At 39.2% G+C, this 119067-nt stretch overlaps 3 protein-coding genes across 5 annotated transcripts; 2 read left to right on the top strand and 1 right to left on the bottom strand.

The window, feature by feature from the left end:
* The first annotated feature begins 32925 nt into the window (after positions 1 to 32925).
* LOC138910745 (L10-interacting MYB domain-containing protein-like) lies at positions 32926 to 34301 on the top strand. The gene is made up of 5 exons (XM_070201888.1): positions 32926 to 33139; positions 33228 to 33250; positions 33346 to 33430; positions 33532 to 33808; positions 34211 to 34301. The coding sequence occupies exons 1-5, from the start codon at positions 32926 to 32928 to the stop codon at positions 34299 to 34301; spliced, it is 690 nt and encodes a 229-aa protein (XP_070057989.1).
* A 6794-nt stretch (positions 34302 to 41095) lies between these two features.
* On the bottom strand, positions 41096 to 52393 carry LOC138910746 (uncharacterized). The gene is made up of 4 exons (XM_070201892.1): positions 51739 to 52393; positions 41537 to 41661; positions 41329 to 41434; positions 41096 to 41247 (listed from the first exon to the last, which is right to left on the bottom strand). The coding sequence occupies exons 1-4, from the start codon at positions 52391 to 52393 to the stop codon at positions 41096 to 41098; spliced, it is 1038 nt and encodes a 345-aa protein (XP_070057993.1).
* Positions 52394 to 89102: 36709 nt separating this feature from the next.
* LOC104090420 (uncharacterized) lies at positions 89103 to 114101 on the top strand. 3 transcript variants are annotated; one of them, XM_009595514.4, is made up of 13 exons: positions 89108 to 89284; positions 89381 to 89493; positions 97477 to 97620; positions 107930 to 108060; positions 108997 to 109224; positions 109857 to 110035; positions 110258 to 110358; positions 111059 to 111220; positions 112035 to 112084; positions 112190 to 112247; positions 113214 to 113331; positions 113412 to 113522; positions 113602 to 114101. In XM_009595514.4, exons 1-13 carry the CDS (start codon positions 89275 to 89277, stop codon positions 113679 to 113681), a joined length of 1485 nt encoding a protein of 494 aa, XP_009593809.1. In that variant the 5' UTR covers positions 89108 to 89274; the 3' UTR covers positions 113682 to 114101. The 3 variants fall into 3 exon arrangements, with proteins under 3 accessions (XP_009593821.1, XP_009593809.1, XP_009593814.1); XM_009595519.4 differs by lacking the exon at positions 97477 to 97620; XM_009595526.4 differs by lacking the exons at positions 113214 to 113331; positions 113412 to 113522; positions 113602 to 114101 and adding an exon at positions 112918 to 113169 and having other exon boundaries at positions 89103 to 89284.
* Positions 114102 to 119067: the final 4966 nt, after the last annotated feature.

Consider the following 119067-nt stretch of genomic DNA (forward strand, 5'->3'; position numbering starts at 1 on the left):
GGGTCAGGTCAAAAATAAAAAAAATTGAAGCCCCGACGCTAATATACGGTCGCATATGCGACCGTATAATGCTTCTGCGGCCCGCATAATGGGTCGCAAAAAGAGCCCTCCGGAACTTGGCAACCCTGCTTCACTCTACGGCTGTTATGCGGTCCGCAGACCTATTCTCCTGTCATATAATGCATCACAGAACTGGTCTGTGATTGCATAATGTGCCTCAAACCTGGTCTCCAAAGCCGCTTCACCTGCTTCACTTTGCCGCCATTATGCGGTCCGCAGAGTGGTTCTGCGACTGCATAGTGGGCCGCAAGAATGTTTTCTTCTGCTGAAAATTTTTCTTTACTCCCTAGTGCATTGTTCAACCCAAAATTTCCGAGTCGCGGCAAGCAAGCTCGCCGCGAGAAATTTCTATAACCTTTGTACTAATTGATCTACCTCGGCACCACAAAACCTTAATTTCCTTAGAAACATTCTCCAGGATCGTTACATATAAGTCAACATTCGGTCAACTTTTTCAACTTAAGTTCTAAACCTTGGAACTAAGTGTTCCATATCATTCCAAAACCTCACTGGACCCGAACCAACTACCCCTGGAAAGTGACATAAAAAATGTAAAGCATAAATTTAGCAGTAAATGGGGGAATGGGGTTGTAATACTCAAAACGACTAGCCGGGTCGTTTACATTCTCCCCCTCTTAAGCAAACATTCATCCTCAAACGAGTTTAGAATTATACTTGGAGTCTCAAATATGTGTGGATAATTGTTCCGCATCTCCCACTCAATCTCCCAAGTAGCTTCTCCGACTAGCTGGCCTCTCCACTGTACCTTCACTGATGATATGTTCTTTGACCTCAACTTTTGAACCTGCCGGTCTAAAATAGCCACTGGCTCCACATCATAAGTCTAATTACCATCCAGCTGAACTGTACTAAAATCCAAAATATGAGACGGAACTTTCGGAGCATAGATACATGAAACACTGGATGAACACTCGATAAACTAGGCGGAAATGCAAGTTCATAAGCCACCTCTCCAATCTTATTAAGTACCTCAAACGGCCCAATATACCGAGGGCTCAACTTGCCCTTCTTCCCGAACCTCAACACCCCCTTCATGGGTGAAATCTTGAGCAGAACCTTCTCCCAACCATGTAAGCAACATCACGGACCTTCTTGTCGGCGTAACTCTTTTGTCTAGACTGCGCCATGCGAAGCCATTCCTAAATCACTTTTACCTTCTCCAAAGTATACTGAACCAAGTTAGTACCCAATAGCCTAGTCTCACCTAGCTCAAACCAATCCACCAGTGACTGACACCGTCTCCCCTATAAAGCCTCATACGGAGCCATCTGAATGCTCGATTGGTAGTTGTTATTGTAAGCAAACTCTGCCAGTGGCAGAAATTGATCCCAAGAACCTCCAAAAGCTATAACACAAGCGCGTAGCATATCCTCCAATATCTGAATAGTGCGCTCGGACTGCCGGTCCGTCTAAGGGTGAAATGTTGTACTTAGTTGAACCTGTGTACCTAATTCTCACTGTAGTGCTCTCCAAAAATGTGATGTAAACTACATGCTAAGAGTTGTTCCTAAACATTCGAATCACTATTCTACCTTACCACGCACATACCCGGGGGTTATCCCACGTCACCATATTCTATATAGTTCTGACGACACAACATAACTAGAAATCATTAATTTAACCTTAGCACAAAAACCTTGGAGCCCAAATTCTAACATCCAAAATTCTGTTCAAGACCCAAATCTCACATCCACACACTGTATAAGTCTGAAAAATTTATATCAAGCCATAACTATAATCCCATATATAATCACATAACATACCACACAACTCGCATACTCGCAGCACCATTCCCGATCACAGTAACTACTCAAAACTAACCATGTACTAGTATAAAACCCCGCATTCAACAGAACCTCATTCCAAAACCTTCGTACACCACCGATAATGAAAGAAACATACATGAACTCACAACCATTCACCAGATCAATGGGTCATGGAACTTTCTTCGTTCAACAAGTACCATAGCCAGTTATTTAAGCTGCATTCTAAATCATTCTCCCAAACACGTCGTAATCAAACATGATAGTACCAATTCTAGGTCCAATGAACTTATATTATCAAATGCAACTATTCCACAGACATGCTATACCAATATAACTCAAGCCACAAATTGCGCAATCTGTGCACCCAAAAATAGAAAATGTCTCAAAGAAGAGAACCATTTCGTAAGTTCAACAAGAACTACTAAAACCGCAATGCTATGAGCTCATAATACATAGTAGAACCAAGACACACGAAGGTAATAACGGTAACCATCTCTTCTAGAGCTCACATTAGCATCACTCGTACGTCATGGTCACAAGCCTCCAGTCCAAGCATATCATATAGGAGTAATCCAACAAGTGCACATGTATATGGTAATTGAAATAAGACTCTTATGATCCTGGACTGGTATAAATATCACGCCATAGAGTAGGCATGTTCAAAGTGTGCTATCTCAACTCAATTCGGCAAGTTAACGCAGAAATAGCAACTACCAAGTTTATTCAGGGAATTAGCCTCTTTGTAACCTTAGGTATATCCCAGGTAGTCCTCAACAAAGGTACGTATATGAGAAACGTTGTAACTTTATGCTTAACAGTCAAATCTATACATATCATAGCCTAGGCATTCTTCCGAGCACAAATAATTGCCCTGGTGCTCGCACATGGGCTCAAACCTCATACATATGTGCACTCATAGCGCATAGCTATCACAAATAATTAGCACAGTTACTGCCTCCACTAAATTTAAATAAAACACTCACCTCAAACATGCTGCAACCCTGAAACAATATACTTCGGAGAACTCCCAGTCTCCAAATTCATCGAACATATGAACCACCATAACTGATCCCAACTCTAACACTCGAATGACTAACACATTTTTCATGCACGATCATCCCATGAGGAATACTTTAATAATTCCTCCGTGCCACACAACAATCATTTGGATATTAGAAATCTATCAACCAGGTGAGTACCGCAATAATAATGAACATCTGTAAATCAAAACACAATGTGCTTTTTGAAATGCGCACCCTTCTCAGGGATTACTGAGCAGTTATAACAATTATCTAAATATATAAAGTTGGCCATTCTGTCCAGAATTTGTGACCTTACCTTCAACAATGAACTGCCACCTTGTACATGTAAATTGTAATCCCGCACAACATAACACATCTATCATGCCATCATGTGACAAGCACAAGAATATCATTATCAACTTTGAGTCACCGGCAATTTACATACCCGGTTAGTTAGAAACCTTCCTCTTTCTTCCTTCCAAGAGGAAATCATAATACGCAACACGTTTCCCACACTGGTAGAAAATATCCGGTTCAAACCATGGTAGAAACCATCAAGAACACTTTGAAATCCATTTGCACCTAATCAAGCTATCAGAACTAAATTCCTCTAACTCGTCCAAGCCACGTAGGTCATCAAACCCAAGAATATTGCCACCAAAACATATGTAAAGGCTCACCACATCATAACTACCCTCAAGTTGACACTTCTTATTGTCAGAACACTACCATCCTTACCCAAAGCTCACTACAAGACATTCTAACATAAAACGACATTGCCATAAGGCCCATAAGCCATTGTACTCTTCTTAAGCACCCCCATAAGTATCATAACTGAAACGCCCACTCTGAAAATACCTTATCTGAATTTAAAATTGTTCCTTTTTACCTTTCTTGCACTAAAATATAGAATCCATAGTCATACAGAATTACCACAAGTCCCGGCATCATCCAGTGTAAATAACCGATTCTGTCGATATACAAATTTCGAAAAACTTTCAATTGACACAAATATTTTGAATCCATTAGAACCCTTTCGAAAGTCACCCACTATGCTCAAATCTAAATTGCACCACCCAAACGGGCCGAAAGACACAAGCCACATTAGCACAACAACCCCCAAAGAAGTAACCCTACCTTAATACCACCAATCAAATTCATACTTCGTGCGCACTACATCCTTCAAAATAACAACTTAATCATTCCATGATTTTCATATCTTTCATAAAGTGCAATGTAACCCGTATTCAGGAATTTCCTTACATGAGCCATCCTCGATCTCAACCTCTACAAGTCATAACTAATCCAAAAGTATGTCTCGAACCAAAACCAATACAACACATAACCGTGCAATCAAATCATAGATAGAAGACTCCCCCACTTGGCTCAAAGCCATAATAAAATATCTGATAACTCATCATACCCATACTCTACTATTGTCATAATCCCACAGTCAGTTCAACGAAAATGCTTCACGAGCACAGGTGACACAAACCATAAAGTACCTCAATCATCTACTAATCTAGCATTTATTATCTTGACAGTAAAGTCAACTTTCTCACCCATATTCAAATTCAAATCTCAACATTATAAGTAACACACCTACATAGATTACTCTGCAATAGATAACCCCTTGCTTAGCCTCAAATTGGCATCTTGTTATACCCTTTTGCAGCTACAATAACTACGTGATCACTTAATCTTCCCGAGTCCAAACTCATTAACAAGATATGGGAATTTAATTTGTTCCCCAATTAAACAAAGTTAAAGATCTTTCAATACACTCACAACCCGAGACTATACGTCAAATCAAGACAGAATGCAAATACCCCATAGAACAATTTTGTGTCACAAGTAAACTTTATTCGTCATATTCAACCTATCTGAACACATCTCGCAGTCACATCATACTCATCTCATAGCCATTCGACCGCTCATCGCTATAATTTTCCACTCATAGAGACACTACCGTTAGCATAAGTCGAAACTCACAAGCGAAACTACCAAGATTAAGCTGCAGTCTAACCTTGGCCTCAAGTCCTCCAGACTGGCCCATCACCAAAAAATAGAATACTCATCTCGAACCCATTCATGGAATCCCAAGCCGGCGATGCACTGACGATACCAAGCGTTCACATGTGCACACGAATACGTGAAAGGGATTCACAGAGTTATGTTTCAAGTTGAATCAATGTAGCATGATAGAATACAAGAAAGTGAAATTTCCTAAGGGTTCGGCATCCTCTCAAAGATCAGTACAAATGTCTCCGTACCGATCCGCAAGACTCTACTAAACCTGCTCATGACTCATGAGACCTAAGTAACCTAGGCTCTGATACCAACTTGTCACGACCAAAAATCTCACCCGTCATGATGGAGCCTATTTCGATACTAGGCAAGTTGACAACATCAATTACCCACAAATTCTTTTAAATACTGAAAACATAATAATTAATTTAAGGGGAAAACTCCCACCAATACTGAATATAAATTTACTCCCAAAACTCGGTGTCACTGAGTACATGAGCATCTATACATTACAATTCTAGAAAACATAGTATATAATAATCTGAGACCAAATACAATAAACAAAAGGATAGGGAAGGAGAGACAAGGTCGGTGAAACATAGCAGCTACCTCTGAATTTTCGAAAATTCAACTATGTGAAAGAATCAACACTCATTGTGTCCGGGATCACCTTGATCTGCACACGAAGTGTAGGGTGTAGTATGAGTATAACCAACTCAGTAAGTAAAAATAACAAATAAGGAACTGAAAGTAGTGACAAACTTCTCAGCTAAGTCCAAATACAGTACATTCCAATATAAAAGGGTAGGCATGCTCTCAAGTTCAACATTTAAAACTTCACAGTAATTTCATATCATATTTTGACTGAAACAGAAAATAATGTTTTTTTTCCAAAATTTCCAAAATAATGATATGTGACAGGTGAGATGCAGCAAATAATGAAATCAATGCATCCTCTCAGAGTAACAGTCACTCAGTCCTATCCTCCCATTTACTCCAACCTCACAATCACTCTTTCCTCACAGTAATTCATTCTTCTCAATCACTCAGTGATCGGCACTCGGCACTCGCACTATCACTCAAATGGTACCTGCGCTCACTGGGAGTATGTACAGACTTCAGAGGGGCTCCTTCAGCCCAAGCGCTATAACAAGCCACTCATGGCATAAATTAATAAAATATGTTGCGGCGGGCAACCCGGTTCCATAAATATCCTCACAATTAGGCCTCCGGCCTCACTCAGTCATCAAGCTCCACAGTCTCTCGGGTTCTCAGAAATCATGATAAGCAGCCTAATAACAGTGATATGATGCATCAATAATGAACAAGAGAGACTGAGATGTAATATGCAAGTAAAACAGTGTCTGAGTGTGAAATTACAATTTGAACATATAATTCAACCACAGCAATGACCCCAGTGGGTACCAATAATAACGGCATATGTCTAAGCATGATTTTTAATACGAGTCTCAGCTTAATTTTCTCTAACACGTAGAGAACGTACGGATATCAACAGATAATTCAACTATACAGTTCTATGGAATTTGACCAACTCACAATTCCTATGGTGCACGCACACACGCCCGTCACCTAGCATGTGCGTCACCTCAAAACCAATCACATAATACGTAATCCAGGGTTTCATACCCTCAGGACCAAATTTAACTGTTACTTACCTCAAATCGTGTAATTCTTTATTCTTATATGCACTTGCCATGAGCATTTGTCTCCGAAAGCCTCGTATCTAGCCACAATTAATTCGATTCAGTCAATACCAATTATTGTAATTAATTCCGTAAGGAAATACTAATTTTCCAATAAAAATTCAAAATCAACTCAAAAATTACCCGTGGGCCCACATATAGGAACCCGACAAAAGTTACAAAATATGAACGCCCATCCAACCATGTTTCCAACCATACAAATCTCACCAAATTCCGACATCAACTAGACCCTCGAATCTTAAATTAAAGTCTTTGAAGATTTCTACCATTTTCAACCCCAGTCTTTACCCATTTAAACTTAACAATCTTTCCACAAACCTTATTGTTATGTGTATGTATAAATAATATTCTTACACCCAAGAATCATACTCCCAATATACCATTTTTACCCAAACTCGAAATTGAAGAATTGGGGGAAGAAATTCTTACCTCTTTGAAGCCCTAGTAAGATCCTTGTGAAATCTTCAAGCCTTGAACAAGAATTGATGAACAATTGACTAGGTTCACCACTCTCTCTATAGACACTCGTCACCTCGCCTATACGTCGTTCACATGCATTTCACATAACAAATAATTTAAGGGTTCTATTCCCTCAAGTAAAGGTTAACCACGACACTTACCTCGCTTTGCAAAAAAAATTCAAGATTGAAATACACCTTTACCTCGTGAATTCGTGTCTGAAAGCTTCAAATCTAATCATAAACAATTCAACATACTCAACACTAATCATAGGAACTAATTCCATATTAAATTATAAATTTTCCGGATTAAAATCGGAAATTTATTTTAAAAATCAACAGTGGGAGCCACGTCTCGAATTCCAGAAAAACTCATAAAATTCGAACACCCGTTCCAATACGAGTTTAACCATACAAATATTATCATATTCCGACATCGGATTGCCTTTCAACTCCTCAATTAAAGTCTTTGACGATTTTTACCATTTTCAATCCAATCTTTACCCATTTGAACTCAACAATCTTCCCACAAACCTTATTGGTACAAGCATGTATAACTAATACTCTCACATCCAAGAATCATCTTACTAATTACCTATTTCTAGTTGGATTTCGAAATTGAAGGATTGGGGAAAGAAATTCTTACCTCTTTGAAGCTCTAGCAACCCTTTGATGTGATTTCAAGGTTTGATTCAAGGTAGAGTAGTGTAATCCTTAGTCCTTCCTTTCCTCTCTCTAGATTTGCCCTCCATTCTGTCTAAAACACCAAACAATACCTAAAAACTCAACCTTAAAACGAGTTAAATGAATTGGGGGTCAGGTTATAAAAACTCTCCAAATTTCCGGACCGGGCTACAAACCAGATTAGGCACGCTCCATAGTGAGCTACAGACCAGGCTAGGCACGCTCTGTAGCGAGCTACAGACCAGGCTTTGTGAGGGATATAGCACGGTCTAGCGCGCTACAGACCTGGCTTCGCAAGGTTGAAATGATTCAACTCCCCAATGCACTGTTCAACCCAATAAATCCGGAAATACAATACATTAGCCTACCTTGGCATCACGAAATCTTAAATTTCTTGGCAAAAGTTTACGGGGCACTACATTCTCTCCTGCATAGGATCATTCGTCCTCGAATGAGAATTAGAGTCTGCCCCAAACACATAACATAACTTATCTCTTCTTTCATCCATTTCAATCTCCTAAATATTTACTAACTTCCAAAATTTCCAAAAATTTCGTCACAGTTTCCTTTGTAACTGGGCCTATCCACCTGCCAGAGAATCCCAGAAACCAATCCTATCAATACATACATAATCCAATCAACGTAACACCATATGAAAACAATACTAACAGTGGCATCATAAGCAATATATTACTAGAAAGGGAACGCCATTAACATCAACTATCCATGTGATACGTAACTCATAGCAGGTAAGCTCTCAACATCTTCATAGAACACATAATTGAACGTTAAAATTAAAGATGACATTTTTGGATCATCACATTCTCCACCTCTAAAACAAACATTCGTCCTCGAACGGATTTAGAGAAGTACCTGAGCTGGTGAAAAGATGTGGATATTTGCTCCGTGTGTCCGACTCGGACTCCCACATAGCTGCCTCAATCGGTTGACCTATCCATCATACCCGAACTGAAGGATAACTCTTAGACCTCAACTGACGGACTTGCCGAGCTAGAATAGCTACCGGCTTCTCCTCATAAGTCAAATATTTATCCAATTGAACTGAGCTGAAGTCTAACACATGGGATGGATCACCATGATATTTCTGGAGCATGGATACATGGAACACCGGATGAACTGCTGATAAACTAGGTGGTAGTGCAAGCCTCTAGGCTACTTCATCCACCCTTTCAAGAATTTTAAAGGGTCAGATATACCTAGGGCTCAACTTGCCCTTCTTTCCGAATCTCATTACACCTTTCATAGGTGAAACTCAGAGAAATAATCTTTCTCCTGCTATGAATGCTACGTCACAAACCTTACGGTCGGCATAACGCTTTTGCCTAGACTGAGATGTGCGAAGTTGATCCTGAATAATTTTGACCTTATCCAAGGCATCCTGTACCAAAACGGTACCTAAAAACCGAACCTCTCACGGTTCAAACCATCCAACTGGCGAACGACATCGCCTCTCGTATAATGATTCATATGCAGCCATCCGAATGCTCGACTTGTAGTTGTTATTATAGGCAAACTCTGCAAGTGGCAAAAACTGATCCCAAGAACCTCCAAAGTCTATAACACAAGCGCAAAGAATGTCTTCCAATATCTGAATAGTGTGTTCTGACTGTCCGTCTGCCTGTGGATGAAATGTTGTACTCAACTCAACCTGCGTGCCTAACACACATTGTACAACCCTCCAAAAGTGCGAGGTGAACTGTGTACCTTGATCAGAAATGGTAGACACGGGCACACCATGAAGGCGGACAATCTTGTGGATGTAAATCTCCCCTAACCGCTCTGAAGAATAGGTAACTGCTACTGGAATGAAATGTGCCGACTTGGTCAACCTGTCCACAATGGCCCATACTACGTCGAACTTTCTCTGAGTCCATGGGAGCCCAACAACAAAATCTATAGTGATACGCTCCCACTTCCACTCAGGAATTTCTAACTTCTGAAGCAAACCACCAGGTCTCTGATGCTCGTACTTAACTTGCTGACAATTCAGACACCGAGCTACATATGCAACTATATCCTTTTTCATTCTCCTCCACCAATAATGTTGCCACAAATCTTGATACATTTTGGCGGCACCCGGATGAATAAAATACTGGGAACTGTGGTCCTCTTCAAGAATTAATTCACGAAGCCCATCCACATTAGGAACACAAATATGACCTTGCATCCGCAGAACTCCATCATCTCCCACATCAACCTACTTGGCACCACCGTGCCACATCGTGTCCTTAAGGACAAGCAAATGAGGATCATCATACTGTCTCTCTCTGATATGCTCATAGAAGGAAGACCGGGCGACTGTGCAAGCTAGAACCAGGCTGGGCTCTGAAACATCCAACCTTACAAATTGATTGGCCAAAGTCTAAACACCTGCAGCTAGCGGCCTCTTACCAACTGGAATATACGCAAGGTTGTCCATACTCACAACCTTTCTACTCAAATCATCGGCCACCACATTGGCCTTTCCGGGGTGATACAAAATGGTGATATCATAGTCTTTCAACAGCTCCAACCATCTTCTCTGCCTCAAATTGAGATATTTTTGTTTGAACAAATAATGTATGCTACGATGATTAGTAAATACGTCACACGATACACCGTAAAGTTAATGCCTCCAAATTTAGCGCATGAACAATGGTTGCCAATTCTAAGTCATGAATAGGATAATTCTTCTCGTGAACTTTCAATTGTCACGACGTGTAGGCAATAACTCTTCCATATTGCATTAATACTTCACCAAGCCCAATGTGAGATGCGTCACAATATACCATATAAAATCCTGAACCTGTGGGCAGTACCAACACTGGCGCCGTAGTCAAAGTAGTCTTGAGCTTCTAAAATCTCAACTCACACTCGTCTGACCATCTGAATGGGACACCTTTCTGGGTCAGTCTGGTCAATGGGCTTGATATATAAGAAAATCCTTCCACGAACCGGCGATAATAACACGCCAAACCTAGAAAACTCCGTATCTTTGTAACTGAAGTAGGCCTAGGCCAGTTTTGAACTGCCTCAATCTTCTTAGGATCCACCTTTATTCCTTTTGCCGATACAACATGCCCCAAAAAGGCAACTGAGTTTAACCAAAACTCGCATTTTGAAAATTTGGCATATAACTGATTATTCTTTAAAGTTTGAAGCACAATCCGAAAATGTTGCTCATGCTCCTCTCGACTGTAGGAGTAAATCAAGATGTCATCAATGAATACAACCACAAATGAATCCATATAGGGCTTGAACACCCGATACATCAAATTCATAAATGTTGTTGGGGCGTTGGTAAGCCCGAATGACATCACTAAGAATTCATAATGCTCATACCGAGTCCGAAAAGTTGTCTTAGAGAAAACAAATGCCCTAATCATTAACTGATAATAGCCAGATCTCAAGTCAATATTCGAAAATACCTTGGCACCCTGAAGTTGATCAAATAGATCATTGATTCTTGGCAATGGATACTTTTTCTTGATAGTAGCCTTGTTCAACTGCCGATAATCTATACATATCCGCATTGAACCATCTTTCTTCTTTACAAATAACACCGATGCACCCCAAGGCGAGACACTAGGTCTAATGAATCATTGATCAAGAAAGTCTTGTAACTGCTCCTTCAATTCTTTCAACTCCGGCGGGGCCATATGGTATGGTGGAATAGAAATGGGCTGAGTACCCGGAGCCAAATCGATACAAAAGTCAATATCCCTGTCGGGTAGTACCCCCGACAAATCTACAGAAAACACTTCTGGAAATTCTATAACAATTGGGACTGAATCCACAGAAGGAACATCCGTTCTAGGATCGCGGATATAAGACAAATAGGCTAGACATCCTTTCTCGACCATACTACGAGCCTTTATATAGGAAATAACCTTACTAGTAGAATGACCAGTAGTTCCTTTCTACTCTAATAGAGGTAACCTCGGCATGGCTAAGGTCACCGTCTTGGCATGACAATCAAATATAGCATGATAAGGTGACAGCCAATCCATACCCAGTATGACGTCAAAATCTACCACATCGAGAAGTAGAAGATCCACACTAGTCTTAAGACTCCCAATAGTAACCACGCACGAACGATAGACATGATCTACAATGATAGAATCCCCCACCGTTGTGGACACGTGTAGAGAAGAACTTAAAGAATCAAGAGGCACAACCAAATATGAAGCAAAGTAGGAGGACACATAGGAATAAGTAGATCCTGGATCAAATAAAACTGAAGCATCTCTATGGAAAACTGGAACAATACATGTGATCACGGCATCGGATGACTCGGCCTCAAGCCTAGATGGAAAAGTATAAAATCAGGGTTGGGCCTCACCACTCGGAGCTACATCTCTGGGACGGCCTCTAACTGGCTGTCATCTACCTCTAACAGCCTGACCTCCACCTCTAGCGGTCTGACCCCTGTCCCTAGTTGGTCGGGCGGACGGTGGAGCAACCGGTGCCGGTATGATGGCATAAGAATCCTGATGAGATTTGTTGCTCGACAACCTACGGCAATACCTCCTGATATGACCAATGTTCCCACACCCATCCTGCTGTCGTGACTGCTGAAGTTCAAGATGACCCGGACGGGTCGGATAATTGTCGTAGTGACTTTGAAGTGGTTGTGCACTGATAGGAGCTAAATGTGCACTGAATGTTGGCTACCCAGGGTAAGGAACATAAGGGCCATGACTCCCTGAAGCACCATGATAATTCTGAAGTGCTGAATAAAATGGGCTGGGAGGATGTCCCCTATCGAAAGTACCCCTGCCACCAGATGAGGACCCTCTGAAATTACCGAAAAGATGGGGCCTTTTATCTGACATTGGTCCTCTATCCTATGAAAAAACTATCTCGATCCGCCTGGCGACACTAGCATCCATCTGAAAATAAATCTCACTCTCGGTCTCCTTGGCCATCTGTAGCTTGATAGGTTGAACGCGTCCATCAATGAACCTCCTTACCCTCTCTCTCTCTCGGTAGGAAGCAGAAGAAGCGCATTACGGGATAGATCCACAAAACGGGTCTCATACTGAATGATTGACATGCTTCCCTGCTAGAGATGCTCAAACTGCTTGCGGTAATCCTCTCTCAGTGTGATAGGAAGGAACTTCTCCATAAATAGCTGCGAGAACTGCTCCCAGGTAAGTGCAGGCAAACCAACTGGTCTAGTAAATACATAATCTCTCCACCACCTTTTGGCGGAACCCGTCATCTGAAATACAGCAAAATCGACCCCATTGGGTTCAACTATACCCATGCTCCGCAATACTTCATAGCAACGGTCAAGAAAATCATGTGGGTACTCAGAAGGTGTACCACTGAAATGGATTGGAAATAGCTTGGTAAACCTGTCCAATCTCAACAATGCCTCAGAAGACAAAGCAGACCTACCACTGGCGTGTGCTGCAATAATTGGTTGAACTACCCCAACTGGATGGGCTACTGGACCCTGATACTAGGGAGTTGTCTTCCCCGGAGCGGGAGTAGTGGGAGTTTGTGCTCCTCCCCCAGCCTATGAGACGGTTGGTTCTACTGGAAATGTACGATTCTGGTCCACACCCTCCATTAGGCTCACCAAATGGACTAGAGCGTCCTGAAGCACTAGAGTAGCTATGAATCCTTCCGGAACTTGAACTGGTCCAACCGGTATAGTCTGAACTGGAACCTCCTCCTGAAGATCCACCTGAGGTTCTACAACAGGTGCTACTGCTCGAGCTCTAGACTGAGCTCTACCTCAGCCTCTTCCTCGGCCTCTAGCATGACCTCGGCCTCGACCTCTACCCCTGGTCATAGTTTCCACCGGAGGCTATGGCCCTTGTCCGTCGGTAGATGTATTATGCATTCTCGCCATCTGCGAGAGAATAAGAATAGAATGGTTCAACCATCGATGACAGAATAAAATCGTATGACAGAATAACAAAGAAGTGATATTGTTCCTAAACTTCATAGCCTCTGAGAGATAAGTACAGATGTCTCCATACCGATCCTTCAGACCCTACTAAGTTTACTCGTGACTCGTGAGACCTACGTAACCTAGTGCTCTGATACCAACTTGTCACGACCCAAACTTCCCACCTTCGGGACCATGATAGAGCCTAACATTTCACTTGCTAGGCAAGCCAACACTAGAATAATATTAGTCATTTTTAAATAATTTTAAATTAATTAATAACAAAGAAACAAATGCAGAAGTAAGGTCTGAAATGTAGTGAATAATCCATAATAATAGCGATGTCTAAATACCATCCCATAATTGGTGTCACAAGTGCACGAGCTACTAGAATAATACAAATAAAGGTCTGAATGAAAATAAAGTTGTTTGAAAGAAATACTTAGCTATGATAAAGTGGAAGGGGACTTCAAAACTGCGAACGCCATGCATCTATACCTCAAGTCTCCTGTGAATAGCTGAATCCGAGCAAATCTACTATACACCGCTGGGACCAACTCTGGTATCTGCACAAGAAGTGCAGAGTGTAGTATGAGTACAACCGACTCCATATACCCAGTAAGTGTCGAGCCTAACCTCGACGAAGTAGCGACAAGGCGAAGGCAGGTCACATACATTAACCTGTATGAAATAACAATAATGACAACAATAATAGAAATAAAATAGGTGTCTATTTTCAACAGTTGAAGCCCACTCGGCAGTCATAACCAATTATTATTTCAATCAGTTTCTGCTGCGGCGTGCAACCCGATCCCACAATATATTCATATTCAACTCTGTTGTGGCGTGCAACCTGATCCTCCAATATATTCATTTCAATCAATTCTGTTGTGGCATGCAACCCACTCCTCCAATATTTTCATTTCAATCAATTCTATTGCGGTGTGCAACCCACTCCTCCAATATATTCATTTCAATCAATTCTGTTGCGGCATGCAACCCGCTCCTCCAATATATTCACTTTTATTTTCGTTGCAGCGTGCAACCCGCTCCTCCAATGTATTCATTTAACAATTATTATAAAAGAAATTACTCCAATAAATGCAATAATTAATATGAAATTATAAGACAACAAGCATACAATAATTATGATTTATTAGAAATAAGTGATGACAAGTAGCAATTAATTATAAAAATTAAGGATATAATAGACATTTAAATAATTAGCATGCTAAACGTCAAGTGGCAATTAAGTCACATAAATCAATAATCATGTAGCAATTATAACATGGATTCAAGGCAAGATATTGAGCAAAGAATACGAGAGAAACAATTAATATAATAATTAATTCATGATTTAGAACGATTTATGATATTTCAAGTAATTATACAAACAATTAATTTGACGACGTATAGACACTCATCACCTCGCCTGTACGTCGTTCACATGTATTTCACATAACAAATAATTTAAGGGTTCTATTCCCTTAAGTCAAGGTTAACCACGACATTTACCTCGCTTTGCAAACAAATTTCAAGATTGCAATAGACCTTTGCTTCACGAATTCGTGTCCAAAATCTTCAAATCTAATCACAAACAATTCAACATACTCAACACGAATCGTAGGAACTAATTTCATATGAAATTATAAATTTTCCGGATTAAAATCTGAAATTTATTTTAAAAATTAACAGTGGGACCCATGTCTCAAATAACGAAAAAAACTCACAAAATCCAAACACCCGTTCCGATACGAGTTCAACCATACAAAAATTATCGAATTCCGACATCAGATTGCCTTTCAACTCCTCAATTAAACTCTTTGAGGATTTCTACCATTTTCAATCCAATCTTTACCCATTTAAACTCAACAATATTCCCACAAACCTTATTGGTACAAGCATGTTTAATTAATACTCTGACATCCAAGAATCATCTTACTAATTACCTATCTCTTGTTGGATTTCGAAATTGAAGTATTGGAGAAAGAAATTCCTACCTCTTTGAAGCTCTAGCAACCCTTTGATGCGATTTCAAGGTTTGATTCAAGGTAGAGTAGTGAAATCCTTAGTCCTTCCTTTCCTGTCTCTAGAATCGCTCTCCCCTCTCTCTAAAACACCAGAAAATACCCAAAATCTGAACCCTAAAACGAGTTAAATGAAATGGGGGTCGGGTTATATAAACTCTCCAAATTTTCGGACCGGGCTACATACCAGGCTAGGCATTCTCTGTAGTGAGCTACAGAGCAGCCTAGTCACGCTCTGTAGCGAGCTACAGACCAGGCTAGGCACGCTCTGTAGCGAGCGAAATACCAGGCTTCACGAGAGATATAGCACAGTCTAGCGCGCTACAGACTTGGCTTCGCGAGGGATATAACAAAGTCTAGCGCACTACAGACCTGGCTTCACAAGGGATATAGCACAGTCTAGCACGCTACAAATCTGGCTTCGCGATGTCGAAATGATTCAACTCCCCAACACACTGTTCAACCCAATAAGTACGAAAATACAATACATTAGCCCACCTTTGGCACCACGAAACCTTAAATTTCTTGGCGAAAGTTTACGGGGCATTACACCTGTATATGAACTTGTAGCATATTTATGCTAGAACTCCAGCACACGGAAAATTCCAGCATAATATATTGGATATCGGAGCACCTGCCGATGAACTTCCAACATATTATGCTGGACCAGTATATTAAGCTGGAACTCCAGTATATTATGCTGATAGTTCACATCTGTCTTTCCCATATCTTCAGTTAAGAGCCTTTAATAAAAAATACTACTTTCTTTCCGGTCCACAATAAATTAAATGACTTTTTGGCCTATTTAAAAAAATTGTGCAATCCACGTATAAAAAGTAAGATAATTACCAAGTTTCAACCCACTTTTCATTTATATCTATGCGACCCAAATAATTTATCAGACTACACATGGTGCTCAACTATGCAATACAATATAGAGTATAAGAATATACAGCTATATTGCAATAATATACTGTAATATTATGCAAATATATCAAAACGATATATTATAATAACGGGCACGATCGGATAATTATTTTGTAGTGGATAGGGTCAGTTTAATTAATTTTGTTTCTATGAGTAATCCTGTACATGTCCCTACTTATTTTGTAGCCTATCTCCTATGCATTATAAAATAGTAAATTTGTCTGTGCTTCACGCTATCCTATTATTCCCGTTTAGTTTACATTCTAACCATATTCTAATTAGCTAAAAATGACACAAAATACGAAAGAAAAATAAAGTAAATTATACAAGAATTTGTTATCAACAATGCCAAAATTTTGTGGTCTTGCTTATTAATCATTTTCACTCGGCTTCTTTTCTTTTGATCTCCTTCGCATTAGGATCATTTTAAATTTTACTTCATCGAATATAGGGATGAAAATAGGGCGGAGCGGGGTGGGGAAGGTGAAAATAGCACGGGCTAGCCAGTTTTCAGACTGGTAATTAAAAAATAGCCAGCGTTTGCAAAATCATTTAAAAATAGCCACTATTTTGCTGCAAAACGGAATGTTTCAGCATAATATATTGGAGATTGGTGCATATGTATATGAACTTCCAGCATATCTAAGCTGGAACTCTAGCACACGGAAAGTTCCAACATAATATACTGGAGATTGGAGCGCATGTGCATGAACTTCCAACATATTATGCTCGAACTCCAGTATATTATGTTGAAAGTTCACATGTAAAAAATTTGAACACTGGTATATTATGCTGGAGTTGAACAGTGTTTTCGTTCAGATTTATCTTTACATGAAAAGTTTGATTACTTTTGAAACTGTGGCTATTTTTCAATTATCACTTGTAAATCTGACTATTTTTGAATTTCACCCGTGGGGCAGGGTAGGACAAGCCTTGGCCTGCTAACATTTTGACCCGCCCTACCCTGCACCATTTAGTATTTTCTCAGATTTTTGCCCTGCCCGCTAAGCCCTGCCCCGCCCTGCCCCGTTTATGTTTTTTAATCATTTGTCTTTATTTTTTCTTTAGTTGTATTCTAAATTAATTTTTTTAAACTTTTTCAAATTTTTATTTGAACTTCATATTAAAAGAACCAACTTGAACTTGACTAAGTTGTTTTATCCTTATTCATAGTTGATTCACGATTTCTTTCATTCTTATATATTATTTACTGAAATAGTTATTTTCATTACTTACATATTATTGCTAATTTTGATAATTAATCCTTAAAAGTGTTTCTATGTTGCAGAGATTAATACATCAAAGGGTACATCAGTCAAAATGATAATCGCTCTCGAGTTTTCTTCTGACTTCGTTCTGTCAAAGAATGGAAAGGTCCTTTAAATTAATTTTTTGCCCATGGCTCTTAATCTGAACTCCCAACTACTTAAGCTATTGTTTTAGAATTATGCAAAAAAAATGAAGAATGAATGAAGTCGAACTTGGTAATTAAGCCACAACTATAGAAGAAGTGCAAGAAATAAAGGAAAGAAGAAGCTGACGGCAACCCTAAGATTAATAGTGTAACTTTCACATATTCCAAAATAAAGTTTGACATATTTTGCCCTAACCCACTAATTTAAAAAAAACGAAAAAGGGCCCCTTTATTATATGAAATAGGACAGGCTAGCCCTCCGTTAAAAGTTGGTCTCTATTCTGCCCTTGCCGTCAAGAAATGGGCTCGTATATGCCCTCTATCACTAACGGGAGACTCATAAAGCCACGTGGAATAAATGTGAAGGCGAGTTAGACCTAGTTCGAATTGTATAGGGGCATATATGAGTCAGTTATACTAGTCATTTCTCAAATACTTCACAACTCCATATAAGTTTACTTAGACACCTATTTGACAACACCAAACTAATTATCACAGCAAATAAACTAAGTTATAGACACAAACATTCAAATAAACGGCAATGACTTCATTAAATTCTAGTAGCTCAAAGGGGTCGAATCATAACAAAAGACAATGTCAGAATGTTCTAGTAGCTCAAAGGGTTGAATAGGAGGTGTCATAGCAGACTTGTTGCCAATTATTTCATGGCATGGACTCCTTTAAATGCTGGGAGAAGGTTTTTCAAGTGCTCGAAGCATAAGGTAAGTAAATTTTTTGATGGGTTCTTTTAATTATTCTGATTTACTTGTAAATTTGTTTCATTTATTTTTTATTTTTAGTCAGCTTTACCTGGGGCCGATAGAAGGGGGTTGGCGATATCCATCCCCCATTTCATGAATGGCCATGAGGATAGGACTGAATGAAGTTGTTCTCCGGGATGATGGATCATCGGTACAAACCTTTGGCATTTATCACATTTTCGAACAAACTCTTTAGTATTTTTTTCCATGTTATCCCAGTAGTATCCTGCTCTAATGATTTTGTGAATCAGGGATTCGGCGTCGGAGTGGTTCCCACAAGTGCCTTCATGGACCTCTTGTAAAACATAATCGGTGCCTCCTGGTCCTAAGCATACTGCCAATGGTCCATCGAATGTTCTTCTTTATAATGTTCCATCTTCAGCCAATGTGAATCGAGCAGTTTTGGTTCGTAAGGTCCTCGACTCTTTTGGGTCCGATGGGAGCTTTCCATTCTTCAAGTATTCAATATATTTATTTCTCCAATCCCAGGTTAAGCTTGTAGAGTTTACCTCGGCATGTCCTTCCTCGATCACGGATCTCGAGAGTTGAATGACAGTCCCCAAGCTGATTTCATCTTCCTCGACCGACGACCCCAAGTTTGCTAGTGCATCGGCCTCACTGTTTTGTTCTTGAGGTATATGCTGTAAAGTCCATTCCTTGAAACGGTGCAGAGCTACCTGCAGCTTGTCCAAATATCTTTGCATTTTGTCCTCTCAAATTTCAAAGGTTTTGTTTACTTGGTTCACCACCAGTAAAGAGTCACACTTGGCTTCAATGACTTCTGCCCTAGGCTTTTAGCTAGCTCGAGACCTACAATCATGGCCTCGTACTCAGCCTCATTGTTAGTCAACCTTGAAGTTTTGATAGAATGCCTAATAGTGCTACCCGTGGGCGGCTTCAACACGATGCCTAGCCCGGACCCCTTCACATTTGAAGCACCGTATGTGAAAAGGGTCCATACCCCTGATGACATGCCCGATTTCAACAGGATTTCCTTTTCAACTTCGGGTACGAGGGTTGGCATGAAATCGGTCACGAAGTCTGCTAAAATTTGAGACTTGATGGTCGTCCGGGGTTGATATTAGATATCGTACCCACTGAGTTCGACGGCCCATTTGGCCAATCGGCCCGACAGTTCGAGTTTGTACAAAATATTACAAAGTAGGTAAGTGGTTAATATGCATATGGGTGACATTGAAAGTATGGTCTTAACTTTCTAGAGGCGCTTATCAGTGTAAGTGCCAATTTTTCTAAGTGTGGATATCTAGTTTCTTCTTCTCCTAAGGTTCAACTTACATAATAAACGGGAAATTGCTTACCTTGCTCTTCCCGAACTAGGACACCACTTAACTAGCATGTCATCAATATAAACCTTCATTGATTTACCTATTTGTTCTTCGAACATTTTATTAACTAGGCGTTGGCATTACATTATAACAGTATGTTCCATAGTTGGTGATAAATGAAATCTTTTCTTGGTCTTCCGGGTTCATTTAGATTTGATTATACCCGGAATAGGCATCGAGAAAAGTAAGGATCTCGTGGCCGGCCGTGGCTTCGATCATGCGATAGATGTTAGGTAGTGGAAATGAATCTTTAGGGAACACCTTGTTTAAATTCTTATAATCTACACACATTCTAAATTTGTCCCCCTTTTTTAGGGACTACAACTACATTGGCTAACCATTCAGGATATTTTACCTCCCGAATGGATCCTATTTTGAGGAGTTTAGTTACCTCGTCCTTTATGAATGTGTGTTTTACTTCAGACTTGGGTCTTCTCTTTTGCTTCATCGGTTTGAATCTAGGGTCCAGGCTTAGCCATGTGTCATTACCTCCTATGGAATCCCTATCATATATAAATGGGACCAAGCAAAACAATCCATGTTATCAACAAGAAATTGAATACGTTTTTTTCCTGATTTCAGGAGTTAATCCCGTTCCCATGTATACCTTTCGTTCGGGCAGGTACTCGATCAATATAACTTGTTCCAGCTCTTCGACCGTTGACTTTGTGGCATCAGTATCTTCGGGAACAACAAAAGTTTGAGGGGTTAGAAAATCCTCCTCTTCTTCTTCTATCCCTCGTTTCCCTGATTCGATCGAGGCTGGTGGCTGTGATTGCTATTTGATTTCATGTTTATCTTTGATGCTCAACCTTTCGGAGGTTGATAGTGTCGATATCGCGGTCACCTCATCGACCTCAAATATTTCCTTTGCAGCATGCTTCTCCCCGTATACTATTTTTACACCGTCCAACGTCGGGAATTTCATCATTTGGTGGAGATTAGAAGGGGCTGCTTTCATATTGTGGATCTAAGGCCTTCTGAGCAGGGCATTGTACCTCATGTCGCCCTCAATTACGTGGAACTTAGTATCTTGAATGGTTCCAGCCACGTTTATTGGTAGAATAATCTCCCATTTAGTTGTTTCACTGGCCATATTGAAGTCATTTAAGACTCGAGTTGCAGGTACGATTTGACTTTGTAGGCCGAGCTGATCCACGACCCTCGATCGGATGATATTTTCCGAGCTACCTGGATCCACTAAAACACGCTTAACTTGAACTTTATTTAATAAGATAGAAATTACCAGAGCGTCGTTGTGGGGCTGAGATAAATCCCATGATTTGCGTCAATAACCGCTTGATTCGATATGTTTCGGGATTTCCGCCGAGATCTTTGGTCAGTTGCTAATATCTCCCCATTCCGTTATTATGCCCTACTCGAAGTCAGTCCTTCTCGCTCTCGATCTTCGGTGAGCACTTCGATCTTCATGCTTCATACTCTGCCATTGAGCCCGAGCCTGGTCTATTACGAGCTCTCTCTCGAGACAGCTCCTCGTACCTTCGAAATCTGACATGCCTGATTTCGACCATATACAACCTTATTTAGAATTCCTCTACTATATAAAGAGGGATCCTATTCATTTGTAAAGGGCATTGATTCACTGAAAAGATATACAAAACGATGTTCTTTATTTTACTTACACTCCATTATTGTTGATTCTCTGTTCCTTACTGTTCTTCCTACTCAACCTCGAGACCATCTCGAATCGAGTTCGAAAGCACTGCTAGAACACGGGTTTGATTTATTTTCTTATTCAGATTATCTATTCAATTCCTTGTTTGTCAATTGATATTGGATTAAATCACATATCCTTAAAATCACTAAATAAGTTTAATTGTTACTCGAATATATATATATATATATATATATATATATATATATATATATATATAGCATTTCTCAATTATATATAAAAAAGTACTTTTGGCCAATAGCAGAAGCAGGTATTTTGCTTTTGGGAAGAAGCAGAAAATTCTAGCTTGTTCCAAGAAGCAGAAGCAGAAAAGTAATTATTCAAGACAAAACTATTCTGTGTTGACCCAAAATATCATCTTTAAATTTAATAAGTAATTCTATATTCTAAGACCTTGAAAAGTACCATTTATCATTCCTCGACTTGCGTGCGTAGTCCGTACAATTTTTCAAAAATTTTTTATGTAAAAAATGGATTAAAATGAGAATTAGACCTTTAAAACTCAACTAAGTTGGCTTTGGTCAATATTTTGAGCAAACGGACCCGGATCAGTATTTTGATAATTTCGGTAGGTCTGTATCGTGATTTTAGACTTGGGCGTATGCCCGGAATCGAATTCCGAGGTCCCTAGCCCGAGATATGGAATTTTGATGAAAGATTAAAAGCTTGAAAGCTTAATGATTTTTAAGAAATTACTGATGTTGGATTTATTGACCTCGGGTCCGTATTTTGGTTACACAGCCTAGTATAGGTCCACTATAATATTTATGACTTGTCTGCCAAATTTGGTGAGAATCGGAATTGATTTGACATGATTCGAACTCCCGGTTGTAAAAATATAACTTTTAAAGTTTTCTTGAAAAATTCCTTTGACTGGGTGTCCGATTCATAGTTCTAGGTGTTATTTTGGCGATTTGATCGCGCAAGCAAGTTCGTATGATATTTTAGAACTTGTGTGCATGTTTGGTTTGGAGCCCCGAGGGCTCGGGTGAGTTTCGGATAGGCTACGGGATGATTTTGGACTTAAGAAATCTGGTTTTCTGCAGACTTCAAGATTCTGGTGTGTTCTTCTTCGCGTTCGCGAAGGTACTCTCGTGAACGCGAAGAGAAAATTGGGCTGGCACATTTTGTGCTTCGCATTTGCGACATAGTGACCGCGTTCGCGAAGGCTTGAGGTTCAAAGATTCGCTTTCGCGATAGAAGCCTCGCGTTCGCGAAGGGAAAGAGACTGGCCAGGAAAAATTAGCCTTCGTGTTCGCGAAGGCCAAGCCAGGCAAGCATCACGTTCGCGAAGAGTAAAAATTGGACAGCACAAAGTTGTGCTTCGCGTTCGCGAGAGTACCTTCGCGAACGCGAAGGGTAAAAATCCCAGAAACAGAACTTAAGTTTTGGAAATGGGGTTTCGACTCATTTAAAACTCCTTCCCATTTTTGAGCTCGGGTAAGGCGATTTTTGGGCAATTTTCACAAAAAAAACACTGGGGTAAGTGTTCCTTATCCTATATTGATTATATTTCATGATTCCATACTCGTTTATATCATGAATCCGTGAATTTATGGAAGAAAAATCAGATTTTTCTAAAATCTTCCAAAAATAAAAAAATAAGATTTGAAGATCCATTTGATATCGGAATTAGACAAATTTTTTATGGTTGAACTCGTATCGGAACGGGTGTTCAGATTTCATGAGTTTTTCCTGGATTTGAGATGTGGGTCCCACTGTCGAATATTTTAATGAATTTTGAATTTTTATCCGAAAAATGTGTAAATTCATATGGAATTAATTCCTATGATTAGTATTGAATATATTAAATTGTTTGTGAATAGATTTAAAGCTTTCGGAAGCAAATTTAAAAGGAAAAGCTGTGGTTGAATAATTGATTGAAATTTGCAAAGCGAGGTAAGTGTCGGGGTTAACCTTGACTTGAGGGAATAGAACCCTTAAATTATTTGTTATGTGAAATGCTTGTGAACGACATATAGGCGAGGTGACAAGTATCTATACGTTATCAAATTGATTGTTTGACTACTTACTTGAAAATCATAAATTGTTTTAAATCATGAATTAATTATTATAATAATTGTTTCTCCCATATTCTTTGTCAAACATTAATCCTTGAATTCTTGCATTAATTGTTTCGTGCTATCTGAATTATGTGTCTTAATTGTTATTTGACATTTAGCATATTAAATATTAAACTGCCTATTTTCTCCCTGATTTCCATAATAATTTATTATTTGTCATTGTTTGTTTCATAATTAAATCATAATTACTGTATGCTTGTTGTCTTATAGTTTTATATTAATTATTGCAATTATGAGGAAAATTTCTTCTATAAGAATTGGTAAATGAATATGTTGGAGTTGCGGGTTACACGCCACAACAGAATTGATTGAAATGAATATATATTGGAGGATCAGGTTGCACGCCGTAACAGACTTATTAAAAAGTCAATATTGGAGGATCGGGTTGCACGTCGCAACAGACTTATTAAAAAGTCCATAATGGAGGATCGGGTTGCACGCCGCAATAGACTTATTAAAAAGTCTATATTAGAGGATCGGGTTGCACGCCGCAACAGACTTATTAAAAAGTCCATATTGGAGGATCGGGTTGCACGCTGCAACAGACTTATTTAAAAGTCAATATTGGGGGATCGGATTGCACGCCGCAACAGACTTATTTAAAAGTCTATATATATACTTGATTGAATAAATACATGACAACTTTGATTAAAGGAATATATTGTGAGAGCAGGTTACACGCTGCAACAGAATCGAATGTGAATATATTGTGAGAGCGGATTGCACGCTGTAACAGAATTGATGGAAATGATAATTGGTTATGACTGCTGAGTTGGCTTCAATTATTATAAATGAGTCACCTGATTTATTTCTATTATTGTTGTTGTTACTAATATTGCGTACAAGTAATGTAAGTGACCCGCCTTAGTCACGTCACTACTTCGTCGAGGTTAGGCTCAACACTTACCAGTACATGGGGTCGGTTATACTGAAACTACACTCTGCACTTCTTGTGCAAATTTCGGAGTTGGTCCCAGCGGTGTGCCATAGATTTGCTCGGATTTCAGCTATTCAGAGGAGACTTGAGGTATAACTGCAAGGCGTCCGCAGTTCTGAAGTCCCCGTCTATTTTTCTTTAGTTGTGTGTTTATTTCCAGACAACTTTATTTTATTCACACCCTTATTTGTAATTATTCTAGAAGCTCGTGCACTTGTAACACCAATTCTGGGATGGTATTTAGATACAGTTATTTTTATGGATTATTTCACTATGCTACAAACTTTGCTTCCGCTTTTGTTTCCTTGATTATTAATAATTTAAAAATGGTTTAAAATTTGTTAATATTATTCTAACGTAGGCTTGCCTAGCGAGTGAAATGTTAGGTGCCATCACGGTCCGAAGGAGGGAATTTTGGGTCGTGACAGTAGGTATCAGAGCACTAGGTTACATAGGTCTCACAAGTCACAAGCAAGCTTAGTAGAGTCTGAAGGATCAGTACCGATGATTGAACTATTCTACTCTTATTCACTCGTAGATGGTGAGAACACGTAATACCTCTACCGATGGACAGGGACCAGAACCCCTGGTGGCAACTATGGCCAGGGGTAGAGGTCGAGGCCGAGGTCGTGCTAGAGGCCGAGGCATAGGCCAAGGTAGAGCTCAGTCCAAAGCTCGAGCAGCTGCACCTGTTGAAAAACCTCAGGTGGACCTTCAGGAGGAGGTTCCAGTTCAGAATGTAGCAGGTGGACCATTTCAGGTCCTAGAAGGATTCATAGCCACTCCAGTACTTCAGGACGCTCTAGTCTGTTTGGTAAGTCTTATGGAGGGTGTGGCCCAGAATGGTACCTTTCTAGTGGCACCAGCCATCTCACAGGCCGGGGGAGGAGCACAAACTCCCACTACTCCTGCTCCGGAGCAGATGGCTCCCCAGAATCAGGCTCCAACAGCCCCGCTAGTTGGGATAGTTCAGCCTGTTGTTGCGGTACAGACCGGTGATAGGCACGCCATGTCTTTTGAGGCCTTATTGAGACTGGATAAGTTTACTAAGATCTTTCCAATTCACTTCAGTGGTACACCTTCTGAGGACCCACAGGATTATCTTGGACGCTGCCACGAGGTGCTGCGGAACATGGGTATAGTTGAGACCAATAGGGTTGATTTTGCTATATTCTAGATGACGGGTTCCGCCAAGAGGTGGTGGAGAGATTATACATTGACCCGACCAGTCGGATCACCTGCACTTACCTGGGAGCAGTTCTCTCAGCTATTTCTGGAGAAGTTCCTCCCTATCACACTGAGAGAGGAATTCCGCAAGCAATTTGAGCATCTACAGCAGGGCAGTATGACTGTTACTCAGTATGAGTCACATTTTGTGGATTTGGCCCGTCATGCTCTCATTTGACTACCTACAGAGGGAGAGAGAGTGAGGAGGTTTATTGAGAGGCTCACTCACCCTATCTGACTTCAGATGGCCAAGGAAACCGGAAGTGAGATTTCTTTTCAGGCGGCTGCTAATGTCGCCAGGAGGATCGAGATGGTTCTTGCACAAGAGAAAGGGTAGAGGTCTGATAAGAGGCCTCGTCAGTTAGGTGGCTTTAGTGGTGCCTCATCTGGAGGCAGGGGTAATTTTGGTGGGGGTCATCCTCCCAGACCGTTTCATTCAGCACTTCATGCATCTCTCGGTACTTCAGGGAGTCACGGTCCTATTATGCCTTACTCTGGGCAGCCAGTATTTAGTGCACATTCAGCTCCTATCAGTGCACTACCACTCCAGAGTTACTACAGTGGTTATCTGGCCCATTTGGGTCAGCTTCAGCAGCCAGGGCATCAGGATGGGTGTTATGAGTGTGGGTACATTGGTCACATCAGGAGGCATTGCCCTAGATTGGTGAGTAACAGATCTCGGCAGGATTCTCGTGCCATCATACCGGCACCGGTTGCTTCACCGCCTGCTCAGCCAGTTAGATGTAGGGGTCAGGCAGCTAGAGATTGAGGTCAAGCCATTAGAGGTGGAGGTCAGGCCATTAGAGGTAGAGGTCAGACCGTTAGAGGTGGAGGCCAGCTAGTTAGAGGCCGTCCTAGAGATGCAGTTCAGAGTGGTAGGGCCTAGCCCCGATTTTATGCTTTTCCAGCTAGGCCTGAGGCTGAGTAATATGATGTTGTGATCACAGGTATTATTCTAGTTTGCCACATAGATGATTCAGTTCTATTTGATCCAGGATCTACTTATTCCTATGTGTCCTTCTATTTTGCTTCATATTTGGTTGTGCCTTGTGATTCTCTAAGTGCTTCTGTGTGTGTATCTACACCGGTGGGAGACTCTGTTGTAGTAGATCATGTATATCGTTCGTGTTTGGTTACTATTGGTAATCTTGATACTAGTGTGGATCTTCTACTTCTTGATATGGTAGATTTTGATGTCATCTTGGGTATGGATTGGCTTTCTCCTTATCATGCTATATTGGACTGTCATGCCAAGACAGTGACCCTAGCTATGCCAGGGTTACCTCGGTTAGAGTGGAAAGGAACTCCTGGCCATTCTGCCAGCAGGGTTATTTCCTATATGAAAGCTCGGCGTATGGTAGAGAAAGGGTGTTTAGCCTATTTGGCTTTTATTCGCGATCCCAGTGCGGATGTCCCTTCTATGGACTCAGTACCAGTTGTTCGTGAATTTTCAGAAGTATTTCCTGCAAATCTGCTGGGGATGCCACCCGACTGAGATATTGACTTCTCTATTGATTTGGCTCCGGGCACTCAACCCATTTCTATTCCACCATACCGTATGGCCCCGTCAGAGTTGAAAGAATTGAAAGAGCAATTACAACACTTGCTTGATCAGGGATTCATTAAACCTAGTGTCTCGCCCTGGGGTGCACCAGTATTCTTTGTAAAGAAGAAAGATGGCTCGATGCGGATGTGTATAGACTATCGGCAGTTGAACAAGGCCACTATCAAAAACAAATATCCGCTGCCAAGAATTGATGACTTATTTGATCAGCTTCAGGGTGCCAAGTTATTTTTGAAGATTTATTTGAGATCTGGATACCATCAGTTGAAGATTAGGGCATCTGATATCCCTAAGACAGCTTTTCGAACTCGGTATGGGCATTACAAGTTCCTAGTGATGTCATTTGGGTTGACAAATGCTCCAGCAACATTTATGGATTTGATGAATCGGATGTTCAAGACTTATTTGGATTCTTTTGTGGTTGTATTCATTGATGATATCTTGATTTACTCCAGTAGTCGAGAGGAACATGAGCAGTATCTTCGAAGTGTGCTTCACACCTTGAAGAATAATTAGTTATATGCCAAGTTTTCAAAATGTGAGTTTTGGTTAGACTCAGTTGCCTTTTGGGGGCATGTTGTATCGGCAGAAGGCATAAAGGTGGATCCTAAGAAGATTGAGGCTGTTCAGAATTGGCCTAGACCTACTTCAGTTATAGAGATCCGTAGTTTCCTGGGTTTGGCAGGTTATTATCGTCGGTTCGTGGAAGGGTTTTCATCTATAGCAAGCACATTGACCAGACTAACCCAGAAGGGTGTCCCATTCAGATGGTCAAATGAGTGTGAGTTGAGCTTTCAGAAGCTCAAGACCGCTTTGACTACGGCGCCAGTGTTGGTATTACCCACAGGTTCAGGATCGTATACGGTATATTGTGACGCATCTCACATTGGGCTTGGTGCAGTATTAATGCAAGATGGCAAGGTAATAGCATATGCGTCGCGGCAGTTGAAAGTTTACGAGATGAATTATCATGTTCATGACTTAGAATTGGCAGCAATTGTTCATGCACTGAAGATTTGGAGGCATTACCTCTACGGTGTCTCGTGTGAGGTATTTACTGATCATCGTAGCCTCCAGTATCTGTTCAAATAAAAAGGATCATAATTTGAGGCAGAGAAGATGGATGGATTTGTTGAAAGACTATGATATCACCATTTTGTATCACCCCGGAAAGGCCAATGTGGTGGTTGATGCCTTAAGTAGAAAGACTGTGAGTATGGGCAGTCTTGCGTATATTCCGGTTGGTGAGAGGCCATTAGCTAAAGATGTTCAGACTTTGGCTAATCAGTTCGTGAGGTTAGATGTTTCAGAACCCAGTCGGGGTTCTAGCTTGCACAGTCGCTCGGTCTTCTTTATATGAGCGCATCAGAGAGAGGCAGTATGATGATCCTCATTTACTTGTCCTTAAGGACATGGTGAGGCACGGTGATACCAAACAGGTTACTGCAGGGGAAGATGGAGTTCTGTGAATACAGGGCCGTATTTGTGTGCCTAATGTGGATGGGTTTCATGAATTAATTCTTGAAGAGGCACACAGTTCCAGGTATTCTATTCATCAAGGTACCGCTAAAATGTATCAAGATTTGCGGCAACATTATTGGTGGAGGAGAATGAAAAAGGATATAGTTGTATATGTAGCACAGTGTCTGAATTCTGGTCGATTTTATTCTATTATCGATACCGATCCTTCAGACTCTACTAAGCTTGCTCGTGACTCGTAAGACCTATGTAACCTAGTGCTCTGATACCAACTGTCACGACCCAAAATTCCCTCCTTCGGACCGTGATGGCGCCTAACATTTCACTTGCTAGGCAAGCCAATGTTAGAATAATATTAACAAATTTTAAACCATTTTTAAATTATTAATAATCAAGGAAACAAAAGCGGAAGCAAAGTTTGTAGCGTAGTGAAATAATCCATAAAAATAACTGTGTCTAAATATCATCCCAGAATTGGTGTCACAAGTGCACGAGCTTCTAGAATAATTACAAATAAGGGTGTGAATAAAATAAAGTTGTCTGAAAATAAACACACAACTAAAAAAAATAGACGGGGACTTCAGAGCTGCGGACGCCATGCAGTTATACCTCAAGTCTCCTCTGAATAGCTGAAATCCGAGCAAATCTATGGCACGCCGCTGGGACCAACTCCGAAATTTGCACAAGAAGTACAGAGTGTAGTTTCAGTACAACCGACCCCATGTACAGGTAAGTACTGAGCCTAACCTCGACGAAGTAGTGACGTGGCTAAGGCGGGTCACTTACATTACCTGTACACAATATTAGTAACAACAACAATAATAGAAATAAATCAGGTGACTCATTTATAATAATTGAAGCCAACTCAGCAGTCATAACCAATTATCATTTTCATCAATTCTGTTGCAGCGTGCAACCCGCTCTCACAATATATTCACATTCGATTCTGTTGCAGCGTGCAACCTGCTCTCACAATATATTCCTTTAATCAAAGCTGTCATGTATTTATTCAATCAAGTATTTATATAGACTTTTAAATAAGTTTGTTGCGGCGTGCAATCCGATCCCCCAATATTGACTTTTTAATAAGTCTGTTGCGGCGTGCAACCCGATCCTCCAATATGGACTTTTTAATAAGTCTGTTGCGGCGTGCAACCTGATCCTCTAATATAGACTTTTTAATAAGTCTGTTGCGGCGTGCAACCCGATCCTCCATTATGGACTTTTTAATAAGTCTGTTGCGGCGTGCAACCCGATCCTCCAATATTGACTTTTTAATAAGTCTGTTACGGCGTGCAACCCGATCCTCCAATATATATCCATTTCAATCAATTCTGTTGTGGCGTGCAACCCGCAACTCCAACATATTCATTTGTAAATTCTTATAGAAGAAATTTTCCTCATAATTGGAACAATTAATATAAAACTATAAGACAACAAGCATACAGTAATTATGATTTAATTATGAAACAAACAATGACAAATAGCAAATTATTATGGAAATCAGGAAGAAAATAGGCAGTTTAATATTTAATATGCTAAATGTCAAATAACAATTAAGACACATAATTCAAATAGTATGAAACAATTAATGCAAGAATTCAAGGATTAATGTTTGACAAAGAATAGGGGAGAAACAATTATTATAATAATTAATTCATGATTTAAAATAATTTATGATTTTTTAAGTAAGTAGGCAAACAATCAATTTGATGATGTATAGACACTCGTTACCTCGCCTATACGTCGTTCACATGCATTTCACATAACAAATAATTTAAGGGTTTTATTCCCTTAAGTCAAGGTTAACCCCGACACTTACCTCGCTTTGTAAATTCCAATCAATTATTCAATCACAGCTTTTCCTTTTAAATTTGCCTCTGAAAGTTTCAAATCTATTCACAAACAATTTAATATATTCAATACTAATCATAGGAATTAATTCCATATGAATTTACACATTTTCCAGATAAAAATTTGAAATTCATTAAAATATTTGACAGTGGGACCCACATCTCAAATCTCGAAAAAACTCACTAAATTTGAACACCCGTTCCGATACAAGTTCAACCATACAAAATTTGTCCAATTCCGATATCAAATGAACCTTCAAATCTTACTTTTTCGTTTTTGGAAGATTTTAGAAAAATCTGATTTTTCTTCCATAAATTCACGGATTCATGATATAAACGAGTATGGAATCATGAAATATAATCAATATAGGATAATGAACACTTACCCCAATATTTTTCCCGTAAAAATCGCCCAAAACTCGCCTTACCCGAGCTCAAAAATGGGAAGGAGTTGTAAATGGATCGAAACCCCATTTCCAGAACTTAATAATTTAAAAATGGTTTAAAATTTGTTAATATTATTCTAACATTGGCTTGCCTAGCAAGTAAAATGTTAGGCGCCATCACGGTCCGAAGGAGAGAATTATGGGTCGTGACAGTTGGTATCAGAGCACTAGGTTACATAGGTCTCACGAGTCACGAGCAAGCTTAGTAGAGTCTGAAGGATCGGTACCGATGGGGGTCGATTTTACTGATACATAGGCTCAGCACTTACCAGTACATGGGGTCGATTTTACTGATACTTCACTCTGTACTTCTTGTGCATATTTCGGAGTTGGTCCCAGCGGCGTACCATAGATTTGCTCGGATTTCAGCTATTCAGAGGAGACTTGAGGTATAACTGCACGGCGTCCGCAGTTCTGAAGTCCCCATCTATTTTACTTTAGTTGTGTGTTTATTTCCAGACAGCTTTATTTTATTCAGACCCTTATTTGTAATTATTCTAGAAGCTCGTGCACTTGTGACACCAATTCTGGGATGGTATTTAGAAACAGTTATTTTTATGGATTATTTCACTATGCTACAAACTTTGCTTCCGCTTTTATTTTCTTGATTATTAATAATTTTAAAAAGATTTAAAATTTATTAATATTATTCTAACGTTGGCTTGCCTAACAAGTAAAATGTTAGGCGCCATCACGATCCGAAGGAAGAAATTTCGGGTCGTGACATATTCTCACCATAAATTTATATTTTTAAAATTTTCCCTTATTGATTTAAGTATTTTCTTTCCTTATATATATAATACACACATGTGTGTATAACTTTTCTACCATCAGATACATGAACCATTTAAACTTTTCAAATTTGTTTTTTGTTTTTGCTTCTTTTGCCTGGACTAGTTCTTTTTTTTTCTTTCTAATTTCTACCATTATTTTAAAAATTAAAGATATCAAATCTCGTAACTTTTCAAATTCTTTTTTGACTCCTCTTGTTTTTGATGTTTTCTTTGACTAATCTTATTTTTTTATTTCTCTAAATTAATAGATCTCTTATAATTCTCCTAGTAACTTTAATAGATTCATCTCCTTAAATACTTTATGCAAAATGAAAAGTCCTATCTATTACTATAAATAGACTTCTTCTCCCTTTTTCTTGTGCAGATTCTTCTTCTTTGTCTCTTATTCCTCTTTAAAATAACAAACTAACAACCAATACAAGTACTTTTTTCATAAGGTATGTTTTTTTAGAGTGCTAATTTATTATACGCAATATCTAATATGTACTTTTATTTTTATTCTTTTTTAACGTGCTTGCATGTACCAATGATAACACTGATTTCTAATAATATGAGTGATTAATAGTTGAAAGTTTTTCCCTTGATGCTCTTATTTTTATTTTATCTTTCTTTTTTTCTTGACATGATAGATTTTTAGTTCTATATTTGTTTAATATTATTATTAATCACATGTTCTTAATGCATGAAAATAAAATGAGCAAGAAAATGACACTGGATAACAACTCTGAGAAGGCTAAATGTGATGCAAAAACCACAGAACTATTTTTAAATATATGTGTGGAAGAAATTTTAGCAGGAAATCGTCCTGGAACTCACTTCAGTAGATTAGGATGGTCTAATCCGGTGCAAAAGTTTAATGATAAAACCGGAAGAAACTGTGATAAAGTTAAGTTGAAAAACAAATGGGACAACCTCAAAGGTACATGGAAAGAATGGGATACTTTATTTTGAAAATAGACTGGTTTAGGATGGGACCCCCAATAAAAAAATAATTCAAGCGAATGCAGATTGGTGGGATAGGAAAATAAAGGTACTTGTAATTCTACTACTTAATTTTCACTTAACATAATTTTCTAAATTTTGCTTTGGTGTTCAAAATTCTCTTGTTCTTCTTCACATTTGTAGGAGAATCCAAATGTAGAGAAATTTAGAGAGAAAGGTTTACAACATCGACAACTGATGGAGTATTATTTTAAGGATGTTGCAACCGGTGAACATGCGTGGGCACCGTCATCGAAGTGTTACCAGATGGTATACAAGGAAACAATTGGTTTCAACCAGAACAACCATTTGAATTTGGAACTCCTATAGACAATGAAGAGTTTGTGAATATTGGTGGCATAGAAAAGAATGCGGAAAAGAGATTCAAACAAACTAATCCAGAAGAATCGAATGTGATTGAAAAAGTGCGTGATAGTGAGAGTGGTAAGAGAAGAAAAAGAAAAGCATCAACTGCTATAACTGAAAAAGAGAAAAATAAATTCAATACCAGTCTAAGAATACCATCATCAATGGAGAAAATTGCTAAAGCCATACAATCATGCTCTTCAATGAATATGGGGTCAAAAGACTCTTCACTTAGTATCAAGTGTGTAATGGATGTTGTTCGTAATTTACCCGGTATGATTGTTGGTAGCGATTTATGGTGTGAGGGAAATGTTTTTAGTACAAGAAGATCCATAGTTACAATTGCAGTGGTTGGAAAATATGTTTGAGCTTCAAAAAGAATAAATTTAATGATATTACCTCTTATTATCTGCATTTTATTTTTTCTAGTTATTGGAACTTTGAATTTGCGTTAAAATGTTGTTCTAGTTATGTTTTATGGTTATTGGAATCTATATTTGACTTTCATTCAAGTTACTAATATTTATTTTGAAATATTGGAATTTTATCTCGTTGTACTTGGGTGATTTTTGAATTTAATCTTTTTTATAATAAGTATATAGGTTGTTATTCAAGTAATTTTATTTTGTTCTTTTTCTTACAGATATATCATCACAGTAAATAATGAGGAGCATGTTGATGCAGTTCTTATAAATGAAGTAGATGACGATCATGATGTACTTGATTTTATTTAAAATTTTAAATTTTAAATTTTGTCTAAACATTTCATGCAGAACTTCTCCTCATACATGATTTTATTTCATCAAGGAGATACTTGAAGGGCATGATAAGAGATGTTATGAGATGTTTAGGATGCAAAAACATATATTTCTTGACCTTATTATTTCGTGGTTGATTATCAATATATAGTAATTTATGGAATAAACCTTAATTCATACTGAATGACGTATTTTGATTATTCAAATCATCGTGTAAATAATAAGTAATTGTTTACTTTATGTTTATATTTTAATTAAATTAAATAAAAAAATAATACTCTCTTATAATAAATATTTAAATTAATTTTCTCTTTAAAATAATTATAAAACCTTTGTACTATCCTTTTTGGTAATTTGACACTCAAAAGCACTTTTTATAAAGATTGGCCAAACATAATTTGTATATAAAATATTGCAAAAAGTACTTCTTAAATGAATTGGCCAAACACAAATTATTTTTTTCAAAAGTATTTTTGAAAAAAGTACTTTTAAAAAAAATATTTTTCAAAATAATCAGTTTTTGACAGCTTGGTCAAACGGGCTGTTAGAAACTTTACTTACAATTTTCACATTCATTGCTTGCTTCAATTTTGTCATGTGATGCAAAATCAAAGAAAAATATAAAACTAAGTATAAAGAATAGGATGGATTCTGTTTGAAATCTACTCTTTTTTAATTCGGATTCGAATATTAGAAAAAGGATTAGTTCCATAAATTTGATGTGTTTTTTATCCGTGTGAAGCGCGGATAAGTTGACTAGTCTTCTATATAAAGCTTCTTCTCTTCTGGGAACGTCTCCAAACCCCACGTTACTCTCCTTCTATGTCTCTTCTTCCCTTTTTCTTTAAAGAAAACCAAAATGACTATGCTAATATTTATATGCAATCTTGAATATATCGTTTTAATCTTGCACAAATGGAATTTTGAATATAGAGTTTTATTAGAAAGTTTTGCCAATAGAAATAACCACCAGGTCAACAAAAATTCAAGGAATTGAAAAGGGATAGTTAGCTCTATGATCCACAAAAATTTAAAATTAGTTACTAAAGATTACTCAAAAGAGACTCATTGAGCCAGTCGACTTCATTTCTTCCTCCGCTTCCTACGTCATCTCTTCTACGTTCTTGCTTCTCCATAAAACTTTCACGGAGGCTATCTCCTTATTTCGTAGCTTGCGGATTTGTCGGTCTTGGATGGCAACTGGAACTTCCTCGTACGATAAGTCCTCCGTAATCTGTACATCATCAATGGGCACCACTCGGGTAGGATCGCCAATGCATTTTTATAGCATAAATACGTAAAAAACCGGATGGACAGACTCCAATTCCGAGGGCAATTCTAAATCATAAGCTACTTGGCCCACTCTTCGAATAATCCTATAAGGCCCAATATACCGTGGGCTAAGCTTGCCTTTCTTACAAAACCTCATCACGCCCTTCATAGGTGATACCGTTAAGAACACCTAGTCATCAACCCCGAACTCTAAGTCTCGTCGCCACATGTCAGAATATGACTTCTGACGACTCTGGGTTGTCAACAGTCGCTCCTGGATAAGTTGTACCTTCTTGTCACAACCCAAAATCAACCGTCGTAATGGCGCCTATCGTGGAACCAGGTCAGCCTCAACTCAACAACCCAACACCAACAACAATAAGTTTGAGAACGTTAACGAAGCATTTAACATTTAAGAAAAACTGTTTAAAATATACAAAAATCCCAATGTGATACAATCCAGCCCAAAACCAAGGTGTCACTGAGTACATGAGCGTCTAGATCCGAAATACAGTCTACTACAATGTCTAGAGATATAAACTGAAAGTACGATAAAGATAAAGAAAGGAGAGTCAAGGCCCGCGAACGTTGTGCAGCCACCTTGATAGTCTCCAAAACTCTAGGAACCTCAATCAGTAACCGTCGCTACGACCGGTATCTCCTGGATCTGCACACGAGGTGAAGGGGGTAACGTGAGGACACCAACGCAGTAAGTAACAAGTCCAAACTTTGGACTAAAAGGTAGTGACGAACTAAACCGATACAGATAAAATAGAAATAACTGAACAAAAAAGTAGGCATGCTTTCAAATTAAATAGGCAATTCAAACAGTAAAGTGAAGCAGAACCGAACAATGTAAAGAATATAACTCTGTTATCCCTACATGCCAATTCACATACTGTATGTGATGCACCATGATGTCAGCCTCATGTGCACACACTCTCGAATGCTCAGCCACTCGGTACTGTATATATGGCCCAGGGAAGATCTATCCCAGAACATATACATCACTGACTATAAGTCACCTAGTACCGAGGAAGACCAATCCAGCCCTGTGGAGAAGATCCATCTCCAGGTATCAAGTACTTCAGACAAGATCCATATCCATGGAAGATCCATCCCTCAATAATATCAACCGCGCTCACTAGAGGTGTGTTACAAACTCCGGAGGGACTCCTACAGCTCAAGCTCTATCATAATCATCAATATAACGACTGTGGCGTGCAGCCCAATCCCATAACTGTCACTCATAACCAGGCACTCAGCCTCATTCAGTCAGCAGCCTCTCCAGTCTCACCACGGGCTCACAATGTCATGCAAACAACCCGGAACAATGATATGATGAATCAATAATTAACTGAGACCGAGGTATGATATAAAAAAATGCATGATCAAGAGTGAGTATGAAATAGTAAATGGAAACTAGTGAGATGACAGCAAGAAACCACCGCTACGGGTCTAAACAATATGGCACAAAGCCTAAACATGATATCTAGCATAATTTACAGTTCAACTACTTTATCACATGATGAAAACATGGATATCAACAAGATAGAGTCACTAAACGGTGCCATGGAATCACCCAGGTCACAATTCTCACGATGCACGCCCGCACGCCCGTCACTTGGCATGTGTATCACCTCAATACCAATAACATAACACATAACTTGGGGTTTCGAACCCTCAGAACCAAGTTTGAAAGCGTTACTTACCCCAATTCAGCAAAGTCCTACTCCAGAATGCCCTTTCCTCTCAATTCGGCCTAAGAACGTCCCGAATCTAGCCATAAGTAATACAATACGATCAATATGGGCTAAAGGAATCAATTCCACATGAAAAATACCAAAATTAGATTCAAAACCCTAAATTGGCTCAAACTCGGCCCCGGACCCACGTCTCGAAATCCGACAAAATTTACAAAAATAGAAAGCTCATTCACTCACGAGTCCATACATACAAAATTTATTCAAATCCGACATCATTTGGTCCCTCAAATTCTTGATTTAAACTCTCCAAAATCTCAAGTCCTAACCCCCTATTTTCATTCTAAAATCCTACTAATTAATGATGAACAAGCCATAGATTCACGAAATTTATACCATTATGGGTTAGAATCACTTAACTCACGTTTCTCCTTGAAAACCTTTGAAAAATTGCCTCTCCCGAGTTTCTCAAATCCATAAATTGAAAATGAAGACAAAACCACAAGCTGGGGCTTTTCTGCCCAGCAATATCGCACTTGTGGCCCCTTTTTCCGCTTCTGCGATGCCGCACTTGCGGAATTTCCATCGCAGGTGCGGAACTCACTCAAGATCCCAAGCTTTGCATATGTGCCCAACTTTTCGCACATGCGCTTGTGCACCTACGCAAAATTCTCCGCATCTGCGAAGCCAGTCACGTCATTCCCTTACGCATCTGCGCCCCAAGTCTCGCACATGCGGACTCGCAGATGCAACAACTTTCTCGCACCTACGCTTCCAACCAACCTTAACCTTTCCCGCACCTGCTACTTCTCCAAGAACTTCTGTACCCTCGCACCTGCGGGCTCGTCCTCCTCAGGTGCGGAAATACCAGTAGCAGCAGCTTCAGCTGGATTTTCCAACTTCAACCAATCCGTTAGCCACCCGAAATGGCCCTTAGACCCTCGGGACATCAACCAACCATACCAACAAGTCATATATCAATATACAAACTTAGTCAAGCCTTCGAATCACTCAAAACAACATCAAAACACTAAATTACCCTCGGATTCAAGCCTAAGAACTTCTAAACTTTTGAATTCCACAAACAACGACGAAACCTACCGAACCACGTCCGAATGACCTCAAATTCTACACACTCGTCAAAAATGACACCACAAACCTACTCCAACTTCCAGAAATCCATTCTGACTCTGATATCAAATTTTCCACTGCCGGCCGAAATCGCCCAATTTTCAACTTTCGCCAATTCACCCCTAATTCCACTACGGACCTCCAATTCATATTCCGGACGCGCTCCAAAGTCCAAAATACCTAACAGAGCTAACGGAACCATAAAAATTCCAATCTGAGACCGTTTACACATAAGTCAATATTCGGTTGACTTTTCCAACTTAAGCTTCTACTTAAGAGACTAAGTGTCTCAATCCACTCTGAAACCACTCCGGACTCGAACTAACTAACCCGGTATAACACAATATAGCTGAAGGACACAGAAGGAAGCATAAATGGGAGAAACAAGGCTATAACTCACAAAATGGCCGGCCGGGTCGTTACACTTCTTTACGGCCTGTTGAATCAAGTGTGGCCCATGTAACCCAAATTCTCCAACATCAAACCACCCTATAGAAGATCTGCACTTACGCCCATACAAAGCCTCGTACGGATCCATCTGGTAAATGTTATTATATGCAAACTCGATAAGAGGTAGATGTTCATCCCAACTCCTTTAAAAATCCAATACACATGCTCGTAACATATCCTCGAGCGTCTGAATTGTGCGCTCGGTTTATCCATCAGTCTGTGGATGAAAAGTTGTGCTGAGATTCACCTGAATCCCTAGACCTCTCTGAAATGACCTCCAGAAATGTGCTGTAAACTGGGCCTCGCGGTCAGATATAATATATATTGCTACTCCGTGTAGCTGCACTATCTCCTTAATATATAACTTCGCATAATCTTCGGATGTATATGTAGATCTGACCGATAATAAATGGGCTGATTTCGTGAGCCTATCGACTATCACCCATATAGAATCGAACTTATGATGAGAACGAGGCAAACCCATGACAAAGTCCATGTTTATCGCCTCTCATTTCCACGTCGGGATCTCTATAGTCTGCATTAGTCCCCCGGGCTTCTGGTGCTCTACCTTCACCTGCGGGCAACTAGGACACTGGGCGACAAACTCAGCAATGTTCTTCTTCATATCGTTCCACTAGTACACATCCTTAATGTCATGATACATCTTCGTCGACCCAGGATGAATGGAGTACCACGAATAGTGTGCTGCTGACATAATTTTGTCTCATAGCCCTGCTACATCTCAAACACACAGATGACCCCTATATCTGGGAACCCCATCTCCCTTGCGCTCTAACAACGGCTTCTTCTGTTGTAGAACTTGCTCTCTAAACTCGACCAACTCTGGGTCCTCGTACTGCCTTTCCTTGACTTCAGATATGAGAGATGATTTTGTAGTGTTTTGGAGTACAACTCCACCATCATCAGAATCTACTAACTGAACCCCCAAACAAGCCAATTGATGAATCTCTCTAGCTAATTGTCTTTTCTCAGCCTCTACATGTGCTAAGATACCCATAGATCTGCGACTTAAGGCATTTGCTACAACATTAGCTTTCCCTAGATGGTATAGGAATTTAACATCGTAATCTTTCAATAAATCTAGCCATCGCCTTTGTCGCAAATTCAACTCTTTTTGCTTGAAGATATATTGTAGGCTTTTATGATCTGTAAATACATCAACATGAACACCATATAAATAATACTGCCATATCTTAAGTGCATGGACAACTGCAGCTAACTTGAGGTCATGGGTCGGATATTTCCTCTTAGTCTTCCCTAACTGCCTTGAAACATACGCAATTACCTTCCCATGTTGCATCAGGACACATCCTAAACCAACACTTGAGACATCACAATACACGGCATAACCCTCTCGACCCTCTAGAAGTATTAGAACTAGCGTTGAGGTCAACCTATTCTGAAGATCTTGGAAACTCCGCTCGCAAGCCTCTGTCCACTAAAACTTAGTTGCTTTCTAAGTCAGCTTCGTCAATGGTGCTGAAATGGAAGAAAAACCCTATACAAACCTCCGATAGTAGCCTGTTAAGCCTAGAAAGCTACGAACCTCTATCGGAGTGGTAGGTCTAGGCCAGGATTTCACGGCCTCAATCTTCTGAGTGTCTACCTGTATACCTTCATCGGATACAATATGCCCTAAGATTGCTACCAACTTCAACCATAACTCACATTTAGAAAACTTAGCATACAACATACGATTACAAAGGGTTTGGAGTACCGCTCACATATGGTCCGCATGCTCCTCCTATGAACGTGAATAAACCAGAATATCATCAATAAATACTATCATGAACAGATCTAAAAATGGTCGGAATAGGCTATTCATCAAGTCCATAAATACGGCGGGTGCATTCGTCAACCCGAAGGACATGACAAGGAACTCGAAGTGGCCATATCGGGTCCTGAAGGCTGTCTTCGAAATATCTTTCTCCCAAACTCTGACCTGGTGGTACCCCGACCTCAAATCTAGCTTTGAAAAGAATCTAGCCCCTTGCAACTAATCAAACAAGTCATCGATCCTTGGAAGTGGATACTTATTCTTAATAGTTACCTTGTTCAGTTGCCTATAATCGATACACATCCTCAGTGAGCCGTCTTTCTTCCGCAAAAACAGTACTGGTGCACCCCAAGGTGAGGTATTGAATCTGATGAAACCTTTCTCCAGCAAATCTTTTAATTGCTCCTTCAACTCCTTCAATTCGGCAGGTTCCATTCTATACGGAGGGATGGATATTGGTTGCTAAAATTAATCTCTCGCTCTGGAGGAATACCTGGAAGCTCATCTGGAAACACATCTGCATACTCTTTGACTACTGGAATAGACTGAAGTGTAGGTATCTCAGCATCTGCATATCTAAATCGCACAATATGATAAATGCACCATTTTGTGATCATTTTCCTCGCTTTCAGATAGGAAATAAACCTACCTCTGGGTGTCGCTGTATTACCTACCAATTCAAGGACTGCCTCACCCGAAAAATGAAATCTGGCTTTCTTTGCTCGGCAATCAACTGTGGCATAGCAAGCTGCCAACTAGTCCATGCCCATGATAGCATCAAAATCCATCATCTCTAGCTCAACTAGGTCAGCTGAGGTCCGACGACTACAAACTGTCACTGTACAACCTCGGTAAACCTGTCTAGCAATAATCGATTCTTCGATCGGTGTAGATATCGCAAAAGGATCACTTAGTATTTCAGGTACTATACCAAACTTCCCCATGACAAATAGAGTAATATACGATAAAGTAGATCCTGGATCTATCAAGGCATAAGCATCGAGAGAGCAAATGGTCAATATACCTATCACAACGTATGGTGAAGACTCCTGGTCATGTCGACCCGCTAAAGCATAGATACGGTTCTAGTTACCACCTCAACTAGAACCTTTATCTCTGCCTCGACCTTATAATGACCTGACTAGTCATTTTTCGTATTACAACCCTCGTTGCCCCATTTACTACTTAATTTGTGCTTTACAATTGTTGTGTGACTTGCCGGGGTATTTGGTTCGGGTCCGGTGAGGTTTTGGAATGAATTGAAATACTTAGGTCCAAGGTTTAAAGCTTAAGTTCAAATAGTGATCGGATGTCGACTTATGTGTAAATGACCCCGGAATTGAGTTTACATGATTCCAATAGCTCCGTATGGTGATTTTGGACTTAGGAGCTTGTCCGAAAAATTATTTGGAAGTCTGTAGTAAAATTTGGCTTAAAATGGCAAAAGTTGTTGATCGGGGAGTTGACTTTTTGATATCAGGGTCGGAATCTAGTTCTGAAAGTTTTCATAGATATGTTATATCATTTATGACTTGTGTGCAAAATATAAGGTCAATCGGAATTGATTTGATAGTTTTCGGCATCGAATGTAGAAGTTAGAAATTCTTAAGTTTCTTAAGCTTAAATTGGGGTATGATTCGTGGTTTTAGCATTGTTATATGGGATTTGAGGTTTCAACTAAGTTCATATGATGTTTAGGATTTATTGGTGTATTTGGTTGATGTCCTGAGGGCCTCGGGTGAGTTTCCGATGGTTAACAGATCAAGAATTGAAGTTGGGAGAATGTTGAAGTTGAGTTTGCTGGTTTTTGGCTAATCTGGTTTCCTTCATCTGTCAAAAATCGAGGTTGGAAATAGGCTGGAAATCGAGGCTAGAAATTGAGGCTGTAAGTCGAGGTTGTAAATCGAGCCTGGAAATCGAGGTTAGAAATCAAGGTTGGAAATCGAGGCTAGAAATCGAGGCTGGAAATCGAGATTGGAAATCGAAGTTGGAAATTGAGATTGGAAATCGAGGTTGGAAATCGAGGCTGGAAATCGAGGTCAGGAAATCGAGGTCAGGAAATCAAGGTTAGGAAATCGAGGCCAGGAAATCAAGGCCAGCGCCTCGACAGAGATTTTAAGTTATAAAATGTGGGTTCGTCCCTTTTTCCATTTTTGACAATTTGGAGCTTGGGGAGAGGCGATTTTTGAGATATTTTCAAGAAAAAAAATTGAGGTAAGTGATTCTAACTCAGATTTTGTCAATACACGAATATATCATTATTTTCATCATTTAATTAGTGTTTTGAGATGGAAATTTGGGGGAAATTGTAGAAATCTCTTAAAAAGAATTTTTGAGATTTCAATGTCGATTTGGAGTCGGATTTCAGTGAAACTAGTATGGTTGGACTCGTAATTGAATGAGTTATCGGATTTTATAGGTTTCGTCGGATTCCTAGACGTGGGCCCCACTGGTGATTTTTGAGTTAATTTCAGATTTTATTGGAAAATTTAGTATTTTCATATGGGAATGATTCCCATAATTTGTGTTGGCTATATTGAATTATTTTTGGGTAGATTCAAACCATTCATAGTTGGATAATCAAGAAAAAAAGTCTACTGTTGAATTGAGATAGCGTGATTTGAGTTAAGTATCTTGCCTAACCTTGTGGGGCGGGGGGTTGTGTGGGGGAATTTTCCCTTAGGCATTGAGTCTCATGTGGAAATTGTGTGATTGAAAATCATGTACGCGATGTGACGAGTAAGTACTTAGTTTATATGTGCAAATTATAGCGGTTAAAATTCGTAGACACCCTTATGTATTAAAGAAGATGTTGTTCCTTGATGAATTACTTTTCAGTTCATGTCATTGAAATTGGTATTGTGTTATAAAAGTTGTAAATCATATTGAAGTGAAGTGTTAAATTGTGAAATATTATTTTGTTGAGTTTTTCACTCCCCGGTTATTTTGTTAAGATTTTTGTGCGCATTATGGACTAGCTGCGGGCTACTTATTGTGGAAAAATAATGTATTGTTATTTTTGTAGCAAGTACTAATATTTGGGTACCTTATGTGAAATTTTGATATATTGTAATATTTGAGCACTTGATGTATAATTTATGATATGTTGTAATATTTGAGCACTTGATGTGCAATTTGTGATATGTTGTGATATGTGAGCACTTGAGGTGCAAGTTGTATTATGCTGTGATATTTGGGCACTTGAGGTGCGATTTGTGAAATATTGTGATATTGATACGTATGCGGTGATATAAGGTCAGGGTGTTGAAACGCATGCGATGAGATAAGGGTGGCTTGAAACGCGTGGCTAGTAGGGGAACTACTAGAAGTCATGCGGTGTAATAAGGGCGGCTAAAACGCGGGATGCTATTTCGGGAAAAATAATTTCTTTAAAATTAAATGTGAAGGCTCCTGCGGTGATATATGGAAATGAGATATTGTGAATTTATTTATGATTTGGGACTACGAGGAGGTACCTCGGGAGTGCCCTGTTGATATTTCTTTTTTTATGTTTCTCGCTTTGGTGGCTTTGTTTAATTTAATATTTAAATTCTTGTCTTCTTCCGTGATGTACTAGTTGACTTTATTATTATGTATTTTGTGCTCCTTGTTGTATTGTGTGGGATTTGGCTTTTTAGTACGAGACTCTGAAGATTTATATTTTTTGGTTTTTACTGATTTTCGATGATTGAGTTTTTTTAATTAAAAGAAATTACTATTATGTTTTAAATTAATAAGTTTTACATCCAAATCAGCAGCTATCGGGTACTTCGTTTTTATTGAAATGTTATTTTCTTCACCCAACGATTTCTAAAATAAATTTATTTCTTTGTTGATTTCTTACTTGATTTAAAAATTATAAACTTACTTTATTGGAAATAAATTGATCATGTGGATCTTATATACATTGATATTATTGGCACATGAGCTGTCCGTACAGTTGTGATAGAAATATGGGCACGAGGTGCCGTGAAAATATGAAAGTGGGTTGAGACCCGTATTTTTATGATTATGAAATGAGGTGCCACAAGGTGACTTTTATTTGAAAGGATTATATTCAAAAGACTTTATTTTAAAGAATTATATTCGAAATATTTTCTTTGAAGAATTATATTCGGCGACATTTACTTGAAAGAATTATATTCGTATGATATTTAATTGAAAGGATTATATTCTAAGGATTTCTATTCGAAAAACCGATTGATAAAAGATGTATATTTTGAAGGTTTTGAAGGACTTGATTAATTGGATGTGTTGTGTTCATTACTCGTCTGGGCAGTATTTATGGTGTTCTTGCTACCTTGTTGTTTATATCACTAGTTGGTTGTTGTTGCTATCACTGCTACTTCTTTTCTACTATTTTTGTATGCTATATTGCACAGGTTATTTGACTAGTGAGTGTCTTGACTGTACCTCGTCACTACTCCATAGAGGTTAGTCTTGATACCTACTAGGTGCCGATTGTAGTGTATTGATACTATAATTCTGCATATTTTTGTGCAGAGCCAGGTATTGGAGATATTGGATTCGGGCAGAGATTAGAGTGTGATAGCAAGGATTCAAGGTAGAGCTGCTTGGTCGTCGTAGTCCCTTGGAGTCTTTCCATTTTATTGTACTGTCAACTCTTATTCGAACAATATTGTATATTCGATCCTGGAGATCATTACATGTATTCAGTTAGAGTTCATGACTCAGTATTACCAGTCTTGGGAGGTTGTAATTATTATTTCCGCTGTTGGTTTCAACACTTGTATTAAATTATATGTTTAAAAAAAAGGCTCAAAATATAATTATAATCGGCTTACCTAGTCTTAGAGACTAGGTGCCATCACGACGCCTGTGGTAGGATTTTTGGGTCGTGACAAGTTGGTATCAGAGCCAAAGGTTCACAGGTTCTACCACTCACGAACGAATTTAGTAGAGTCTTGTGAATCGGTACGGAGACATCTGTACGTATTTTCGAGTGGCTACAAAGCTAGTAGGAAAATTTTCACTTCTTTCATTCCTTTTCGTGCGACATTTATTCAGCTTGAAGCATATATCTTATGCTCTTTTGCATCCACTCATGTATGAAATTGCGCACTCGGTAACAACTATGCGCCAACGGTTCGTGATACTACAGAGGGATTATAAGGGAGCGATAGTTGCTCAACCATTGTTACCACGTGTCATCCAGATCAAGGATGCGGATGCATTGAGAGATCATTCAGTTGTTCACGTGGGGGTGTAACAGGTTCTGATATCTGGTTGATTAGTACGATCTTAAGAAGGTTTAATTAGTTGCCTAATCATTACAATCGTGGTAGGGTCATGAGGTAGATGTAGATCTGAAGATAGTTGGTGGTATTAGAGACTATGTGGTTCGTATGGGATTTATTTTTAGCGAAGGAGGAAGCGAGTTTAACTGTCACGAGGATGACATGTGCCAAATAAATGGCTTGAGGTGTCTTAAGACCGGTGTCGTACGAGTGATGAAGGTTAGTATTGTGGATCATCAGAATGTGTCATATAGCTTAGATTGCGGGGCCATGTGTTATATCAAATTTGGCCTGAGATGTATTTATATGGTATTGAAAGGTTCTCCGAAACTTGTATATGATTAAGAGCTGAGATTTGTATAGGATGATATTGGGACTTGCAGTATTCCCACGTCCTTAATAATTCTACATTTCAGTATCCGCGGGGTCATGGAAACAATTTCAGAACACTCGAAGTGCTCCAGTAAGTTCTTTAATGCACCACCGACACAGGGTTCCTATAATAGTTATTCCAGTTATCTAGCACAGACTCAGTATGAGCAGCCGAACCTGCAAAGGGGTTGTTATCAGTGTGGTGATACTAGGCACATCATGAGAGATTGTTATCAGAATACTCATGCGACAAGCTCTATTCCAGTTACTACCCCACATGCACAGTCAGTTAGGGGTAGAGGACAGGCGGGAAAAAGGGGGGGGGGGGCCTAAAGGGGGAGGCCCGACCCGTTGATATAATTGATATGGTATGGGTGAGGCCGCTACACCAGATGGTGTCATTACAGGCATAATTTAATTCATAATAGAGGAGCATTGTTCTTAGTTTGATTCAATTCCAATTATCGAGGCGAGACCTCCTATCATTCTCCATGTATGGTGAGTTATTAATTTTGTACACCACTCGCGTGTTTATCCCTGTTGGGAGATTTGATGGTGTTAGCTTGTATCTAGCATTTTGTTTTGTACACTATTGAGGGCTAAGATTCCAAAAGTGACTTTCTGTTACTCACTACAGTTGGTTTTTATATAAATTCGAGATAGTTTGATTAAAATTTGTGAATTATATGCCCTACCGGTATGGGGGTTTATTTTGTGTTGTGAAATTATTTCACGAAATTTATTTAAAAGAAGAAAGAAAGGGAATGGAAAATTTTAATTGGCACAATGTGAAAAATACTTGTGATGCAGAGTTGAGGACGAAATCCTCACAATTTTTATATGATGTGAAATATTTAAACCGGGCTACAAGCCGCGGTGAAAGTTATATAAGGACGAGTCCTTGTGGTGAAAACTTTATGTGTTTAAATTCTCTCTTTGTGAAATTTAAATTTGTACTATAGTATTAATAGGGAGTCATGCCTATTAGGCTTATTTGATAAATTCTTGTATGTATTTTCTATGCATATTTAGCTATATAAGTGCTGTGAATATTGAGTTTTAGCCTACGAGGTGAGTGCCCAGGTGGCGTTAAATGTGACTCGTTAATTCGGGCAAATAATTATGAGGTCTTCATGCCTCATGTGTTGCTGTCAATGTTGTGAGAAAATTGAAATAAGGTTTTGGTTAATATGAAATTAATTGAGGATGTTGGAATTAATTATGAACAACTATTATGACCAGAGATGTAGTTATGGGCATACGTATAATGTGTGTGTAAGCACAAAATTGCTACAGCCGGTTGAGACTAACACAGTGTGTTAATATGAAAATCATGCATTTTTGAAATTTATTGGAGTGTAAGAAATTGGCTTTAAAGCTTATAAATGAGGATAAAAGAAATAATCTCAACTGAGATGGCGTTGTCGGATCCATGTTACATTTGCGGTGAAGTAGAATCACCTGCGAGTATGTGTATAATAATATACTCAGTAATTTAATGTCCTCGGAAACATTCTTGACAAGGACGAAAGTATGTTTTAAGAGGGGGAGAATGTAACGACCCGACTAGTCGTTGTAACGACCTGTCCGGTCGTTTTGAGTATTACAACTATGTTCCCCCATTTAATGCTCAATTTGTGCTTTACAGTTGTTGTGTGACTTGTCGGGGTAATTGGTTCGGGTCCGGTGAGGTTTTGGAATGAATTGGAACACTTAGTTCCAAGGTTTAAAGCTTAAGTTCAAATAGTGACCGGATGTCAACTTATATGTAAACGACCCCGAAATGGAGTTTTGAAGATTCCAATAGCTCTGTATGGTGATTTTAGACTTAGGATTGTGTCTGGAAAATGTTTTGGAAGTCCGGAGTGAAATTTGGCTTGAAATGGCGAAAGTTGAATTTTCGAGAAGTTTGGCCGGGGAGTTGACTTTTTGATATCGGGGTTGGAATCCAGTTCTGAAAATTTTTATAGATCATTTATGTCATTTATGACTTTTGTGCAAAATATGAGGACAATCGGAATTGATTTGATAGGTTTCGGCATCGAATGTAAAAGTTGGAAATTCTTAAGTTCCTTAAGCTTGAATTGGGGTATGATTCATAATTTTAGCATTGTTTTATGGGATTTTAGGTTTCAACTAAGTTCGTATGATGTGTTAGGACTTGTTGGTGTATTTGGTTGAGGTCATGAGGGCCTCGGTTGAGTTTCGGATAGTTAACAGATCAAGAATTGAAATTGGGAGACTATTGAAGTTGAGTTTGCTAGTTTTTGGCTGATCTGGTTTCCTTCATATGTCAAAAATCGAGGTCAAAATTGAGGCTGGAAATAGGTTGGAAATCAAGGCAGGAAATCGAGATTGTAAATCGAGGTTAGAAATCGAGGTTAGAATCGAGGCTGGAAATCGAGGATGGAAATCGAGGTCAGGAAATCGAGGCCAGCGCCTGGACAGATATTTTAAGTTATAAAACAGGGGCTTCGTCCCTTTTTTTATTTTTGACAATTTAGAGCTTGGGGAGAGGTGATTTTTGAGAGATTTTCAAGGAAAATATTGAGTTAAGTGATTCTAACTCGAATTTTGTCAATATACACGAATATATCATTGTTTTAAACATTAATTAGTGTTTTGAGATGGAAATTTGGGGGGAAATTGTAGAAATCTTATAAAACAAATTTTTGAGATTTCAATGTCAATTCGGAGTCGGATTTGAGTGAAACTAATATGGTTGAACTCGTAATTGAATGGGTTGTCAGATTTTTTGAGTTTCGTCAGATTCCGAGACATGGACCCCACGGGCAATTTTTGAGTTAATTTCGAATTTTATTGGAAAATTTAGTAATTCCATATGGGATTGATTCCTATAATTTGTGTTGACTGTATTGAATTATTCTTGGCTAGATTCAAACTATTCAGAGTTGGATAATCGAGGAAAAAGGTCTACTATTAGATTGAGATAGCATGATTTGAGGTAAGTATCTTGCCTAACCTTGTGTGGGGGACTCTCTTAGGCATTGAGTCTCATGTGGAAATTGTGTGATTGAAAACCAAGTACGCGAGGTGATGAGTACGTACATGGTTTATGCAAATTATATCGGTTAAAATTCCTAGATATCCTTATGTATTAAATTAAAAAATTGTTAGAACTTATTAAATCCCTTATTTATCATGCATTTTTTCCTTATTTGCCGATGTTGTTTTTATATGATAATTTGGTGTGATTGTCACTTGTCTTTTATGTGAATTCTGTGTTTGTTGAGTTTCCATTTCATGGAAATAATTTCATTACGAATTTTCCATCTGCAAATAATTTATTAAATAATTTTAAAAGGAGGCATTAATCTATTTGCTAAAAATTTAGATTAAAGAAGGCGTTGTTCCTTGATGAATTACTTTTCAGTTCATGCCATTTAAATTAGTATTGAGTTATAAAGCCCGTAAATCATATTAAAGCGAAGTGTTAAATTGTGAAATATTATTTTGTTGAGTTTTTCACTCCCGGATATTTTGTTAAGATTTTTGTGCACATTATGGCCGAGCTGCGGGCTACTTATTGTGGAAAAATAATGTATTGTAGATTTCTGTAGCAAGTACTAATATTTGGGTACTGATATGAAATTAGTGATATGTTGTAATATTGAGCACTTGATGTGCAATTTGTGATATGTTGTAATATTTGAGCACTTGATGTGTAATTTGTGATATGTTGTGATATGTGAGCACTTGAGGTGCAAATTATATTATGCTGTGATATTTGGGCACTTGAGGTGCGATTTGTGAAATATTGTAATATTGATACGCATGCGGTGATCTAAGGCCAGGGTGTTGAAACGCATGCGGTGAGATAAGGGTGGCTTGAAACGTGTGGCTAGTAGGGGAACTACTAAAAGTCATGCGGTGTGATAAGGGCGTCTAAAACGCGAGATGCTATTTCGGAAAAAATAATTTCTTTAAAATTAAATGTGAAGGCTCCCACGGTGATATAAGAAAATGAGATATTGTGAATTTATATATGATTTGGGACTACGAGGCGGTACCTCGGAAGTGCCCTGTTGATATTTCTTTTTTTATGTTCTTGGCTTTGGTGATTTTGTTTAATTTAATATGTAAATTCTTGTCCTCTTCCGTGATGTACTAGTTGACTTTATTATTATATATTTTGTGCTCCTTGTTGTATTGTGTGGGCTTTGGCTTTTTACTACGAGACTCTGAAGATTTATATTTTTTGGTTTTTACTGATTTTCGATGATTGAGTTGTTTTAATTTATAAAAATTACTATTATATTTTAAATTAATAAGTTTTACATCCAAATCAGCAGCTATCGGGTACTTCATTTTTTATTGAAATGTTATTTTCTTCACCCAACGATTTCTAAAATAAATTTATTTCTTTGTGGATTTCTTACTTGATTTAAAAATTGTAAACCTTCTTTATTGGAAATAAATTGATCATGTGGATCTTATATACATTGATATTATTGGCACATGAGTTGTCCGTACAGTTGTGATAGAAATATGGGCACGAGGTGCCGTGGAAATATGAAAGTAGGTTGAGACCTGTATTATAAAAATATGAAAGTGGGCTGAGACCTGTATTTTTATGATTATGAAATAAGGTGTCACGAGGTGACTTTTATTTGAAAGGATTATATTCATAAGAGTTTATTTGAAAGAATTATATTTGAAAGATTTTATTTGAAGAATTATATTCGAAGACATTTACTTGAAAGGATTATATTCTAAGGATATCTATTCGAAAAACTTATAGATAAAATATGTATATTTTGGAGGTTTTAAAGGACTTGATTAATTGGTTGTGTTGTGTTCATTACTCGTCTGGGCAATATTTATGGTGTTCTTGTTGTCTTGCTGTTTATATCACTAGTTGGTTGTTGTTGCTATCACTACTACTTATTTTCTACTATTTTTGTATGCTATATTTCACAAGTTATTTGACTAGTGAGTGTCTTTACTGTACCTCATCACTACTCCACCGAGGCTAGTCTTGATACTTACTGGGTACCGACTGTAGTGTACTCATACTACACTTCTACACATTGTTTTGCAGAGCCAGGTATTGGAGATATTGGATTCGGGCAGAGATTAGAGTGTGATAGCAAGGATTCAAGGTAGAGTTGCTTGGTCATCGTAGTCCCTTGTAGTCTTTCCATTTTATTGTACTATCAACTCTTATTCGAATAGTATTGTATATTCGATCCTGGAGATCATTGCATGTATTCAGTTAGAGTTCGTGACTCAGTATTACCAGTCTTGGGAGGTTGTTATTATTATTTCTGATGTTGGTTTCAACACTTGTATTAAATTATATGTTTTAAAAAAAAGAAGCTCAAAATGTAATTATAATCGGCTTACCTAGTCTTAGAGACTAGGTGTCATCATGACGCCTGTGGTGGGATTTTTGAGTTGTAACAGACCTCTACCAGCCGAAGACTGAGATTCGCGCTCTAAAGGATGCACAGACATAGATGATCCTATTGCTGAAATCGCTGGTTGAGCCATACTCCCAAAATCTCTATTTGGGCAATCTCGCATCGTATGCCCCGGACGCCCACATATATAACAAGCATCGGAACCTGCTCGGCATTTGCCCAAGTGACCTCTACCACATATGTCACACCGTGACGAAAATGACCATGTCTGCCCTAATCCTCGTTGTCGCTGCAAACCAGACGCCCGTGAGCTCTTATCTGGTCGTGAATGAGTATATCGGTCATACTTGTAACCTTGTAATAGAGGTGGCGGAGGCCTAGGTGGCCGTCCGAAGTACTGGGGCCTATAACTACCCTGAGAATGCTCCTGAGACCTGGCAAATCTCAGCCTCTTACGCTGCCATTGCTCAGTCCTCTCTGTACCCTGCTGCCGATGCCTACCCCTTTCTATATTTTGGGCGAATACCTGAATCCGGGAGATATCCATACTATTCTGCAATGAAGCAGTGGCACGTGCCTCGGTCAACTCTAAGGCCAACCCTGCTATAAACATGTGGATCATGTCCCGCATAGTAGCAACTATGGACGATGCATATCTGGCCAATGAGTCAAAACGGAGACTATACTCTCGAACACTCATATTGCCCTGCTTGAGGGTTAGAAACTGATCGACTCGAGCCTATCGGATCTCTCGCGGTAAGTACTGGTAAAGGAAGGCATCTAAAAAATTCTCCCAAACAACTGGAGGTGCATCACGTCCCCTAGACCTCTCCAATCCCTCGTACCAAAGGATGGCTCTATCTCGGAGTCAAAAAGCTTCTAGCTCAACTGCCTCTTTCTCTGTGGCATGCATAACCCAAAAGATCCTGTGAAGCTGATATATGAAATCATGTGTGTCCTCCCTATGATCGGTCCCCGTGAACTCGGGGGGACTCAAAGCAATAAACTCTCAGACTCTTGAACTCCCAGACCCCTCAGAAGATCTTGCACTAGCTGATGCCCTAGCCTGTTGTTGGGTAGCTACCAACTGTGTCAGCAATTGCACCACACTCCTCAAGTCCTGATCTGATGGAAGTGGAGGGGGAACTGGATGTGCGGTATCCCTAGGAATCTCCTCAAGTGGTGGAGAAGTCGGTAATGGCTGAGTAGGGGTCTCGCCCTAGGCCTCAGACTGGGCCCCATCTACTGGGGGTACCCTGTTGGTCCCCTCCCCTGCTGTTGTATCTCTCCTCTGGCTAGACGTAGTCTTCCTAGTCACCGTCATCTGTGTATGCAAACACCAACACGTAAGTTTAACTCAAATTTCCTATAACTCAGTTCTACAGCACGATTTAAATTTGAAAGAAGGGTAAGCAACTCCTAAATGCCATGTAGTTCCCTGCTTATATAATGTGGTACACAACACATTTATTCACTAGACCCTACTAGACACGGCTTGTAGACTCCCTAGGACAGAACTCCCCTGATACCAACTTTGTCATGCCCCGAACCTGGGGTGCGAGACCAGCACCTGGTGCTTCACTTAACCTAACGTACCAACTTGCGACTGAGGGACTCTGAACATACAATGTCGTACTTTAGCCATTGGGCCACATTGCAAGACAATTTGCGAAGCAAAATATAAAACCGAATGGAAACTAGCTTTGACTAAACATCAATATAAAGCTAGGCCGACAAGGCCGTAATAACTACTACAGCTGACAAACCAAAAAAATATACATACAAGGCCTACAAGCCCAACATACTGCTCTACGTGACAAGATAGGTCTACAAGCCTCTACTGATGGATGTACTGTGATCGGAATAGGGTCCCGACCTACCCATAACATATATACACAATATGTACACAATACCCTAGACCCGGTAACTCCGAAGTACGTGGAGCTTACCGATCAAGTTGAACTCGGCCAACACCTACTGAGGAGGTCCACCCGTCTGTCTATCTGAACCTGCACACATGAAATGCAGCGTCCCCAGAAAAGGGACGTCAGTACGAAATAATGTACCGAGTATATAAGGTAATAAAATAACAGAAAGCTGAAACTAAACTGATAATATAATAATTGAAAGTAACTGGGAGTCAAATATGATCTGGAGATATACTTACCTACTGATACTGACTCAACTCTCTCAATATAGTAAATAAAATAAATGTCTGGCCCTATAAGGCTCGGTACGTGTAACTGGTCGGTCGTAGTAGGCTCGCTCATAGGCGCTCGGCCATACTAGGGTAGGTATCTCGTCCATTCTGGGCTCTCTCATAGGCTCTCGGCCACAGTAGGCTTGGTATATAACTTATCATCTTATCAGAGGTTGCCCAATAGGGGCCGGCCCATCGATTAAAACTCGATGGTGGTGAAAATATTCTAATCACCAAGTTGAACTCGCCTCTTCGCACCTTATTCTACAACAACGATAATAATACTATCATTAAGTTACGAAGGGTACAACTATCGCACAACGAAAGACAAGCTTATTTTGTATTAAAATGGGCAATATCTCACCTATAATCCTTATTTCCTCCAAATTCAAGATAACACCAAAAAACAACAACACAACAATATCAACATATATACATTTTTTTCAAACCTTATATACACCACAAAACACTACAAAACAGCCCAACACACCCTAAATTTATGTTGTGTTTATCCATACCCTTCCTCCTCTGAAACTTCATAAAACAGTAGTAAAACACACATTCCAATAGCAACACAAAACAATCTTCTACAAGTGAATAACTCGAACTCAGGGCTTCTTATCGCCGTTCTGAGTTCTTACAATTATAGAATGACTTTCCATACATCTCTAGCAGAACAAATTGATAAAAGAGAGCAGTAACCTTACCTTATTTGTTGAATAACTCAGATCCTATCTTGGTTCTTCAAACTCTAGGTTTTACCTCCAACTAGAACTTGAAAAGGAGAGAAATTCAATTCGGGCTTGTGTGTAATTTTTGGGAGGATGTTTGCAGGGGTTTAGGTCTGGTTATTTTTCCCTCTTATCAGTGTATTATATGAACGAAATATTCTTTTAAAATGTCTCTTTCGACGATCCGAACTGGCCCATTTTCGGACTCTCATTTAAGCAAGTAGGTGACACACATACTTGTCACCTAGCAGCTTACGCAGTCTCGTACAAACTCATATATCTCTCTCCTCCAATGTAGTATTGACAAACGGTTTAATGCATAAGAAAATAGACTCATATATCTTCAATTTTATGGGTGGAACACCCCGTAAATCTAAGTATATTGGGAGAAACTCGTAGTTACATTTGACCCAAATGTCAGTAAAACTTATGAAAGGGGTACGTGTAGCGGTACGTAAAACCCTTCTTAGTGAAGGTTACCATCTCCACCAGGTCGGGAGCAATGATATTTAAGGCATGGAAGTCACAGTCCTCCTTCCCAGCAGGAATACTAGAAGGACGAATAGAAGAAGGATATTTACCAACAACTCGCGTTCGAGGGTTTGAAGTGGGGATCCTTTCTGCGAAATCTTTGGCAATGTTTAGATGTTTAGGTATGATGGTGCTCACCGTGGGAGGATCTGCATCAATATCAACTTCCTTATCTTTGCTCCTCTTCGGGCCTCCACCGAAGAGAAAACCAGAGTTCTTGGAAGACTTAGTAGGGGAAGCCATAGTAAAATAAAGAATTTATAGAGATTTTTGAAGAAGTTCAGAGAGAGATGAAAGCAGGAGGGAGTTAAGTGCAAGGAGGTTAGGAAATCATATGAAGTTGTTATAAGTGAAAGAAGAAGAATGAGGTGTATAAGTAAGGGAATAGTCAGCTAAAATCATGGTCATGATTACCTCAAGACATTCGTGGGGTCGATCTTGTGGTGCTCACCGTGGGGCTTAGACAGTTGCATGATTGAGTTTATACTTGCATCTATTACTAACTTGTTTGATTATTTGTTTCACAATAAAAATCGAAACAAAATGGAAGCTAACGATGTTAACATCACACACAACGTTGAGGCACAAGAAAATCTGCCTCAACATGAGGATTCGATCAGTGACACCTGCAATAAGGGGGCATAGCAACTCCGATCCTTGGAAGGCGATATCACCGACATGTGCAAGAGACAACTCCTAACAACGCTGAGGACGAGCACGTTGCGTTAACAGTAAGGATCTTGAGAGTGCAGCAAAACGCCATCTCTCAAGGCAAGACCAGGCCATGACGGAACTAAAGAAGGCATTGTCAGGCGCTTCCAACAACGCGAATGGAAGAGGCCTTATTACTCATGGCACTCTGGCAAATCAAAAAACTCAAAGAGTTGATAACAATACCCTGAGGGGTGAGGTTGACTTCAATGGAGTTGGGGGAATTGGTAGCGAAGCCGGTAATGACGGCGATAATGATCCCTTCAAAAATGAACTCATGAGGTTCATGAGGGAAATGAATGAGAAGATGGATCAGAATGCGAAAGAGTTACACGCTCGAATGGACCAAATTTCAGGTGCACCACCAGTGTTGAATGGCCCAGACTCGAAGAAGTAAACCCAATTGACGTTCAAACCGAGGGAAGAACTAGAATTGATTCTGAAATGGTTTAATATTCCAGACATACCAAAGGATGATGGGACTTAAGACCCTAAAGAGCACATCACAACTTGTACAACGACATTGAAAGGAAACGACTTGGCCCAACATAATATTGAGTCGGTCCTACTGAAGAAATTCGTAGAAACCCTCATGAAGGAGGACTTGACAGGGTATTCACTCCTACCCGAACACTCAATAGATTCCTTTGAGATGCTCGCATATTCTTTCATTAATTCCCATGCCGGGGCCAGGAAGGTCCAGGCCCGGAAGGTGGACATATTCAAAATTTCGCAAGGAGAGTCTGAATTGTTGTGTGAGTTCGTGATCAGGTTCTAGAAAGAAAGGATGTTGTTACCGATCGTGCCAAATGAATGGGCAGCTAAGGCATTACTAAGGGGTTGAAATCGAGGCGCTCTAACACCTCCCGAAAGCTAAAAGAAAGCATGCTCGAGTTCCAAGCAACTACATGGGCGGATGTCCATAACAGTTATGAATCAAATATAAGGATAGAAGATGATTAGCTTGCATTCCCGACATCAACCAAGGGTTGGGATCGAGAAAAGAATAGGGATAAATAAAAAGATAATTTTGATGCAGATCTGCAACCTTCTAAGGGCCGATTCGTGCCCTATGAGAGGGCCGAAGAACGCAGTAGCAAAGGATTCCTGTCAGCGAATAGGTTCACCCCCGATAGAAGAAATGACTACGACCGAAACAATAGGTCGTTGTAGGACAAATAGGTATGAGGTTCCAGGGATTCCACTTATCCTAGGCTGTAAGAGTATAATTTCAATATTAGTGTAGTGGAGCTGGTATCGGTAATGAGAAACATCAAGGAAGAACGGTTCTCGCGGCCGATGAGATCCGATCCCAACCAGAGGGATCCTAATTTATGGTGAGAATATCATAGGACTCATGGCCACCGAATAGGGGACTGTCGATATCTGCACGATGAGGTGGCAAAACTACTGAAGAACAGCCATCTTAGGGAATTCTTAAGCAACCAGGCTAAGAATAATTACGGCCACAACCGAGACAACGCAGAACCCTCGAAGATAGGAGAAGACCCTCCTCGACTAACTATCACCATGATTTTAGGGGGAAAAGAGATCAACGGTGTAACTTTCTCGGCAGCAAAAAATACAAAGGTATCAGTGACTCATAGCAAGAGACTCCGAGAAGTCACTGAAGACGACATCACCTTCACGGAAGAAGACGCTGATGGAATTCGTCTGCCGCACAATGATGCCCTGGTAATTTCTCTTAACATTTTAGATTTAAAGATTAAATATGTTTTGGTTGACCAAGGAAGTTCAGCCAACATTATTTAATGGAGGGTTCTGGACAAGTCAAGCTTACCGAAAGCATTATTCTAGCAACAAAGCTCCTCGCTGGGTTCAACTTAGAGAGTGTAACAACCAGGGGGTATCTTGCTTCTCACGGATGCTAAAGGGGTCTCGAATACCACCTTATTTGAAGTGGTGGATGGTGACATGGGCTACAACATATTTCTCGGTAGACCATGGCTGCTTGAGATGAAGGTCGTACCATCAACATAACACCAACTGCTGAAATTCCCAACTCCAGAGGAATCAAACAAATAATAGGGGATCAACCGGCAGCAAGGGAAATTAATGCGGTATCAGTTTCTAGTAGTAAAGGGAAGGAACTCAACACATAGCAATTATAGAAATCGAGGCCTACTCCTGAACTGAGCGAAGATGACAAAGTAGAGTCATCGTAATCCAACCAGGTACCAAGATTTTCAGGTACCGAAAGAAACAAACGCGACCAAGTCCACTGCAGAAGAGCTCGAACAAGTGGCTTTGTTCAAAATATTCCTGGAGAGAAAATTTCACTTGGGAAAGGAATCAACCCCGAGCTCAAGTCAGGATTTATTGATTTCCTTAAAACTAATGTTGATTGTTTACATGGTCGCACGTAGATATGATATGTATCCCACTATAAGTGGTCATGCATAAGCTAAGCCTGGATCCAAGTGTCCCACCGGTAAGGTAGAAGAAGCACCCAATAGTCGAGGTCAAAAATAGGTTTTTCAAAGAAGAGGTAACTCGGTTACTTGACATCGGTTCAATCTGGAGGTAAAGTATCCCGACTGGCTAGCTAATGTAGTTGTAGTTCCTAAAAAGAATAATAAATTTAGAATGTGTGTAGATTATAAAGACTTGAATAAGGCGTGACCAAAAGACTCGTTCCTACTACCGAACATCGATCAAATGATTGACGCTACGGCCGGACACTAGTTAATGAGTTTCCTCAATGCCTATTCCGGCTACAATCAAATTAAGATGAACCTAGAGGATCAGGAAAAAACTTCGTTCATAACGAAATTTGGCACATATTGTTATAACGTGATGCCTTTCAGGCTTAAAAACACCGGATCCACATATCAAAGGCTCGTGAACAAGATGTTCGTCAACCAAATAGGCAAAACAATCTAAGTATACATAGATGATATGCTGGTCAAGTCTTTGAATGCAGGTGACCATTTAAAACACCTCCAGGAAACCTTCGATATCCTAAGGAAGCACAACATGGAGCGTCACCCCGAAAAATGCGTGTTCGGAGTTAGCTCCAGTAAATTCTTGGGTTTCCTGGTATCACAAAGAGGGATCAAGGTAAATCGTGATAAATACAAAACCATCAAGGATATCCCAGACTAGTTGACAAGCGTTAAAGAAGTCCAAAGGCTAACCGGAAGATTGGCCGCTCTAAGCAGGTTCATTTCTTGGTCTTCAGAAAAATGTCATCACTTCTTCTCACTTCTGAAGAAGAACAACAACTTCGAATGGACTCCAGAATTCCAACAGGCCTTAAAAGACCTGAAACATTATCTATCAAGCCCTCTGCTATTATAAAAATTGGAGGATGGCGAGCAGTTACTGATATACTTAGCGGACTCGGAGGTAGTGGTAAGTGTCATTCTAGTCTGGGAGGATGAAGGTACGCAATCTCCTATCTATTATGTTAGCAAAATTTTATCAGGAGCGAAAACTCGTTATCTGCACCTCGAAAAACTAGCCTTAGCTCTCGTACTCGCCTCTCAAAATCTTAGGCCTTATTATCAATGTCACTCAATAGCCGTGGTGACAACTCTTCCCCTACAGAATGTCCTTCACAAAAATGAGTTGTCGGGTCGATTGGGAAAAATGGACAGCTGAAATTAGTGAATTTGATATTGAGTATAAGCCTAGGACTACGATCAAGTTACAGGTTTTGGCGGACTTTGTGGCCGATATCAGTCACGGGTTAATGCCCCTGGCTGCGAAAGAGCCGGTGATGGTGTCGAAAACAACATCAGGAGTTTGGACCTTGTTCAAGGATGGAGTTGTGAATGTGAAAAGGTTCGGTCCTAGGGTGATCCTAATCACGCCCTTGGGAGAAACCCTAAGGCAAGCCATAAAAATTGTTCCTTTAACTAACAATGAAGTCGAGTATGAGGCATTGATTGCAGGACATGAATTGGCCCGGAGACTTAGCTCTGAGGTCATAGAGAACAAATATGATTCGCAGCTGGTGGTAAACCACGTTTATGGGATATTTGAAACAAAGGAGGAATGCATGCAACAATATGTGATTAAAGTTAAAACTTTGCTCACACGATTCAGGGAGTGGTTGATCACTGTAAAGCCCCATAAAAAAATTCGCAAAGGAATTTAAGGTTTTGTGGTCCCGAAATGGGCTTAAGTGTTTGGGGATTGTAATATTTCGCTCGGACCTTTTGGGTTGAACGGTGTGCTGGAAAGTAAAGGAAATATTTGGGCAAAAAATTGCATTTTTACGGCCCACTATGCGGTCGCAGAATCACTCTGCGGACCGCATAATGGACGCAGAGTGAGGCAGGGATGGGGTCAGTTTGGATTTCAGGCTTGCGGCGCATTATGCGACCGCAGACCAGTTCTGTGGTGCATTATGCAACCGTAGAACATGTTTGCGGGCCGCATAATGACCGCAGACTGAGTCAGTCATGCCCAGGTTTGGAGGCCAATTATACGGCCTATTCTGCGGACCACAGAATCATTATGTGGTCGCATATGCAACCATATATCCTGTTCCAGAGCTTCATTTTTAGTTTTTATAACCCGACCCTACTTCGTTAAATAGATCCAGCGGACCATTATTTAGCAAACATCTGATGTTTTAGAGAAAAGTGAGAGTGTTTTAGAGAGAGAGTAAACCCTAGGCTAATTTTCATCAATCTTTTCTCAAGATTTGGGGAGATTCACAAGGAAACTCACAAGGTCTTCATCCTAGAGGTAAGATTCTACATCCTAGCCCTTAATTTCGAAATTTATCTAAAAATGGGTAATTAACATGACAATGCTTGGGTATGGGAGTTGGTTATTTTGCATGTATGTATTATCAAGGGATGTAGGATGATTGTTGAGCTAAATATTGTAAATAATGGGTTGTAGGATGATGGAATCCTCCATAAAAGGACCTTCAAACCTTAATGTACACCTAGTGTTTGATAAAATGCTCAAATGAGCTAGAACCATGATCATCTTCCTAATTTTGGTTCAACATGTTATATTTCTAAAATAGATTGGAGTTTCTAAGAATTCCAGAACATTTTAGAATTTAAGGAAGCTCAAGTGAGGTATGTTGGCTAAACTCTTCTTTAAGAATTAGAACCCCCAATACCCTTGTAAGTTCTAAGATATTTATTACAAATCGAGTACTCCGAATAAATTTGTGACAAAGATATATGTTCAATTCGTGTTTCAAATGCGCTTATCATATTGCATTATAAATCGAGCATGTGTTCCAAATTATGGATTGTGTATCTACATGTTATAATTTCCAAGTCGTGATTAATGTCGAAATTATTATGCCAAATTGTGTAAATATTGTGATTGGGATTACACCTCCACCCGCATACATTGGGGTGAGGCGGCAAGGCCGCTTTATGTATGGTTTTGGTATTGTTGTTCCACCATCACTCGCACATATTTATATATATTGGGGTGAGGTGGCACATCCTCTTTGTGTATGTATTGGTATCGTTGATGCATTTCCACCTGCATACATTGGGGTGAGGCGGCATAGCCTCTTTGTGTAGGTTCTTGGTATTGGGGTTATACCTCCACCCGCATACATTAGGGTTAGGCGGCAAGGCCACTTGAGTAGAGTTGTGGTATTGTGCTTACACCTCCACATGCATATATTGGGGTGAGGCGGCGGGGCCGCTTTGTGTAGAGATGGTTACAGAGGATCTCATCTTAAAGTCTATTAATGTTATTAACAACTCTTGGTAAGCTTGCTTTGTCTTAAATGGCTATCTATGTTATTTTATTATCGCCATGATACATCATATTCGTATTGTACTTCCGATTTCTTAAATTGGTGTTTGGTTTTCATACTAGTACTATTTGATATGTACTAACGTCCCTTTTTGGGGGGGTGCTGAATCTTTAATGGATGCAGGTGGTTCCACAATGGAGGATAATGACCAGTGATAGTAGTGCTCATTCTTTCCAACTGACTTGGTGAGCCCCACTTCATTCCGGGGTATAGTCTGGCATTATTGTTGACACTATCATTGTACTTTTTGGTATCTTTAGAGGCTCCGTAGACATAGTGTGGGTTGTTTGTTGGTGCTGGGAAAGTCAAACTGTGTTATGTTGTGGTTGTATTACTTGTTTCATTTGAGACTGTAAAATGATGAAACTATGGGTAATGAATTGGTATTGTAGACATGATCACTTTATTGTCTAATTAATGAAAACATGCATTATCACCATTCATGGATGAGTTTGGGTAGAAGAAAATCTAACAGGTTTGCTCGGGTGAGTTTACTCGGTTGAGCGCCGGTCGCGCTCCCCGACTTTTGGGGCGTGACAAACTTGGTATCAGAGCCTAAGGTTTTAAAGTGTCCTAGGATGTCTCAGAGCCGTGTCTAGTAGAGTCCTTATTATCGATGTGTTGTCGACCACATCTATAATTAGGATGTTACTTGGGCATTTAGGAACAATACCCATCTTTCATGTTCTCGATTGTGCGATGAAACTGATTGTAAGATTATTCCTCATTTAACTCGTGCGTTGCTCTAATTTTCAGTATATGACACCTAAGAAGAAGGCAAGAACTAGCCAAACAGTCAATGTCACCCCAGGAGTGGCAGCTGATCCTATATTTGATGATGCCGGTGAGTACCCGAGGGGTGAGGATATTCCCCCAATTACTACGCTGCCTGATTCTACCACAACTGATCAGACCACATCACTCCCTACACCTACTGAGGGTGCAATGGTCCCTCCAACTGATATTCCAGTTCCACCTCCAGTTCTAGCTTCCGATTCTGGTGTTTTTGATGTTGATCTTAGGGGAGCCACACAGATGTTGGCACAAATAGTGGCTTCTCAGGCCTAGAGATCGAGTGTTGGGCCTACTTCTTCCAGTCAACCAAGGGAATCTACTAGTTCTAGGGTGAACAAGTTTCTTCAGTTAGATCCTCCAGTGTTCATGGGTACTAATCCTGAGGAGAACCCCCAGAACTTTATTGATGAGATGCACAAGACTCTCCGGGTTATGCATGCTACAGAGACAGAGGGAGTGGAGTTGGCCTCATACCGCCTTAAAGGGGTGGCCTATTCTTGGTTTGAGTTGTGGGAGGAGTCCCGTGAGGAGGGGAGCCCTCCGGCAAGGTGGGGTGAGTTCACAGATGCCTTTATGGATCATTCCTTTCCTGTCGAAACTAAGGCAGCCCATGCCGCTAAGCTTGAAAGCCTAAAGCAGGGCAGTATGAATGTGTGGGAGTACCATATAGAGTTTGCGTGCCTGTCCAAGTATGCTATTCACATGCTGCCCACTATAGAGGCTAGAGTGTGTCGGTTTGTACAGGGCCTTAGCCCCTTGGTTATTAATGAGGCCGCTACAACTGCATTGAATTCTGATATGAACTATGGTAAGATGTTGGCATTTTCTCAAGCCACAGAGACCCGCAAATTGAAGAATAGAATGGAGCGTCAGAGTAGCAGCAAGGCCCGGTCCGCGGGCAACTATGGTGGTTCTTCCGGTGGTGGGGGTGGTAGGTCGGCATTCAGGGGAGGGTCATCAGGACCATCTCAATCATTTGCTCATTCTTCGATGAGTGCACAGTCATCTGGACCCAATCAGGGCAACAAGGGACTCCACCAGTAGGGTCGGCCCGACGGAAGGTTTCAGCAGTGGAGGCTCACATGTCCTAAGTATGGGAGGATGCACTTTAGGGGCTGCTTCATGGACCTACCTATATGCTATGAGTGCGGTATGAGGGGTCACATTCAGAGGAATTATCGCTCGTCCCACCGGAACATAGGCAGAAGTGCGGCTCAAACAGCTATTTCTGCAGCTACTACATCCACAACACTTCCACCTCGAGGCACCCCAGCACCCGTAGGGCGTGGTACCGCTAGGGGTGGTGCTGAATTCGGGAGGACCCAACAAATTTTATGCTATGCGGAGGCATCAGGATTCAGAGGTTTCTCCAGAGGTTATCACAGGTATATTGACTGTCCAATCTCATGATGTGTATGCTCTTCTTGATTCCGGTTCCACTTTGTCATATGTCACTCCTTATGTTTCTATGGAATTTTGGATAGAACCATAACAACTTCATGAGCCGTTCTCTGTATCTACTCCGGTTGGTGAGTCTAGTTTGGTTGCGCGGGTTTATAGGGATTGTGTTGTCACATTACATGGTCGGGACACCATGGCCGATCTTATTGAATTGGGGATGGTCGATTTTGATGTAATAATGGGGATAGACTGGTTTTATTCTTATTTTGCCAATCTGGATTGCCGAACTTGGACTGTTAGGTTCAAATTTCCAAGTGAGCCAGTTATTGAGTGGAAGGGTGATGATGTGGTGCCGAAGGGTAGGTTTATTTCCTACCTTAAGGCCACAAAGATGATCAACAAGTGGTGTATTTACCATTTGGTCTGAGTAACGGACACCACTTTTGGGGCACCTACACTTGAGTCTGTGCATGTTGTGAATGAATTTCCAAGATTCTTTCCGGAAAAGCTCCCTGGGATCCCACCATACAGGGAGATTGATTTTGGGAATGATGTGATGCCAGACACGCATCCTATATCTTTTCCGCCCTATAGAATGGCACCGACAGAATTGAAGGAACTAAAGGAACAACTTAAGTACTTGTTAGTAAAGGGTTTCATACGTCCGAGTGTATCGCCTTGGGGCGCACCGGTTCTTTTTGTAAGGAAGAAAGATGGGTCACTGAGAATGTGTATTGACTATCAGCAGCTTAACAAGGTCACAATCAAGAATAAGTACCCACTGCCAAGGATATATGACTTGTTTGACCAATTGCAAGGTGCTAAGTAATTCTCCAAAATTGATTTACGATCCGGGTATCACCAATTGAAGATCAGGGAGCAGGATGTTCCGAAAACAACTTTTAGAACCCGATATGGGCACTTTGAATTTTTGGTAATGTCTTTTGGGCTAACAAATGCCCCAGCAGCTTTCATGGATTTTATGAATCGAGTCTTCAAGCCTTTTCTTGACTCCTTTGTAATAGTGTTTATTGACGATATTCTTGTATATTCACGAAGTCAAGAGGACCATGCCCTACATCAACATAAGTTATATGCAAAGTCTTCAAAGTGTGAATTTTGGCTTCAATATGTCACATTCTTTGGTCACGTCGTCTCTAGTGAAGGAATTAAGGTTGATCCTCAGAAAATTGCAGTTGTCAGATGCTTGAGAACGGAGTTTCCAATAATTGAAAGCAAGATTGACTACGGTACCGGTGTTGACTCTACCAGAGGGTACAAATGTATTTGTAGTATATTGTGATGCTTCAAGAATCGGGCTTGGGTGTGTATTGATGCAACATGGCAAGGTGATAGCATATGCTTCTAGGCAACTCGAGAATCATGAAAATAACTATCCAACACATGATTTAGAACTTGCGGCGGTAGTATTTGCATTGAAATTTGGCATCATTATTTATATGGGGTCCATGTGGATATATTCTCAAACTATAAGAGCCTACAATATATTTTCAAACAGAAGGAATTGAATCTGAGGCAGAGAAGATGGCTTGAATTACTCAAGGATTACGACATTGATATTTTATATAATCCAGAAAAAGCTAATGTTGTGGCAGATGCTCTTAGCCGGAAATCTATGGGTAGTTTAGCACACTTGGAGGCATATCAAAGGCCATTGACCAAGGAATTTCATCGATAGGATAGTTTGGGAGTTCGTCTTGGCGACTCTAGTGAAGGAGGGTGATTGTACAAAATAGGGCTGAATCATCACTTGTTATGAAATTCAAAGAGAAACAGTACAACGATCCATTGTTGACACAACTAAAAGAGGAAATTCATACATAAGACCATGGCCTTTTCTCTTGGAATGGATGATGGTACACTAAGGTACCAAGGGCGACTATGTGTTCCAAATATGGATGGTCTCCAGGAAAGAATTATGACCGAAGCTCACACTTCTAGGTATTCCGTGCACCCGGGTTCTACAAAAATGTATCATGATTTTAAGGAAGTCTATTGGTGGAATGATATGAAGAGGAATGTAGCGGACTTTGTGGCAAAGTGTCCAAATTGTCAGCAAGTGAAGGCCGAACACCAAAGGCCCGGTGGGTTGGCACAGAACATAGAAATTCCAATGTGGAAATAGGAAATGATTAATATGGACTTTGTGGTGGGATTACCTCGTACTCCTTGTAAGCTTGACTCAATTTGGGTGATTGTGGATCGACTCACGAAATCAGCACACTTCTTGCCGATTAAGGCTACCGACATGGTGGAACAATATGCTCAATTGTATATCAAAGAAATAGTCAGGTTGCACAGCACTCCATTTTCTATCATTTCTGATCCAGGGGGCACAGTTCACGGCTAACTTTTGGAAGAAATTTCAGTAAGGTCGGGGTACTCAGGTGAATCTTAGTATAGCCTTTCACCCACAAACTGACTGGAAGGCAGAGCGGAATATTCAGACGCTTGAGGATATGTTGTGAACCTGTGTTCTAGACTTCAAAGGTAGTTGGGATGATCAAAGGTAGCTGGGATGATCATTTGCCACTCATAGAATTCGCCCACAACAATAGTTATCATGCTAACATTCAGATGGCACCGTTCAAGGCTTTATATGGTAGGAGATATAGATCTCTCATTGGGTGGTTTGAAATTGGGGAAGCAGAGTTGATAGGGCCAGACCTCGTACATCAGGCTATGGAAAACGTTAAAATCATTAAGGAGCGGTTGAAGACTACTTAGAGTCGTCAGAAGTCCTATTCGGATGTTCGTCGTAGAGATTTGGAGTTCAAAGAAGATAATTGGGTATTCCTGGAGGTTTCCCCCATGAAGGGTGCAATACGATTTGGTAAGAAAGAGAAATTGAGTCCGAGGTATATCGAACCGTACAGAATCATCCATAGGATCGGTGATATGGCGTACAAGCTTGAGCTACCATTTGAGATGTCATTAGTGCACCCGGTGTTTCACGTGTCTATGTTGAAGAAAGTGGTTGGAGACCCGACACTCATTGTTCCGGTTGAGACTATTGAGGTTAATGAGAAATGGACTTATGAAGAGATTCAAGTTTCTATTATTGATCGGCAAGTACGAAAGTTGATAAACAAAGAAATTGCCTCCGTGAAAGTGCTATGGTGAAACCAACAGGATGAAGAGGCTACTTGGGAGACCGAGGAAGAAATGAAGAAAAATTATCCTTATTTGTTTGAATAGCCATGTATTTATAAAGTTGTGTTCTATGAAAATTCTAAGGGTTACCCTCTATAAATTATGTATCATTTGTACAGTTGATGTTAAGGGTGTTCTGTTTCTGGTAATATATTGCTCATGAGGCCATGGTTGGTATTGTTATTGTGTTATATTTCATCATCGATTATGTATATGCTATTAGGATTGGTTTCTGGGATTCTCTGATAAGTGGATAGGCCTAGTTACAGGGGAGACTCTGGCAAAATGTTTAGGAAATTTATGGAGTTAGCCAAATTTTGAAATTGTTGGTGTGGGTGAACAAATAGTTGGGCCACATTGAATGTTAATGACGGATTTTGACCCTCATTCGAGGACGAATGATCCTAATTGGGGGAGAATATAAGGTCCCGTAAAATTTCGCAAAGGAATTCAAAGTTTTGTAGTGTCGGAATGGGCTTAAGTGTTTAGGGATTGTAAACTTTCGCTCAGAATTTTTGGGTTGAACAATGCGCTGGAAAGTAAAGGAAACCTTTGGGAAGAAAAATGCATTTCTACGGCCCACTATGCGGTCGCAGAATCACTTTGCGGACCGTATAATGGCCGCAAAGTGAGGCAGGGATGGGCCAGTTTGGAGGTCAGGTTTGCAGCGCATTATGCGACTATAGACCAGTTCTACAGCGCATTATGCGACCGCAGAACATGTCTGTGGGCCGCATAATGACCGCAGACTGAGTCAGTCATACCCAGGTTTGGAGGCCAATTATGCGGCCAATTCTGCGGACCGCAGAATCATTATGCAGTCGCGTATCTTGTTCCGGAGCTTCATTTTTGTGTTTTTTTTACCCGACTCTACTTTGTTAAATAGACGCAATGGACCATTTTTTAGCTAAAATCTAATGTTTTAGAGAGAAGTGAGAGTGTTTTAGAGAGAGAGTAAACCCTAGGCTAATTTTCATCAATCTTTGCTCAAGATTTAGGGAGATTCACAAGGAAACTCACAAAGTCTTCATCCTAGAGGTAAGATTCTATACCCTAGCCCTTTATTTAGAAATTTATCTAAAAATAAGTAATTAACAAGACAATTCTTGGGTATGAGAGTTGGTTATTTTGCATGCATGTGTTATTAAAAGGTGTATGAAGATTGTGAGCTAAAACTGTTAAAGAATGACTTGTGGGATGATGGAATCCTCCATAAAATGACCTTGAAACCTTAAGCACACCTAGTATTTGATAAAATGCTTAAATGAGCTAGAACCATGATCGTCTTCCTAATTTTTGTTCAACTTGAAACCTTTACCCCATAGGTATTGTAAAGAAATATTTGCTTCTAATTGTGGGGGCTACGTACGTAAGAGGTGATGAGAGTCCGTACATAGCTACTATTATGCTATTGTTCGAGTAGTCTTTAGGACCCAATTTATGAACTATTTGGAATTTTTACAACATACTTGATAATTTAAATGTCTAAATTATGTTGATAATTGTTGGAGATATTGTGGTAGGTCGTTAATGAAATTTGTATTATTTATGTATAAAACCTCCTTAATATTTAAGTTAAATGCTTATAAAAATATCTCCTCTTCTTGTGGAGTGGGCCGAATGTCTCGGCAGTAGATAGATGCATCTATGGTTCGTGCTGCTTGACCTTCGGCAATGTACACATTATTATGGATCGGGTCGTACGACCTCGGCATAAATCATGCTTAATAATAAGAATTATTAGGTGTGTTGATGTTCATTTTATTGCAGCTTGTGAAGGTGGTTGATTGATTGGAAATTAACAAATTGCGAAAGAATTAATTGTTTTTGCCTGATAAGGAGATATTATTATTGACCGCATCAATTGTGTTTATTTAAGTACTTCTATCGTAATATTATTAAACCATAGTGAGTATAGAAGTCGACCTCTTATCACTACTTCTTCAAGATTAGACTTGATACTTACTAGGTACACGTTGTTTACGTACTCATACTGCACTTGCTGCACTTTTTGTACAGAGTCTGAGACAGGTACTTCAGGCGGTCTTACCAGTGTGCACCCACGCTATCCCGAGGCCTAGTGGTGAGATGTTTTTCCTGAGCCGTTCCGCAGCACCTAGTGTCTCCCTTTGCATTTGTATTCTGTCTATTTTATGTTCGGACAGTATTTTGGATTTTGTATAAATCTACTAGATGCTCATACTCTTGTGACACCAGGTCTTGGCACACACGCTATTAGAATTATAGTTTTGAATTATCACTTTGGTTTTGTGCACTTAAACCTTTTATTTTCTTAAATCTTCAAATTAAGGAAAGTTTTATCACTCCAAAATTTATATAAAGAGGGGAAAATTGTTAAATTGATTAGTTGGCTTGCCTAGCGGCGATGTTGGGCGCCATCACGACCTATAGGTGAATTTAGATTGTGACAACATGGTATCAGAGCACTAGGTTCATGTAGGTCTCATAAGTTATGAGCATGGCCTAATAGAGTCTTGCGGATCGGTATGGAGACGTATGTACTTATCTTCGAGAGGCTATAGGGTGTTACGAAACTACCTTTCTTCTTATTCTATCATGCAGTTGACGTAATACTAAGTATATTTCCCTTATTCTCTCCCAGATGGTGAAAACGCGTTCTACAGAGGTTCCAAACCAGGGAAGAGCTCCTCCCTATGTTGTTAGAGGTCGAGGGAGGGCTCCAGCCCGTGGTAGGGGACGAGGACGTCCCATAAGAGAACAACCAGTAAGTGGTGGCAGGTTGCTTGACATGGTAAGTGGTGGCAGGTTGTTAGTATCTGGGAGGTGAAGGCTGATATATGGGTGGAGGTGTTTGGTATGTGAGAGGAGACTTTGGACCTTGGGCTACCATTATTTCACGTACTTCTTTCTTCTTGGAGATACCTCCTTATTGCATGGCCTTATTTGTGGCTTGGAGTGCTTCAAAATTTGTCACAATTCCGCTTTTGATCCCTTCTTCTATTCTCTCTCCCAACTTGATGATATCAGAAAATTTATGGTGTTCAATAACCATCAATCTTTCGTAGTATTGCGGATCCTGAACTCTGACGAAGAACTTATTCATTTGTTCTTCTTCCAGCGTTGGCCTTACTTTTGTAGCTTCAGACCTCCATCGTGTAGCATACTCGCGAAAAGTTTCCATTGGCTTCTTCTTGAGATTTTGAATGTAGAAAACATCTGGTGCGTTTTCTGTGTTAAACCTGAACTGATCCATGAAATCTGATTCCATGCTCACCCAATTAACCCATTTCTTTGGGTTCTGACTGATGTACCAAGATAGGGCATCTCCGGTGAGGCTTCTCATAAACAGCTTCATGCGCATTCTTTCATCCTTTCCAACTCCTACAAGCTTGTCACAATATGTTCTCAAATGCATCTTCGGATCACCAGTTCTGACGAACATTTCGAACTTAGGAGGTTTGTAACCCTCTGGCAGTTCTATATCTGGCTGAATATACAAATCTTATAACTCAAACCCTCAATGCCTTTGCCCACTTCGACACTATGAACCCTTCCAGTAAGTTTCTTGAGTTCCTCTGCCATGTTCTTGATGAGTAGTTCCTTCTCGGCGGATTCGAGTATGCATAGGGTCTGTTATGGGGTGTGGAGTAAGGTTTTCACATATATGGGATTACTTTGGTGGACTCTGGGTATCTGGGCATAATGGTGGTCATTGGTTGAGTTTTGCGGGACAGTAGTAGGTTGTGGTGCATTCTGAGGAGTGTGGTATGTGGTTGTTTGTGGGTATTGAGTTGGGTGGTGATGGTGTTGTTGGGGAGTAGGTATCGGTGGAGGCCTCAATCAATACGTTATTTGGCCGGATGTCCAATAAGGAAGGTAAATTTCCGAGGACCCTTTTCACATGATTCTTGTCACTAGGTGAGAGGTTCTTCCACCAATCAAGCAGCAAAGGTGAGATATTTTGAACCATGCTGAACCTGGGATCTTCGTGCCTCATTTTCAGCAAAACAAATAGAGTTAGCCCTTTCCCCTCTAGGTCTGACTATTTACACATTAATGATCAACATATCAACATGCTTTCTCCAAGTAATGCACATAACGTGATGGTGTCTATTGAGATTATGAAAATCCTGTTGGACTTTGGACAAGGCTTATCTTAGTGGATTATCACGTGGACAACGTCCTAATCCATACTAGGTTTGACATGATGCATGCACAGTTAATATTAGAGTGAGGTTTTTAGAAGGGTCTAGACCGGTACCCTCAAGTGGACAACATGAGAAGGAAAGGCACCGAACCGTCGACTGCACCGCTGATCAACTAGTTTTACTGCAAATAAGCCTTTTCAAATTAAAAGGGTAATTTTGGGAAGAGCGCTGACATTCATCAAGTGGCACTATAGTATTAGTTGGGCACGAGTGAAATATGATGTGGAGCATGCTTTATGCAAATATAATAACACATTTCCAAGTATTTGCACGATAAATATGTGAAAGCAATAAACGCATTATTAAGATAAAACATAAAGGACGTAAAAAGAAAGACAAAAGAAAATGTTAGTTCATGGAACATAGGGAATGTAATAAAGTGAGCAAGGGAGTAGGGGTGGGAGAGACATGATATAGCTAATAAATAGCAGTTAGAGCAACTAAGGGAGGATATGGAAAAGGATGTGCATGTTATAACAAATTTAAGCACATAAAGATGGAGAAGGGAAGGGTCGTACATGTTATAACGGTTTTAGACAAGTAAAGGTGAACGGGAAAGGGATGTGGGTGTTATAACAAATCTAACAAATAAAGATGGAAAAGGAATGTGCATTTATAATAGAGAAAACTAATCCACATAAGCCAAGTTCATTATGGTAAGAGCCTAAGTGTATATCCCCAGCAGAGTCGCCATGCTGTCCAACCCCTTTTCTCGCTTAATCGAGTTTCGACATGTGACAACTCTTTTAAGGAAGTATTAAAAGAGGAGAGTCGCCAACTAACATTTCAAGGTACGTTAGGGAACCTATTCGCATATGACTCAGGTTTGACTAGCTTGCATCATCATAGATCGGGTAAGGCCTCGAAATTACCTCAAAGAGAAGGTGTTAGGCACTCTTCAAGGTCCACAACTATGGATCCCGATTGAACTTGAATTATATGAACTAGTCGGATAAATAAAGACAGAGAAATCAAGAAGTTTGAGAAATTTATTAAAAGACTCTGAGGAAATACAAACACTTGATTCAAATATAAAAAGGGAATAAGATAGGGGTCCTAAGTTTTTTAGCCTAAAGGATCACCCCGTGCAACATAAATAATACTTCGTAACTCCCTCAAGATGGGGTGTGACTCGTATTATTCAGCGGGCACACACTATCATCTCCTACTACCCGATTACTATCTTTAAGATATTACCTAAAGCGCACTAGTTCAATTATAAGTCGTACCTTATGTGTGCACTACCCGTCCTATACCTATGGTTCATAAGGCATTTGGACCTCTATTTTGGGTGGTTCTAGACTTGACTTAGGCTGCTCATAAAATGTTAAAACTAGGCAACAATTTAAAACAGATTGTACTGCAATTAAATACAATTAAAGGCTCAAGTTAGCCTCCGCGATTAGAAAACAAAGGCACGCAGACAAATTTCTATGTAGGGTATTAGACAGTTTCAGAATTGAGGGAGATTGAAGTCGTTAAGCCCTATAGACATGGCTTCTAGATGATCTGATTCAAATATGCAGGCTATTTTATACCTATGATTTCTAAATTACCAGTTGTGAATACTTGTTGCTGTTAAGTCGCTTATTACAGATTATAAGTTAATAGACCTATAGGCATGATCTCTAAATGGTTTGCACAGATAGTTAAACTTATTGGAAATGCTCAAAATTACCTATGCTTCCTAATAATTGCATGGATAATCAATGAAACATCGTTTGAAAAGCGAGCAGTGATGTCTTATAGGCATGATTTCTAGAGATTGATGATTGGAACTCATTTTATACCTTTAGCTCTTATAGGCATGATGTCTAGATGAACGAAGCGAATTAATTAGTTAAAATCCTATAGGCATGGTATCTAATGAACATGGTGTGGATTTAAGAACAGTTGTTAGCAATTATTTCCTATAGGCATGCTATCTAGCAATACATAGCAATAGGCATAGGAATAAATAGAGCACTCATGCTTTGACAGTACACCAATTATGTGAGTGTGTGATTGCCCTAATAACATGATCTCTAATAGTGCACAAAGATATTTAAATATAACAGGTCGGAAAGCAAATGTATCACACAAATCCTATGAGCATGCTTTCTACCATTTTCATGCAAGTATTAGGAGATACCCATTTCCCAATTTCACTATTACCCCAATTGTTCTTACAGAATTATTACAGACCCAATAATAAATAAATTACAAAGTGGTACAAGTAATAACAGTAGGCCCAAGACAGGCCCAAAGAGATACCCAGCACTGCCAGGCCTTCAACTAAGCTCTTTCTCCACCTTTTAGCACACACGGATCTCAACATAGCCCAGTAACCATAGGAGAACTCAAGCCAAACCAAACAGCCATGATTTGATCATAAGATCCAGAAACCAATCACTCACACAAATCAATTTGCACATTCATCAAACAAAAAAAGAGACAGAGGTGAGTAGTAAAGAAAGTGACCAAAGAACCCTAGGTCCTAGTGTGTCAAAGTTCACAAGGGTCTCAAAATAGACCCCGAGCAGTGCTCACACTAGGGAGGTTAATAGAGAAAGCTTTAGTGGCCTTGGCTTTCATCCGGCCAAGAATTGTAGGTTCAGAATAGGGTAAATAACTAATGAGAATGAAAAATAGTGATCAACTGGTAGAATTTGAAGAAGTGCATTTACATTTTTAGAAACACGCATTGCAGAGGTGATCACACAATGAACATATCAGCAAAGAGGGTAAACAAACTTAAAAGACAGGTTGATATCACAAGTCCACACTTAGCATATTGGGGCAAAGGACATTTGTGGGAAGCAAGGGGGAATTATGACTTCTGGGATTGCAAACTAATAAGCAAAGGTGCATTAGGCCAGTAAGACAAACAATAGCACATTAACCTAACAGGTTCAAACCTAAGGGTAAAATTATGTTACACACCAGAAGTTAAACAGACTAACTCATAGCAACAAGGCAAAACATAGTCAAATTTCATGAGGGAAACTCAAGTTGGGAAGCTATTCTAAAAGGTTCCAACTAGTTGCTAGGGAGTGCAGAGTAAGGCAGGGTAAGGATATACTAAGAGATAAAATGATCATAGGAGCAAATCATAGCTAGAATGAGGGTTTTAACATGGATTGGTGCATATCACAGATACAAATCAATCACTATAGAAATCCAGGACAAGGCAGGAAACAAACTGATGTCATATGACCAATGTAGACACTCAAAGTACCAATATATTAAGCTAAACGACTTCAAACAGTCTAAATTGTTCCGGTTAAACATAAACACATTTCAGAATTGGCAGTTTAGGCATAAGCAGATGCTAAAGAGGTTCATATCACAAACAGATTCGATACTACCAGGGTTGCACATAGAGATAGTCTAGAAACACATTGGATTATGAAATTTCAGAGATGTGAATATGCAAATCATGAACACAAGATAATGAATGTTGCAAAGGCTAAAGAACTCGTTAGTTACTGATTGACAAGTAGACAAAACAAGCAAGAACAGACTCTACAACACCTTGAATGTAAACACATCAATATAACCCAGGACCTTAGATGCATCAAGTTCCCAAGGGCTTTGAGGAACCCAGGGCAATGCTCGCACTCAAGGAAGGTCAAAAAATAGGAATTCTGGTGGCCTTGGCTTTCAGCTGGCCAAGAGCCAGAGTAGAACAAGACAATAAGCGAACAACAGAGTGAAGATCTTTCGCTTTTTAGTGGAAATTTTGTGATTCAAAATCTGTCCAAAAGGGAATGGGGGAGGATTTTATATAGTAGTGAAAAAATCGAGCAATAATCAAGGAAACATAGTAAATTAAGCAACAAACAAGGAAAATAAACATGCAAATCAATATGAAAATCAATTGAAGAGAGAAATCTATAAACCCTAGTTTTTAGGGAAAGTGTAAATCAACAGAATCTAAACAAAAAATCGGACTCACATAGTAGCATGGAATGTATATAAACAGAATGGCGTTCAAAATCAGAGATCTGAACCATTTTGGTTCGATTTTGGAAGAGATTTGCTTGCCATGTTTAGGAAAGCACTTAGGTAATACCATAAGAGAACAACCAGTACCAAAATGGGGTCAGATATGGCAAGAAATGGTAGTCGAATCCCATATTTAGTGGGATTAGGAGAAGGATTTTGGGGGGAGGGGGGCGGTTTAGGGTTCTTCAGAGAGAGAATGGGAGGTTGAGAGAGTGTGAGGGCATCGGGTTAGGGGATAATAGGTTAGAGTTTAGGGGTTGGGTTAATTAAAAGGGAAGGGTGAATAAGGGCCATTGATCTTGAGAGATCAACGGCCAATATTAAAAGTTGGAATGGGCGGGTCATGGAGATGGCACACCGATCGGGTTTTGGATTAGTGGGTCATTTTATTTGGGATGGGGTATTTGGGCTAGATGTTTGAGGGTTTTGGGCCATTTATTTGATCCGAAATTAGTTTTAAATGGATTGTTGTTTAAATACCCAATATTTACCAAAACAATAATTTATAAAAGTAATTAATATATAACAAAAATATTATTTGTGCACTAAAATTATGGGAAATAATAACTTAACATTAATATAAAAAGTTATTTTGGCACAAGTAATGTAATTATACAGTAATATAGGCTATTATTGCAAAAACGTGCAATTAGCCTAAAAATGCAAATGCAATTATAGAAAAATGAAGTAGAATATTATAAAACATACATGTTGGTGTAAATAATAAGTTTGGATGGTTAAATTATCATAAAAATAATTTGAAGGGTAATTATTGGATATTTATGTAATAAAATGCAGCAAGAAATTAATTTAGAGCTTCTAAAGATTACGGAAAATTATGAACATTGCTTGTATGAGTTTGTAAACTAAATGATGATGCAAATATGCTACTTTGAAAGTATATATATATATTAAAAATATGAGGAAAAAATTGGGTATCAACACCCCTCCACTCTAACCGTGGCAAACCTGGCATAGCCAAGGTCACGGTCTTGGCGTGACAATCTAAAAAAACATGATAGAGGGACAACCAGTCCATGCCTAAAATAACATCAAAGTCTACCATATTGAGCAATAAAAAATCAACTCTGGCCTCAAAACCACCAATAACAACTAAACACGATCGATACACACAGTTCACAATAGTAGAACCTCCCAAAGGCGTGGACACATAAACAAGAGAACTCAAAGAATCACGATATATATTTAAAAATGGAGCAAAAGTAAGATAGCACATATGAATAAGTGGATCCCGGATCAAATAAGACTGATTCATATCTTTGACAAACCAAAACCATACCTGTGATAACTGCGTCTGAAGCGACTGCCTCCGTCCTACCCGAAAAAGCATAGAATCGGGACCGGCCTCCCCCTCAAGGGCGACCTCTACCGGCCCTTCCCCCACCCCTAGCTGGTTGTGCGGGTGGAGCAGCAACTGGGTCAGCAACCATGGCCTGGGATGTCTATGGACCTGGCTGAATCAGTGGAGCCTCAATAGTCTGTAAAGGTGCACCCCTCCTGAGACTTGGGCATTCCCTCACCATATGACGGGTATCACCACACTCAAAAGCAATCTCTATGTCACGCTCTGACCTCGGGGAGCGTGACCGACGCTCAACAGGGATACCCCTGTCAAGCAAGCCTTTACAATACTTTCTACCCAACTCACCCATGAATAAAGAGAAGAATACATTTCATTAATAAGTCAATAAAAAGTCATGTGAACAACACCGGTTCATTTCCATTAGTTACGTCATGAATAAGTTTTCAAAACAGTACATTGTACAATCATAGTTAAAGTGGAACAGATGATACAATTACAACATTTTTAGTTTAACTTTCCTAAAACAGATACCACCCACACAGTGTCTACGGATCCTCTAACAAAAACAAAAGGGTGCTATGACAGTGTCAGTAACAAGGCCCCGTCTATATCTCAAAACACTATATACAAGGATAAGAGATATTGGACCCCGAAATGAAGTGGGACTCACCAAGTCACCTGAAGAGAGGGTGTGCTGCTATCACTGGCCACTATCACCTGCTATGGAACCACCTGCATACATTGATGATGTAGCGCCCCCGACAAAAGGGACGTTAGTACAAATAGAATAGTACTAGTATGAAAACTAAACACCCTTTCAATAAAACAAGTAACAGTAAACGGAGATTGAAACATAAAATCAATAAGAGACTCAAACGGTAACAAGGTGTCAAGTTAGGGAAAAGTATATTTTGAGTAGGTTTCTTTTATTTAAATTGGAAGATTTTAAGCACCGATACACCACCGTGTTTTAGCACGGAGTCCGATCTCAGCCCGACCGGCTAAGCCGTCTCACCTAGAGACATACACTCACAATACCACCATGTGCGCGGCATGGAATCTGATCTCAGCCTGATCGGCTAAGCCGTCTGACCACACTGTCGTGTGGGTCAACATTACATCATATCTTGATAGCAATAATTTTATCCCATTTAAGGGTAAACATCTCAATACACCAATCTCATCCCATATAAGGGGAAGCAGTCTCATCACATTAGCACGAAGATTTACCCCTCAATCATTCCTACACCAACACGTGTAGTTTCGGGGTTAGGTTGTTCCAGCCTACCCTTCCTTGATGGCTAGACGATACTCCCAAGGCATTTATTATTAGAAGGATATACCACTCAATTCATATTCTTTTACATGTCATTCATTTTATTGGCATCATTGGCCATAACGCAAAATCATTCTTGGCACATTGGCCGTACTTCATAATTCATGCTCACTATTCTACTTTCAAACATTAACACGGATTGCCAACAACCAACATTTCTTTTCAAGACTTTAAGCACCCAATTGAGCAATTAAGGGTCTTAGGCACATGTGGTTGCTTACGCAATTTGACATGATCACTTCCATTTGGGATTGACTTGAAGTCACAATATTTTAATACATACTTATACTTTGAACACGTCCCCGAAGAACAACATAACATGATAGGAATATTCCGGAGCACATTTTGAACATTTTCACATAAATACATCCTTTGACACCGAACTTATTCATAAAAATTAATTCATATTGGGCAACTCAAGACTTACAAGAACATCATGGGAATTCAATTTTAAGAGAGAACTTTAGCCAACATACCTCACTTGAGCTTCCTTAAACTTTAAAATGTTCCGGAAATCTTAGCAACTTCAATCTATTTTAGAAATATAACAAATTTAACCAAAATTAGGAAGATACTCATGGTTCTAGATCCTTTGAGCATTTTATCAAATACTAGGTGTGCATTAAGGTTTCAAGGCCCTTTCATGGAGGATTCCATCACCCCACAACCCATTCTTTATCATTTTTAGCTCAACAATCTCCCTACATCCCTTGATAACACATGCATGCAAAATAAAAATTTTCCATTCCCAAGAATTATCTTACTAATTACCTATTTCTAGTTAAATTTTAAAATTGAGGTTTAGGGTGTAGAATCTTACCCTAGGACGAAGACCTAGTTAGTTCCCTTACTAATCTTCCAAGATTTGAGCAAATATTGAGGAAAAATTAGTTAAGGAATCCTTCTCACACTCTAGATCACTTCCCCCACTCTAAAATATAAGTTTGAACCTTCTAAAATGACTACCAATATTGTTTTATAAGAATAAGGTCGGGTTCAAAAAACAAGAAAAATGAAGCCCCGAACACAATCTGCGGTTGCATATGCGACTGCATAATGTTACTACGGTCCGTAAAATGGGCCGCAAAATGGCCCTCCGGATTTGGGCAGTCATTCCCCACTCTGCGGGCATTATGCGGTCCGTAGACCTGTTTTGCGGTCGCATAATGCGTCGTAGAACCTCCCTCAGGAAAGTTTTCAAGTTGCTTCCACGATCGATGTGCGGCCCGCGAAACAGTTTTGTGATCACATAATTGACCGCACAATGTCGTCCAAACTTGCCCAGTTTTCTGCTTCATTGTGCGGCGATTCTGCGGCACGCAGAGTGATTCTACGACCGCATAGTAGGCCGCAGAAATGTCTTCTTCTTCCAAACAATTTCCTTTATTCCCCAGTGCACTATTCAACCAAAAAATGTCCGTACTTCGGCACCACAAAACCCTGGGTTTTTAGGCACTATTTTCTTTAGGCTTATTACTTTGAAATAAACATCCAAGGGTTCCCCCTTATTACAACACTCAAAGATTAATAAAAATAGTTATCCCCAAGTATCCAAATAACTTTAGACACTCCGGTAATTCTCATGTGGTTCGGGTCTAAATTAAATTGTATTCTTAAGCTCGAAATCGCTTGAATTAGCAATAGAAATTCAAGGGGCCTTACACATTAGTCTACCTCGACACCATAAACCTCGATTTCTTGGTAAAATTTTATGGGGCCTTACACATAACCTCTGGACCTAATCAACATGGACTTGCTGCTCTAAAGTACTGGTCGCGGGAGTTTCAGCTCCTTCCCAAACCTGAGATGTGGCTGGTGCAAGTGGAATCAACCCGCCTGAGTGCCAAACAAGCTCAAGAACTGTGTGAGGGTATCCTGAAGTGCAGGGGTGGCAACAAGCACCTCGGGTGCTTTCCCCCCAACTGGAGCTGCTGGTGGCTCCTCAATCGCAGCTCGGGAAGGAGCTTTAGTCTCACCATGTGCCCCTCCTCGGCCTCTTCCCCGGCCCCAGCCTCTTGCGGTTCTAGCAGGGGGCGCGGGTGTCTGATCATCGGATCCAGTAGTGCATGTCCTCACCATCTATAAGAGAATAGAAAGACAAAGATTTAGTTTTCAAAGTCAACTAGTTCACGATAAGGAATCAAAAAAGTGGAGTTTTCCTAATAGTTTTGTAGCCTTTTAAAGATAAGTACAGACGTCTCCGTACCGATCCGCAAGGAATCTACTAAACCTGCTTATGACTCATAACACCTATGAACCTAGAGCTCTAATACCAACTTGTCAGGACCCCAATTTCCCATCTTAGGATGTCGTGACGGCACCTAGTCTCTAAGACTAGGTAAGCCTAACATTTAATAATAACTTAACATAAATAATCAGCAAAAATACTAAAGCAAGACTAATAAACTCAAATAAACTCCCAAAATAAGATCTCAATAACATCTCTCCCAAAACCAGTGGAACTGATTCATAAGTTCTACAGAATAATATAGAATATCTACTACAACACTGTTTCAATATGAAATACAACAGAATTAAAGGTAAGGGAAGGTGACTCCGAGGCATGCGAACGCCGAACAAGTATACCTTGAAGTCTCCAGATAGCAGCTACAATCAACACTAATGTCCAACACGAGTAGACGTACCTGGATCGGCACAAAATAATATGCAAAAGTGTAGTATGAGTATACCACAACGGTACCCAGTAAGTATCAAGCCTATCCACGGTATAGTAGTGATGAGGCCAGGTCAAGACACCTACTAGGACATAATAAACAGAATGAAAACATAATAATTAGAAGTAATGGAATACGGAGAAATAAATTATACGAAACAAGTCAACAACATAGACTAAAGGCAAGATCGTAAACCTAGAGATAAGATAGAGGAAGAAACTAAAGAGAACCGCAATAGTCAAATACAGATAAAACTGATAAGACAAGGAAGAATAACAACAACAAGGAGTGTTTCACCAATAACTATTTTTAACCTAAGGTGCACAACAAGAATCACAACCGAGGTACCACTTCGTACACAACACGAATCATAACCGAGGTACCGCCTCGTATATAACAAGACTTAAAACTGAGGTACTGCCTCATATTAACTTTTCACAATTTCAATCACAATATTTTCTTATATCATCGGGGGAGCCTTATATTTAGTTTTAAAAATTATTTGTTTCCTGAAATAACTACTCGCGTTTTAGCCCACCTTATCACACCGCGTGGCTTCAAGTAGTTCCCCTACTAGCAACACGCATATCAAGACCACCTTATCTTACCGCATGCGTATCAACCCCAAGCCTTATACCACCACATGCGTATCAATATCACAACATAATCACAACTCACACCACAAGTGTCCATATGCCACAACTTGCCAATAATCAACAATATCAATGTTTTCACAACAATAGACCATGGCTCAACCACAATGTGTGCAAGAATATCAATATTAACAATAGCAATGGAATATCAACAATAATAATGAATGGGAGTTGCTCAACAAGGGAGACATCTCAATAATCAACAACTTCGCCTCAATGTGATAACGACTTTCACAACTTCAACACAATAACTCAACAAGAAGATATTTTATGAAATAACAACTTAAATTACAAGTAAATCAACAATGAAGGATGTAGCAAGGCAATAAAGAAAGGAATAACTTCAACTAAAACATAAGAGCAAAGTATCAAATAAGATGTAAAACAAGTGTTAACAAAGTCAAATAAGGCATATAAGGATAGACTAACACAAGTAAGAGTAGATTGACAATGAGAATTAAAATATGCTGTGACAATTCAATTAAAGGCATGAAAATAGTCTAAATAACTTAAACCAGTCAAATACCACATACAACCCGTGTACCCACTCGCCACCTTGCGTACACGGCTTTCACATAACACAAGTCTAACCTCGGTAGAGTAGTGACGAGGCCAAAGGCCAGGTCAAGACACCCACTAGGACATAATAAACAGAATAAAAATATAATAACGAGAAGTAATGGAAGGCAGAGAAATAAATTATACGAAACAAGTCAATAACATAGACTAAAGGCATAATTGTAAGCCCGGAGATAAGATAGGGGAAGCAACTAAAGAGAACCACAATAGTCATATACCAACAAAACCGATAAGACAATGAAGAATAATAGCAACAAGGAGTGTTTCACCAATAACTATTTTCAACCTGAGGTCTACAACAAGAATCACAACCGAGGTACCGCCTCGTACACGTCAAGAATCACAACTGAGGTACCGCCTCGTATATAACAAGAATCACAATTGAGGTGTCGCCTCATCTATAACAAGAATCAAAACCGAGGTACCGCTTTGTATATAACAAGAATCATAATCGAGGTACCGCCTCGTATTCACTTTTCATAATTTCAATCATAATATTTCCTTATATAACAGCGAGAGCCTTCCATTTAGTTTTAAAAATTATTTTTTCCGAAATAGCTACCCACGTTTTAGCCCAGCTAATCGCATCGTGTGGCTTCAAGTAGTTCCCCTACTAGAACACGCGTATAAAGCCCACCTTATCTCACCGCATGTGTATAAATATCAAGCCTTATACCACCGCATGCGTATCAATATCACAACATAATCATAACTCGCACCACAAGTGCCCACATGCCACAACTTGCCAATAATCAACAATATTAATGTTTTCAAAACAATAGTCCATGGCTCAATCACAATGTGTGCAAGAATATCAATATCAACAATAGTAATGGAATATAAAAAATAACAATGAATGTGAATTGCTCAACAAGGGATACATCTCAACAATTAACAACTTCGCCTCAATGTGATAACGACTTTCACAACTTCAACACCAATAACTCAACAAGAAGATATTTCACGAAATAAGAACTTAAATTATGAGTAAATCAACAATTAAGGATGTAGCAAGGCAACAAGGAAAGCAATAACTTCAACTAAAACATAAGAGCAAAGTATCAAGTAAGATGTAAAACAAGTGTTAACAAAGTCAAATAAGGCATGTAGGATAGACTAATACAAGTAAGAGTAGATTGATAATGAAAATTAAAATATAATGTGACAATTTAATTAAAGGCATGAAAAAAGAGTCTAACTAACTTAAACCGGTCAAATACTACATATAACCCGTGTACCCACTCGTCACCTTGCGTACACGACTTTCACATAACACAATTTGCACAAACAAACCAATTCCTAAGGGGTAGTTCCCCCCTCCCCCCACAAAGTTAGGCAAGATACTTACCTCAACTAAGCCAACTCAACTCTCGAAAATAGTTTTTTCCTTAAAATCCGTCTCCACACGGCTCAAATCTAACCAAAATTGACTTAATATCATCAATCAATGCAAGGGAAAACAATCACAATAGATAAAGCTATCATCTTTATACTTTCCCATAAAATTAACAAAAGTCAACCCGGGGCCCGTCCGATCAAAACCCGGATCCAATGGTAGATTTCGACTACCCAGAACCCCACGAGTCCATATATGTGATTAGTTTCAAAATCCGAATCCAAATCGACTCTCCAAACTCAAATTCTTATTTTTCAAAAACTTGACAAAGTTTTAGAAATTTTCACTTTGATTCACATAATTTTGATGTTAAATCTAAGATATATTGATGAAATATAGTTAGAAATTGATTAGAATCACTTACCCAATATTTGTAGATGAAAATTCCCTCTCCAAATCACTTCCTACAGAGTTTAGGGTTCTAAAATATGAGAAATGAGGTGAAATCCCGACTTCCCAACCCTTATGACCAGCTGCGAATCAGGGTCACATTTGCGAACCCTTACAGTCTCAACAAAAGTCGCAATTGCGACAAAGGCTTCGCAATTGCGAAGATGGCCACTATTGCTAATGCGATTAAATGATCGCAATTGCAAACCAACCCTTTGGCATGCTGACTTCACAAATACAAAGGGGAAATCGCATTTGCTGTATCTAACCATCCCCTGTCACCTTCGCAATTGCGAGGCTGGTGCTTGCAGTTGCGATAACTGGGCACCATCACACCATCAATTCCATTTTCAGCTCAAACCATTCTAAATCATGTCTGAAACTCATCTGAGCCCTTGGGGCTCCAAACCAAACATCTACGCAAGTCTAAAAATATCATACGAACTAGCTCGCATGATCAAAATACAAAAATAACATCTAGAACTACGAATTAGACACCAAAGCGCATGAATTTCAAAGTAAATTTCAAGAACTTCTAGAATTGCAACTAAGCATCTGAATCCTATCAATTATACTCCAAATGATACCAATTTTTTCAAGCAAGTTCTAAATAGCATAACAGACCTATTTCAAGTTCCAAAATCAAATTCTAAATCCAATAGCTAAAAGTCAACCTATAGTCAAACTTTTCAACTTCAAATTGCCAAATTTTGGCAAAACAACACAAATCAACCTACAGACTTTCGAATTCGATTTCAGGCATATGCCAAAGTCCAAAATCACGATACAAAGTTATCAGAGCCATCAAAACAACGTTCTGGGGTCACTTTCACAAAAGTCAACCATTGGTCAACATAAATAGTTTGGACTTCTAAGCCAAGAATCAAAGGGTCCAAATCAACCCGAAAATCTTCCCGAAATGAAACTATCACTCATGTATGTCATAAAATCATAAACACACTTGTGTGAAGCATAAAAATGGGAAATGAGGTGCAATTACGCAAAACGACCGATCGGGTCGTTACACTTATATCGTCATCAATCTTACGACATTTGTGGGCAAAAAATCTCTACTCGATAACTTGAGTTGTCTTACTTGTCAAGTTTCATCCAACTAAAAGTTTTGTCATCAGAATGATGCTTCTGGTCAGCTTTGCTTGCTCCAACACTCTCTATTGGATGACGTTGGCTGAGCTTCCTGGGTCAACCAAAACATGTTTTATTTCAATATCTAAAACATTCAAAGAGATTACCAAAGCATCATTGTGGGGAAAAATGAGTCTGTCGGCGTCTTCTTCCATGAAGGTGATGTCATCCTCTGCAACTTCCTGAAGTCTCTTGTTGTGAGTTACTAATATCTTCGTTTTCTTTGCCGCTGAAAAGGTTACACCGTTAACTTCATTTCCCCCAAAAATCATATTGATAGTCAGCCGATGGGAGACTTCTGTTACCTTCGAAGGCTCTGTGTTGCCCTGATTTTAGCAGTAGTTGCTCTTGGACCGGTCACTTAAAGACTCCCTAAGATGGCCATTCTTCAACAATGTTGCCACATCCTCTAGAAGATATCGGAAGGCCCCAGTTTTATGGCCTTGAGTCCCATGATATTCACACCACAAAGTGGGATCCCTCTAGCTGGGATCAGATCGGATTGGCTTCGGGAACTATGCTTCTTTGATATTTTTCATTGCCAATACTAACTCTGCTAAGTTGATGTTAAAGTTGTAATCTGATAACCTGGGATATGTAGAATCTTGGGCCCTGAGCACCTCCTTCTCCTGTAACGACCTACTATTTCAGCCACAATTGATTCTTCTATCGGGAGTAAACTTATCCGATTATCGAAACCCTTTGCTGCTACATCCTTTAGTTCTTTCGTACGGTAAAAAATGACTTCTAGATGACCGTCGATCTGCATCAAAGTCACTTTTAAACTTGTCCTGGTTTTTGTCTCGATCCCATCCCTTAGTTGATATTGGGAACCCGAGATGATCGTCTTCTATCCTTATTTTTGACTCGTAACGGTTATGGACATCCGCCTATATGGTTGCTTAAAACTCGAGCAGGCTTTCCTTTAGCTTTTGGGAGGTAGCAGAGCTCTGTGGATTCAGACCCTTTGTGAATGCTTCCGCTGCCCACTCATCTGGTACCGCCGGTAACAACATCCTCTTTTTCTAGAACCAGATCATGAACTCTCGCAGTAGTTCAGACTCGCCCTGCGCAATCCTGAATATGTCCGCCTTTTTAGTTTGAACCTTCCTTGCCCCGGCATGGGCCTTAATGAACGAGTCTGCAAGCATCTCAAAAGAGTCAATTGAATGCTCGGGTAAAAGAGAATACCATGCCAGGCCCCCATTTGTGAGGGTTTCACCAAACTTCTTCAGCAAAACTGACTCGATCTTATGTTGAGCCAAATCGTTTCCTTTCACAGTCGTGGTGTAGGTTATGATGTGCTCTTGCGGATCTGAAGTCCCATCGTATTTTGGTATGTCCGACATCTTGAACCTTTTTGGAATTAACTTTGGTGTTGCGCTCGGCTTGAATGAAAATTGCGTGTATTTTTTCGAATCTGGGCCTTTTAGTACTGGCAGTGCTCTCGGAATTTGATCTATTTGAGCGTGAAACTCCTTCGCGTACTTATCCACTCGTTCATTTATTTCCCTCATAAACCTCATGAGCTCGGTTTTGAAAGGATCATTCCCGTTGTTATTCCCAGATCCGCTATCGGTCCCTCCGACTTCGTCAAAACTAACTTTACCACTTGGGGTGTTGTTATCGACCATCTAAGTCGTTTGGTTTGCAGGAACAATGGAGGAATTGGGCCCTTTCCGTTCGCGTTATTGGAGGCGGCTGGCAATGCTTGTTTTAACTCGGTCATCACCCGATCCTGCCTTGAAAGGTGTTTCATGATCGCTTTTTGGTGTTCACTAAAACTTTTAACTGTTTCCATGACATGTTCCTCCTCTACATCATCGAGAGTCGGCTCCACCACATGCCGAGGATAATGGCCATCTTGAACCGGCGTCATCTCATCCCCTTAGTTGCGAGTCTCATTGATTGAGTCGTCATGTTGGGATAACTATTCGTGCTCGTCCACGTTGTGTGAGATGTTGACATCATCAGATGCCATATCTTCTTTTTTTACTAAGGAAAGAATCAAAACAAGTTAGTAATAAACGTGGATCAAAGCAATTACGCAACTGTCTAAGCCCCATGGTGCCAAACTGTTTACTCGTAAAACAGTACAGTTGAATTTGTTACGTAGTTAGTAGGCAAGTGAATTGATTTGATCCAAAAATGATAAAGAGATAATATTAATATTTAAGATTGGTAATTGAAATTTGAAGAAGATGACAAGCCTGGCTCCGAATGCAGTGTCTCCGAGAGCAAAAATGAAAATGACGATGAAGAGCAAATAAAATTGTTAAATTTAGAGTAGGAGTAGGAAAACCTTGCTTTTCTATGCAGAAAGTTTTCATATCCCTACAATAGCTGTTGACCCTGCTATTTATAACTTTACCTAGGGAAAAAGATCATAGGATCAAACTTCTCTTAAATGATAATAAAAGAGGTTATTGATGAACATGTAATGGCAGGCCATGAATGCAAATATTCTCTACAACGGTCGCTTATTTAATGTTAGTGAATATTCCCTCATTGAATGCTATCCGATGGCAAACCCTTGATCTTCTCCTGTGCACTACGCTCTCTTTGGGATTTACCCGATGTTGATTACATTCGTTGTATCTAGTATTGGTTGTTACTTGACTTGCCTTTTGCCTATCTTCGGGTCCACGTATCATGTTACCATTCGACCATCTTGCATAAACTAATTTTACCCTATACAGTGAGTTGTTGGGGCATGTGGACTCACGGTCCTACTGGGGTATTAGTTAGGGCATGTCACACACGTTCCTGTACAACGTATGGACTTATGTTCCTAATGTGTGTGGATATGAATCCGTCCCTCTAGAGTCACTTGATTACCCATGCTACCCAGGGCAGTGTGGGAGCATGTTTGATTATGATATCGATTGATGAATTTGAGTATAAAAGTGAAAGCTTTATTGGTTTAAATTACCCTTTGCTGAACTTTATGCATTTTTATATGCTTTACTTGTGCATATCGTCTATGTATGATGATTAATGCATTCTCTCTATGCATTGGACTTATTAATCGAGATAGGGTATTTCATATCACATGCTCTATCTGTTTATCTTTTTGTGTTGTTTCTATGCTTTATCTATATTAATGTTATGCATATGAATTGCACATGTGATTTAAGTGATATCTTTTTTACTTTTATATATTTTGTGCAAGTTCTACATCTTTTAGTAGTGGGACCCAAGACGCCATATAAGAGCTTTTGCTTGGAGACTCAAGTTAGAGTCGCTTGATCGTCTGCAATATCTTGAAGTCTCATTCCACTATCTATTTATTAAGTACTATTTTTCTCTCATCTAGAAAGTATACATAATTATATTTTAATTTAGTTGAAGTAGCTCGTGACCTCGTGACACTAATTTCTAGGGGTATTTTGATTATTTTGGATCAACTTATTTTTCTGTTAGACTTATTTATGGCTTTAAAATAATCAAATTTGTGGTTTATGCCCAACAAGCCGGGTTAGGGCACTTTGATGAGATTTTAGGTTCTGACATGAAGTGAAAAATTACATTTCAGCCAAAAGGTCTGAAGTGCAACCAACGTTTTCACGCACTTAAGACCAAATAGTCCTGAAGTGCGAATAGTCAGAAACAGAAATTTATTCTTCGAATTTTAACAAAACAATATACGATTTAATACCTAAATCTACTCCAAATGGCCTCAAATTTGAAACATAACCTCCAAATATCATCAGGAACAAACCCAATCATCAAATTGTCAAAACAACAATAAATCTAGCGAACCATTTTGTAATTAAGAAAAAGAAGAAACACTAAGCAATAGTAAAAAATAAAGCGACACAACAACTTACCACCGTATAACATCATAAACTACATGAAATATGTTCGCAAACACCATATAAAATTACTATTACCCGAAGAAGAAGAATAAGAAGAAGAAAAAAGAGGAGAAAAAGTATCAAGTTGATTAAACAACGAGTAAGTAATTTTTTTTTAAAAGTAGGTACTAATTAAATAGGCCCGTGCAATTTTTACAAATTTTTGAGCTAACAATGAAGAAAAACCTATCTCGAGTGAAGTTTCTAAGCTAAACCTTGAAAAGTTTTAAGTTCGAAATCTGGTGTTTTATTGGAATCTTGAGTTAATATTATGAAAGTAGCATTGAATTATTGTCTAAAAATTGAAGAAAATTGAAAACTCGATTGAGAATCAACCGAAGCTTAAAAAATTCTCAAATCTGATTTGAAATAAAATCTGAGATGTAGGTTGGAGGTCGTTCATTGGCAGAGATTGAGATTCCGCAAAGGATATGGGCATTTGTGATAAGTTTGTTAACATAAAGGTGTTTTTCTTTTTTCCTTTCTAAAAGGGAGCTTAAATGTAAAATAATTTAGGGGTAAGTTTGACCTTTTAGCCAATATTATATTCTTACTTAATGCAGTATAAAGGTACAGGCCGACCACCATTGCTCTTTCACGCTCTTTGCTCTTTCGCCTCCGACGGCAAATATTAGACATCTGTGGAAGAATTCGGCGGCAGCACCGTTAGTTATAGAGCTGAAGAATAACGTATTACTTTGTGCATTGGTTTCAATTTATTGTAGCATAGTATAAGAGATGCCGAAAGGTTTATTTCTTCACTTAATCCGTTTTTCACCATTACTTATTATTGATTAATACAAATTGATTGTTGATCTACAAAACTTGTATCTGAAATTTTCAGAGCTTCCTGGATTTTACTATGATGCGGAGAAGAACAGATATTTCCCTATTAAGGGTCCAATTCCTGGCTCTTCTAAGAAACGAAAATCGCCACCGCCTATTCTATCCAATAAGGTAATTACTACCGCTATTTTTGTTTTTTACTCTTACGAGGTTTTCGACCAGTAGTTTGCTTACATTTCGTTCTAAATGAAATTGAGATTCTTTTTTCGGCGGTAATAATACTCTCATTAAACTGGAACTACGAATATGATCTCGGTGGTAATAATACTCTCATCAAATTCCAACTAAGACAACAAAATTATGATCTTCCCCCTCTGCTCAAGCGCAGGTGGGAAGAGTTTACCTGATGGTGCACATAAGCTGGCCAGGCCCTATTATTATAAAAAATTCTGTTTGATGTCCTGATTTATTTAATATGGATGTCAATATTTACATAATACAACAAAATCTATTTATGCAATATTGAGAGCTTATGTTAGCTTATATAGCACTGTATTTGGAAAAGGGGAAAAAAAGACAAGAGAAAAGTTAAGAAATTAGACCCAGGTTTATGTCACAGCTGTTGGAGTATTAGATATATATGTAAAAGGGCAAAAGGAATTGCTTTTAAGTGCTAGTGATAAAGATTATGCAATTATGACGCAATTAATATTTGCAATAATAGTGCAGTAAAAGCAAACTGTCAGGCAGAGAAAGCTGAAAACAGATACTATTACTGTGAAGATGCAAATTTGCTAGGGCAATCATTATTTTAGTTTGATTGTGTTATATGGCGGAATGTTCTACTACCTTTTTCTTGTATTTCACTTAATTATGAGAAACTTGGTTAGTTAGGATTCATATAGTCGACCTCAACTTGCTCGGGATTGAGGCATTCATATAGTTGACCTCAACTTGCTTGGGATTGAAGCATAGTTGTTGTTGTTAGCTTGATTCTGATGTATACTAGACATACCACTTGTTTTGGTTTTGCTTTAGTTTCTAATTAGTTTTAGGAGAAGAAAGCTATCTTTGGAAATTAGAAAGAGCAAAAGTTGCTAGAAGTCCTTTAAGTTTGTCTTTCTGGAATTTATCATTAAACGTTTAATTAAGCTGGAATTAAGATTTGTCAGGTTGCTTCTGCTAAGTGTATTTTAAGGAAATGTTTGAAGCATCACTAATTACTCACTGGTATGTTGTTGTTGTTTTGAAGCATTGCTAAGTTGTTACTTCTTCTACTCCCTCTGTGCTATTTTATGTGATGGTATTTGATTAGGTATGGAGTTAAAGATGTTTATTTGATTTATACTCTCAATTTCATTTTATATGACGATGTTTGATTGGGCACAAGAATTAAGTAAAGTCGTTTGACACATAAGCTAAATATATTGACATACAAAATGTACCCTTAAATTGTGGTCTTGGACATGCCATGTCATTTTTATAAGAGTATGTCATTAAGGCTAAATGCAAACTTTTTGGGTAGCTAATAAAAGAGTATGATTTATGTAAAGTAGCATAAAGGGAATGCTAGTGAAAAGTACGTCCATAAAAGAACTTGACTACTGACAAAGTCAAAAATGGCATATGGCTCTAACACATTTGCCATGACTATGCTGCACCAAAAACTATACAAAAATATACTTGACTTTGAGATGAACAACGTTTTCCTTCTGGTCAAAAACTCTAGCATTTCTCTCTCCTAATAACCCAACAAACCACAACAAGCATAGAGCTTCAGATGCCCAAACAAGCTATGGACATGTCTTTTCTATGCCTAGAGAGTAAGAAATCCACCATATTTTTTGGCATACACCAACTAATGCCTAATGAATTGGTGATGTTGAATTCAAGAAGAAGAAGAGTTCTCTGTATTTCTTGTGTATTATTTACTTCTCAAGCAACAGATCATTATACAAAAGTGCTACAACTATTCTAGGAATGAAATAAAAGAGAATAATTACATAATATTCAGTTAAGCCAAGTAGGATACAATCTTCCTACAATCAAGCTATTAATTAGAGTATGATTGTTCTCCTACAATTAAGCCGGTCAACACTCCCCCTCATGTTGGTGTAAAGATGTCGCACATGCCCAACTTGCAAATCAGTGTATGGAAAGTCTGTTTGTTGAGACCTTTGATAAACATATCAGCTAGCTGCTTTTCTGATGACACATGGAACAAACTCAAGACACCACTCATGACTTTTTCTTTGATGAAGTGTCGATCAATTTCAACATGCTTTGTTCGGTCATGTTGGACTAGATTATTAGCTAAACTAATGGTGGCCTCGTTATCACAATACAAGGAATGTTTTCCTTTTTCTGACAATCCCAATTCCTCTAGTAGCTTTTGTAACCACAGAAGTTTACGGACACTCTGGCCATAGCTCTATATTCTGCCTATGCACTTTATTTGCCAACTACACTTTGCATTTCTTCCTACGAGTGTACAATAATCGGATGTAGATCTTCTGTTATCTAGAGATCCAGCCTAATCCGTGTCTGTAAAAAAGGCTTCTATCTGGAGGCGACCATGTTTGGAGAGAAGCAGACCTTTTCCAAGAGTAGACTTCAGATATTGCAGTATGTGAAGGACAACTTGTATATGTGGATCTCAGGGATAACTAACTCATTAGGCTGATTGAATAGGCTATGTCTAGTTTAGTGTGGGAGAAATAAATGAGTCTTCCAACCAATCTTTGATATCTCTCCTTATCAACTGACTCTCCAGTTCGGCTTTGTAACTTGTGATTGCTTTCAATGGGCAATTTCGCCGGTTCGCAACCTGTCATACCAATTTCTTTCAAGAGATCCAAAATATACTTCCTTTGAGAAATAAAAATTCCCTTTTCTGATCTAGCAACCTCAATTCCCAAGAAGTATTGCAATTTCGAGATCCTTGATTTCAAATTCCTATGCCAATAGCTTTTTCAATTGGGTCATCTCCTCTGTGTCATCTCTTGTTATAACTATAATCATCAACATAAACTATGAGAATAATGAGTTTACCCTTTTGATGTCTTATGAAGAGGGTGTGATGATCATTCCTTTGCTGTTAGCCGAAGGAGATCGTTGCTTTGCAGAACCTGTCAAACCAAGCTCTAGGGGATTGTTTCAGTTCGTACAAGGCTTTCTTCAGTCTGCACACTTTTCCTTAACTTTGATCAGTATTAAATCTAGGAGGAATCTCCAGTATACTGACTTTGATCATTATTACACCTCTTCTTTTAAATCTCCATGAAGAAATGCATTCTTCAAATCAAACTTTTGTAAGTCCCAATCAAGATTAGCGGCATTAAGACAAAAGAATTATGATAGTGTTTATTTTAGCAACAGGGGCAAAAATATCTTGATAATCCACTCCATAAGACATAAGTGAATCCCTTAGCTACCAATCTTGCCTTGAATCTTTCAATTGAGCCATCAACTGTGTGCTTCATAGTGAAAACCTCTTTGCAGCCAACCAACTTCTTGATTAGTGGTGAAGTGACAAGTTCCCATGTTTTATTTTTTGACAAGGCTTTCCTTTCTTCAATCATAGCTTGCTTCCATTTAGGATCTGCAAAAGCTTCCATCCAATTCAGGGGAATAGAGATAGAAGAAATAGACAAGACAAAGGCTCTATAAGAGGGAGACAAAGAATTATAAGAGACAGAATTAGATAAAGGGTGTTTGGTGGTACAAGATCTGACTTTTTTTCTGTGAGCAATAGGCAAATCTAATTCATTAGAAAATGTAGATAACTCACAAATAGAAGAAGGTTCAGTTTCAGCAGATTGCATGATGATTTCTTCTGCTCTATTTCTCCTTGAGTAAGTTTTCAAATCAGGCTTATCCAAACGTCCAATAGTGTCCCCCTAAATTTTTTCTCCAATTTCATTTTTCCCGGTGGTAGTGGTGGAACTTGGGAGAATCATCTCTTCCTCCTTATAGCTCTTCCCCTGAAGAGGTGATGTTGTAATACCGAAATATGGCTCAGATTCTCAAAAGGTAACATCCATGATGACAATGGATCTTCTGGAGGGAGGATTATGGCATTTGTACCCTTTCTCTGTTGGAGAATTCCCAATAAAAACGCATTTAAGAGCTCTAGGATCAAGTTTCCCAGAGTTTCTAGTGTCAACAAAGCAGACACCCAAAAAACCTTCGGAGGAATAGTATAATCATTCTTACCTTTTAAAGCTTGCAAAAGACTCTAAAAATTAAGGGTTTTAGGTGACATACTATTGATGAGATAGGCAACTACTAGAATGTCATTCCCCCAGTAAGGTTTTAGTAGGTTCATGGTAAACATAAGAGATCTTGCCACCTCTAACAAATGTTTATTTATCTCAATGACCGCAAACATGAGAAAACTTCACTTTTGGCTTTTAACAAATACACCCAAGTCATCCTAGTGCAACAATCAATAAAAGTAACAAATCAATCGACTACCAGATAAAGAAATTGTTTGAGTAGGACCCTATACATCAGAATGTATAGTCTAAAAAGGAGTTGTACTTTTATTATCACTCAAACAATAAGAATTTCTAGTATACTTGGCAAATTCATAAGCATCGCAAAACAAAAAAATCAATAAAAGTAACAAATCATCGACTACCAGATAATGAAACTGTTTGAGTAGGACCCTATACATCAGAATGTATAGTCTAAAAAGGAATTGTACTTTTATTATCACTCAAAGGATAAGACTTTCTAGTGTACTTGGCAAATTCACAAGCATCACAAAACAAAGATTCAAACTCAATTTTGGAAAACAAACTAGGATATAACTTCTTCAAAGCAAAAAATGATGGGTGCCCCATCCGTTTATGCCACAATATTGTTTCTTGATTGACATCCTTGTTTTCTCCAAAAAAAAAAGCCTGACTAGAGTCTCGAGTTCCATCAATCCAATATAAGTCATCATGCAATCTACTACTGTCAATCCTCTTCCATGTTTGAAGATCCTAAAAATACAGTGATCAGAAAAGACTGTTTAGTTTTTTGTGATGGTGTTAACCGATAACAGGTTAACTTGAAACTCATACATGGAGAACAAATGATAATTTAATATAAGGTGTACAGACAAGAGAACCTGTTCCACAGACAGGAGTTAGTGAGCCATTGGAGAGTAGTTTTGAAAGCCTTTAGAGAAGCCTGTCATGTGTCTATTCGCACCAGAATCAATAAATCCAAGAATTAAGGTGATCATTAAAGGCAATACCTGACTACATGTAATTGAAAGTAGTAGAAGAGTCAAGTTTGTTCAGGAGACGGCGAGGATAGTGAACTTAATTTGAAGACAAAGCTTCTACAGGAGCAGTTTCCCGGGATGTCTCTACATTTTTTGCTGATCCCTTGTGTGAGAATGCACGGGAGAAGAATCTTGTATTGATGTTAATTGTAATACAATGAACCCTATTTATAAGTACACATAATATATAACCTACTCCTATTACCTATGCGACTAGGACTAATTACATATTCACATAGCTATTCTAACACGTACATACAAATCATATGTACCAAGCTTGTTACATATATAACTAATACGAGAATCAATGAGGGACTTGGTGAAAATATCTGCAAGCTTATCTTTCGACTTCACAAACTTTGTAGTAATATCTCCTGAGAGTATCTTTCTCTGACGAAGTGACTGACAGTCAATCTTAATATGTTTAGTTCTTTCATGGAACACTGGATTCGATGCAATATGAATGGAAGCTTGATTATCACACACAAGTTCCATTTGGCTGATCTCACCACATTTCAACTCCTTGAGCAACTGTTTGGTCCAAACTAGCTCATATGTTGCCATAGCCATTGTTCGATATTCTGCTTCTCACTAGACCGAGCAACAATTTCTGTTTCTTGCTCTTCCAAGACACCAAGTTACCTCCTACTATAACACAATATCCAGACGTAGAACGTCTATCAGAAGATGATCCTGCCCAATCAACATCTGAGTATCTAACGATCTGCTCATGGCCTCGATCCTTAAACAATAGTCCTTTGCGTGGAGCTGATTTTATATATCGAAGAATGCAGACAACTGCATCCTAATGACTATCACAGGAAGAATCCATAAACTGACTTACAACACTCACAGGAAAGGAAATGTCAGGTCTAGTCACTGTGAGGTAATTTAATTTACCAACCAACTGCCTATATCTCGCAGGATCGCTAAAAGGCTCCCCCTGCCCTAGCAGAAGTTTAGAATTCGGATCCATAGGAGTGTCAACAGGTCTACAACCTGTTCTCAAGAATGTCTAAGGCATACTTCCGTTGTGAGATCACAATATCTGAGCTAGACTGAGCGACCTCAATACCTAGAAAATACTTTAATCTTCCCAGATCCTTAGTCTAAATGTGCTGAAAGAGATGTTGCTTCAACTTAGTAATACCATCCTGATTATTGCCTGTGATAACAATATCATCAACATAAACCACCAGATAAATATAGAGATTTGAAGCAGAATGCCGATAAAACACAGAGTGATCAGCTTCACTACGAGTCATACCAAACTCCTGAATAACTGTGCTGAACTTACCAAACCAGGCTCGAGGAGACTGCTTTAGACCATAGAGGGACCGCCGCAACTGACATACAAGGCCACTAGACTCCCCTGAGCAACAAAACCATGTGGTTGCTCCGTATAAACCGTGAAGAAAAACATTCTTAATGTCCAACTGATAGAGAGGCTAATGGCGAACATCAGCCATTGATAGAAAAAGGCGGACTAATGTTATTTTAGCCACAGGAGAGAAAATATCACTGTAATCGAGCCCAAATATCTGAGTATACCCTTTGGCAACAAGACGAGCCTTAAGTCGATCAACTTGGCCATCTGGACCAACTTTGACTGCATACGCCCAACGACAACCAACAGTTGATTTACCCGAAGGAAGAGAAACAAGCTCCCAAGTACCACTCGTATGTAAAGCAGACATCTCGTCAATCATAGCTTGTCGCTATCCTGGATGAGACAGTGCTTCACCTGTAGAATTAGGGATGGAAACAAAGGACAAAGATGATACAAATGCACAGTGGGGTGATGACAGACGATGGTAACTTAAACCGACATAATGAGGATTAGGATTAAGAGGAGACAATGGGGTGATGACCGAATACCTTTCCGTAGTGCAATCGGTTGACTAAGAGGAGACAAGTCCGCAGTATTAGCAGGGTCAGGTGCAGGACGTGAATCAGGTGGGCCTGATGCTGGGCGGGGACGACGATGATAAGTGGTGGAGCTGCAATGATAGTATTTGGAACGGAGACAGGGGGCTAAAAATGAGGCTCAACTAATGTGTGAAATCTTCTAGCTCCCAACCATTAAGGTTTCTTCTGAAGAGGATAAAACTCCTTCTGCCTTACATCTGAAATAGAAGCATAAGGGCTAGAAGTACATCTGAAGATTGGGAGGAGTAGAGGTGGCAAAATTAACCCATTTATGTGTAACCCGGCCAAACTTATATGGGTTGGGCTATAAGAAGGGGAAGATGATAGCAACATGACGACGAACTTATATCATTAAGAAGACCGAAATGCTTTATGAAAGGTTAATCGAGAGTTGACCAAGTTTGGCCAATGTTGATCACATGTTTGACCCATGTTGATCACGAGTTGTCCAAGACTTGACCATCATTAGGGTTTCCGGGATGACTGAAGCATGGTCACACACCCCATTAGCCTCACGACTCCTAAAGTTATGTCAGGACGTTTATTTTTTTGAAGCACTTGGACTTGGGCACAAGCCATTACTTAGCTAGTGGTATAAATAGGAGTAATGTAGGGTTTTTACATAATTTATAATGAATTTCCGATGAAGAATTATCTTGAGCGAGCCTCTTTGTGGGATATCATTTACCTCTTCAATTGAACCTCTCTTGGATTTTTCTAGTAAGGATTCATGTGCGAGTTCAATTTCTCTTCACCCTTGGATTGATTTTCTTGCAGATGAATTGCTAATTAGTGGGTCTACTAGTTTCTTCCGCTATTGGATTTTATGCTTTTCTTTATAATTATATCTCTATCTTCTCCTCACTTTCTAGTTTTCGATTTCCCTGTGTTTAATTCCGTCGTCAAATTGGTAAGCTAATTAAACTTAATCCTTTCTTACACTGTAGGAGAAAGACAAAGGGAAATTCATGAAATCGAGGAGCAATAGGTTACTCCATGTCAGGGAGTTGTGCGGTAAAGTCATTGTATCCGGAAAAGGGAAATTAAATTTTCAAATGGAATTCCTGAAGAAACAAGCATCATGCCCTCTGGTGTGCTCCCTGTGTCTTTAATCTTTGTGTTGATTTCATTGTGCATATCCTTGACGGCTGTATATAAATCTGGAAATAGTCCCTAGTTGAGCTTCCATATTGCTGGTTATTATATTTTGGTTCAGTAGTTGAAATTTTGGTACATGAAAATTGACAAGCAAAGGCCGAGAAAAGTGGGTTTGGTTCCGTATAGTGTAAGTTGGTCATAGGCATTTGGTTATGCATCCTTAGCCTTCGAGCATAAAACAAAGATCTAATTGAATTTGATACAAAAACCAAACCAGAAAAATGTAAATCAGATATCCAGATAAACAGTCTATCAAAATATTCAAGTCATATTTATGAAGATAGCAAAAATGCTGTCATTCAATTTAGTTCAACATTTGGAACTCTAGCACAGAGAAAATCATAATTGAGCCCCAATATGAGTTGTGCGGTTGATTCTCAAGGGACCTCACTGTTGATTTTCCCCATTCTTGGTGCTGCCAATCCCGGAGTTCATCAAAAATTGATGTCATTTCATCTTCAAAACTATAATGTTCGTAATGTTGAAGGTTGAAAGCCCTGCAACTGTTATCATCTCCTATTAAGCGTGATATATTACTAGTTGAGGTGTTATACCTTCTTTTTCTTGTTGACCTAACTATTGCATAATTGACCATGACTGCTATCTACTTACGGTCAACTAGATGGATGACACTTTGACAATACACTGTATCATTTTACTAGACTAGAGTAACTGGTGCGTAAAATTTACTCTAGAAAAATGAAGCGCTCTTGTTGAATATCATAAATTTCAGGCTTCACTGAAGAGAATAAATGGATTTGTTGCATTTGCTTGATCACGAAGGTTGATATCACGTGCAGACAGTAATTAGCCCATACCACCCAGCTCCCTAACTTGCAATACCAAAATAAAAGGTTAGGCATTTCAAGTTCAAGTTACTATTTCTTATAATTGTCTTTAGAAATAAGCGTTTCTTGACAAGATAAAAGTTCTATTGCTAATCACCAATCAGTACAGAAACAGCACCAAGAAGGTCCTACTATTTACAAGAGAGTTACAAAGATCATAACTCCCATATTTCCCTAGGAGATTTGAGAAAATCCACTAATGTGTCCATATTATACATATCTTCATATTGTACAAAAAGCTAGCAGAACAAGTATGCGCAGATAGACAGAAAGTCGCCTTGCAACTAATAAAGTTAGTAAAGTTTTTGACTATGATTCGTACATCGCTGGTACACTGGGGGGCTCCAGAGGCGTTGCCGCAGGCGCCACGTCCCAACATGAGGTGTTCCAAAAGGAACTTAAGAGAAAAGAATAAGACTGGATCTCCTAACCTAATGTAATGAACGAGAAGGTGAAAAATTCAGTTTTAGCTAAGCATTCGAATTCTGGGTAAGAGAAGAAATCTTCTTTCATCCCCGAGCGGCAATCAAACGTGGGCGTGAATGCGAGATAGCGGAATGATCGACCGGGTACGCTTTGACTAGTTTGTAGTTTTTTCTGGGGCTATTTATTCTAAATTTCCCTCGCCTAGAGTAGAAGGATAGATAAAAAGCAGGCTAAGCCTGTATTAGCTCTTTTCAGGATGATAAGGTGGAATTAAAAACTTTGGAGCACATCCTTGTGTGGTAAGCATATACTATCTCCGTTCCAGTTTATGTGAACCTATTTCGTTTTTGGTCTGTTCCAAAAAGAATGATCCCTTTCTAAATTTGGAAACAATTTAGCTTAAACTTACAATTCTACCCTTAATGAAAAGCTTTTATAGCCACACAAATACTCTGGGCCCCTTTTCAACTTATTTAGGACCACAAATTCCAAAAGTCTTCATTTTTTCTTAAACTCCGTGCCCAATCAAACAGGTTCACATAAATTGGAACGGAGGTAGTAGCTTTTTTTCCTGGACTCTGATAGCTCTGCATATGATTCTATGGTGGTCCAGGGGGAGTTCCCTGCGGCCTATATATAAAGCTATATAGTTATAGTTTAAATGGCAACATATATATATATTTTTTTGTGTATGCGTGCCTGAAGCTCCTTTGAAAATTTTAAACTAATGATAGCGATTCATGGTATTGAATATGTCATGCTTTACCATTGACATTTGGAGAAAAAAAGGAACCAATGTGAAGCCATTAGACCTGGGGCTTTCTCACCTTCACATCATTCAACAATTCAATTACCTTTTTTCCCCTTTTTATATATAAGAAATTACCTTTTTTTCTTTTCCTACAGAAAATGTCTTCATCCCATGGTTATGAATCTTGTTATTTTTTCTTGTTATTTAATCAGTTTCTTTTCCCAGTTCTAACTTATTCTTTCACAACATTTGGGCTTGGTGTTGTATGGACGGTTACACCGTTACAATGGACTAGTGGAGTGAGTTTACCTGCTAAATTTCCATCTCGGGGGTGAAATTAGTTCTCTCATTAGTGTCGTTTTGATATATAGGATTTGTGTCTATTCCATTATGATTGAGGCAACTACATGGGAAGTATATTCAGTACTAACTGACATCGAAGGTGGGCCGTTGGGTGGCATTTTCTCCCTTCTTGATAAATAAGTGAAGATTTTTAGGAAGAAGAAAAGACTTCTTTGTATTTCTGTTTGATGTTACATCTCCATGAACAAGAGAATTTATACAAAGCTCCTTTTGCTAATTAAGCCAACAAAATCATTTAGTACAATCAGTACAACTATCAATGCCTATAATCAAGATATTAAATAAAATAAAATGTTCCTAAAAATAAAGCCAATCAGCACTCCCACCCAAGTTGGTGCAAAGATCACACATGGCCAACTTGCAAGGCAGTGTATGACAAATCCGTTTGTTGAGACCTTTAGTAAAACACATCAACTACTTCTCTGATGACACATGAAAAACAAAGTCAAGACACCACTATAACTTTTTCTTTGGTGAAGCATCAATTAATTTCAACATGCTTTGTTCAGTCATACAGGAGTGGATTATGAGCTATACTAATCAGCCATATTGTCACAATCTCAATTCTCTTATTACTCTCAGATTTATATTATGTCATGTTGTTTTGTTTGTTCCAATTTTCGTATTTCCCTGTTGGACTATTTGGTACTAATTCTTTTCTCCCTTTCTTCTTCTTCTTCTACTACTACTACTACTACTACTATTGGAAACAACCTCTCTACTTTCACTAGGTAGGGGTAAGGTCTGCGTACACACTACCCTCCCCAAATCTCACATGTAGGAATATACTGGGTATGTTGTTGTTGTCAATTCTCTCGGTAACTTTTGTAACCAAAGTTCTCAAACACCCAGCGCCTTAGCTTTATATTTTGTTTTTGCACTTGATTTAGCAACTACACGTTTCTTGCTTCTCCAGGTAACTAAGTTTCCTCTTACTAGTGTACAGTAACCGGACATAAATTTTCTATTATCTAGAGATCCCGCCCAATCCACATTTGTATAGGCTTCTATTGGAGGTGACCATGTTTGGAGAAAAGCAAATCTTTGCATGGAGTAGACTTCAGATACCGCAAAATATGAAAGACAACTTGCGTATGAGAATCCTGGGGATCATGCATGAACTTACCCACCAAGCTGACTTAATAGGCTATATCTGGTCTAGTGTGGGAGAGTTAAATGAGTCTTCCAACCAATCTCTGATATCTCTCCTTATCAACAGACTCTTCAACTCCTGCTTATAACTTGTGAGTTGTGATTGCTTTCAATAGGCGATTCTGTTAGTTTGCAGCCTATCATATTAATTTCTTTCAAGAAACCTAAGAAATACTTTCTTTGTGAAATAAAAATTCCCTTATTTGATCTAACAACCTCAATTCCCAAGAAGTACTGCAATTTCCAAGATCCATCATCTCAAATTCTTGGGCCAATTTATTCAATCGACCAATCTCCTCTTTTCATCTCCTGTCATTACTATGTCATCGACATAAACTATCAGACTAGTGAGTTACCTCTTTGGTGTCTTATGAAGAGGGTATGATCGACATTGCTTTGTTGGTAACCAAAGGAGATCATTGCTTTGCAAAATCTGTCAAACCAACCTCTAGAGAATTCATGTTAGTTTACAAATATGTATAGTGTAGTCTTGTCCCATATTGGAAGAGGAGTAATATCTCCTTGTAGTGTATAGCTATAAATAGGGACCTCTTGTATTGTATTTATCATCCAATATCAATAACATATTTTCTCCCGTGCCTTCTCACATGGTATCAGAGCATTAGTGAGAAAAGATCGCTGTGCGTCATTCCAGCGTTAACCGGGAAGAAAAAACTTAGTCATCGTGCAATTTTTCAGGTGACCTTAGGCCTGTCCAAGTGAAAGTTACTTTCTGTCGGTGTTGTGCTAAAACCAACACCACCACGCGCCGGTAACAACTTTTCCGGCGAGGGTTCCGACCATTTTTTCGCGAAGCTTCTACAGGACAGTGTGCTCTCCTCAAAATTCCGAGCCTACCCATCTAATTCAAATCAAATTCATACCACTTTTATATTTTTCCGACGTGAACAGTGACCTTTCCGGCCATTTTTTGAAAACATTTCTTCAGGAAAGCTTGCTCGCAAAGGAATTCCTAGTCTATCCATCCTGGTTACGACAAATTCCGACAATTTTGGAATTTTCCGGTGAGCTAGTGTTTCCGGCGTGAACAGTGTTTCCGACGCAGAAACAATGTTCTGTTTTCCTGATGTAAACAGTGTTTTTCAAGCTATTTCTTCAGTTTTCTCACAGGAGTTACTTATTTCCATTATTTCAAGTTAACCCTACTACTACAAATTGTAGCGACATGGGAACCAATGCTTTGAATAGTCGGATGGTTTCTTTAGCAGATTATATTGAGTTCCTTCAGTACAAAGCATGTAAGCAGACATCTTCTGAGATAGCTTCTGTTGTTCAAACAGGTAATAGCGTGACTTGTTTCTCCCAATCTTCATCCTCCGAGCCTTGGGCCATTGATTCAGGTGCACCAGATCATATTTCTGGTAACAAATCTCTTTTCACTACTATTTCGTATTCTCAATCTCTTCCAAAAGTCACATATACATGGGCCGGCAAGGCCGTCATAACCACTACAACTGACAAGCCAACCAAATATACATACAGGGCCTACAAGCCCAACATACTGCACTAACTGACAGGATATGTCTACAAACCTCTACTGATGGATGTACTGTGATTTGAACAGGGCCCCGACCTACCCATAACCTATATGCATATATACACAAGATGTACACAAAACTTCTAGACCCGACAACTCCGAAGGACGTGGAGCTTACCGATAAAGCTGAACTCGGGCAACACCTACTGAGGAGGTCTACCCGCCTGTCTATCTGAACCTGCACGCATGAAATGCAACGTCCCCAGAAAAAGGGACGTCAGTACGAAATAATATACCGAGTATGCAAGGCAATAATATAACTGAAAGCTGAAACTGAACTGATAATATAATAGCTGAAAGTAACTGGGAGTCAAAGATAACCTGAAGATAGGCTCACCTGTTGATACTGACTCAACTCTCTCAATATAGTAAATAAAATAACTGTCCGGCCCTATAAAGCTCGGTATATATATATAACTGCTCTGCCGTAGTATGCTCGCTCATAGGCGCTCGGCCATACTTGGCTCTGTATCTCGGTCAACTGGGCTCGCTCATAGGCGCTCGGCCACAGTTGGCTCGGTATATAACTTACCATCTGATCAGAGGTTACCCGATAGGGGCTTGCCCATCGATTATAGCTCGATGGTAATGAAAATACTGTAATACTGTATATATAGATTCTCTGCTCTTTTGACTGAAAAAAGATAATACTCAAGTGAACATAAAGTCCCGTTAAGGGAGAATACTTTAACTTATGAGACTAGGATAATGTATAAATTCGGGAGTATGAACTTCTATTTATGTCTCGTTATCAAACATATGTAATTACGAGATCATACCAAAATGAAGGAAGGGCTTAGCCTTAACATACCTGGAGTAGGAAAAAATCCATACAGTGATTTAACGTTAACAATTAACAATTGGGAGATTGTTAATTGTTGCTATTGTAATACGAAGTCTTCATATGCACGACATTAAACTTGAGCAAATATGTTGGTTTATCTGGCAAAAATGTGGTCCAACGTGAAGACCACATGTATCATGGGCATAATCATGGGTTCTTTTTAACAGATCCTTGAATAGTCTTCATACAATTTTGAAAAAATTATCAAACTTGACAACTGCTACTACTTTATTTCTCCTAAAAAAACGTCAAAGCTCCAATATTAAAAGAGAGGACTCAACAACATCACTAAACGTGAAACCTCAAACTAGACAGAATTGTTCCATTTGGAATTCAAATTTTCAAAATTCCCTCACCTTCATTCTTTCTTTTGCCTTTCTGTATAAATCCAACTTTTTCCAAAATGAATTGATATCCATGGAAGATAGGTTTAGAGATGACTAATGTAATTCCACCTCTTACGTGTAAATGGCCTAAGGTTGTCCATGTGCCTACTAATTAAATTGACTAAAGGCAAGAGTCACTTACTCCACTTGCTGCCACATTGGTTGGGGGGTGGGGTGGGGGGATTTGTCCCCACCTACAATTATCCACAAATCCTTAATTACATGGTTAATCTCCCATTAAACCAATAATTAACCAATTACCCACATAATTAAGAATTGTCTCAAATTACTTAAAATACTACTCATTTTTAATACACTTTATATATCATACTAACATGGTCTTATGGTACCTTGTATGGTACTAGTCCATAATTATCGAGTATTATAGCTCGGACCGTATTTTATCTCAAATCGACAACCTTCAACGAAACTCATTTTCTTTCACGGTACTTATTGCTTGATATAAATAGCATAAATGCTTATAATCTCAAAAAAATCTCATCCCCGAGTCTTTGTCACTTAACTAAAGACGAAACTTTAATCGTACGAAATGCGAGATTTAACATCAGGTCTATCCAAATGCCCAATAGTCTCCCCTTGAATTCTTTCTCCAATTTCACTTGACCAGTGGTAGTGGTAGAGGTTTTAATAGTGGAATTTGGGAGAATCATCTCTTTCTCCTTATTGCTCTCCCTCGTGAAGAGGTGAAGTTGTAATACTGAAATATGTAGATTCTCGAAAGGTAACATCTAAGTTGACGAAGTATCTCCTATAGAGAGGGTTATTTGTACCCTTCCTATGTTGGAGAATAGCGATCGCGAAGAAGGAAACCAGAACTGGCCCGAAACCCATCCGAAACACACCCGAGACCCCCGGGACCTCTTCCAACCACACAAACCAATCCCAAAACACGATACGAACCTACTCGAAGCCTCAAATCACACAAAACAATATAAAAAACAACCCCAATTCAAGCCTAACGAAACTAATAAACTTTCAACTTCCACAATAAAGACACATTTAAGAGCTCTAAGGATCAAGTTTTCCAGCATTTCTAATGTGAACAAAGCAAACACCCAAACACCTTCAGAGGAACAGTATAATCATTCTTATCTCGTAAAGCTTATAGGGGACTTTGAAAATGGAAAGTTTTAAGTGGCATTCTATTGATGAATAGACGACTACTAGAATGACATCCTAGTAAGGTTTTGGTAAATTCATGGTAAACATAAGAGATTTTGCCACTTCTAACAAATGGCAATTTTTTCTTTCAGTAACCCTAACTAGTTTGATGAACTCTCCCATGGATCCCCTAATAAGCAACAAATCTTTTATCCATGTTTTCTGTGCTATTGTCAGTTTGCAAGACTTTTATCTTAGCCTTATATTAAGTTCAAATCATCTTATGAAATGACTGAAAGTAAGAGAAACCTTCACCTTTGGCCTTTAACAAAGACACCCAAGTCATCTTAATGCAACAACCAATAAAAGTAACAAACCATCAGCTGCTAGACAAAGAAACCGTTTTGAGTAGTACCCCATGAATAGTCGAAAAATGAGTTGTATTTTTATTATCACTCAAAGAATAAGAGTTTCTAGTATGCTTAGCATATTCACAAGCATCACAAAACAAAGATTCAAACTCAATTTTGGGAAAGGAAAGCAAACTAGGATGTAACTTCTTTAAATAAAAAAATGATGGGTGTCCCAATCATATATGACACAGTATTATCTCTTGTTTGACATCCATATTTTCTCCAAAAAAGTCTTGACAGAGTCTCGAGTAACATCAAACATGCATAGGCCATTATGCAATTTGCCACTACCGTCCTCTTCCTTGTTTGAAGATCTTGAAAAAAAAAAATGATGAGAGAAGACCTCGGCACTATAGTTTAATTCTTTGGTGATGAATCTGATAAATAACAGGTTAAAAGGAAACTCAAGTACATGGAGAATGGATAACAATGTAATATCAGATATAAATACAACATAACTTGTTCTAGAGACAAGGGTTAGAGAGCTGTTGACTATTGTGACATAATGTACTCTGATACTAGGAGATTAGTTTTAAAAGCCTTTAGAGGAGCCTTTCATGTGTCTATTCGCACCAGAATCAATAATCCAAGGTTTAAGGTGAGCATTAAAGGCAATACCTGATTGTACATAATTAGAAGTAGCAACATTAGAACAATCAAGTTTGTTTAGGAGACGGCGAAGTTGCTGAACTTCATCCGAAGACAGTTTCTTCCGAAGCAGTTTCCCGAGATGACTCCACGTTTTCTGCAATATTAGCCAGAACTCTTTGATGGACCTACACGTTTTCCTCCACGATCTCTAGTTGGTCTACCATATAATTTCTAGCATGTCTCCTTTGTATGCCTCGACTTACTGCTGGTGTTCTTTATTAGATGTGATTTCCTTTGGTTGCTCGTGCAACAAAGTTAACCCAAATTTCTCGGTTGGAAGCATGACCAATAATCTACTCTCTTCCTATTGAACATAAGAGTATGCATCCTCAAGAGAAGGAAAATGAATTTTACCGAGAACTTAAACCCTGATCTGTTCATGCTCTTGGTTCAAACCGGCAAAAAAATCATAGACCCTTTCCTTTTCAACCAATTGTTGAGAGAGAACTGCATCATCGTTACACTTTGCTTGGAGATCCTGATACTAGTCAATCTCCTTCCATAACCCACTTAAATCGAAATAATAATCAGTGATAATCAATTTACCTTGCTTAGTGGCATGAATTTTGTTTTGAATTTCAAAGATCTGTGCATTATTTTTCCTGCGAAAGTAAGTGCGCTTAGCTAAATTCCAATTTTTTTCTGCAGTATCAAGCAATTAATAGTATTTAGAAATTCGAGGGTGCATAGTATTCAAAAGGCATGTCATAACAAGAGAATTATCAGAATCTCATTGACCATAGCTAGCATCAGTCACAACAGGTGCTTTTTTTTCTCTAGTAATATAACCGAGCAACTTTCTGGACTTGATAAAAAGCAAAAAAGATCTTGACGAAGCAAGATACGTACCAGCCCCATCAAATTTTACAACGTGATGTGAGATTGAAGTATTCTTTATTCCCCATTGAATAAATAGCAGGCAAAAATAATTTTTTCAAATCTGGAAAAAACGTTTTTGAAATGGACTTTCAGAGATGAGGAAAAACAACAAGCTCTCAAACCTGGGGAGAAAGAAACTGCGCACCTTCTCCGGAAAAGGGGCTTACACTGGAATCTCACTTCTGGTGCTCAAAGAAAATTGGAACTGGGATGGGTAGGCTAGGAACAGGTAGGCGAGCCCTTAGCAAGAAGAAATCTTGAAAAGATTCGCTCGAAGTGGCCTCATGCGCCGGTGCGTGACATTTATGCATTGCTGAAGCCATAGCTTCTAGTGGCGCACGACGATGCATCAGAGCTGGTTTCAGGCAGCGAAGTGGTGTGATTTGGTTGCCGTCGTCAGATGGATTGTGGTGATATTAGTTTCTTTATAACACTAACAGAAAATATACAAATGCATACAACTTCTATTGAGGGAGAAAAACTCAACTTCTTTCCGAAAAAAGGAACCTTAATGACGCAAGGGAGAGAAACTTACCTCCGAAGGCAGCAATGACTCTGATACCATTGAAGATTTCTAGGAAGAAAAGGCTTCTTGTATTTCTGTATAATGTTACATCCCATAAGCAAGGAAATTTATACAAAGCTAGTATTGCTAATAAAGGAAACAAAATAAATTAGTACAATCAGTGCAGAGCATTAATAAACCGAAGACAAGGACAATGAGGAAGCACAAGGATAAAATATATTTCCCTTATTGTTGATTGGCTTTATTTTTAGGTAGAATTTATTTTATTTAATAGCTCTACTGCAGATATTTTCTATCTAAAAATATACGTGCTATGCATTCAGATTTCGAAGTATGATGGGACTCAAAGAGTAGTTGACAGTGCTTTGGAGAACTTGACTGTTGATATAAACGTGCCAGAGGGCCTGTCTGAAACTGATATTCTGTTGACAGGTGGCATGAATGGTTCATTGTGGTATGTCTTCTGTTATAATTGAAGCTAAAAGTAACCTGATTGGAGTTGGATGCGTATAATTTTTATGATTATGGATGCAATAGTTTATACTGAATTAGTTCCGAATGTTTTTGGCTGTTATAGTGAAGTGCTGTTATAGAAAACATATATTATAATATAGCATGAAAATTGGTTCCATAAAAAACTTGACTTTTATAGTGAATGGCTGTTATATAGTAATGCTGTTATAGAGAGGTATGACTGTAGTTGCTTTATAATGAATAATACCATGCATCATTCTGAAGAGTCAAGATTTTTATAGCATATTCTCAGTTTCCTTTTCAGGATTTGTAAAAGGTTTCATGCTTTTTCTGAGCTGCTACATTGTAGTAAGGATTAAAGAATTGCTACGCAGCTGGATTTGCCTGTGAATGCCATCTTTTGTCAGGGAAAGTGGTGATACCTTAAACGCTTATTTTCAGTTAATTGGATCAACATGTGTAGAATTAATTTGGAAGGTTCAGGATTCATAACATCTTTCCGTCTTTGTGCACTTCTTAGTTTCTTTGAGTTGTCCCTTAGAAATCAGTGGACATTCTTTTTAAAGCTGGATGTCCTTATGAGAAATTATTTGCATAGGGAGTTTTACAATGTGTTGTAGATTATGGATTAGCTTATAAAGTACTTAAAAAATATGTCTCATGATAAAGCATAATCTGTAACCAACTTCAGTTGATAAGTTGATCTTGCATTTTTTACCAAATTATAATATTCAATTGCTCATGCTAAGTGTTTTACGATCACATATGTACATTCAAGTTTGTGGTTACAGTTTCTTTTGGAGCATGGACTGTCTTTATTAGCAGAGATCAAATTTTTTTGATCCATACTTGTTGAAAATTCATAAAGGTGGAATATATTTCCAATGCATTGTTTTGAAGTCCAGTGCTTTCGCAGTATATTTGAAGTTGGAAAGGTTGAAAAAGAATTAAATCAAGGGGTAAAATGCTTGCCAGATCGTGTTTGGCCTCTCAAAGTCGGATACCGAGAAGGGTACTGTGACTCACCAGGCCAAGTCCGGAGACCCCCAGGAGCTTTTGTACATATGCCATCGAATATATCTTGTATAAAGACGTCTCAAAAGCATCCTGCATTCGTCCGTGAAACTTCTTTAAAGCATGTTCTGTATCCTTTTGCGGGTGTAGCAATGAATAATATATAGCCGCATAAGATATGTTTGGTTCGTCATTGTTATATTGTTGTCTTCAATAATAGTAAAGTAAGTGGCTGGTATGATTTTAGTCTTTAGTGATTCATACTGACATTTGTTTTCAATCTACGCTTTGAGTTTATCGGGTTTATAAGATTTTACTTGCCTGTTTGTGTAGATTTACTAAAGCTACTTTAATGTTTGCTGGTGCAAAGCTTTGTTTCATCTTCCGTTGATCCATTTATTTTAAATACTTCGGGTGGCAAAATATGATTGTTCTCTACTTACCTTTTGAGTTCTGAAATGTTTACTTTCTGTAAATGTTTTTTTTTTTCATTTACTTTTTTGTCACTTCTTGTATATTGGAGTACTAAAGTAGTTAAGTAGGACACACTTTTTATGTAGACCTTCAAATTTGTCAAAAGGTAACTGTTAACTTCCAACTTGTAGTGTCTCTACTCCACTCTAAACTCCATACCTACTCAAAGTAAGAGAACTAAAACGGGATGGAGGTCTTATGCTCTTGTTACTCTTTTTTTTCTTTTTTGGAGAAAGGTAACAATTATTTGTTCTTGTCACACTTGTGAGACTTAACACTAGAGCTCAGTATAACTACTCTGGGAGCTGAATCATCTGGTGGAACAGTCTACATTCTGAACCTTAGTGAACCACTAGATTTTAGTTCAAGCATACCAACTTTTAGAAGAAGAATTTCTGAGATTACTTCATTTGAGCATACAGTTTGGACAGCAGATTGTAGTCAGGATCAGAAACGAGCAGTAGTAGGCAAGTTCTGTACTTCGTTTTCCTTCATTTATGGATTATACCATGTTTTACTCTCATTTGAAGTAAATTCTGCTCTTTCGTGATTAAAGTTGCCTAACTTACTTATAGTTAAAACTATGGGTTGTGTCTGTTTAATTTATTTGTCCTGCTTGTTTTTTGAAGTTCCTGGAAAAAATACTTTCTTTATTTCTACTTTCTCAGATCTTGCTTAATGTTATATAGGAACCAATAGAGGAGCTGCAATGTTGGACATAGAAACAGGAGTGAAATCCTGGGTTTGTCGGTCTAAAAGCGACATTTTCTCCATACAATTTGATAATTCGGTAAATGTCTCGCACTCCATCCTTTCTGCTTTGAGTACTTATTATTACAGTGTGAAGTGTAATAAGTTGCAGAAGAGAAGTTATAATATTGTGAACGTTCATATTGACAATCACTTCACATGACTTTAAATACATGAAGATAAGCAAATTTGTTGTCTGTTAGTGAATTAGTAATCCAAATAGGTAATGCTGATTAACTTTTGTTGCTAGATTTACATAATTAAATCCAAAGCTATGCGCATTGTCACTTTCATTTATGGTATCTGTTGGAAACTAACTTGTTGGATTTTCATAGAAAAACAAGAAAATGTAGATGGTAAGAAAGGAATGTTGCCTTAGCACAAGCTTATTGTAGGGATTTTTAAACATACAATTTCAGTGCCTTATTTCCGAACTCGGATCGCTGGCTGTCTTCCTTATTGTTAAAAAAGAAAATAAGGTCCCTTTCTTCTTCTTGGATACTTGTGATTAGTGAGCCTATGGTAACCTTCTTCTTTTCGTGGTACACACCGACTTGAATGTGTTATATGCCTAGCTTCTTCAAATATGTCTGGCATCTCCAACAAGCCATTCACCTCAAAATTTTTTTTGAAATTGGAAATGAGAAGCATCCCTTGGAATCAGCTGTGACATTTCTTATGCATCATGGTTACTGATGTTTATGACATCGTGTTTTGAGAATATTTGTTTTCTTTTTCAGGAAAATGTTGTTTTATGTGGGCTAAGAAATGGAACAGTTTTGGCCATCGACATCCGTCAAAAACCAGGAGATTTTTCTGGTAGACTTCCTCAAAATAGAATTCCGTGCCATCCTGATGGGCATTCTAGTAGGGTTAAAAGCTCTGCTAGAGATTCCTTCCAGGTATCAAATGCTTTTGTTAGGAGTTGTGTGTACATTCTTTTCTTTCTGTGAACTGCCCTCCAGCCCTCCACATTTGTCAGAGCAATGATGAACTTCATCTGTTTCAAATTATGGGCATGGTTCGAGTTATATCAACACTTGAAGATGAGTATTTTGAAACAGGACACAATTGTTGGGGGTGTTTTGAGTTTAATTCTGAAGCATAAAGTTAAATCCCACTTTATCATCCGACCATCAAACATTCATTGAGAACTAACAAAGTTAGTCATTTTAGGTGGATGTCAAGTCTAGACGACAACCAAAGATAAAATTACAATGCTTAATGTAAGACAAAGTAAAATCACTAGGAGCTTATATCATTTGAACGTACTTAATCATAGAAATTGGTATAGTTGTCCCAAAGTTGCAGCAATGGAAGTATTCTAGAGGAGACTTATTCAGTTAGTTCAATAAAGATACCAATTACTTCCTGGTATTAATATCTGTTTTCGTTTAGGTAGGGGCTTGTGGGCTATGAATCCATAGTCCAAATCTTCGAGCAGTGACATGAAAACTCATATCATTTGCTCGTGTTAAACTCATCGTCATTGGATTGGTTTTCTCAAATGTTGCAGTAATGGAAGTACTCAGCGGGAAAATTGTTCAGTTACTTCAAGAAGACTCCTGTATTAAGATCAGTTTCATCTAGGAATGGCCTCATAAGCTATGAATATTCTGCTATGATCTTAGATTTTCATGTTTGATGGATTTACGAAAGCTCCATATTTTGTAAATGAATGCTTATACAAATTGGTGGATATCTTTGTCTGTGCAGATCAAAAGGAAGATGTACGACACAATATCTATGCCTTCATCTGTCTGTTGGTTAGTGAGCTTTCTTTGCAATATTAAATGAGCATCTTTAATCTCGTTGTTTAATTCGTTCATAACGTCTTTTCTTAAATTTTTGTCGCTTCTCTGATGTTGCAGTTTGGCATCTTTGAAACTTTATGATCAATGTTTCCTGGCAAGCTCTATGGATGGATCGGTTAGTGTCTTAGTGTCATTCCTTTGGCCATATACTTGGTTGTTCTCTGGGCTGTTTTTGCAATCCTTACCTTACGGTTTCTCCAGATGGTTGAAATAAAATATACTTTAATCCAATTTGTGAAGAATTAGAAACCATCCTTGAAGGGTTTTCTCAGTACCTTGATGGCCTGAAATCCCACACAAGTCTGTCCCTTAATCTTTGTGTTAGAGGTCTCCAAAAGAACTGATCTTTTTATATAAGGTAGTAGCAGGCGACCAGTTATTCTCCTTGCACATAATGTAGTTGTGCACACCTGAATCTCAAATTTTCACATTTCTTTAGGTTCCAAGAAGCTTATGATTATTATCCATTATTCTTTAGTTTACCATCAATCATGGTGTGCTAGTATTTACCTATTAGTTGCCTATTTAGACTTTCTTTGGGTGGTTATTACTCTTTTTGGTTCTCCTTTACAAATTCTCTCCTTTGTTGCATTCCCTGCTAAAAACATACTTGTGCAAGAACTTAAATTTCTTGTCAAAAACTGAATGGATTATTATGGGAGGTAAGTGTTATGCACTACGTGTCAATATCTTGGTGCGTATAAATTAAGTGATATGAGAAATGGATCACTTAATTAGTCTGTCTTGTACGTGTGGAAAATTTTGTAACATTGACATATATCCAGATAAAGCTTTATGATCATCCTCTAATGAGGGGAGCAATTCAATCTTATGAGGGAAATCAAAATTCTCATAGTTCTCCTTTACAAATTCTCTCCTTTGTTGCATTTCCTGCTAAAAACATACTTGTGCAAGAACTTAGATTTCTTGTCAAAAACTGAATGGATTATTATGGGAGGTGAGTGTTATGTACTACGTGTCAATATCTTGGTGCGTATAAATTAAGTGATATGAGAAATGGATCACTTAATTAGTCTGTCCTGTACGTGTGGATAATTTTGTAACATTGACATATATCCAGATAAAGCTTTATGATCATCGTCTAATGAGGGGAGCAATTCAATCTTATGAGGGAAATCAAAATTCTCATAGTCGAATACAGCTTGGAGTTGACCCATCAGAGACAATTGTCATGTCAGGTAGCTATGGCTTTATGACACTTGTATTTTGTTTGTGTATGAAAAAAATGCGAACTACTTTCTAAAGACATTCTTGTTAGGTGGAGAGGACTATCATTTGCGGCTATGGAGTATCAAATCTGGTGAATTGCTATTCGAAGATAAATTCATGGATACGATCCCCTCGGTCGTATGCTGGACAAAAACTGAAGGTATTACCAGCCTTTGCATTCATATCCCTCCAACAATACATCTTTTTTTCCATGATCGAAAACGTCCAATTTCTGACAGGCCTACTGGGAGTGGGGAAACATATTCAAGGTGCATGGCTTGGATCTGAAGAAGGGTTGTTTTTCATGGACTGGCCTTGAGGCATGTGCTTTGGGTGGTTTCTTACTTGGAATATTTAGAACTTTGCACATGACTATCAGCTGGTTTTGAATGATACACAACGTACACCTGGAGATGAATGGAAACTGACTGACAGTATATGGAAGCTCGTCGACACTAATGAAATCGACTTTAGCTGAAATTAGGAGCTGAGACTGAAAATTTGGCTTGCCTCAAGAAGTTTCTTCCTTCCCATATTATGCAACTTACAGAAGAGTAGACGTCTGGCACTGAAACAATCCAGGATTGTAGGTTGTAACTGAAACAGAGTTTTACGGATTTGTTTATTAGATTAATATTTTTTTAGTCCCTTTGGCTAATCATGTATCTTCTGGAAATTTTATGCCCTGAAGCAGCTGTAACTATTGTTGGCTTATCAAGCATTAGCAGTTTAGCGTTCACTTTAGGTTGGAAGATTATATTTGAAAAAAAAAGAAGGATGAAGGAATAGTCAACACGGGAGCATTACTGAATAATTTATGAAGTTTGTCAAATGTACACTTCTCTTACACGTAAAAAAGAATTTTATGCACCTTTGCACCATTTTATATACTAAAAGGTTTTTAATCGAAGTGCCTAAATGAGTGTGTATACGGTAGAAATCGGGCTTGTCTATGACATGGTAGATCAGACTCGGAACATGAGGGATTGAAGATCGACTCTCGGTCCCACCGGGCCAAAACCTGAAATCAGAATGTTCGTCCTCAAGAACATTCAGTCCGTGATCCCGGAATCGAACTTGACCCCGAACGAGTTCGAGAAAACATTGTTAGTGTAACCAACAGAATATTGAAATAACAGAAGGCCGAAATATCCGTGACCGGTCGGATATTACAGCGGGAATCTCGGCACGTATCAATAAGGAACCGACAAATCAGCAAATCAAGAGATTTTTACCTTTTATGGAATTGTACCTAAAGTAGGACTCCGCTACTACATAAAGGGTGTTTGATTACTTGTAAAACATACTGTAACACACATTTCAAAGCAATACATTTTTTTTTGTCTTCAAGTTCTTATTAAACTATGCCTTCTTACCGATCGAAGTTCATCCAGTTTGAAGGTGTTCAACCTCACAAGGCTGTAATTGTTCAATTTGTGCGGTTTGAATTTACTTTATCATTGTTAATTTCAATTGGAATTCAATTCATCGCTTTGTGTCAAGTTAATCCACGTATCCTTAAAATCACTTACAAATTCAATTGTTATCCGATTTTGAGGGTAAACAGTTTGGCGCCCACTGTGGGGATAAGGATAATAGTGGTTATTTGACACAAATTTCCATAACACACACTACTTTACACTTGTTCTTTGAAGTGTCTCTGATTTCAGGTTAAAACTAAAAATGTCAAACTCTCAATCAGCACCCTACATGTTGACAATGAGTCCGACTACCATGGGAAAACGACAACGTAGCACCCGGAAACGAGGTGCCCCTAGTCGACCTCGACGGAGTCCCGGCCGCAGACCCGCGCGACATTAGCTCACATGTGGCCATCAACACAAATTTACCCACCGATCCTGAGGACAACGTCCGCAAAGATGTTCGATCGGTTGCACAAAGCACACACAACGGCGAAGATGGTGGAATCAACTTGCGGGTAATCTTCGAAATGTTACAGGCTTAACAGGCGGCGATAGCCCAACTTCAGAACCAGAGCCGTGCGCCGAGAAGGATTGAGTCCGAACCATCTCGGGAAGTTGTCCACAGAGATGAACCGGCCTCAAAGAGATCGAATGAGAAGGAAACGGGGACCAACTCGGTGATCATGAAGATGCTCGAAGAACTAACGAAACAGATAGAGTCGGGGGAGAAGAAAATCGAGGCAAATGATAAGAAGGTGGAAACCTACAATTACAGGGTCGATCAGATCCCAGGAGCACCACCGTTATTGAAGGTCCTAGACTCCAAGAAGTTCGTACAAAAGTCTTTTCCTCCGAGCGTGGCTGCCAAGCCGATCCCTAAGAAGTTCCACATGCACGAGATTCCTAAGTACAACGGAACGACCGACCCAAACGAGCATGTTACCTCCTACACATGCGCTATTAAAGAGTACGACTTGGAGGATGATGAGATCGAATCTATCTTGCTGAAGATTTTCGTAGAGACCCTGTCAAAGGGAGCTATGATATGGTATCACAACTTATCTCCTAATTCTATTGACTCATTTGCTATGCTTGCACACTCTTTCGCGAAAGCACACGCCGGGGCTATCAAGGTCGAAACCAGGAAGTTAGACCTTTTCAAAGTAAAATAGAAGGATAATGAAATACTCAGAGAGTTCGTGTCCTAGTTTCAAATGGAACAAATGGATCTGCTGTCGGTCGCTGATTATTGGGCCGTTCAAGCTTTCATCCAAGGACTCAATGTTCAAAGCTCGGTGTCTTCACAATAGTTGAAGCAGAATCTGATAGAGTATCGGGCTGTTACTTGTGCCGATATGCATAACCGATATCAATAAAAAATCAGAGTCGAAGATGATCAACTCGGGGCTTCTTCCGGGTCCGTTTATCCTGTCAGATCCATCGACAGAGTCAAGCAGGAACTTTGTCTTTCAACGACGAGGACACAAAAGGGATCATACAGCCCCACAACGATGCACTGGTAATATTTGTACTCATAAATAATTCTCGAGTTAAGCGTGTATTAATTGATCCAGGTAACTCGGCCAACATCATCCGGTTGAGAGTCATAGAACAACTCGGTCTACAAGATCAAATCGTGCCTGCAGTACGAATTTTGAACGGATTTAACATGGCATGTGAAACCACTAAGGGGGAGATGGCATTACCAGTGAATTCCGGCGGGACCGTCCAAGAGGCCAAGTTTTATGAGGAGACATGAGGTACAACGCCCTATTCGGGAAACCAGGGATCCACAACATGATGGTAGTGCCCTCGACTCTTCACCAAGTGTTAAAATTCCCAACGCCAGGAGGGATTAAAACAATCTACGGAGAACAACCAGCCACAAAGGAAATGTTTGCAGTCAAAGAGGTGGTTCTGATATCAGCACTCGCAACGTCAAAGGAACTAAGTTCGGGTATAAAGCAAGAAACTAAATAGAAATTACCGACACCGGCCACGGCCCAACCGAATAAACAGGGGACTGATGAAGACGATGATTACGGGGTTTCCAGATCTTTTATAGTCCCCAATGATTCTAATGCCACTAAATCAACGGCCGAGGAGCTGGAGCATGTCATATTGATCGAGTATCTACCCGATCGGAAGGTATACCTGGGCACGGGGTTAACTCCCGAGCTCAGGAAAAAACTCATTCAATTTCTTATAGAAAACATAGATTGTTTCGCCTGGTCCCATCTTGATATGACAGGGATCCTACTGGAGATAACCACTCACAAGCTAATCCTAGACCCGAAATTCCACCGGGTCAAGAAGAAGAGGAGACCCCACTCCGAGGTCAAACATGCTTTCATCAAGGACGAGGTATCAAAACTCCTTAAAATAGGGTCCATTCGGGAGGTTAAATACCCGGATTGGTTAGTAAACATAGTGGTAGTCTCTAAAAAGGGAACAAATTAAGAATGTGTGTAGACTATAAGGATTTGAATAAGGCGTGTTCCAAGGACTCTTTCCCTTTGCCCAACATCGATCGCACAATCGATGCCACGACCGACCATGAGATCCTCAGTTTTCTCGATGCCTACTCCGGGCACAACCAAATACGGATGAACCTGGATGATCAGGAAAAAACCTCCTTCATCACTAAGTACGACACATATTTGCTATAACACGATGCCATTCAGATTAAAAAATGCCGGTGCTACTTATCAACAATTAGTAACTAGATGTTTGAGGAAAACATAGGAAAATCAATGGAAGTTTACATTAACGATATGTTGGTTAAGTCCCAGCAAGTAGAGGACCATTTAAAACATTTGCAGGAAACCTTCAGCATATTGAAAGAGTACAATATGAAGCTGAACCCAGAGAAATGTGCGTTTGGAGTCGGATCAGGTAAATTCCTCTGATTCATGGTATCCAATCGGGGAATCAAGATCAACCCCGACAAGATCAAAGCCATCGAAGATATCACGGTGGTAGACAACGTGAAGGCCGTGCAAAAGTTAACTGGGCGCATAGCCGCCCTGGGGAGATTCATCTCGAGGTCCTCCGATAAGAGCCACCGATTCTTCTCGCTACTAAAGAAGAAGAAGAAATTCTCGTGGACCCCGGAATGCCAACGAGCCTTGGAGGAACTCAAGCGATATCTATCGAGCTTACCACTGCTTCACACATTGAAGGCAGACGAACATATATACCTATATTTGGCAGTATCGAAGATAGCGGTAAGTGGAGTCCTAGTTCAGGAGGAGCGAGGTACGCAATTTACAATTTACTATGTTAGCAGGACTCTGGGTGAGGTCGAAACTAGGTACCCCCACCTAGAAAAATTGGCGCTCGCTTTCCTAAGCGCCTCTAGGAAACTGAAACCATATTTTCAGTGCCATCCTATATGTGTTTTGACTACTTACCCATTGCAAAATATAATGCATAAACCCGAACACTCGAGACGATTGGCCAAATGGGCCGTAGAAATCAGTGGGTATGATATTGAATATCAACCTCGAACAACCATTAAATCTCAAATTTTAGCATATTTCGTGGCCGACTTTACGCCGGCCCTAATACCCAAGGTCGAAAGAGAATTGTTGGTAAACTCGGGGGCGTCTTCGAGAATCTGGACCCTATTTACGGACAACGCCTCGAACGCAAAAGGGTCTGGACTTGGCATCATATTGAAGCCACCAACATGCAATGTAGTTAGACAATCTGTTAGGACTGTGAAATTGACTAACAACGAGGCCGAATATGAGGCCATGATTGCAAGTCTCAAACTAGCCAAACACTTGGGGGTGGAGGTGATCTAAGCTAAGTACGACTCCCTCCTCGTGGTGAACCAAGTTAATGGGACATTCGAGGTTAGAGAAGAACGAATGCAAAGGTACCTGGATAACTTGCAGGTAACATTACATTGGTTCAAGGAGTGGACTTTACAACACGTAGGTCCTCGGGTTCAAAATGGTGAGGCTGATACCCTTGCTAACTTAGGGTCGTCGGTCGAGGATGACGAGCTCAACTCGGGGGTAGTCGTGCAACTCATGAGATCGATAGTGGAAGAAGGTCATGCCGAGATAAACTCTACAAGCCTGACTTGGTATTGGAGAAACAAATATATAGAATATCTGAAGATCAGATCCAAAAGAATCGAGGGTCCTGCGTACGAAGGCAATCCGATTTAGCTTGTATGAATACAAAACTTTGTTCAGAAGAACGTTCGATGGCCCACTAGCAATATGTCTAGGACCGAGAGATACCGAATACATCCTGAGGGAAGTTCAC

The sequence above is a fragment of the Nicotiana tomentosiformis genome, chromosome 1 (assembly GCF_000390325.3).
Source record: "Nicotiana tomentosiformis chromosome 1, ASM39032v3, whole genome shotgun sequence".
Classification (NCBI taxonomy): domain Eukaryota; kingdom Viridiplantae; phylum Streptophyta; class Magnoliopsida; order Solanales; family Solanaceae; genus Nicotiana; species Nicotiana tomentosiformis.

What these genes read in the sequence shown, in the direction of transcription:
- LOC138910746 (XM_070201892.1), bottom strand. Translation starts at nt 52,393, where the DNA reads ATGAGTGTTCGAGAGTATAGTCTCCGTTTTGACTCATTGGCCAGATAT. An exon ending in TCAGTCTTCGGCTGGTAGAG is followed by an intron (nt 41,662 to 51,738) that starts GTCTGTTACAAC and finishes ATGCCTTGATAG; the next exon opens with ATCCAGGATCTACTTTATCG. An exon ending in AATCGATTATTGCTAGACAG is followed by an intron (nt 41,435 to 41,536) that starts GTTTACCGAGGT and finishes GGCATGGACTAG; the next exon opens with TTGGCAGCTTGCTATGCCAC.
- LOC104090420 (XM_009595514.4), top strand. An exon ending in GGCATGAATGGTTCATTGTG is followed by an intron (nt 108,061 to 108,996) that starts GTATGTCTTCTG and finishes GTGCTTTCGCAG; the next exon opens with TATATTTGAAGTTGGAAAGG. An exon ending in TCAGAAACGAGCAGTAGTAG is followed by an intron (nt 110,036 to 110,257) that starts GCAAGTTCTGTA and finishes AATGTTATATAG; the next exon opens with GAACCAATAGAGGAGCTGCA.
- LOC138910745 (XM_070201888.1), top strand. Translation starts at nt 32,926, where the DNA reads ATGACACTGGATAACAACTCTGAGAAGGCTAAATGTGATGCAAAAACC. An exon ending in TTTTAAGGATGTTGCAACCG is followed by an intron (nt 33,431 to 33,531) that starts GTGAACATGCGT and finishes GAACTCCTATAG; the next exon opens with ACAATGAAGAGTTTGTGAAT. An exon ending in GACTCTTCACTTAGTATCAA is followed by an intron (nt 33,809 to 34,210) that starts GTGTGTAATGGA and finishes TTTTTCTTACAG; the next exon opens with ATATATCATCACAGTAAATA.